Here is a 144,179-nt window from a genome sequence, read left to right as displayed (position 1 = left end):
GTGGTTTTGCGCAATTTCGTTGCCGCACGTCACCCATTCTGAAAACGGTTGTCGGGGTGCAATAAAAGCACGAGTTTTTGCCACCGGAACCATTTCTTCGTTTTCCGCAACGAACATGCCCAATCCACTACTTTAGGTCCAAAACTCATGTTTGGGGTGGTTTCGCACAATTTCTTTGTCGCACGTCACCCATTCCGAAAACGGGTGTCGGGGTGCATACAAAGCATGAGTTTTTGCCACCGGAACCGTTTCTTCGTTTTTCGCAACGAATATGCCCAATCCACTATTTTAGGTCCAAAACTCATGTTTGGGGTGGTTTCGCGCAATTTCGTTGTCGCACGTCAACCATTCCGAAAACGGCTGTCGGGGTGCATACAAAGCACGAGTTTTTGCCACAGGAACCATTTCTTCGTTTTTCGCAACGAACATGCCCAATCCACTACTTTAGGTCCAAAACTCATGTTTGGGGTGGTTTCGCGCAATTTCGTTGTCGCACGTCACCCATTCAGAAAACGGGTGTGGAGTGCATACAAAGCACGAGTTTTTGCCACCGGAACCATTTCTTCGTTTTTCACAACGAACATGCCCAATCCACTACTTTAGGTCCAAAACTCATGTTTGGGGTGGTTTCTCGCAATTTCGTTATCGCACGTCACACATTTCGAAATCGGGTGTCGGGTGCATACAAAGCACGAGTTTTTGCCACCGGAACCATTTCTTCGTTTTTCGCAACGAACATGCCCAATCCACTACTTTAGGTCCAAAACTCATGTTTGGGGTGGTTTCCTGCAATTTCGTTGCCGCACGTCACCCATTCCGAAAACGGGTGTCGGGTGCATACAAAGCACGACTTTTTGCCACCGGAACCATTTCTTCGTTTTTCGCAACGAACATGCCCACTCCACTACTTTAGGTCCAAAACTCATGTTTCGGGTGGTTTCGCGCAATTTCGTTGTCGCACGTCACCCATTCCGAAAACGGGTGTCGGGGTGCATACAAAGCACGAGTTTTTGCCACAGGAACCATTTCTTCGTTTTTCGCAACGAACATGCCCAATCCACTACTTTAGGTCTAAAACTCATGTTTGGGGTGGTTTCACGCAATTTCGTTGTCGCACGTCACCCATTCCGAAAACGGGTGTGGAGTGCATACAAAGCACGAGTTTTTGCCACCGGAACCATTTCTTCGTTTTTCACAACGAACATGCCCAATCCACTACTTTAGGTCCAAAACTCATGTTTGGGGTGGTTTCTCGCAATTTCGTTATCGCACGTCACACATTTCGAAATCGGGTGTCGGGTGCATACAAAGCACGAGTTTTTGCCACCGGAACCATTTCTTCGTTTTTCGCAACGAACATGCCCAATCCACTACTTTAGGTCCAAAACTCATGTTTGGGGTGGTTTCCTGCAATTTCGTTGCCGCACGTCACCCATTCCGAAAACGGGTGTCGGGTGCATACAAAGCACGACTTTTTGCCACCGGAACCATTTCTTCGTTTTTCGCAACGAACATGCCCACTCCACTACTTTAGGTCCAAAACTCATGTTTGGGGTGGTTTTGCGCAATTTCGTTGCCGCACGTCACCCATTCCGAAAACGGGTGTCGGGCTGCATACAAAGCACGAGTTTTTGCCACCGCAACCATTTCTTCGTTTTTGGCAACGAACATGCCCAATCCACTACTTTAGGTCCAAAACTCATGTTTGGGGTGGTTTCGCGCAATTTCATTGTCGCACGTCACCCATTCCGAAAACGGGTGTGGGGTGCATACAAAGCACGAGTTTTTGCCACCGGAACCATTTCTTCGTTTTTGGCAACGAACATGCCCAATCCACTACTTTAGGTCCAAAACTCATGTTTGGGGTGGTTTCGCGCAATTTCGTTGTCGCACGTCACCCATTCCGAAAACGGGTGTCGGGTGCATACAAAGCACGAGTTTTTGCCACCGGAACCGTTTCTTCGTTTTTCGCAACGAATATGCCCAATCCACTACTTTAGGTCCAAAACTCATGTTTGAGGTGGTTTCGCGCAATTTCGTCGTCGCACGTCACCCATTCCGAAAACTAGTGTCGGGGTGCATACAAAGCACGAGTTTTTGCCACCGGAACCATTTCTTCGTTTTTCGCAACGAACATGCCCAATCCACTACTTTAGGTCCAAAACTCATGTTTGGGGTGGTTTCTCGCAATTTCGTTATCGCACGTCACACATTTCGAAAACGGGTGTCGGGTGCATACAAAGCACGAGTTTTTGCCACCGGAACCATTTCTTTGTTTTTCGCAACGAACAGGCCCAATCCACTACTTTAGGTCCAAAACTCATGTTTGGGGTGGTTTCGCGCAATTTCGTTGCCGCACGTCACCCATTCCGAAAACGGGTGTCGGGTGCATACAAAGCACGAGTTTTTGCCACCGGAACCATTTCTTCGTTTTTCGCAACGAACATGCCCAATCCACTACTTTAGGTCCAAAACTCATGTTTAGGGTGGTTTCGCGCAATTTCGTTGCCGCACGTCACCCATTCTAAAAACGGTTGTCAGGGTGCATACAAAACACGCGTTTTTGCCGCCGGAACCATTTCTTCTTTTTTCGCAACGAACATGCCCTCTCCACTACTTTAGGTCCAAAACTCATGTTTGGGGTGGTTTCGCACAATTTCGTTGTCGCACGTCACCCGTTCCGAAATGGGTGTCGGGGTGCATACAAAGCACGAGTTTTTGCCACCGGAACCATTTCTTCGTTTTTCGCAACGAACATGCCCAATCCACTACTTTAGGTCCAAAACTCATGTTTGAGGTGGTTTTGCGCAATTTCGTTGTCGCACGTCACTCATTCTGAAAACGGGTATCGGGGTGCATAAAAGCACGAGTTTTTGCCAACGGAACCATTTCTTCGTTTTTCGCAACGAACATGCCGAATCCACTACTTTAGGTCCAAAACTCATGTTTGGGGTGGTTTCGCACAATTTCTTTGTCGCACGTCACCCATTCCGAAAACGGGTGTCGGGTTGCATACAAAGCATGAGTTTTTGCCACCGGAACCGTTTCTTCGTTTTTCGCAACGAATATGCCCAATCCACTATTTTAGGTCCAAAACTCATGTTTGGGGTGGTTTCACGCAATTTCGTTGTCGCACGTCACCCATTCCGAAAACGGGTGTCGGGGTGCATACAAAGCATGAGTTTTTGCCAAAGGAACCATTTCTTCGTTTTTCGCAACTAACATGCCAAATCCACTACTTTAGGTCCAAAACTCATGTTTGGGGTGGTTTCGCGCAATTTCGTTGTCGCACGTCACCCATTCCGAAAACGGGTGGGGTGCATACAAAGCACGAGTTTTTGCCACCGGAACCATTTCTTCGTTTTTCGCAACGAACATGCCCAATCCACTACTTTAGGTCCAAAACTCATGTTTGGGGTGGTTTCTCGCAATTTCGTTATCGCACGTCACACATTTCGAAAACGGGTGTCGGGTGCATACAAAGCACAAGTTTTTGCCACCGGAACCATTTCTTCGTTTTTCTCAACGAACAGGCCCAATCCACTACTTTAGGTCCAAAACTCATGTTTGGGGTGGTTTCGCGCAATTTCGTTGCCGCACGTCACCCATTCCGAAAACGGGTGTCGGGTGCATACAAAGCACGAGTTTTTGCCACCGGAACCATTTCTTCGTTTTTCGCAACGAACATGCCCAATCCACTACTTTAGGTCCAAAACTCATGTTTGGGGTGGTTTCGCGCAATTTCGTTGCCGCACGCCACCCATTCTAAAAACGGTTGTCAGGGTGCATACAAAGCACGAGTTTTTGCCACCGGAACCATTTCTTCGTTTTTCGCAACGAACATGCCCACTCCACTACTTTAGGTCCAAAACTCATGTTTGAGGTGGTTTTGCGCAATTTCGTTGCCGCACGTCACCCATTCTGAAAACGGTTGTCGGGGTGCATACAAAGCACGAGTTTTTGCCACTGGGACCATTTCTACGTTTTTGGCAACGAACATGCCAACTTTAGGTCCAAAACTCATGTTTGGGGTGGTTTTGCGCAATTTCGTTGTCGCACGTCACCCATTACGAAAACGGGTGTCGGGTGCATACAAAGCACGAGTTTTTGCCACCGGAACCGTTTCTTCGTTTTTCGCAACGAATATGCCCAATCCTCTACTTTAGGTCCAAAACTCATGTTTGAGGTGGTTTTGCGCAATTTCGTTGCCGCACGTCACCCATTCCGAAAACTGGTGTCGGGGTGCATACAAAGCACGAGTTTTTGCCACCGGAACCATTTCTTCGTTTTTCGCAACGAACATGCCCAAGCCACTACTTTAGGTCCAAAACTCATGTTTGGGGTGGTTTCGCGCAATTTCGTTGTCGTACGTCACCTATTCCGAAAACGGGTGTCGGGTACATACAAAGCATGAGTTTTTGCCACCGGAACCATTTCTTCATTTTTCGCAACGAATAGGCCCAATCCACTACTTTAGGTCCAAAACTCATGTTTGGGGTGGTTTCGCGCAATTTCGTTGCCGCACGTCACCCATTCTAAAAACGGTTGTCAGGGTGCATACAAAGCACGAGTTTTTGCCACCGGAACCGTTTCTTCGTTTTTCGCAACGAATATGCCCAATCCACTACTTTAGGTCCAAAACTCATGTTTGAGGTGGTTTTGCGCAATTTCGTTGCCGCACGTCACCCATTCCGAAAACTGGTGTCGGGGTGCATACAAAGCACGAGTTTTTGCCACCGGAACCATTTCTTCGTTTTTCGCAACGAACATGCCCAATCCACTACTTTAGGTCCAAAACTCATGTTTGGGGTGGTTTCGCGCAATTTCGTTGTCGCACGTCACCCATTCCGAAAACGGGTGTCGGGGTGCATACAAAGCACGAGTTTTTGCCACAGGAACCATTTCTTCGTTTTTCGCAACGAACATGCCCGATCCACTACTTTAGGACCAAAACTCATGTTTGGGGTGGTTTCGCGCAATTTCGTTGCCGCACGTCACCCGTTCTGAAAACGGTTATCGGGGTGCATACAAAGCACGAGTTTTTGCCACCGGAACCATTTCTTCGTTTTTCGCAACGAACATGCCCAATCCACTACTATAGGTTCAAAACTCATGTTTGGGGTGGTTTCATGCAATTTCGTTGCCGCACGTCACCCATTCTGAAAACGGTTGTCAGGGTGCATATAAAGCACGAGTTTTTGCCACCGGAACCATTTCTTCGTTTTTCACAACGAACATGCCCAATCCACTACTTTAGGTACAAAACTCATGTTTGGGGTGGTTTCGCGCAATTTCTTTGCCGCACGTCACCCATTCCGAAAACGGGTGTCGGGTGCATAAAAGCACGAGTTTTTGCCACCAGAACCATTTCTTCGTTTTTCGCAACAAACATGCCCAATCCACTACTTTAGGTCCGAAACTCATGTGTTGGGGTGGTTTCTCGCAATTTCGTTGTCGCACGTCACCCATTTCGAAAACGGGTGTTGGGGTGCATACAAAGCACGAGTTTTTGCCACCGGAACCATTTCTTCGTTTTTCGCAACGAACATGCCCAATCTACTACTTTAGGTCCAAAACTCATGTTTGGGGTGGTTTCGCGCAATTTCGTTGTCGCACGTCACCCATTCTAAAAACGGTTGTCAGGGTGCATACAAAGCACGAGTTTTTGCCACCGGAACCATTTCTTCGTTTTTCGCAACGAACATGCCCACTCCACTACTTTAGGTCCAAAACTCATGTTTGAGGTGGTTTCGCGCAATTTCGTTGTCGCACGTCACCCATTCCGAAAACGGGTGTCGGGGTGCATACAAAGCACGAGTTTTTGCCAGCGGAACCATTTCTTCGTTTTTCGCAACGAACATGCCCAATTCACTACTTTAGGTCCAAAACTCATGTTTGAGGTGGTTTTGCGCAATTTCGTTGCAGCACGTCACCCATTCTGAAAACGGTTGTCGGGGTGCATATAAAACACGAGTTTTTGCCACCGGAACCGTTTCTTCGTTTTTCACAACGAACATGCCCAATCCACTACTTTAGGTACAAAACTCATGTTTGGGGTGGTTTCGCGCAATTTCGTTGCCGCACGTCACCCATTCCGAAAATGGGTGTCGGGTGCATAAAAGCACGAGTTTTTGCCACCGGAACCATTTCTTCGTTTTTCGCAACGAACATGCCCAATCCACTACTTTAGGTCCAAAACTCATGTTTGGGGTGGTTTCGCGCAATTTCGTTGTCGCACGTCACCCATTCCGAAAACGGGTGTCGGGGTGCATACAAAGCACGAGTTTTTGCCAGCGGAACCATTTCTTCGTTTTTCACAACGAACATGCCCAATCCACTACTTTAGGTCCAAAACTCATGTTTGAGGTGGTTTCGCGCAATTTCGTTGTCGCACGTCACCCATTCTGAAAACGGGTATCGGGGTGCATAAAAGCACGAGTTTTTGCCAACGGAACCATTTCTTCGTTTTTCGCAACGAACATGCCCAATCCACTACTTTACGTCCAAAACTCATGTTTGGGGTGGTTTCGCACAATTTCATTGTCGCACGTCACCCATTCCGAAAACGGGTGTCGAGTGCATACAAAGCACGAGTTTTTGCCACCGGAACCATTTCTTCGTTTTTCGCAACGAACATGCCCGATCCACTACTTTAGGACCAAAACTCATGTTTGGGGTGGTTTCGCGCAATTTCGTTGCCGCACGTCACCCGTTCTGAAAACGGTTGTCGGGGTGCATACAAAGCACGAGTTTTTGCCACCGGAACCATTTCTTCGTTTTTCGCAATGAACATGCCCAATCCACTACTATAGGTTCAAAACTCATGTTTGGGGTGGTTTCGCGCAATTTCGTTGCCGCACGTCACCCATTCTAAAAACGGTTGTCAGGGTGCATATAAAGCACGAGTTTTTGCCACCAGAACCATTTCTTCGTTTTTCGCAACGAACATGCCCAATCCACTACTTTAGGTCCGAAACTCATGTGTTGGGGTGGTTTCTCGCAATTTCTTTGTCGCACGTCACCCATTTCGAAAACGGGTGTTGGAGTGCATACAAAGCACGAGTTTTTGCCACCGAAACCATTTCTTCGTTTTTCGCAACGAACATGCCCACTCCACTACTTTAGGTCCAAAACTCATGTTTGAGGTGGTTTCGCGCAACTTCGTTGTCGCACGTCACCCATTCCGAAAACGGGTGTCGGGTGCATACAAAGCACGAGTTTTTGCCACCGGAACTATTTCTTCGTTTTTCGTAACGAACAAGCCCAATCCACTACTTTAGGTCCAAAACTCATGTTTGGGGTGGTTTCGCGCAATTTCGTTGTCGCACGTCACCCATTCCGAAAACGGGTGTCGGGGTGCATACAAAGCACGAGTTTTTGCCACCGGAACCATTTCTTCGTTTTTCGCAACGAACATGCCCAATCCACTACTTTAGGTCCAAAAGTCATGTTTGGGGTGGTTTCGCGCAATTTCTTTGCCGCACGTCACCCATTCTGAAAACGGTTGTCGGGGGTGCATATAAAGCACGAGTTTTTGCCACCGGAACCATTTCTTCGTTTTTCGCAACGAACATGCCCAATCCACTACTTTAGGTCCAAAACTCATGTTTGGGGTGGTTTCTCGCAATTTCGTTGTCGCACGTCACCCATTTCGAAAACGGGTGTCGGGGTGCATACAAAGCACGAGTTTTTGCCACATGAACCATTTCTTCGTTTTTCGCAACGAACATGCCCAATCCACTACTTTAGGTCCAAAACTCATATTTGGGGTGGTTTCTCGCAATTTCGTTGTCGCACGTCACCCATTCCGAAAATGGGTGTCGGGTGCATAAAAGCACGAGTTTTTGCCACCGGAACCATTTCTTCGTTTTTCGCAACGAACATGCCCAATCCACTACTTTAGGTACAAAACTCATGTTTGGGGTGGTTTTGCGCAATTTCGTTGCCGCACGTCACCCATTCCGAAAACGGGTGTCGGGTGCATACAAAGCACGAGTTTTTGCCACCGGAACCATTTCTTCGTTTTTCGCAACGAACATGCCCAATCCACTACTTTAGGTCCAAAACTCATGTTTGGGGTGGTTTCGCGCAATTTCGTTGCCGCACGTCACCCATTCTAAAAACGGTTGTCAGGGTGCATACAAAGCACGAGTTTTTGTCACCGGAACCATTTCTTCGTTTTTCGCAACGAACATGCCCACTCCACTACTTTAGGCCCAAAACTCATGTTTGAGGTGGTTTTGCGCAATTTCGTTGCCGCACGTCACCCATTCTGAAAACGGTTGTCGGGGTGCATACAAAGCACGAGTTTTTGCCACAGGAACCATTTCTTCGTTTTTGGCAACGAACATGCCCAATCCACTACTTTAGGTCCAAAACTCACGTTTGGGGTGGTTTCGCGCAATTTCGTTGTCGCACGTCACCCATTCCGAAAACGGGTGTCGGGTGCATACAAAGCACGAGTTTTTGCCACCGGAACCGTTTCTTCGTTTTTCGCAACGAATATGCCCAATCCACTACTTTAGGTCCAAAACTCATGTTTGAGGTGGTTTTGCGCAATTTCGTTGCCGCACGTCACCCATTCCGAAAACTGGTGTCGGGGTGCATACAAAGCACGAGTTTTTGCCACCGGAACCATTTCTTCGTTTTTCGCAACGAACATGCCCAATCCACTACTTTAGGTCCAAAACTCATGTTTGGGGTGGTTTCGCGCAATTTCGTTGTCGCACGTCACCCATTCCGAAAACGGGTGTCGGGGTGGATACAAAGCACGAGTTTTTGCCACAGGAACCATTTCTTCGTTTTTCGCAACGAACATGCCAAATCCACTACTTTAGGTCCAAAACTCATGTTTGGGGTGGTTTCGCGCAATTTTGTTGTCGCACGTCACCCATTCCGAAAACGGGTGTGGGGTGCATACAAAGCACGAGTTTTTGCCACCGGAACCATTTCTTCGTTTTTCGCAACGAACATGCCCAATCCACTACTTTAGGTCCAAAACTCATGTTTGGGGTGGTTTCTCGCAATTTCGTTATCGCACGTCACACATTTCGAAAACGGGTGTCGGGTGCATACAAAGCACGAGTTTTTGCCACCGGAACTGTTGGGGGCCTTCGGCTTCCGAAGGTCCTCAAAAACATGATTTAACAGTGTTTCTAGAGTATAATGTGTGAACAGGTATCTTCGGACTCGTATCAGAGAGGGAGAAGCTCAAAAGATACGAAGGTTGACACAGCGCCGAAGCTGTGAAGCAGGAAAGCTTCGGCATGTTCGCAGAAAAGGGAACCGACTTGAAGATGAAAAGGCCATTTAGACCTCGATAGATTACTATAGAATTACCACCAAATGTAAAGGGCATGTATGTAATTTTGTATGGGTTGTACCCCGTGCCTATAAATAGGTGAACAGTACCCCCGTACTGTTCACGCTGATTTGGTGTTCACTTTTGCGTCACGCTTGTACTTTCATTTCCTTCAAATTGGAGGTACATCTGTAATTCAATGTTATTTTTATTTATATATAATAATGATATATGATGATCTACGTAATTCTTTATGTTTCTTGTAATTCATTCTTCGTCAATATGTAATGCATTTATAAAGGTTCGCCCTTTGTGACCTTCGTCCGAAAATCATTATATCCCAAGGGAAATAATGTTTCGTAGGACGAAGGACTTAACCGATTAACATTTTCTATGTTGCCTTGTTCTTGAAGCATTTGAGAACAAGTCCCCAACATTGGCGCCCACCTCCGGTGAACTCACTTCCACTCTTTGAAGTTTTTTATCTTCGGCGATCATAAACCTTCGTTATGGCGCCGAAGAAAGCTTCAGCACCTGGGACTGCAGCTCTACAACCGCTGGACCACAATCAGGAGACAGTCTCTCTTCGGGAGGCCCGAAGCCGGAAAAGGAAGGCTGTTAGCCCGTCACCACCAGAGGACGAGTTAGATCAAGAAATCAGAGATATGGAGATGCTTCATCAACAAGTGCAGAGGAAGAAAGAAAAGATGGCCAGGCTAGCTGAACTACAGAGGCAGATAGACGAAGCCTCTGAAGAAGTTCGTCACCTTGCTCAGGATGAGCAACACCGAAGGCCTCAGCACCAAGACCTTCATCAGGAGGATTTTCCCAACGGAGATGACTGGTATGACAATTTCCATCATGGGAATTTTGTCTTTGACGATGCTTCTCCTCTGTCCGCTGAGCTGCAGGCTACACCTTGGCCTCCGTCTTACAAGCCTCCTCAGCTTCCCGTATTCGATGGCCACTCAGACCCGAAGCAGTTTTTGATGAGCTACGAGGCAACAGTATCTTCCTATGGTGGCAATGCTGCGGTCATGGCCAAATCTTTTGTTATGGCTGTCAGAAGTGTTGCTCAAACCTGGTATTCCTCCCTTCGACCAGGAACGATCACTTCATGGCAGAAGCTGAAGGACCTCTTGTTAACTAGCTTCCAAGGGTTTCAGACGAAGCCGGTTACTGCTCAGGCTCTGTTCCAGTGCACCCAGGATCACGAAGAATACCTTCAGGCGTATGTCCGAAGGTTCTTGCGTTTGAGAGCACAGGCACCAACGGTGCCCAATGAAATTGTCATTGAGGCCATGATCAAGGGGCTTCGGCCAGGACCGTCAGCTCAGTACTTCGCCAGGAAGCCCCCTCAAACTTTGGAGAAGCTTCTCCAGAAGATGGATGAGTACATTCGGGCCGATAACGATTTTCGCCAAAGAAGGGAGGAGGCCTTCAGGTTTTCTGAAATGACCAGGGGCTTCGGTGGGAGGTTTTACCCGAGGCATGTTAGATCAATTCATAACTCTACACAAAGTGATGATAAGGGGAGCCAACAGCAAAGGCCACAATATTCCTCACAGGCTTCGGGGCAACAGCAAGCTCCCTTCCGACCACCAGCTCCAAGAGGCAGAGGTGCCAGGGGCTTCGGAGGAAGATTTGGCGATCAACAGAGAAGAATCTTTTGCTTATTCTGTGGTGAGAACAAGGGCCATACTACCAGGATGTGTCATGTTACCATCCAGAAGCAAAAGGAAATAGCCGAAGCCGCAGCACAACAAGCTCAGCCGAAGCAGGTCATGCATACAGCTTTGTATCATTCGCCCTACATCCCAGAGTATGCAGGCAACCACCCTGCAGTTTCTGTTGCTTCGGCGAGTCAATCTCAAGCTTCTTGGCAACAACCTCCGCCTCCACCTCCGTTACAGCAAGGACAGCAGCCAGAAGGGAGCCAGTATGCTCCACACCAAAGGGACTTCCGAGAGCAGTCCGAAGCTCGTACAGTCAACAGCACCGTGCCAGAGTCAAAGCACATTTATTGACAAATATCCTACCCTAATAGCAATATTTTCTATCCAGTTTTGTTTTCTGTAATAAAGGATATTGTTTAGGTTTCATATAAATACTTTCGTTGATTCCCACAAGGAAAATATATTTTTCTCAGGCTTAAATTGTTAAAGTTTAAAGACTTGTGATAATCAAGAGGACCTTCGGACTACCGAAAATTATTCGAAACAGCAAAAAGTCGTTCTAAGGAACGCAGAGTAAGTTGCCGAAGTCACAAAAAAAAAGTCGTTCCAAAGGGAACGCAGTGTAAGTTTTTTGCTCCAAAGTCGTTCCTAAGGGAATGCAGAGCTTACAGTGAAAAGTCAACGCTGATTCCGCCAAAAGTAAAGGCGAAGAAGCTCCAAAGACGTTCCTAAGGGAATGCAGAGCTTACAGCGAAAAGTCAACGCTGATTCCGCCAAAAGTAAAGGCGAAGAAGCTCCAAAGACGTTCCTAAGGGAATGCAGAGCTTACAGCGAAAAGTCAACGCTGATTCCGCTGAAGTAAAAGGCGAAGAAGCTTCTAAGGGAGGCTTATAATGAAAATTTTTGTATGTTTTGTCACAGGAACGCGTGTATCTTCGGAATAAACAACATTTTACTCAGCATAACATCATCGCATCATTTCGCATAACATAAGCATCATACATCATATTGCATAAAGCACAAGAAGGGGATGTGACATCGATCTTCGGAAGAATGTTTTGAAAAGGGCAAACCATGCTAAGTAGCTTCACATTGTCAAGAAGCCTGGATATTATTCATCAGAACACTGGATATTGTTGTGACAAACAAAAATCCTTCTTCACGAAGCATGAAAAAGAAGGGAAGGTGTTTTTTCGTCAAAGACTCAAAAAGCGGTACGTGTAAAGTTTCATGCATCGTAAAGAATTAAGCAATAAAAAGGGTATATTACATTCAGGATTACAAAATGTTACAATTCAGAAGTTTACTTTACAATAGTGTTCAATTTTCTTTTAGAACAACTTCTGCAGCCTCATTCAGGAGTCGATTGACGACTTCGTCCATGATTGCTTCGGCCATCTTTTTAATTTCATCGTCTCCTTTCGGCTGAGGGCCTGGAGACGCTTTAGCAGGATCTGAAGGACAGGACACGGCTATGCTACTATTACAAACGGAAAACGAAGCTTAAGACCAAAAATTACAACACAATACAAACTATTAGTTAATACCTAATTGACCTTCGGGCTCTGTGCTCTTTTCAGCAGCCTTAGCCACTTCTCTAGCATCGTGAATGCCCTTTTCACTTCTTTGAATAATTTCTCCTGCCATTTCTCGGCCACCATTATCCCAGATATCAGTAAAAAACTTTCCACCAATTATGCTTGCTTCGGCCGAAGGGTCTTTTGCGTCTTCAAAGGACAAAGCAGTTTCGGATTGTGCTAAGATTTTTACGTGTTCACAGCCCTTCTTCTCTAGAATGGTGGCAATTCCTCTGGCCCCAGAGAAAGCACATATATCCCCACGGCTATTTAAAATTTCTTCGAAGGCTTCAGCTTCGTGGTCGATCCATTCAATAGGACCTTCGGGATTGCCTCTTATAAAGTTTTCTTCACTAGAGAAGGCGCCGACCCTGGCGAAGCCAGCCTTCAACTTCTTAACACATTCTATAGATTTGTTATAGCACCTCTTCTTGGATGAATGAAGCTCTTCAACAGTTGCTTCCAAGTGATCCGCCCATTGGTCGCTGAGCTCTCGCCTTGTTTCTTCAAGTATACGTTCTTCCCAGGCTCTGGCCAGTTGTTTCCGAAGATCTTCTATTTCGCGTTTCTGAGCTTCAGCCTGACTCTTGAACGCAGCTTCGTCTTCCTTTATTTTATTTACCAATGAGTGTAATATTTTATCTTTTTCGAGGCCTTCGTTCCTCAGTTCAATTACTTCGGAACGAAGGTTGCTCAGGGCTATAGTACACCCTTCGTCTTCAGCATCTTTTTGTGCCCTGAGGGCATTACTAAGTATCAGGCCCTGCAAAGAAAAGTATGTGTGTTTCAATAAAACAAGCAAAAGGTTTTTTTGGTATCAACAAAGAATACAAGGATCCCATTTGTCGCACCTTTAAGCTATTGTAGGCCAGGCTGTCGGCCAAATCGTTCTTCGACAGCACCGAGAGCCCGTCTTCTAAGGTTGGGAATCCGAAGCTCTTGCTCATCTCCCGGCAAACAGAAATTTCCTTGTTGTCAGGGAGACAATACAAAAAGTCTTCTTCTCCACTACCATTGAATATTAACGCCCCCTTTGGATACTTCAGCTTTTGGGCGTAATGCTGGGCCTCTTGCTCCTCTTTTTCTGAAAGTTTTTTCCCCGAAGCATGACGAACAATATAATCACGAACTCTGATGGATGCTTCGGGGGCAATGACTCCGATCTCTTCAACAAAAATTGGCTTTGTTATTTTTTCCTCAGTTTCCAAGGATTCTATCTTCGCGGGCTCTGAGGACCCAGCTTCGGCTTCAGTCCCTTGCACTGGAGTTTTGTTATCAGAAATTTCAGTTGTTGTTTCAGGAATGGCAGCAGCCTTCTTCGGAGGTGTGCTTGAAGTTTTAATTGTTTCTAGTACATCTAGCACATTGGCCATTCTTCTTCTTTTTGGAGTCACTGCTGGCACTTTTTGATTTTTTATTGTCTCAACATTTGCTGCAGGACTCACAATTTCTGGTACTTTTTCTTCAGTTGGTTTTTTCACTTCTCCAATTTTTTCTGTGGATGGCGCTTCGGCCATTTCTTTTGTTTCTGGCAGCGAAACCTTCGGTTCTTCTAGTTCTGTCTTTTTCGCCGTTTCGGTCATCCCTGCAGCTGCAGGTGGCGTGACTGGTATGGTTGGCTTTTTAGCCTCGGTAGCCGAAGAAGATTTTTCGGTAAACTCCGGCACCGAAGCTGGTTCGATATAGCGCAGCCGGTGAGTGAGGACTTTTATTTTCTTTCTTTCAGGCTCTGGCTCGCTAGGAGCAGTTGCAGCTTCTTCTTTTGCAGAGGTTGTGTTCTTTCTTTTCTGCCTTCGGACGGGGTAGCAATAGTCAGGGTAAACAAACCCAATTGCATCAAATACCCGATTCAGCCTTTTATTTTTTCGGCCTCCGAAGGCTGCTGACATCGCAGTATCTTCGGCCTTTGAATAAGCACCAAGCAATTCGTCACTTAAATTTTCAATACTCTTTAGCCAGTCATCATCTGGCTCAGTAAATTTATCTCCAAACTTGAAGGTGTACTTCAGTCTCACAAGCCCACCTCCGTCGGCCTCTTTTATGGTTTCTTGAGGCATTTCCCATTTCTCCGCAAGAGGCCAAACCCGGAAGGCAATATGCTCTTGTACTAAATCTCTTGTTCCAATAAAAGAGCAGATGACGCCAAAGGCCCTCTGGCATTCTTCGGCAGCTTCATTCATTTCCACCTTCGGCCTCCGAAGGCCGAAGCTTTGCCAAATAGGACGCATAATTATACCTTTGATATCTTCTCGTGCTGATAGGTCATTCTTCACATAAAACCATTCTGTCATCCAATCCCCGGGCCATCTCTTCCGAAAGGTTGGTACGGGACAGCTTGCCCCGGACCGAGAGACGAAACTGTAGCAGCCAAAGTTATTATGGTACTGTTCTTTGCCCCAAGGCTTTGTTTCATATAATAATTCGTGTATATTACAGAAGCTTCTTGCATCAGGCTTCAGACCTTGGCTTCTCGCGGCCCACACGAAGATATTTAGCCTTATAATTGCCTCGGGAGTAAGTTGATGAAGATAGACTTCGAAGATTTTCAACACCTCCACGACGAAGCTACTCAAGGGAAATCGTAGCCCAGCTTTCAGAAAGCTTCGGTATACTACGACTTCATTTTCTTCAGGGTGTGGACAAGTCTTCTCTCCTTCATCGGCCCTCACAATGGACAAATCCCGAAAATACCTTCCTCTCATGTTGACAAGATGATTCTCTTTGATAGTTGATTTACCATAAACTGAATGGCTTGGTCGCCAGGGACGATCTTCGGAGTCTTCGCTACCGCTGTCCACATCATAACTGTCACTGTCACCAGTATCCTCAGACAAGCCTTCCAGAATTTCCTTGGTAATTTTTTCCGTGTTTGTCTTCGACATCGCTATAAGAAACCCCAAGTTTTTCTCCTCATCAAGAGTCAGCTTCGTCTCACCAGCAGTTTTCTTTTTCTCTTCATCAAGAGACAGCTTCGTCTCAGCAACAGCTTTCTTGTCTCCAGACATCTTCGGAAATACTAAAAAACTGTTTTCAAAGCCGAAGCTTTAAAACTAAAGACTCAGGGAATCTTAGCGCGCAAAAGCTAAAAATCGAGCGAGCGAGAGCAAGTGACAAGAGAGCGTACCAAATGAGCTCGCGGTATGCTCTTATTTATACGCTCGGTGCGGTAAAAATGGAAAGACCCCGCCTGTCAGTGAATGTTGCTATTCTAGCAAAGGGAAGGTGTTTTTCGGACCTTCGGCTTAAAGCCTTCGTCCATGTCGCAATCTAAATTTATTATTTTAATAAATTAATATTGCGAGGGGCTACTGTTGGGGGCCTTCGGCTTCCGAAGGTCCTCAAAAACATGATTTAACAGTGTTTCTAGAGTATAATGTGTGAACAGGTATCTTCGGACTCGTATCAGAGAGGGAGAAGCTCAAAAGATACGAAGGTTGACACAGCGCCGAAGCTGTGAAGCAGGAAAGCTTCGGCATGTTCGCAGAAAAGGGAACCGACTTGAAGATGAAAAGGCCATTTAGACCTCGATAGATTACTATAGAATTACCACCAAATGTAAAGGGCATGTATGTAATTTTGTATGGGTTGTACCCCGTGCCTATAAATAGGTGAACAGTACCCCCGTACTGTTCACGCTGATTTGGTGTTCACTTTTGCGTCACGCTTGTACTTTCATTTCCTTCAAATTAGAGGTACATCTGTAATTCAATGTTATTTTTATTTATATATAATAATGATATATGATGATCTACGTAATTCTTTATGTTTCTTGTAATTCATTCTTCGTCAATATGTAATGCATTTATAAAGGTTCGCCCTTTGTGACCTTCGTCCGAAAATCATTATATCCCAAGGGAAATAATGTTTCGTAGGACGAAGGACTTAACCGATTAACATTTTCTATGTTGCCTTGTTCTTGAAGCATTTGAGAACAAGTCCCCAACAGGAACCATTTCTTCGTTTTTCGCAACGAACATGCCCAATCCACTACTTTAGGTCCAAAACTCATGTTTGGGGTGGTTTCGCGCAATTTCGTTGCCGCACGTCACCCATTCCGAAAACGGGTGTCTGGTGCATACAAAGCACGAGTTTTTGCCACCGGAACCATTTCTTCGTTTTTCGCAACGAACATGCCCAATCCACTACTTTAGGTCCAAAACTCATGTTTGGGGTGGTTTCGCGCAATTTCGTTGTCGCACGTCACCCATTCTAAAAACGGTTGTCAGGGTGCATACAAAGCACGAGTTTTTGCCACCGGAACCATTTCTTCGTTTTTCGCAACGAACATGCCCACTCCACTACTTTAGGTCCAAAACTCATGTTTGAGGTGGTTTCGCGCAATTTCGTTGTCGCACGTCACCCATTCCGAAAACGGGTGTCGGGGTGCATACAAAGCACGAGTTTTTGCCAGCGGAACCATTTCTTCGTTTTTCGCAACGAACATGCCCAATCCACTACTTTAGGTCCAAAACTCATGTTTGAGGTGGTTTTGTGCAATTTCGTTGCCGCACGTCACCCATTCTGAAAACGGTTGTCGGGGTGCATATAAAACACGAGTTTTTGCCACCGGAACCGTTTCTTCGTTTTCACAACGAACATGCCCAATCCACTACTTTAGGTACAAAACTCATGTTTGGGGTGGTTTCGCGCAATTTCGTTGCCGCACGTCACCCATTCCGAAAATGGGTGTCGGGTGCATAAAAGCACGAGTTTTTGCCACCGGAACCATTTCTTCGTTTTTCGCAACGAACATGCCCAATCCACTACTTTAGGTCCAAAAGTCATGTTTGGGGTGGTTTCGCGCAATTTCTTTGCCGCACGTCACCCATTCTGAAAACGTTTGTCGGGGGTGCATATAAAGCACGAGTTTTTGCCACCGGAACCATTTCTTCGTTTTTCGCAACGAACATGCCCAATCCACTACTTTAGGTCCAAAACTCATGTTTGGGGTGGTTTCTCGCAATTTCGTTGTCGCACGTCACCCATTTCGAAAACGGGTGTCGGGGTGCATACAAAGCATGAGTTTTTGCCACATGAATCATTTCTTCGTTTTTCGCAACGAACATGCCCAATCCACTACTTTAGGTCCAAAACTCATATTTGGGGTGGTTTCTCGCAATTTCGTTGTCACACGTCACCCATTCCGAAAATGGGTGTCGGGTGCATAAAAGCACGAGTTTTTGCCACCGGAACCATTTCTTCGTTTTTCGCAACGAACATGCCCAATCCACTACTTTAGGTACAAAACTCATGTTTGGGGTGATTTTGCGCAATTTCGTTGCCGCACGTCACCCATTCCGAAAACGGGTGTCGGGTGCATACAAAGCACGAGTTTTTGCCACCGGAACCATTTCTTCGTTTTTCGCAACGAACATGCCCAATCCACTACTTTAGGTCCAAAACTCATGTTTGGGGTGGTTTCGCGCAATTTCGTTGCCGCACGTCACCCATTCTAAAAACGGTTGTCAGGGTGCATACAAAGCACGAGTTTTTGTCACCGGAACCATTTCTTCGTTTTTCGCAACGAACATGCCCACTCCACTACTTTAGGCCCAAAACTCATGTTTGAGGTGGTTTTGCGCAATTTCGTTGCCGCACGTCACCCATTCTGAAAACGGTTGTCGGGGTGCATACAAAGCACGAGTTTTTGCCACAGGAACCATTTATTCGTTTTTGGCAACGAACATGCCCAATCCACTACTTTAGGTCCAAAACTCATGTTTGGGGTGGTTTCGCGCAATTTCGTTGTCGCACGTCACCCATTCCGAAAACGGGTGTCGGGTGCATACAAAGCACGAGTTTTTGCCACCGGAACCGTTTCTTCGTTTTTCGCAACGAATATGCTCAATCCACTACTTTAGGTCCAAAACTCATGTTTGAGGTGGTTTTGCGCAATTTCGTTGCCGCACGTCACCCATTCCGAAAACTGGTGTCGGGGTGCACACAAAGCACGAGTTTTTGCCACCGGAACCATTTCTTCGTTTTTCGCAACGAACATGCCCAATCCACTACTTTAGGTCCAAAACTCATGTTTGGGGTGGTTTCGCGCAATTTCGTTGTCGCACGTCACCCATTCCGAAAACGGGTGTCGGGGTGCATACAAAGCACGAGTTTTTGCCACAGGAACCATTTCTTCGTTTTTCGCAACGAACATGCCAAATCCACTACTTTAGGTCCAAAACTCATGTTTGGGGTGGTTTCGCGCAATTTCGTTGTCGCACGTCACCCATTCCGAAAACGGGTGTGGGGTGCATACAAAGCACGAGTTTTTGCCACCGGAACCATTTCTTCGTTTTTCGCAACGAACATGCCCAATCCACTACTTTAGGTCCAAAACTCATGTTTGGGGTGGTTTCTCGCAATTTCGTTATCGCACGTCACACATTTCGAAAACGGGTGTCGGGTGCATACAAAGCACGAGTTTTTGCCACCGGAACCATTTCTTCGTTTTTCGCAACGAACATGCCCAATCCACTACTTTAGGTCCAAAACTCATGTTTGGGGTGGTTTCGCGCAATTTCGTTGCCGCACGTCACCCATTCCGAAAACGGGTGTCTGATGCATACAAAGCACGAGTTTTTGCCACCGGAACCATTTCTTCGTTTTTCGCAACGAACATGCCCAATCCACTACTTTAGGTCCAAAACTCATGTTTGGGGTGGTTTCACGCAATTTCGTTGTCGCACGTCACCCATTCTAAAAACGGTTGTCAGGGTGCATACAAAGCACGAGTTTTTGCCACCGGAACCATTTCTTCGTTTTTCGCAACGAACATGCCCACTCCACTACTTTAGGTCCAAAACTCATGTTTGAGGTGGTTTCGCGCAATTTCGTTGTCGCACGTTACCCATTCCGAAAACGGGTGTCGGGGTCCATACAAAGCACGAGTTTTTGCCAGCGGAACCATTTCTTCGTTTTTCGCAACGAACATGCCCAATCCACTACTTTAGGTCCAAAACTCATGTTTGAGGTGGTTTTGCGCAATTTCGTTGCCGCACGTCACCCATTCTGAAAACGGTTGTCGGGGTGCATATAAAACACGAGTTTTTGCCACCGGAACCGTTTCTTCGTTTTCACAACGAACATGCCCAATCCACTACTTTAGGTACAAAACTCATGTTTGGGGTGGTTTCGCGCAATTTCGTTGTCGCATGTCACCCATTCCGAAAATGGGTGTCGGGTGCAAAAAAGCACGAGTTTTTGCCAGCGGAACCATTTCTTCGTTTTTCGCAACGAACATGCCCAATCCACTACTTTAGGTCCAAAACTCATGTTTGGGGTGGTTTCGCGCAATTTCGTTGCCGCACGTCACCCATTCTAAAAACGGTTGTCAGGGTGCATACAAAGCACGAGTTTTTGTCACCGGAACCATTTCTTCGTTTTTCGCAACGAACATGCCCAATCCACTACTTTAGGTCCAAAACTCATGTTTGGGGTGGTTTCGCGCAATTTCGTTGTCGCACGTCACCCATTCTAAAAACGGTTGTCACGGTGCATACAAAGCACGAGTTTTTGCCACCGGAACCATTTCTTCGTTTTTCGCAACGAACATGCCCAATCCACTACTTTAGGTCCAAAACTCATGTTTGGGGTGGTTTCGCGCAATTTCGTTGTCGCACGTCACCCATTCCGAAAACGGGTGTCGGGTGCATACAAAGCACGAGTTTTTGCCACAGGAACCATTTCTTCGTTTTTCGCAACGAACATGCCAAATCCACTACTTTAGGTCCAAAACTCATGTTTGGGGTGGTTTTGCGCAATTTCGTTGTCGCACGTCACCCATTCCGAAAACGGGTGTGGGGTGCATACAAAGCACGAGTTTTTGCCACCGGAACCATTTCTTCGTTTTTCACAACGAACATGCCAAATCCACTACTTTAGGTCCAAAACTCATGTTTGAGGTGGTTTCGCGCAATTTCGTTGTCGCACGTCACCCATTCCGAAAACTAGTGTCGGGGTGCATACAAAGCACGAGTTTTTGCCACCGGAACCATTTCTTCGTTTTTCACAACGAACATGCCCAATCCACTACTTTAGGTCCAAAACTCATGTTTGGGGTGGTTTCTCGCAATTTCGTTATCGCACGTCACACATTTCGAAAACGGGTGTCGGGTGCATACAAAGCACGAGTTTTTGCCACCGTAACCATTTTTTCGTTTTTCGCAACGAACATGCCCAATCCACTACTTTAGGTCCAAAACTCATCTTTGGGGTGGTTTCGCGCAATTTCGTTGCCGCACGTCACCCATTCCGAAAACGGGTGTCTGGAGCATACAAAGCACGAGTTTTTGCCACCGGAACCATTTCTTCGTTTTTCGCAACGAACATGCCCAATCCACTACTTTAGGTCCAAAACTCATGTTTGGGGTGGTTTCGCGCAATTTCGTTGTCGCACGTCACCCATTCTAAAAACGGTTGTCACGGTGCATACAAAGCACGAGTTTTTGCCACCGGAACCATTTCTTCGTTTTTCGCAACGAACATGCCCAATCCACTACTTTAGGTCCAAAACTCATGTTTGGGGTGGTTTCGCGCAATTTCGTTGCCGCACGTCACCCATTCCGAAAACGGGTGTCTGATGCATACAAAGCACGAGTTTTTGCCACCGGAACCATTTCTTCGTTTTTCGCAACGAACATGCCCAATCCACTACTTTAGGTCCAAAACTCATGTTTGGGGTGGTTTCGCGCAATTTCGTTGTCGCACGTCACCCATTCTAAAAACGGTTGTCAGGGTGCATACAAAGCACGAGTTTTTGCCACCGGAACCATTTCTTCGTTTTTCGCAACGAACATGCCCACTCCACTACTTTAGGTCCAAAACTCATGTTTGAGGTGGTTTCGCGCAATTTCGTTGTCGCACGTCACCCATTCCAAAAACGGGTGTCGGGGTCCATACAAAGCACGAGTTTTTGCCAGCGGAACCATTTCTTCGTTTTTCGCAACGAACATGCCCAATCCACTACTTTAGGTCCAAAACTCATGTTTGAGGTGGTTTTGCGCAATTTCGTTGCCGCACGTCACCCATTCTGAAAACGGTTGTCGGGGTGCATATAAAACACGAGTTTTTGCCACCGGAACCGTTTCTTCGTTTTCACAACGAACATGCCCAATCCACTACTTTAGGTAGAAAACTCATGTTTGGGGTGGTTTCGCGCAATTTCGTTGCCGCACGTCACCCATTCCGAAAATGGGTGTCGGGTGCATAAAAGCACGAGTTTTTGCCACCGGAACCATTTCTTCGTTTTTCGCAACGAACATGCCCAATCCACTACTTTAGGTCCAAAACTCATGTTTGGGGTGGTTTCGCGCAATTTCGTTGTCGCACGTCACCCATTCCGAAAACGGGTGTCGGGTGCATACAAAGCACGAGTTTTTGCCACCGGAACCGTTTCTTCGTTTTTCGCAACGAATATGCCCAATCCACTACTTTAGGTCCAAAACTCATGTTTGAGGTGGTTTTGCGCAATTTCGTTGCCGCACGTCACCCATTCCGAAAACTGGTGTCGGGGTGCATACAAAGCACGAGTTTTTGCCACCGGAACCATTTCTTCGTTTTTCGCAACGAACATGCCCAATCCACTACTTTAGGTCCAAAACTCATGTTTGGGGTGGTTTCGCGCAATTTCGTTGTCGCACGTCACCCATTCCGAAAACGGGTGTCGGGGTGCATACAAAGCACGAGTTTTTGCCACAGGAACCATTTCTTCGTTTTTCGCAACGAACATGCCAAATCCACTACTTTAGGTCCAAAACTCATGTTTGGGGTGGTTTCGCGCAATTTCGTTGTCGCACGTCACCCATTCCGAAAACGGGTGTGGGGTGCATACAAAGCACGAGTTTTTGCCACCGGAACCATTTCTTCGTTTTTCGCAACGAACATGCCCAATCCACTACTTTAGGTCCAAAACTCATGTTTGGGGTGGTTTCTCGCAATTTCGTTATCGCACGTCACACATTTCGAAAACGGGTGTCGGGTGCATACAAAGCACGAGTTTTTGCCACCGGAACCATTTCTTCGTTTTTCGCAACGAACATGCCCAATCCACTACTTTAGGTCCAAAACTCATGTTTGGGGTGGTTTCGCGCAATTTCGTTGCCGCACGTCACCCTTTCCGAAAACGGGTGTCTGGAGCATACAAAGCACGAGTTTTTGCCACCGGAACCATTTCTTCGTTTTTCGCAACGAACATGCCCAATCCACTACTTTAGGTCCAAAACTCATGTTTGGGGTGGTTTCGCGCAATTTCGTTGTCGCACGTCACCCATTCTAAAAACGGTTGTCACGGTGCATACAAAGCACGAGTTTTTGCCACCGGAACCATTTCTTCGTTTTTCGCAACGAACATGCCCAATCCACTACTTTAGGTCCAAAACTCATGTTTGGGGTGGTTTCGCGCAATTTCGTTGTCGCACGTCACGCATTCCGAAAACGGGTGTCGGGGTGCATACAAAGCACGAGTTTTTGCCACAGGAACCATTTCTTCGTTTTTCGCAACGAACATGCCAAATCCACTACTTTAGGTCCAAAACTCATGTTTGGGGTGGTTTCGCGCAATTTCGTTGTCGCACGTCACCCATTCCGAAAACGGGTGTGGGGTGCATACAAAGCACGAGTTTTTGCCACCGGAACCATTTCTTCGTTTTTCGCAACGAACATGCCCAATCCACTACTTTAGGTCCAAAACTCATGTTTGGGGTGGTTTCTCGCAATTTCGTTATCGCACGTCACACATTTCGAAAACGGGTGTCGGGTGCATACAAAGCACGAGTTTTTGCCACCGTAACCATTTCTTCGTTTTTCGCAACGAACATGCCCAATCCACTACTTTAGGTCCAAAACTCATCTTTGGGGTGGTTTCGCGCAATTTCGTTGCCGCACGTCACCCATTCCGAAAACGGGTGTCTGGAGCATACAAAGCACGAGTTTTTGCCACCGGAACCATTTCTTCGTTTTTCGCAACGAACATGCCCAATCCACTACTTTAGGTCCAAAACTCATGTTTGGGGTGGTTTCGCGCAATTTCGTTGTCGCACGTCACCCATTCTAAAAACGGTTGTCACGGTGCATACAAAGCACGAGTTTTTGCCACCGGAACCATTTCTTCGTTTTTCGCAACGAACATGCCCACTCCACTACTTTAGGTCCAAAACTCATGTTTGAGGTGGTTTCGCGCAATTTCGTTGTCGCACGTCACCCATTCCGAAAACGGGTGTCGGGGTGCATACAAAGCACGAGTTTTTGCCAGCGGAACCATTTCTTCGTTTTTCGCAACGAACATGCCCAATCCACTACTTTAGGTCCAAAACTCATGTTTGAGGTGGTTTTGCGCAATTTCGTTGCCGCACGTCACCCATTCTGAAAACGGTTGTCGGGGTGCATATAAAACACGAGTTTTTGCCACCGGAACCGTTTCTTCGTTTTCACAACGAACATGCCCAATCCACTACTTTAGGTACAAAACTCATGTTTGGGGTGGTTTCGCGCAATTTCGTTGCCGCACGTCACCCATTCCGAAAATGGGTGTCGGGTGCATAAAAGCACGAGTTTTTGCCACCGGAACCATTTCTTCGTTTTTCGCAACGAACATGCCCAATCCACTACTTTAGGTCCAAAACTCATGTTTGGGGTGGTTTCGCGCAATTTCGTTGTCGCACGTCACCCATTCCGAAAACGGGTGTCGGGGAGCATACAAAGCACGAGTTTTTGCCAGCGGAACCATTTCTTCGTTTTTCACAACGAACATGCCCAATCCACTACTTTAGGTCCAAAACTCATGTTTGAGGTGGTTTCGCGCAATTTCGTTGTCGCACGTCACCCATTCTGAAAATGGGTATCGGGGTGCATAAAAGCACGAGTTTTTGCCAACGGAACCATTTCTTCGTTTTTCGCAACGAACATGCCCAATCCACTACTTTACGTCCAAAACTCATGTTTGGGGTGGTTTCGCACAATTTCATTGTCGCACGTCACCCATTCTGAAAACGGGTGTCGAGTGCATACAAAGCACGAGTTTTTGCCACCGGAACCATTTCTTCGTTTTTCGCAACGAACATGCCTGATCCACTACTTTAGGACCAAAACTCATGTTTGGGGTCGTTTCGCGCAATTTCGTTGCCGCACGTCACCCGTTCTGAAAACGGTTGTCGGGGTGCATACAAAGCACGAGTTTTTGCCACCGGAACCATTTCTTCGTTTTTCGCAACGAACATGCCCAATCCACTACTATAGGTTCAAAACTCATGTTTGGGGTGGTTTCGCGCAATTTCGTTGCCGCACGTCACCCATTCCGAAAACGGTTGTCAGGGTGCATATAAAGCACGAGTTTTTCCACCAGAACCATTTCTTCGTTTTTCGCAACGAACATGCCCAATCCACTACTTTAGGTCCGAAACTCATGTGTTGGGGTGGTTTCTCGCAATTTCTTTGTCGCACGTCACCCATTTCGAAAACGGGTGTTGGAGTGCATACAAAGCACGAGTTTTTGCCACCGGAACCATTTCTTCGTTTTTCGCAACGAACATGCCCACTCCACTACTTTAGGTCCAAAACTCATGTTTGAGGTGGTTTCGCGCAACTTCGTTGTCGCACGTCACCCATTCCGAAAACGGGTGTCGGGTGCATACAAAGCACGAGTTTTTGCCACCGGAACTATTTCTTCGTTTTTCGTAACGAACAAGCCCAATCCACTACTTTAGGTCCAAAACTCATGTTTGGGGTGGTTTCGCGCAATTTCGTTGTCGCACGTCACCCATTCCAAAAACGGGTGTCGGGGTGCATACAAAGCACGAGTTTTTGCCACCGGAACCATTTCTTCGTTTTTCGCAACGAACATGCCCAATCCACTACTTTAGGTCCAAAAGTCATGTTTGGGGTGGTTTCTCGCAATTTCTTTGCCGCACGTCACCCATTCTGAAAACGGTTGTCGGGGGTGCATATAAAGCACGAGTTTTTGCCACCGGAACCATTTCTTCGTTTTTCACAACGAACATGCCCAATCCACTACTTTAGGTACAAAACTCATGTTTGGGGTGGTTTCGCGCAATTTCGTTGCCGCACGTCACCCATTCCGAAAACGGGTGTCGGGTGCATAAAAGCACGAGTTTTTGCCACCAGAACCATTTCTTCGTTTTTCGCAACGAACATGCCCAATCCACTACTTTAGGTCCAAAACTCATGTTTGGGGTGGTTTCTCGCAATTTCGTTGTCGCACGTCACCCATTTCGAAAACGGGTGTCGGGGTGCATACAAAGCACGAGTTTTTGCCACCGGAACCATTTCTTCGTTTTTCGCAACGAACATGCCCAATCCACTACTTTAGGTCCAAAACTCATATTTGGGGTGGTTTCTCGCAATTTCGTTGTCGCACGTCACCCATTCCGAAAATGGGTGTCGGGTGCATAAAAGCACGAGTTTTTGCCACCGGAACCATTTCTTCGTTTTTCGCAACGAACATGCCCAATCCACTACTTTAGGTAGAAAACTCATGTTTGGGGTGGTTTTGCGCAATTTCGTTGCCGCACGTCACCCATTCCGAAAACGGGTGTCGGGTGCATACAAAGCACGAGTTTTTGCCACCGGAACCATTTCTTCGTTTTTCGCAACGAACATGCCCAATCCACTACTTTAGGTCCAAAACTCATGTTTGGGGTGGTTTCGCGCAATTTCGTTGCCGCACGTCACCCATTCTAAAAACGGTTGTCAGGGTGCATACAAAGCACGAGTTTTTGTCACCGGAACCATTTCTTCGTTTTTCGCAACGAACATGCCCACTCCACTACTTTAGGCCCAAAACTCATGTTTGAGGTGGTTTTGCGCAATTTCGTTGCCGCACGTCACCCATTCTGAAAACGGTTGTCGGGGTGCATACAAAGCACGAGTTTTTGCCACAGGAACCATTTCTTCGTTTTTGGCAACGAACATGCCCAATCCACTACTTTAGGTCCAAAACTCATGTTTGGGGTGGTTTCGCGCAATTTCGTTGTCGCACGTCACCCATTCCGAAAACGGGTGTCGGGTGCATACAAAGCACGAGTTTTTGCCACCGGAACCGTTTCTTCGTTTTTCGCAACGAATATGCCCAATCCACTACTTTAGGTCCAAAACTCATGTTTGGGGTGGTTTTGCGCAATTTTGTTGCCGCACGTCACCCATTCCGAAAACTGGTGTCGGGGTGCATACAAAGCACGAGTTTTTGCCACCGGCATTTCTTCGTTTTTCGCAACGAACATGCCCAATCCACTACTTTAGGTCCAAAACTCATGTTTGGGGTGGTTTCGCGCAATTTCGTTGTCGCACGTCACCCATTCCGAAAACGGGTGTCGGGGTGCATACAAAGCACGAGTTTTTGCCACAGGAACCATTTCTTCGTTTTTCGCAACGAACATGCCAAATCCACTACTTTAGGTCCAAAACTCATGTTTGGGGTGGTTTCGCGCAATTTCGTTGTCGCACGTCACCCATTCCGAAAACGGGTGTGGGGTGCATACAAAGCACGAGTTTTTGCCACAGGAACCATTTCTTCGTTTTTCGCAACGAACATGCCCAATCCACTACTTTAGGTCCAAAACTCATGTTTGGGGTGGTTTCTCGCAATTTCGTTATCGCACGTCACACATTTCGAAAACGGGTGTCGGGTGCATACAAAGCACGAGTTTTTGCCACCGGAACCATTTCTTCGTTTTTCACAACGAACATGCCCAATCCACTACTTTAGGTCCAAAACTCATGTTTGGGGTGGTTTCGCGCAATTTCGTTGTCGCACGTCACCCATTCTAAAAACGGTTGTCACGGTGCATACAAAGCACGAGTTTTTGCCACCGGAACCATTTCTTCGTTTTTCGCAACGAACATGCCCAATCCACTACTTTAGGTCCAAAACTCATGTTTGGGGTGGTTTCGCCCAATTTCGTTGTCGCACGTCACCCATTCTAAAAACGGTTGTCAGGGTGCATACAAAGCACGAGTTTTTGCCACCGGAACCATTTCTTCGTTTTTCGCAACGAACATGCCCACTCCACTACTTTAGGTCCAAAACTCATGTTTGAGGTGGTTTCGCAATTTCGTTGTCGCACGTCACCCATTCCAAAAACGGGTGTCGGGGTGCATACAAAGCACGAGTTTTTGCCAGCGGAACCATTTCTTCGTTTTTCGCAACGAACATGCCCAATCCACTACTTTAGGTCCAAAACTCATGTTTGAGGTGGTTTTGTGCAATTTCGTTGCCGCACGTCACCCAGTCTGAAAACGGTTGTCGGGGTGCATATAAAACACGAGTTTTTGCCACCGGAACCGTTTCTTCGTTTTCACAACGAACATGCCCAATCCACTACTTTAGGTACAAAACTCATGTTTGGGGTGGTTTCGCGCAATTTCGTTGCCGCATGTCACCCATTCCGAAAATGGGTGTCGGGTGCATAAAAGCACGAGTTTTTGCCACCGGAACCATTTCTTCGTTTTTCGCAAGGAACATGCCCAATCCACTACTTTAGGTCCAAAACTCATGTTTGGGGTGGTTTCGCGCAATTTCGTTGCCGCACGTCACCCATTCTAAAAACGGTTGTCAGGGTGCATACAAAGCACGAGTTTTTGTCACCGGAACCATTTCTTCGTTTTTCGCAACGAACATGCCCACTCCACTACTTTAGGCCCAAAACTCATGTTTGAGGTGGTTTTGCGCAATTTCGTTGCCGCACGTCACCCATTCTGAAAACGGTTGTCGGGGTGCATACAAAGCACGAGTTTTTGCCACAGGAACCATTTCTTCGTTTTTGGCAACGAACATGCCCAATCCACTACTTTAGGTCCAAAACTCATGTTTGGGGTGGTTTCGCGCAATTTCGTTGTCGCACGTCACCCATTCCGAAAACGGGTGTCGGGTGCATACAAAGCACGAGTTTTTGCCACCGGAACCGTTTCTTCCTTTTTCGCAACGAATATGCCCAATCCACTACTTTAGGTCCAAAACTCATGTTTGAGGTGGTTTTGCGCAATTTCGTTGCCGCACGTCACCCATTCCGAAAACTGGTGTCGGGGTGCATACAAAGCACGAGTTTTTGCCACCGGCATTTCTTCGTTTTTCGCAACGAACATGCCCAATCCACTACTTTAGGTCCAAAACTCATGTTTGGGGTGGTTTCGCGCAATTTCGTTGTCGCACGTCACCCATTCCGAAAACGGGAGTCGGGGTGCATACAAAGCACGAGTTTTTGTCACAGGAACCATTTCTTCGTTTTTCGCAACGAACATGCCAAATCCACTACTTTAGGTCCAAAACTCATGTTTGGGGTGGTTTCGCGCAATTTCGTTGTCGCACGTCACCCATTCCGAAAACGGGTGTGGGGTGCATACAAAGCACGAGTTTTTGCCACCGGAACCATTTCTTCGTTTTTCGCAACGAACATGCCCAATCCACTACTTTAGGTCCAAAACTCATGTTTGGGGTGGTTTCTCGCAATTTCGTTATCGCACGTCACACATTTCGAAAACGGGTGTCGGGTGCATACAAAGCACGAGTTTTTGCCACCGGAACCATTTCTTCGTTTTTCGCAACGAACATGCCCAATCCACTACTTTAGGTCCAAAACTCATGTTTGGGGTGGTTTCGCGCAATTTCGTTGCCGCACGTCACCCATTCCGAAAACGGGTGTCCTGTGCATACAAAGCACGAGTTTTTGCCACCGGAACCATTTCTTCGTTTTTCGCAACGAACATGCCCAATCCACTACTTTAGGTCCAAAACTCATGTTTGGGGTGGTTTCGCGCAATTTCGTTGTCGCATGTCACCCATTCTAAAAACGGTTGTCAGGGTGCATACAAAGCACGAGTTTTTGCCACCGGAACCATTTCTTCGTTTTTCGCAACGAACATGCCCACTCCACTACTTTAGGTCCAAAACTCATGTTTGAGGTGGTTTCGCGCAATTTCGTTGTCGCACGTCACCCATTCCGAAAACGGGTGTCGGGGTGCATACAAAGCACGAGTTTTTGCCAGCGGAACCATTTCTTCGTTTTTCGCAACGAACATGCCCAATCCACTACTTTAGGTCCAAAACTCATGTTTGAGGTGGTTTTGCGCAATTTCGTTGCCGCACGTCACCCATTCTGAAAACAGTTGTCGGGGTGCATATAAAACACGAGTTTTTGCCACCGGAACCGTTTCTTCGTTTTCACAACGAACATGCCCAATCCACTACTTTAGGTACAAAACTCATGTTTGGGGTGGTTTCGCGCAATTTCGTTGCCGCATGTCACCCATTCCGAAAATGGGTGTCGGGTGCATAAAAGCACGAGTTTTTGCCACCGGAACCATTTCTTCGTTTTTCGCAACGAACATGCCCAATCCACTACTTTAGGTCCAAAACTCATGTTTGGGGTGGTTTCGCACAATTTCATTGTCGCACGTCACCCATTCCGAAAACGGGTGTCGAGTGCATACAAAGCACGAGTTTTTGCCACCGGAACCATTTCTTCGTTTTTCGCAACGAACATGCCCGATCCACTACTTTAGGACCAAAACTCATGTTTGGGGTGGTTTCGCGCAATTTCGTTGCCGCACGTCACCCGTTCTGAAAACGGTTGTCGGGGTGCATACAAAGCACGAGTTTTTGCCACCGGAACCATTTCTTCGTTTTTCGCAACGAACATGCCCAATCCACTACTATAGGTTCAAAACTCATGTTTGGGGTGGTTTCGCGCAATTTCGTTGCCGCACGTCACCCATTCTGAAAACGGTTGTCAGGGTGCATATAAAGCACAAGTTTTTCCACCAGAACCATTTCTTCGTTTTTCGCAACGAACATGCCCAATCCACTACTTTAGGTCCGAAACTCATGTGTTGGGGTGGTTTCTCGCAATTTCTTTGTCGCACGTCACCCATTTCGAAAACGGGTGTTGGAGTGCATACAAAGCACGAGTTTTTGCCACCGGAACCTTTTCTTCGTTTTTCGCAACGAACATGCCCACTCCACTACTTTAGGTCCAAAACTCATGTTTGAGGTGGTTTCGCGCAACTTCGTTGTCGCACGTCACCCATTCCGAAAACGGGTGTCGGGTGCAAACAAAGCACGAGTTTTTGCCACCGGAACTATTTCTTCGTTTTTCGTAACGAACAAGCCCAATCCACTACTTTAGGTCCAAAACTCATGTTTGGGGTGGTTTCGCGCAATTTCGTTGTCGCACGTCACCCATTCCGAAAACGGGTGTCGGGGTGCATACAAAGCACGAGTTTTTGCCACCGGAACCATTTCTTCGTTTTTCGCAACGAACATGCCCAATCCACTACTTTAGGTCCAAAAGTCATGTTTGGGGTGGTTTCGCGCAATTTCTTTGCCGCACGTCACCCATTCTGAAAACGGTTGTCGGGGGTGCATATAAAGCACGAGTTTTTGCCACCGGAACCATTTCTTCGTTTTTGACAACGAACATGCCCAATCCACTACTTTAGGTACAAAACTCATGTTTGGGGTGGTTTCGCGCAATTTCGTTGCCGCACGTCACCCATTCCGAAAACGGGTGTCGGGTGCATAAAAGCACGAGTTTTTGCCACCGGAACCATTTCTTCGTTTTTCGCAACGAACATGCCCAATCCACTACTTTAGGTCCAAAACTCATGTTTGGGGTGGTTTCTCGCAATTTCGTTGTCGCACGTCACCCATTTCGAAAACGGGTGTCGGGGTGCATACAAAGCACGAGTTTTTGCCACCGGAACCATTTCTTCGTTTTTCGCAACGAACATGCCCAATCCACTACTTTAGGTCCAAAACTCATATTTGGGGTGGTTTCTCGCAATTTCGTTGTCGCACGTCACCCATTCCGAAAATGGGTGTCGGGTGCATAAAAGCACGAGTTTTTGCCACCGGAACCATTTCTTCGTTTTTCGCAACGAACATGCCCAATCCACTACTTTAGGTACAAAACTCATGTTTGGGGTGGTTTTGCGCAATTTCGTTGCCGCACGTCACCCATTCCGAAAACGGGTGTCGGGTGCATACAAAGCACGAGTTTTTGCCACCGGAACCATTTCTTCGTTTTTCGCAACGAACATGCCCAATCCACTACTTTAGGTCCAAAACTCATGTTTGGGGTGGTTTCGCGCAATTTCGTTGCCGCACGTCACCCATTCTAAAAACGGTTGTCACGGTGCATACAAAGCACGAGTTTTTGTCACCGGAACCATTTCTTCGTTTTTCGCAACGAACATGCCCACTCCACTACTTTAGGCCCAAAACTCATGTTTGAGGTGGTTTTGCGCAATTTCGTTGCCGCACGTCACCCATTCTGAAAACGGTTGTCGGGGTGCATACAAAGCACGAGTTTTTGCCACAGGAACCATTTCTTCGTTTTTGGCAACGAACATGCCCAATCCACTACTTTAGGTCCAAAACTCATGTTTGGGGTGGTTTCGCGCAATTTCGTTGTCGCACGTCACCCATTCCGAAAACGGGTGTCGGGTGCATACAAAGCACGAGTTTTTGCCACCGGAACCGTTTCTTCGTTTTTCGCAACGAATATGCCCAATCCACTACTTTAGGTCCAAAACTCATGTTTGAGGTGGTTTTGCGCAATTTCGTTGCCGCACGTCACCCATTCCGAAAACTGGTGTCGGGGTGCATACAAAGCACGAGTTTTTGCCACCGGCATTTCTTCGTTTTTCGCAACGAACATGCCCAATCCACTACTTTAGGTCCAAAACTCATGTTTGGGGTGGTTTCGCGCAATTTCGTTGTCGCACGTCACCCATTCCGAAAACGGGTGTCGGGGTGCATACAAAGCACGAGTTTTTGCCACAGGAACCATTTCTTCGTTTTTCGCAACGAACATGCCAAATCCACTACTTTAGGTCCAAAACTCATGTTTGGGGTGGTTTCGCGCAATTTCGTTGTCGCACGTCACCCATTCCGAAAACGGGTGTGGGGTGCATACAAAGCACGAGTTTTTGCCACCGGAACCATTTCTTCGTTTTTCGCAACGTACATGCCCAATCCACTACTTTAGGTCCAAAACTCATGTTTGGGGTGGTTTCTCGCAATTTCGTTATCGCACGTCACACATTTCGAAAACGGGTGTCGGGTGCATACAAAGCACGAGTTTTTGCCACCGGAACCATTTCTTCGTTTTTCGCAACGAACATGCCCAATCCACTACTTTAGGTCCAAAACTCATGTTTGGGGTGGTTTCGCGCAATTTCGTTGCCGCACGTCACCCATTCCGAAAACGGGTGTCTGGTGCATACAAAGCACGAGTTTTTGCCACCGGAACCATTTCTTCGTTTTTCGCAACGAACATGCCCAATCCACTACTTTAGGTCCAAAACTCATGTTTGGGGTGGTTTCACGCAATTTCGTTGTCGCACGTCACCCATTCTAAAAACGGTTGTCAGGGTGCATACAAAGCACGAGTTTTTGCCACCGGAACCATTTCTTCGTTTTTCGCAACGAACATGCCCACTCCACTACTTTAGGTCCAAAACTCATGTTTGAGGTGGTTTCGCGCAATTTCGTTGTCGCACGTCACCCATTCCGAAAACGGGTGTCGGGGTGCATACAAAGCACGAGTTTTTGCCAGCGGAACCATTTCTTCGTTTTTCGCAACGAACATGCCCAATCCACTACTTTAGGTCCAAAACTCATGTTTGGGGTGGTTTCGCGCAATTTCGTTGCCGCACGTCACCCATTCCGAAAACGGGTGTCTGGTGCATACAAAGCACGAGTTTTTGCCACCGGAACCATTTCTTCGTTTTTCACAACGAACATGCCCAATCCACTACTTTAGGTACAAAACTCATGTTTGGGGTGGTTTCGCGCAATTTCGTTGCCGCACGTCACCCATTCCGAAAACGGGTGTCGGGTGCATTAAAGCACGAGTTTTTGCCACTGGAACCATTTCTTCGTTTTTCGCAACGAACATGCCCAATCCACTACTTTAGGTCCAAAACTCATGTTTGCGGTGGTTTCTCGCAATTTCGTTGTCGCACGTCACCCATTTCGAAAACGGGTGTCGGGGTGCATACAAAGCACGAGTTTTTGCCACCGGAACCTTTTCTTCGTTTTTCGCAACGAACATGCCCAATCCACTACTTTAGGTCCAAAACTCATGTTTGGGGTGGTTTCTCGCAATTTCGTTGTCGCACGTCACCCATTCCGAAAATGGGTGTCGGGTGCATACAAAGCACGAGTTTTTGCCACCAGAACCATTTCTTCGTTTTTCGCAACGAACATGCCCAATCCACTACTTTAGGTACAAAACTCATGTTTGGGGTGGTTTTGCGCAATTTCGTTGCCGCACGTCACCCATTCCGAAAACGGGTGTCGGGGTGCATACAAAGCACGAATTGTTGCCACCGGAACCTGATAGAGCTGGAGTGCCCGATCTTTCGGTGAGTGGAGATAATTCCGATTTGGTGGAAGTAGACCCTCACGATCCGACTACGACGAGCGATCCCGAAGCGCCAATGCAATCGCTGAACCAACTTCAATGGTTACCGACCTTGCTGATGCGAGATCGGCCTGATCACGAAGATCGTTTCCTGTGCGCAACCAAAGAACGAACAAGAAAAAGATGCGAGCAATCTTAATATCACTCGAGGTGGAGTTCTGAATCACAGAGGACAACACGTATTTGTGCGTGTTCTGGGGTAGCTTATGCTAGATGTAAAACAAAACTCGAAAAATAAAGGAGGCGTAGCTCCTGGATAAGTAGAGAGGGGGCGCAGCCCCTAGGGGCGGCCAACCCTAGGTCGTCCATTATGGGCCGCAGTTGGGCTGGTCGTCTATTCTTCCAGACCTTCGTTCTTTAACAACATGATGTAGTTCAATTCTCTTGCACGGGCCCGAGTCACTGGCCCAGGTGGAAGGGGTGGCGCCTGGACTGGGGAAGATGGTGCCTGGGCTGGAGAAGGTGCTGCTGGTGTAGACGTGCTCGTGTTGGTGTTGATGTCCTCATCATCCTCCCCTTCTTGAACTGAAGTCGTCCTCGACGGCAACTCCTCATCTTCTCCCGCATACGGTTTCAAATATGCAACATTAAAACTAGTGGAAACACCAAACTCCGCAGGCAGGTCAAGGATATAAGCATTATCATTAATCTTGGTTAGTATCTTAAAAGGACCAGCAGCACGAGGCATCAATTTAGAACGGCGCAAAGTAGGAAAACGATCCTTTCTCAAATGCAACCAAACCATATCACCAGGTTCAAAAGTAACTAGTTTCCGGCCTTTACTACCAGTAATCTGATATTTAGCATTAGCAGTAGCAATGTTTTGTTGAGTTTGTTCATGGAGATTAATCATTTGTTCAACATGTGCAAGATCATCTATGTGTGGGGCGTCCGCAGCATCAAGCGAAAACAAAGCAATAGGCGCCCTAGGAATGTAACCATAAACAATTTGAAAAGGGCACATCTTTGTAGAAGAATGTGTTGCATGATTATAAGCAAACTCAACATGAGGCAAGCAATCCTCCCAACGTTTCAAATTTTTGTCTAAAACAGCCCTAAGCATGGTAGACAAAGTTCGATTAACTACCTCAGTTTGACCATCAGTCTGAGGGTGACAAGTGGTGCTAAACAGCAATTTAGTTCCCAATTTATTCCACAGAGATCTCCAAAAATGACTCAGAAACTTAGCATCACGATCCGAGACTATTGTATTGGGAATACCGTGCAAACGAATAATCTCTCTAAAAAACAATTCAGCAACATTGCAAGCATCATCAGTCTTATGACAAGGTATGAAATGAGTCATTTTGGAGAAACGATCAACAACCACAAAAATGCTATCCCTCCCCTTCTTAGTTCTAGGCAATCCCAAAACAAAATCCATCGAAATATCAATCCAAGGGGAAGTAGGAACAGGCAAAGGCATATACAAACCATGGTTGTTCAACCGTGACTTAGCTTTCTGACAAGTAGTGTAGCGTGCAACAAGGCGCTCAACATCAGCGCGTATCCGAGGCCAGAAGAAGTGGGCAGCCAACACCTCATGTGTCTTGTAGACGCCAAAGTGCCCCATGAGACCGCCTCCATGTGCTTCCTGTAACAACAAAAGACGAACCGAGCTAGCTGGAACACACAACTTGTTAGCGCGAAACACGAACCCATCCTGTATGTGAAATTTGCCCCATGGTTTCCCATTAATACAATGGCCGAAAGCATCTTTAAAATCAGCATCGTCAACATATTGATCCTTCACAGTGTCCAAACCAAAGATTTTAAAATCTAACTGTGACAGCATGGTATAGCGACGAGACAAAGCATCAGCAATAACATTGTCCTTCCCGTTCTTGTGTTTAATAATGTAAGGAAAGGACTCAATGAATTCTACCCATTTAGCATGACGACGGTTCAGATTTGTTTGGGTACGAATATGTTTTAAAGCCTCATGATCAGAATGGATTATGAACTCACGATGCCAAAGATAGTGCTGCCATGTATGCAAAGTGCGCACTAAAGCGTCAAGCTCCTTATCATAAGTAGAATATTTTAGACTAGCACCGCTTAATTTTTCACTAAAATAAGCAACTGGTTTTCCTTCTTGTAATAAAACAGCACCTAGCCCAATACCGCTAGCATCGCATTCAAGCTCAAAAAATTTATTAAAATCAGGCAATTGCAATAGGGGAGCTTGGGTTAACTTATCTTTCAAAGTGCTGAACGCTACTTCCTGCGAATCACTCCAAGCAAACGGCACATCTTTCTTTGTAAGCTCATGTAGAGGCGCTGCAATGGAGCTAAAATCACGAACAAATCTACGGTAGAAACCGGCAAGTCCAAGAAAGCTCCGAATTTGTGTGACCGTCGTCGGTGTAGGCCACTCCCGAATGGCAGCAATCTTGCTGCTATCCACCTCAATGCCCGTGGAGTAACAACATAACCAAGAAACGAGACATGTCGTGTGCAAAAGATGCATTTTTCCATGTTAGCAAATAACTGGGCAGCACGCAATGCATCAAAAACAACACTTAAATGTTCCAAATGCTCTTTCTTAGATTTGCTGTAAATAAGGATATCATCAAAATAAACAACCACAAACAATCCTATGAAGGGCCTCGGAACTTCATTCATCACTCGCATAAAAGTGCTGGGAGCATTAGTCAATCCAAACGGCATAACCAACCATTCATATAAACCAAATTTCATTTTAAAAGTCGTTTTCCATTCATCACCTAGTTTCATTCTAATCTGGTGGTAACCACTACGCAAATCAATCTTAGTGAAAATAATGGCACCACTAAACTCATCTAGCATATCATCAAGGCGTGGTATAGGATATCGATATTGAATAGTGATGTTATTAATAGCACGACAGTCTACACACATACGCCATGACCCATCTTTCTTGGGAACAAGTAACACAGGAACAGAGCAAGGGCTAAGAGACTCACGAATGTATCCCTTGTCAAGCAACGCCTGTACCTGGCGCTGAATCTCCTTCGTCTCATCCGGATTTGTACGGTACGGTGCGCGGTTCGGAAGCTGTGCGCCGGGGATGAGGTCGATCTGGTGCTCAATGCCACGAAGCGGTGGGAGACCCGGTGGTAAGTCTTTGGGAAAGACATCAGCGTACTCCTGCAAAAGGTTAGCAACCATAGGGGGAATAGCCAAAGATGGTGCATCATCAAGTGAAATGAGGACACTAGAGCATACAAGTGCATAGCATGGCAAATGAGCACCGTGTAGATCATCAAAATCAGCACGTGTAGCAAGTAAAACAGGAGCCTTCAACTTGATTTCAGAAGGAACAGAGGGCGATGGATCAAGTTGTTTAGAAGTTATAGCAGCTCGGGCAAGATCATCTTTAACAATTTGTTCAGGTGTCATTGGATGTATAATTATTTTCTGACCCTTAAAAATGAAAGAATAATGATTCGAACGACCGTGATGCAAGCTATCAGTATCATATTGCCAAGGTTGACTAAGTAACAAAGAGCATACTTCCATGGGAATAACATCACAATCAACAAAATCAGAATAAGCACCCATGGAGAAAGGAACGCGCACGGAACGTGTGATTTTTATTTTACCACCATCATTAAGCCATTGAATGTGATATGGGTTTGGATGCTTACGAGTGGGTAACGATAACTTTTCGACCAGCATGGTACTCGCCAAATTGTTGCAACTGCCACTGTCGATAATGATGCGAATTGACCGCTCCTGCACAACACCCTTTGTATGGAACAGAGTGTGTCGCTGATTCTTCTCGGGCAAAGTGACCTGTGTACTGAGAACACGCTGCACAACAAGACTTTCATACCTATCAGCGTCGCCCGGGTGTTGCATGGTCAGTGGCAAGTAGTGCATGTTCAATTTCTTCAGAATCACTAGCGGAAGAGTACTCACCATCGTCACGAATGAGCAAAGTGCGCTTGTTTAGGCAGTCCCGAATCACATGGCCAAATCCTCTACAGCGATGACACTGAATATCCCGTGTACGACCTGTGGGTGGGGCAGTGCTGGCTGGTTTGGTCGTCTTCTCGCGTGGAGTAGTGGTGGATGTGGATGGCGCAGGGGGAACTGGTGCTGAGGTGGATGTCGAGCTTCGTCCTGCAAAAGGGTTAGGATATGGCTTCGAGCGGCGTCCCTGCACTTCACGTTCAGCTTTGCAAGCATATTCAAATAAAGTAGTCATATCATAATATTCCTTATAATCAAGTATATCTTGGATTTCGCGGTTTAAACCACCACGAAAACGTGCCATAGCAGCGTCGTTGTCCTCCAATATCCCACAACGAATCATACCTTTTTGTAACTCCTGGAAATAGTCCTCAACAGATTGAGAACCTTGCTGAAAACGCTGCATTTTATTAAGCAAATCACGAGCATAATACGAAGGCACAAATCGATGTCGCATCGCAGCTTTCGACTGATCCCAAGTGGTTGGAATGGTAGTGGGATGTTTTATTTTAAACTCACGCCACCAAATTAAAGCAAAATCAGTAAATTCACTAATAGCAGCTTTAACCTGAGAATGTGCAGCAACATCATGGCATGAAAATTTTTGTTCAACCTCTAACTCCCAATCAAGATATGCAGCAGGATCATATTTGCCATTAAAAGGTGGAATTTTAAATTTAATCTTAGAAAATAAGTCATTACGGGGATGACGAACCACACGGCGTGCACGACCACGGCGATCTCCATCGTCCCACTCAGTGTCACCGCCGTAGTCCTGCTTCATCTTTGTGGTCAACGTATCAAGGCGTGACAGGATGGTGTCGAGTGTGGTGCGAGTCGCCGTTTGAGCAAGGTCAAGCTGGTTGAAACGCTCGGTTGTCGAAGTGACCGTTGAATCAAGCCGTTCATGCATCGTCCTAATGTCAGCAGCAAGTCCATCAACTTGTCCCCTTACTTCCAGCAACTGGGCATTCACCGTGTCGTGTGCTCCTGCCATAGTTAGCGCAAACACCAAAACACCAAAACCAACGACAAAAACAGGGGTGTACTGCAACCAACAGGTGGAACCGGTGAAAGATTGGATGAGCAATTGCCTGGCGAAACAGAAACCTTCTCGTCGTAGAAATATGTGGAGTTTTGGGTAGGCTGCACTCAAGTCAAGGATTAGCACGATCAAACAATAATGCAAAGTTGAATTATAGTGCAAAACACGAAACTATATTGCTGTTCACAAGTGCAAAGGACGGATGGAACTAGCAGAATGGCAGTACCGTAAATATTGTACTAGCGAGGCCAAAAAGGCACTAGTAGGAATCACAGGTGATTTTGTTTTTCTTTTTTGTATGATTTTTTGATATTTTTCTCAGCACAAGGAGCAACAAACTAGGAACTACACGAAGTTTCACCTAAAACAGAGTTCAGATGTGGTCTACAGAAAATCAGGAAGTTCTCTGAAAAGCGTGCGAGAACTTTGATGAATTTTTTTCTTTATTTTCCTGAATTTTTTTGACAATTTTGTCGAAACCCAAACAGACCGAAGGTGAGTTTGGCCGGCCTCAGAATGGTGTCAACAAGCTCCTGTAAAAATTTCAGATTTTTTGGGCACCCGAGCGAAAAGTTATGCCCGGTTTAAGGAATGTACCTCTAGTTATGTTTTAAAACGACCGGGATGAAACAACCGTGTCCTTTCTCCTTCGTTTTCTATTTTTTTCTGTTTTTTTTTTGACGTAACCGAAGGAGAAAAATAAGGAAGCGGCGGTTGACTCGGTTTGTTTTTTTCTGTTTTTTTTCGTAACCGAAGGAGAAAAACAAGGAAACGGCCGTTGACTCGGTTTGTTTTTTTTCTATTTTATTTTGACGTAACCGAAGGAGAAAAACAAGGAAATGATGTTGACTCGGTTTGTGGCGTGATCAAACGGGAGATGGTGGCGGCGCTAGGGTTTGAATGGTGGAAGAACACAATGCAACCAGCAACAAGTGACGCGAAAGCACACAAATTCAACAATGCAGATTATTGAAAGAAAGTGTGAGGCTCAAAGGGGTGCTGGGATAAGGTCTAAACTGAATTTTTATGTGGTTTTGTGTACTGTAGGAAAAAAACTCGTTAAACTCACCGATCAACCTGGAAATCTGATACCACTTGATAGAGCTGGAGTGTCCGATCTTTCGGTGAGTGGAGATAATTCCGATTTGGTGGAAGTAGACCCTCACGATCCGACCACGACGAGCGATCCCGAAGCACCAATGCAATCGCTGAACCAACTTTCAATGGTTACCGACCTTGCTGATGCGAGATCGGCCTGATCACGAAGATCGTTTCCTGTGCGCAATCGAAGAACGAACAAGAAAAAGATGCGAGCAATCTTAATATCACTCGAGGTGGAGTTCTGAATCACAGAGGACAACACGTATTTGTGCGTGTTCTGGGGTAGCTAAAGCTAGATGTAAAACAAAACTCGAAAAATAAAGGAGGCGCAGCTCCTGGATAAATAGAGAGGGGGCGCAGCCCCTAGGGGCGGCCAACCCTAGGTCGTCCATTATGGGCCGCAGTTGGGCTGGTCGTCTATTCTTCCGGGCCTTCGTTCTTTAACAACATGATGTAGTTCAATTCTCTTGCACGGGCCCGAGTCACTGGCCCAGGTGGAAGGGGTGGCGCCTGGACTGGGGAAGATGGTGCCTGGGCTAGAGAAGGTGCTGCTGGTGTAGATGTGCTCGTGTTGGTGTTGATGTCCTCATCAGAACCATTTCTTCGTTTTTCGCAACGAACATGCCCAATCCACTACTTTAGGTCCAAAACTCATGTTTGGGGTGGTTTCGCGCAATTTCGCTGCCGCACGTCACCCATTCCGAAAACGGGTGTCGGGTGCATACAAAGCACGAGTTTTTTGCCACCGGAACCATTTCTTCGTTTTTCGCAACGAACATGCCCAATCCACTACTTTAGGTCCAAAACTCATGTTTGGGGTGGTTTTGCGCAATTTCGCTGCCGCACGTCACTCATTCTGAAAACGGTTATCGGGGTGCATACAAAGCACGAGTTTTTGCCACCGGAGGCATTTTTTCGTTTTTCGCAACGAACATGCCCAATCCACTACTTTAGGTACAAAACTCATGTTTGGGGTGGTTTCGCACAATTTCGTTGCCGCAAGTCACCCATTCCGAAAACGGGTGTCGGGTGCATAAAAGCACGAGTTTTTGCCACCGGAACCATTTCTTCGTTTTTCGCAACGAACATGCCCAATCCACTACTTTAGGTCCAAAACTCATGTTTGGGGTGGTTTCTCGCAATTTCGTTGTCGCACGTCATCCATTTCTAAAACGGGTGTCGGGGTGCATACAAAGCACAAGTTTTTGCCACCGGAACCATTTCTTCGTTTTTCGCAAAGAACATGCCCAATCCACTACTTTAGGTCCAAAACTCATGTTTGAGGTGGTTTCGCGCAATTTCGTTGTCGCACGTCACCCATTCTGAAAACGGTTGTCGGGGTGCATACAAAGCACGAGTTTTTGCCACCGGAACCATTTCTTCGTTTTTCGCAACGAACATGCCCAATCCACTACTTTAGGTACAAAACTCATGTTTGGGGTGGTTTCACGCAATTTCGTTGTCGCACGTCACCCATTCCGTAAACGGGTGTCGGGTGCATAAAAGCACGAGTTTTTGCCACCGGAACCTGTCGGCTTCTTGACCCCGGGGGGGTCCCTGGACCGACGAGTAAATTGTCGCTGCGTGTCCCAGCCTAGATGGGTCGGCGCGAGAAAGAGCACAAGGGGGAAAACAGTAAGGGGAAATCGCGGCCTCGTGTTGTCCTGCGCCCAGGGCGGATGCGCTTGCAGTAGGGGGTTACAAGCGTTCGCGAGGGAGAGAGAGAGAGAGCATGTGCGTCAGCCCGTCCTCCCGCGCGGCCACCTTCTCGTACGAGGGCCCTGGACCTTCCTTTTATAGATGTAAGGAGAGGGTCCAGGTGTACAACGTGGAGCGTAGCAATGTGCTAATGTGTCTAGCAGAGAGGAGCCAGAGTCCTATGTACATGCCAACGTGGCTGTCGGAGAGGTTTTGGCGCCCTGTTCATGTGATGTCGTGGCCATTGGAGGAGCGCTTGAGCCAAATGCAGCGTTTTCAACAAGGTTCACAATCTGTTGAGGAATATTAACAGGAGTTACAAAAGGGTATGCTTCGTTGTGGTTTGGTTGAGTCGGATGACGCTGCTATGGCGCATTTTCGTGGTGGTTTGAACAGGGAAATTCAGGATATACTTGATTATAAGGATTATTTTGATATAACCACATTGTTTGAATATGCTTGCAAAGCTGAACGTGAAGTGCAGGGACGACGATCAAAGACATATACTAACTCTTTTGCAGGCCGGGGTCCCACACACAGCTCAACTCCTTCCAGCCCTGCACCTTCTACGCCTAGCACTACATCGCGCACAGGGACGACCAAGCCAGTGGCGCCCCCTGCCAAAGGCGCCGCTTCTTCCACAGGACGTACACGGGATATTCAGTGCCATCGTTGCAGAGGGTTTGGGCACATGATTCGGGACTGCCCAAACAAGCGTACCTTGCTTATACGTGACAATGGTGAGTACTCTTCAGCCAGTGATTCTGAGGAAACTAGTCATGCTATGATTGCCACTAACCATGCAGAAAATGAGGAAGTCCACGTTGATCCCATCGACGCCGATAGGTATGAGAGTCTTGTTGTGCAGCGTGTTCTCAGCACACAGGTTGCCCAGGCCGAAAAAAATCAGCGACACACTCTATTCCATACCAAGGGCGTTGTGCACGAACGGTCGATTCGCATCATCATCGATAATGGCAACTGCAACAATTTGGCAAGTACAGCGTTGGTAGAGAAATTATCCTTGCCCACTCGCACACACCCACATCCGTATCACATTCAATGGCTTAATGATGGTGGTAAAATAAAGGTAACACGTTCGGTACGTGTCCCCTTTTCGATGGGTTCTTATTCTGATTATGCTGATTGCGATGTTATTCCTATGGAAGCATGCTCTTTGTTATTGGGTCGACCTTGGCAATATGATACTGATAGTTTACATCATGGTTGTTCAAATCATTATTCTTTCATGTTTAAAGGCCAGAAAATAATTATACATCCAATGACCCCTGACCAAATTTTGAAAGATGATCTTACTACGGCTTTTAAAACGAAATTTGGTTTATATGAATGGTTGGTTATGCCATTTGGATTCTCCCAGCACCTTTATGCGTTTAATGAACGAAGTTCTACGGGCCTTCATAGGTTTGTTTGTTGTTGTTTATTTCGATGATATCCTTATTTACAGCAAGTCTATAGAGGAGCATTTAGAACATTTGCGTGCTGTTTTTGATGCTTCGCTGCTCGCTTGTTTGGTAACATGGAAAAGTGCACATTTTGCACGCAACGTGTCTCGTTTCTTGGTTATGTGGTTACTCCGCAGGGCATTGAGGTGGATAGCAGCAAGATTGCTGCCATTCGGGAGTGGCCTACACCGACGATGGTCACACAAATTCGGAGCTTTCTTGGACTTGTCGGTTTCTACCGCAGATTTGTTCGTGATTTTAGCTCCATTGCAGCGCCTCTACATGAGCTTACAAAGAAAGATGTGTCGTTTGCTTGGAGTGATTCGCAGGAGGTAGCGTTCAGCACTTTGAAAGATAAGTTAACCCAAGCTCCCCTCTTGCAATTGCCTAATTTTAATAAAGTTTTTGAGCTTGAATGCGATGCTAGCGGTATTGGGCTAGGTGCTGTTTTGTTACAAGAAGGAAAACCAGTTGCTTATTTTAGTGAAAAATTAAGCGGTGCTAGTCTGAAATATTCTACTTATGATAAGGAGCTTTACGCTTTAGTGCGCACTTTGCATACATGGCAGTACTATCTTTGGCATCGTGAGTTCATAATTCATTCTGATCATGAGGCTTTAAAACATATTCGTACCCAAACAAATCTGAACCGTCGTCATGCTAAATGGGTCGAATTCATTGAGTCCTTTCCTTATATTATTAAACACAAGAACGGGAAGGACAATGTTATTGCTGATGCTTTGTCTCGTCGTTATACCATGCTGTCACAATTAGATTTTAAAATCTTTGGTTTGGACATTGTGAAGGATCAATATGTTGACGATGCTGATTTTAAAGATGCTTTCGGCCATTGTATTAATGGGATACCATGGGGCAAATTTCACATACAGGATGGGTTCCTGTTTCGCGCTAACAAGCTGTGTGTTCCAGCTAGCTCGGTTCGTCTTTTGTTGTTACAGGAAGCGCATGGAGGCGGTCTCATGGGGCATTTTGGCGTCTACAAAACGCATGAGGTGTTGGCTGCCCACTTCTTTTGGCCTCGGATGCGCGCTGATGTTGAGCGCCTTGTTGCACGCTGCACTACTTGTCAGAAAGCTAAGTCACAGTTGAACAACCATGGTTTGTATATGCCTTTGCCTGTCCCTTCTTCTCCTTGGCTTGATATTTCTATGGACTTTGTTTTGGGCTTGCCTAGAACTAAGAAGGGGAGGGATAGTATTTTTGTGGTTGTTGATAGATTCTCTAAAATGGCTCACTTTATACCTTGTCATAAAACTGATGATGCTAGCATTGTTGCTGAATTGTTCTTTAGAGAAATTATTCGTTTACATGGTATTCCAAAAACAATAGTCTCTGATCGCGATGCTAAGTTTCTAAGCCATTTTTAGAGATCTCTTTGGAATAAATTGGGAACTAAATTGTTGTTTAGCACTACTTGTCACCCTCAGACTGATGGACAAACTGAGGTAGTAAATAGAACTTTATCTACCATGCTTAGGGCTGTTTTAGACAAGAATTTGAGACGTTGGGAGGATTGCTTGCCTCATGTTGGATTTGCTTACAATCATGCCACACATTCTTCTACAAAGATGTACCCTTTCCAGATTGTTTATGGTTACATCCCTACGACACCTATTGATTTGATTTCACTTAATGCTGCGAACGCCCCACATGTAGATGCTGCTGCACATGTTGAACAAATGATTACCATACATGAACAAACGAAACAGAACATTGCTGCTACTAATGCAAAAAAATCAGGTTGCTGGTAGTAAAGGAAGAAAACATGTTACTTTTGAGCCAGGTGATATGGTTTGGTTGCACTTGAGAAAGGATCGGTTTCCTACTTTGCGCCGTTCTAAATTAATGCCTCGTGCTGCTGGTCCTTTTAAGGTGCTAACAAAGATTAATGATAATGCTTATATCCTTGACCTGCCTGTGGAATTCGGTGTTTCCACTAGTTTTAATGTTGCATATTTGAAACCATATATGGTCGAGGATGAGGAGTTATCATCGAGGACGACTTCACTTCAAGAAGGGGAGGATGATGAGGACATCACTATGAGTACGACTACACCAGCAGCATCTCCACATCAAGCGCCACTTCCTTCATTAGCTGGGCCAATCACTCGGGCCCGTGCCAGAGATCTTAACTTCGTCATGCTACTGAAGAATGAGGGCCCAGAAGAATAGACGACCAGCCCAACTGCGGCCCATAGTGGACGACCTAGGGTTGGCCGTCCCTAGGGGCTGCGCCCCCTCTCTATTTATTCAGGAGCTGCGCCTCCTTTGTTCTTCGAGTTTTGTTTTACGTTAGCTTTAGCTACTCTCGAATACGCGCAAATCTGCGCTGTCTTCGTGTATTCAGAACTCCACCCTCGAGTAATAGATTAGATTGCTCGCATCTTTTTCTTGTTCATTCTTCGATTGCGCACAGGAAACGATCTTCGTGATCAGGCCGATCTCGCATCAGCAAGGTCGGTAACCACAGGGAGTTGGTTCAGCGATTGCATTGGCGCCTCGGGCTTGCTCGTCGTAGTTGGATCGCAAGGGTCATCTTCCGCCAAATCGGAATTATCTCTACTCGCCGAAAGATCGGGCACCTCAACTATATCACACTCCGCTATAATTCACCAGACTGTCCGGTGTAGCACCGGACTGTCCGGTGTGCCAGCGGAGTAACGGCTAAACAGCGCCAACGGTCGTCTGCAAAGGAACAGTGAAACGCTACAGTGCGCGCCGGCGCGCGCAGAAGTCAGAGCAGGCGTCAGAAGGCGCACCGGACAGTAAACAGTGACTGTCCGGTGCACCACCGGACTGTCCGGTGGCCCACATGTCAGAAGCTCCAACGGTCGAAACCCAACGGCTTGGTGATGTGGCTGGCGCACCGGACAGTGTCCGGTGGCGCACCAGACTGTACGGTGCGTCATACGATAGAAGCCCTCACCAACGACATTTTGGTGGTTGGGGCTATAAATACCCCCCAACCACCACACTTCAATGCATCCAAGTTTTCAGCCATCAAACCTCATACAAGAGCTCTAGACTTCATTCCAAGACACAAACAAAGAGATCAAATCCTCTTCCAAGTCCGGAATCACTCCAAACAAATTAGTGACTAGAGAGAGAGACTTTTGTGTTCTTTTGAGCTCTTGCGCTTGGATCACTTTTCTTCTTCCTCTATTCTTGTTTCCAACTCACTTATTATCAAAGCAAGAGACACCAAGTTGTGGTGGTCCTTGTAGTGGACTTAGTGTCCCATTTGATTGAGAAGAGAAGCTCACTCAGTCTAGGTGACCGTTTGAGAGAGGGAAAGGGTTGAAAGAGACCCGGTCTTTGTAACCACCTCAACGGGGAGTAGGTTTGCAAGAACCGAACCTCGATAAAACAAATCACCTTGTTCATCCGCTTTATTTCTTTGTTGATTTGTTTTTCCTCTCTTTCCGACTTGATTATATTTCTGACGCTAACCCCGGCTTGTAGTTGTGCTTAAACTTTATAAATTTCAGATTTGCCTATTCACCCCCCTCTAGGCGACTTTCAATTAACGATTTGGTCTCTCGAACGAATCCACTGTTTTCTATGCACATGTTATGTATTAGTAATATATAATGATAGAGAGTCGACGTTCTTTCTTTTCCACACACTAGATTTTAAGGTTTTCCTGTGAGGCTGTGAAAAACTCTTTATGTGAGGAAAAAATATTTCATGAGTAAGCATGCCATGTCAGCTAAATCGAGTGTATATTGTGAATTGTGAACTTTGAGTCTATGAACTTGTGATCTTTATGAACTTGTTATACTGTGAACTTGTTATATTGTGAACTTGTGATCTTTGTAAACTTTTTATATTATAAATTTGTGATCCTTGTGAACTTGTTATATCATGAATTGTGAACTTGTGGTCTTTGTGGTCTTTTGTCAGCTTTATTGTATTGTGAAGTTTGATATGTTTACCGATCGTATTTTAGATTTCGACCGTTACCGGTGTAATTTCCGCACCGAACTTTCGTTTCCGATGTTTCCGAAATACCGATATCGTTTCCGTTTCCGGAGTTACCGTTTTCGATTTTGTTTCCGATAAAAAAATATGAAAACGGTAATGATTTTAGTGTTTACCTACCGTTTCCGACCGTTTTCATCCCCTTGTATTTCATACCTTGCAATCAATATCAATCCGGTTACACACGCTATTCCTAGCTTAGAAAGAATAGGAGTCCTAGTTTAGTTTTGAGAAACTACCAACTTTGCCTAAGTTTATACGAAAACATGGTTATATATTTAATACAAAATAAATACATTATCAAGTCACCTAATGGGGATTTAATCAAACTATTATGATTTTTTCATGGTGGTGCATTTTCCTATCAACTTGGTTGGAATAATAGAAGTTGCTAAAGGGATGTTTGGGACTGGTCCACTCTACGTTTTGCTACTCCGCTTGACGATTTGCTTGCCACGGTTTCAACTACAGTAACTCTGCTTCCAAATAAACAAACGTGGAGTTAGGGTCAACTCCACCATTTTGGTGAAGCAGCCAAATAAGTACTCCACAAAACAGATTTTCAGATGTAAACATAGAGGTCGGGGTTAATTACCCACCAATACCATTCATTATGGAAAAAATGGTTTTTCCTTTTTTTTCCGTCTTAGCACACAGCACCCATCTTCTTCCTCCTAAAACAGTATACGACGGATTCAGGCTAGCCGCGTTTACTGTTGGGGCGACGGCAGCACTCCCATCATCATGCCATGGGGCAGGGCGGCAGGGTGGCCATGGACGTGGAGATCCGCGCGCACCAGGATTTCGGGCTAGAGCTACCGTCCGAATGTGCCGTGGAGATCCAGTGGTATGCGCTGCCCCGGCAGCACATCCACACCCACGACATCAACGCCGACTCACCATGCGCCGTCTCCAGCAGACAGCTGGTACGTAGTGTAGGATTAGATAGCATCTAGCAGAATACGTCAATCAAGAAGCCATGAGGCAAGGACAAGGACCATATGAGGCGCGTATTGGCCTTCATTCATATCATAGCCATGACGCTCGGGATGAGGCACGAGGATTTGGGTAACATATATATTTTTCAACAAAATCTTAATTGTTGGAGCTAGGATAGAGTTGCTCTATAGTAAAGTTGATATAGCAAAACTGAAGTCGGTGTAGCAGAACAGTCCCAAACATCCTCTAAAATAACCTCCATTTTATATTGAGGGAGTACTAACCTTTGTCACAAGCGATGCGGCCAAATGGGCTTGAAAATTGACGCAAGCGGATATGCCACAAGCGCTTTATTTTACTGAGGTGGTGTTTAGTTCTTACTAAAGTTCAGTTCATGTCCAATATTTGAATGTCAATTATAAACATTAAATATAATCTAATTACATACAATCTAATTAGATAGACAAATAATAAATAGACAAACACTAAACAGTGAGACAAATTTATTAAACCTAATTAATCTATAATTAACAAATATCTACTGCAGCATCACATGAACGGACCATAGAATTAATACTCGTCTTAACTTTGTCCTTAACTGTGTAATTAGTTTTAGACTATATTTAATGTTTCTAACTAGTATTCAAACATGGGGCCTAAAAAATTTAGCTAGATGTATCCAAACGGGCCCTGAGTACCCCCTCAATATGTAACTGTGAGCTACAAGTAATCACACCCAACTTTCACCATTTACCAGAACCCACACGCACACGGAAGGTACATACATCCATTCTAGAAAAACAGACCGCCTAAACCAAAGAATCGGTCAGTTGCTCATGAAGGCAGGCAGGAAGGGTATAGCCGTATAACTACGCATGCATTCATCCTCACATAATGATGCTGCAAGAATCCGGCATCCGCCAATAATGATATGCAACCTTTTTTACACGCCCAAAACTTTGGCAGGTCATATCGATGATAGTGTGGCCAACCCAATATGGCCATCTTCTTCGGCACTTGATCCATGGTGAGCAGTAGAGCTCCTATTCCGTGCTGCGAGTCAAAGAACAAATGTGCGAGTTTGTCAGGATATTGTAAAATTCCTCTGATTACCCGATAGCATAAGATCCATTTCAAGTAATCCAACTACATAGAACTTAAACAAGCAATTCACAAAATTATCAGAGTGCAAACAAAACCTCCTAGTCATCATCATACTTACTACGGCCACCACATATTATGCGTCCTAGAATGACTACAAAGTAACCTTAAAGCTTTAACAACATTATGCCAAGGTAAATATATTTGTACAACATACGTTACGTATCTCATGTAGTCTCACTGCCCAAACCAACAGCCAGAAGGAAACTGGTTTTAGTTTGACACAGAAATAATATCTTTTAGTGTTCATAGATATTACAAAAAGTAAATCCACTGCATGGAACGATGCAACCGTGTGCATTTAAATGTTTCTATTCTCAGGTGTCTGATGGTAGAATTCATAATACTGAAACTAAAAGGGGAAAAAATGAGGCAGTTTGCTCACTTGTAACATTGGTAATCACATTAGTTGTCTTCTGAGCAGCAAGGGCTCTTAGTTTGTTCCCTGTAGCCAGCAGAAGTAAGCTTCGCATATGTTGCTTTTGCTCTTTAGGACTAGCAGTTTTACTCAAAGAGTCATTAAATGCTAGTAAATCTTCCTGCTTAATGTGTGGGAGGGAAAGAAGAACCTACAAACAAAGCACTTCCAATTTAGTACCAGAGCATATAACTGGCCCAGTAAAAGAATTATTTCCAGGACACATCCTACTACCAAAAAATCAACCAATGGAGGTTATCCTTGTCAACTACTCATTGACTCATTGGTAAATGATATTTCACTTAACGAAGAAAGAAAGTATGCCTAGGCATTTGTTCACTTCACTATACTTGAATCCCTTCAAATTCTATTCATTATAAACATGAACAAATTTGTAATTTCGTTGTTTCTTAGTAATGAAATTCGGGCATCAGATGTGGAAAAAATAAACATGTACAAATCCTTAGCCACAAACAACATCAGCCTGCCACAGCAACGCCTACCCAAAGTAGTGAGTAGCTACAATATTGCCTTTTATATGTGAAAATTTATAGACAATGCGCCCTAATGGTATCTCAATTGAGGCATAAAGATGCTTTGGAAATATAGCTATAGTATGGCTGATTAAGTTATTCAACCATATCTTCTGGTTAAACAACTCAATAACGAGTGGAGAAGTATATTGGTACCGATCTAGAAGAAAAAGGGAGATATTCAAAGTTATACTAATTACCGGAGAATTAAGTTAGTCAACCATACTATGAAGCTATGGTAGAGAGTTATTGAGCATCATCTGAAAGAAATAACGAGGATCTCTATGAACCAATTTGGTTCCATGCCCGAAAGATCAATCATAGAAGCCATTTTCTTAATAGGACAAATGATGGGGCAGTATATGGAGCAGAAGGACCTACACATAGTTTCCGTTGACTTGGAGAAGACTTATCACAAAATACCAAGAAATGGTACGTGGTAAACTTTGGACAAACATAAAATTCCGACGAAGTATGTTGGATTCATTAAGGACATGTACAACAATGTTATGCCTAGTGTCTGAACAAGTGACGGATACACGGATGACTTCCTAATTAGAATAGGACTACATCAAGGGTCGGCTTTGAGCACTTACCCTTTTGCTTTGGTGATGGATGAAGTCATAATGTTTTTTTTTGTAGATGATATAGTGCTAGTTGATGAAAGTCAAGCAAGAATAGATAGGAAACTAGAATTGTGGCCGGAGACTCTAGAGACCAAAGATTTTGACTCAGTAGAACTAAAACTGAGTATATGAGACGTGACTTCGGCACTACTACACATGAGGAAGAGATATTAGTTTAGAAGGTCAAATAGTGCCCAAGAAAAATATGAATCAATGCAAAGTGGATGAAGTGGCGTCAAGCATCTAGCATTCTATATGACAATAGAGTACCACAGAAGCTAGAAAGGCAAGTTTTATAGGACGACCATTAGACCTGCTATGTTGTGTTGCGCACAAGGTTGACCTACAAAAGAACGAAATGTACAACAAATGAATGTTGCGGAAATATGCAAGTTGTATTGTACCATAAAAAGGGATCGAGTTTGGAACGATGATATATGTGATAGGCTAGGGGTAGCACCAATTAAAGAAAAGTTTGTCCAACATTAGTTGAGATGTTCCGAACATATCCAACAGAGACCTCTAGAGGCAACATTGCATAGTGGGATCCTAAGGCGTGATAGTAATGGGAAGAGAGACAGGAAAAGACCAAAGTTGACATAGAAAAGGCGGTAAAAGACTTGAAAGGATAGACTATACCTAAAGATTTAGTCTTGAATAGGAGTGCATGGAAAACGGTTATCCATGTGCCTGAAACTTAACTTGTGGCTTCTATTGGGTTTTAACTCTAGTCTATGCTAACTTGCTTGAGACTAAAACGCTTTGTTGTTGTTAAAACAACCATATTTCAATGACTGATTATAATACCCAAATTTATCAAAATATGGGTGTAGACAAAATGTGATCACTCACAAGCCTAAAGTCTTCATTGCAACAAGTATTACAAATAATGTGGCCATGAGCCATACACAAACAAATCAAACTTGGAATTTGGAGCAATAAACCCCAGCTATCAGACTATTGCAGTCTGACACATCACCAACCAAAGTAAAATATTAGTACCTAAGTTCCCAATCCCAAGATAACATTACGCACTCATTTCATAACATGGTAACATGTGAATAAAAAGGAATACTCCTATGTTACCACCAAAGCAATGATATGGATATCTAAAACAGTATATAGCATTGGAAAATTTTAAATGCTCGTATAAAAAAAAAACTATACAGAGAAATAACAGGTCTTAAAAAAAGTTAACATGATACACATTGAATGTATCCATGTCCATATAAAAGACTGCACTAACATGTGGCGTAGCTATTTCTAATTTTAATCTGTAAGGAATTAATTATGGCGCTCAAAATTGACATGTAACCCATTTTCCTGAGTAGCATAAAAACTTTCAATGAGTAAACCATAGCATAACTAGTGGTGGATTAGAGCAACCATTCAATTATGTATCCTACAAAAATTACCTGCCTAGGTGCAGGATCTCTATCAGACAGATAGACATATATCTCCCGACAAAGTCCAACAAGTTCAGCACTAATGACTGAATTTGATTCAACAGATAAACCGTGTATTATAGAGGAAAACAAATCCTTTGCAACAAACTGCCTCAACTCAGCCTGGTTTGAAGCAACGGCAAGGTGGATCAATGCACCACAAAAGGGGATAACTTTAGTAACGGCATCGCTATCTGTCCAAGTGAACACTTCAACTGATATCCTCAATGCAGGAAGAGCTGTGCCAATATGGAGCATAAGAAATCTGCAAAGGAAAAAACCAGTCTCTATTTGTTATTATATCTTTTTTTGCCCAATGCTTTAGATTGAATGTGATAAAAGACCGTAAAATGCAATCAACACTATAGTTGAGACCATCAAAACTGGACGTACAAAAAAAATAGCACCAGATTGGTCTTTTTGTTTCTCCAAAGCGCAGGGGAACTGCACCTTAAGGGCCCGTTTGGCAAAGCTCCAGCTCCTGCTTCTTTAGCTCCAGCTCCTGATCCTCCTGATTCTCCTGATGGAGCGTATGGCCTCGCGCAGTGCCGCGCCGACGTGAACGCGTCGGACTGCCGCGCGTGCCTCGACGGCTCGACGCGGACATGGCCAGGGTGTGCCCAGGCCAGAAGAGCTCCATGCTCATCTACGACGCGTGCCAGCTGCGGCACTCCAACGCGAGCTTCTTCGGCGCCGTCGACGCGTCGGTTGTGGTCTGGCTGTCGAACGCACAGAACGCGACGCAGCAGGAGCAGTTCACGACGCGGCTCGGCGCGCTCATGGGCAGCGTCACAGAGAGGTCGAACTCCCGCCTCCTGGCCACGTCGAAGCTCCTATAACCCCCGTGCCGCGCCGCAGCCATGGAGTGCTGCAAGCAAGAATCCCACGGAACGGAATCGATCCGAAGCAGAGCAGGAATCGCGTCGGGATCCGCAGAGCAGAGCAGACAAGCAGGAATCGCGCCGCCCCCGCGGACGTGATCCGCGCCCGGCAAGCCAGCAGTGAAAGAAGCACGTACCTAGGAACCACAGGATAGCAGAAGAGCTCTCGCTGGAGGACGGCGAAACTGCGGTTGAAACCCTAGCCGCCGCTCCCTTCAGCGACAGGAAGGGATCACGGGACAGAGAACGCGCGCCGTGGAGGGTTGCGGGAGGGGCTCGTATTTTTGTCCAATGGCAATTGCGGGTAATTTCGATCAAACTTTAAGGGGAGGTCCATATTTGGTTGGTTGAGGAGCTGTTTTAAGGGAGGGTGGAGCAGGTTTTTTTAGATCCCACCTTTCTTCACAAAAATGACTCCCAATCTTTCGGCTCCATACGAGAATCAATTTAAAAAAATACCCGTTTGGCACAGCTCCTCCAGATCCTCGCTTAGAATCAGGAGCTGGAGCTGTGCCAAACGGGCCCTAAATTATATATAAAGAAGAAAAGGTCTATAGAAGACCGAAATACCGAAATACAAAGCGCTCCTTATGGAGGCCAGAAACAAGCATAAAGAAACAAATCCATGAGGAATAAAAAACCCAACCATAGTTATTAAGGCGGTAAGGCGAGCGCCCCCCCCCCCCCTTTTTACCTTTTAGGCGGTAAGGCGTAAGTTGAGGCGACGCCTTAATTATATATTATAATTATATAGTAATGCGAAAGATTAGACCAAATATTATTTATATAACACTAATTCGAAATTAATAAGCAAGCTAGCACAAGTCTAGTAGGTCCATTTCAGCCTAGTAGTAGGGAAAAACAGGAAAAAAATAAAAAGAAAAAAGCCCACAATCAATCAACCCAATAGCCCAACTGCCCAACACCAGTTTTAGGCTCTCTCCAGCAAGGTGCGCTATATGCTCCTCTCCTCTATATTTAGCGTGTGCTTGTGTCCTTTTTATCTCCAGCAGCATGCGCCAAAGGATCCGTTAAAATAGCGCTTGTCCCTGGTGTCCTCCAAAGGTAACGGCTCGTCTATACTTTACAGCTTTGTGTCACTTCGTTTCAGGCTTGCTTGGACAATGCAACAACATGCGATGGAACGAGTACTGTTGCCTAAAATAATGTAGAATGAGTACAACAACATGCGGTAAGAATGTAATATGTATAGTAATTTTTTACATCTGTGAATGGTATTTTTTAATAAAAAAGGTGTACTATTTTAGGTGAACAAAAAATAATATACACTGTATCTTAATATGGGACATACAAACGACTTTTTCTGTTTGCCCGATGCGAAAAGAATGTAGAAAAAAAGGTCTTATTCATATAGAGGATGAAATTTAGAGGACGCTGCTGGAATAGAAGAGCATATAGAGGCCAGAATATTTTAGAGTGTGCTGTAAAGTACACGGAATATTCTTTTAGAGGATGGAATTTAGAGAACGTTGCTGGAGACAGCCTTATGTTAAAATATAAGTCCCCATCATCTCTTCTCCCCCTCCCCTGCGCCGCCAGCATCTCTGGCTTCCCTTCCCCTACACCGCCAACATCTCTGGCTTCCCCTCCCCCGCATCCTTCCTCCTCTGACTGGCCGGCTAGGGGCGTGCATCGTGCCCTTCATGCCGCCGTCGCTCGTTGCTGCACGATACCAATGCAGGCGCGCTGCCCCGCAGCCTTACCCCATGGCGTCGCACCAACGACGCCTCAACGTCGCCCCGTCGACGCTCTGCGCCGCGGCGGACGCCTTACGCTCCACGGCAAGGCGCGTCAGACGCCTCAAGTTCCGCACACGCCTTAGCGCCTAAGCGACACTAAGGCGACGCTTCAAGGACGCCTTGATAACCATGAACCCAACAAACACCAGCAAAAAACTAAGACCCTTCAGGCAACCAGCAAGGGAGCAGCCAAATAGGAAAGGTACTTGGCTCCTGCTAGTTCCCAAAGGATTCTCTCATCGTCAGTCTGCTTCAGGATTAGAGATAGGTTGGGTGTATCTCCATCAAACACACATCTATTGTGGTGGTTCCAAATCTTCCACGCTCCAAAAATGATGAGAGAATCCAGCCCTTTGTTGACCATTCCCTGCACTGCCTCTGCAGCCCCCTCCACCATTCCAAGAAGGATGTGAGGCCAGGCTGTGGAGCCAAGGCGTGTAACCCAAATTTCCTTAATAGCTTATACCAGAAAATTCTTGTGAAAACGCAGGAAATAAGCAGGTGGTTCAGGGTTTTGGCCTCTTGATCACAAAGTGGACACCTGTGTGGGTGATTCAGACCCCTTCTAGCCAATCGGTCAGCAATCCAATATCTGTTGTAGGCCATCAGCCAAATGAAAAAACGGCACTTTGAAGGGGCCCTAGATCTCCAGATTATTTTGTAGTGGTCAAAGGTACTAGATCCTAAAATTGTCGCCAGTAGGTAGTGTAAAATAAGGGACGCAGAACCGTAGATGACAGTGTTTGACACAGTTTGCAGAGTGAAGTTTGAAATAGGGAATGAGATTAGGGGATGAGATAGGGGGTCTGCTGGAGAGAGCCTAAGAACAGACCTTTATATGCTGCTTTTGCTGAGTATTTGCCGTCTAAAGAAGGCTGAAAATTGTTAAGGCCCATAAAGCCCATATCTCTTCTGCCTATATATACGCTACAGTACCCGAGGGGGTGATAACCTCGCCTAATCCAGGTTAGTAACATGGTAACAGAGCAGGTTAGGGTTTACGTCTAAACCCGGCCCTGATCCATTTTTTTAGCGCCGTCGGGCCGTAGCCGTGCTGCCATCGCGGCCAGCCCATCGCGCCCGCCGTCGCAATCTCTTCACGGGTCGTTGTCACGTCCGCTCTTCTGGCCGCCGTCGCGGCTTCGTCACGAGTCGTCGTCGCGCCCGCTCTTCTGGCCGCCTGCCATCACTGTTCATCCGCTGCTCCCGCTCGGGATTTTGGTACATTCCAGCCAGTTTGTTTCAGATCTGTTATTCTTCAGTGATTTATTAATCTGCAATATGTCGGCCAACGCTATTGTTGTCAACATTGTGCTTGATGGGTAGAATTACCCAAGAATGGGCTTTTTGTGTTCAGACTGCATTAAGAGGTCATGGTTTACTTTTTCATTTGACTAAAGATTCTCCAGTTTTAGCAGCTGATCGAAGCAATGCTGCTGCAATTAAGACTTGGCAGATCAATGATGGCAAGGTAATGGCTGCAATGGTCAACAACACTAAACCAACTATGATTATGAGTCTATCCAAATTTACCACTGCTAAGGCTATCTGGTCACATCTGAAGGATCGATTTGTTCAGGATAGCGGTGCTCTTTTACATACTCTTATGCAACAGACTCATGTGATTGAGCAACATGATATGTCCATTGATGAATATTATTCCGTCTTTGATCGTCTTATGAGTGCATTGACCTCCATGGTGCCCGCTTGTACAATTGTGCCTTGTCCAGCCCATAAGTTCATTGACAAGTTCTTTACCTACAGATTTGTTATGGGGGTTCGACCTGAATTCGATTCCCTTCGTGCAAGGCTGCTTCACAGTTCGGATACTCTCACCATGGCTCAGGCATTGTCCGAATTGCTTGCTGAAGAGACTCGTCTGAAATCTATGTCCTCTATTACTGGTGTGAGTTCTCACAGTGTGTTGGCTGCTGCTCAAAGGTCTAGGAACACCTCCTTTCAGCCTTGTGAACACTGCAAAAAGGCCACTCATCGGTCTGAGAACTGATTTGCTAAGTTTCCAGAGAAGTTGACTGATTTTCGTGTCCGTCGTGCTACTCGTGGTCGTGGTATGGGACCATCTCCTAAAGGCTCAGTTGCGGTTGTTGCTACTTCTTCTGCGGGTGCTTTATCATCATCTTGGGTTCTTGATTCTGGTGCTTCTTTTCATGTGACATCTGATCAGTCACGTCTGGCATCTACTACACCTGTCACCGAGGGTACCTCTGTTCAAACAGCTGATGGTACATTATGTCATGTCACCCACAAGGGTTCTCTTTCCGATTCTAATTTTACTGTTCCAAATATATTTTTTGTTCCTGAGTTATCCATGGATCTACTATCAGTTGGTCAAATTACCGATCACAATTGTTTTGTTGGATTTGATGACTCATCTTGTTTTGTACAGGATCGTCACACAGGGGATGTGATTGGGACTGGCTGTCGCCGTAAATCTTCGCCTCGCCTCAACATCTTGGATACCTTGCGTCTTCCTTCCTACCATACCTCTACACCTCATGTGCTTGCGGCTTTGGGTTCCACGACGACGTTTGCTCAGTGGCATCATCGTCTTGGTCACTTATGTGGATCTCGTCTGTCCACCCTAATAAAGTCAGGATGTTTAGGTCCTACACATGCTGAGTCTAGTTTTCATTGTAAGGGTTGTCATCTTGGAAAACAAATACAACTTCCATATTTTACTAGTGATTCTCATTCTGCTAAACCTTTTGATTTAATTCACTCTGATGTTTGGGGTCCTGCTCCATTTGTCTCAAAAGGTGGTCATAAATATTATGTCATTTTTATTGATGATCATTCTCGTTATACTTGGATTTACTTCATGAAACGTCGTTCAGAATTGCCTTCTATTTATAAGTCCTTCACTCGCATGGTTCACACCCAGTTTTCTACTACTATTAAAATATTCTGTTCCGATTCTGTTGGTGAATTTTTATCTGACAATTTCTGCCAGCTATTGACCTTAGAAGGTACTCTAGCTCAACTTTCTTGTCCTGGTACTCATGCTCAAAATGGTGTTGCTGAACACAAACACCATCATATTATTGAGAGTGCTCGTACTATTTTGATATCTTCTTTTGTTCCTTCACACTTTTGGAGTGAAGCCGTTTCCACTGATGTGTATCTCATTAATAGACAACCATCATCTAAACTTTCTGGCAAATCCCCGGGTGAAGTTCTTTTTGGGACCCCCCACGATATGATCATCTCCGTGTGTTTGGATGTATCTGTTATGTTTTGTTACCACCACGTGAGCGGACCAAATTGACTGCTCAATCTGTAGAATGTCTATTCCTTGGATAGAGTCCAGAACACAAAGGCTATCGTTGTTATGATCCTTCGACTCGTCGTATTCGAATTTCTAGAGATGTGAGTTTCAATGAAAATCGCCCCTTCTTTCACAACCAGTCTACTCACTCCTCATATTATCCCACATAATCTACTTCTTTCATGTGTCTTCCTTCCATTCTTGCATCTACACCATCATCCACATCTGATATTCTCATTCCAATAACACCACCTTCCACCTCCACGTCATCCTCTTCTTACTCTTCCAAACCACCTGTCATCCAAACCTACATTCGTCATTCCCACTCTATTTCTACGGTCGGTCCCGATACTGATCCTGTACCTGATTCTTGTACTAACCATAATGGGTCTAATGATGTTTTTAATTAGGGATATCGTCTTCGTGACCGTGGTACCATTGAACCTCCAGATCGCTATGGTTTTCCATGGGCTGGTGTGGCAATTGTTGAACCCACTACATATCAGGAAGCTTCTGGGAATCTTGAGTGGCAGCTAGCCATGATTGATGAATTGGCTGCTCTTGAACGCACTGGTACATGGGATATTGTTCCTTTACCCTCGCATGTTGTTCCTATCACATGTAAATGGGTCTTCAAAGTTATAAGACAAAATCAGATGGGTCCATTGAGAGGTATAAAGCTCGTCTTGTTGCTCGTGGCTTTCAACAGACTCAAGGACTTGATTATGATGAGACTTTTGCACCTGTTGCGCATATGACTACTGTTCGGACCTTGATTGCAGTTGCAGCCTCATCTTCTTGGACTATCTCCTAGATGGATGTCAAGAATGCTTTTCTCAATGGCGATCTACAAGAAGTTTATATGCATCCTCCTCCAGGGGTTGATACTCCCTCAGGGCATGTTTGTCGTCTTCGTCGCGCATTGTATGGGTTGAAACAAGCTACTCGTGCTTGGTTTGAGCGATTCATCTCTGTCATCACAGCTGCTGGTTTTTCTTCTAGTGAACATGATCCTGCATTGTTTGTTCATGTTTCTCCAAAAGGCCGCACTTTACTTCTATTATATGTGGATGATATGCTAGTTACAGGTGACAACTCAGAACATATTTCTCATGTCAAGCAGCATCTTAGTAAGGAATTTCAGATGTCTGATTTGGGACCGCTTAGCTATTTCTTGGACATTGAAGTTCAGCAGACTCAAAAGGCTTTTATCTGTCTCAGTCCAAATATATACAAGATCTTCTTGATCGCTCTGAACTTACTGATACACGCACTGTTGCAACACCAATGGATCTTCATTTAAAACTTCGTCCGAAGGATGGGACACCACTAGCAGACCCAACTCGGTATCGTCATATTGTGGGTAGTCTTGTTTATCTCACCATTACCAGACCTGATATTGCTCATGTTGTTCATATGTTGAGCCAATTTGTATCAACACCTACTTCAGTTCATTATGGTCATTTGCTTCGTGTGCTTCGATATTTACGCGGAACAAGATCCAGATGTTTACTCTATGCTTCTGATAGCCCACTTCAGCTTCATGCGTATTCTAATGCCACTTGGGCAAGTGATCCTATTGACCGTTGTTCTACTACAGGTTACTGTATTCTCCTTGGATCATCTCCCATTGCCTGGAAATCCAAGAAGCAAGCGACCATATCTCGTTCTAGTGCTGAAGCCGAACTTCGGGCACTTGCTACTACCACTGCTGAAATTATTTGGTTGCGCTGGCTCTTGGCTGATCTTGGTGTCACTTGTGACACTTCTACACCTCTATTATGTGATAACTTGAGTGCTATACAGATTGCTCATGATCCAGTGAAGCATGAACTTACTAAACACATAGGTGTTGATGCATCTTTTACTCAATCTCATTGTCAGCAGAAGACTATTGATCTTCAATATGTGCTCTCAGAATCTCAATTGGCAGATTTCTTCACCAAAGCACAAACAAAAGCACAACATCAGTTTCACTTGATCAAACTCAAAGCTTCATATCCTCCTTTTCCACCTTGAGTTTGAGGAGGTGTTTTAAGGCCCATTAGGCCCAGGCCTACTGCCTATATATATTACCTATAGTCCTTAGGGACAAATCATCAATCTCAAGGTTAGTAACACTCCCATCAGCTTAAACTTTTGTGTTGAACTGGTTAGTGCATCCACTCTAACAACAGCAAAGGAAGATAAAATAGTGGGTCAGACTAATTAATTTATATCAGATATTAATTCTTGTGAAAGGAGTTATAAAACATCAACCAAGTTCGAACATAAATTCTTGAAATACAAGGTTCTCCTAAGAATGGTCAAAGCTCAAAGAATGGGAAGGTCAATAACATTTGGTTTAAAAGGCATAGAAATGTATTAGGTAAATCACGCAAGGTGCTCAAAATATTTGCATTACCCAGTTAGAGAACTTGAAGCAAAGGACTCCAGATTCTTCAAAACAGAATCCATCCGGTTGGAAGGTCCAAGTTGTTCCAAGGATGGAAGTCCATTATTTAAGCCTGGTGATGATAAAGCCCAAAGGACAGAACATACTTCACGAGTCAAGTCACGTAGCAACTTTTCTTCCATTACCTCTACCTTCAGTTCTGACCCAGAAAGATTACCAATGCTGTCAGGAACCTTAGCCCGACCCTCATGAAGAAGACTGGACCATGAATAATTAAGAGCTTGCTGACAGTGGACAAATAACGGCTGCAAAAGGTTCACTAGCCACAGCCATAAATCGGCAGGGCAATATTTAACAAATGGAATAATAACAAGGTGGATAAGTTGGCGCAGATGCCGAAACTCCATAACTTGCACATTCTCCATAATAGCAAGGGTGACAGAAGAACCCTCTATGCATCGAAAGAATGCTTCCCCAAGAGTAGCTGCTAGTCCTAAAACATTGTACCTGCAATATGACATTTTTTGCACGTATCAGAAAAAAGTGGAAATCTTCTCAATATTTATGAGCTGCAATATAGATTTTTTTCCTCGTCCATTGAAGTGCAATTTTTTTTCGAATCATCTAATTAACCCTAGTCACCATGGCACCAATCAGCTGACTAATCGCGACTAATCATTGTGCATAACTGATCGTAATGGCACTGCCACTGATAATCTTGATTAATCATACAGCTTGATAACCTTGTTAAAGTGTGAATCAAGTGTTCATTTATTATCAAATATGCAGGGAGTGTAAGAATATCCGAAGTTGACCAAGGGTCCAGACATTTACATGGCATAAATAGTTTAGAAAAGGGTATATTTGGTTTGAGCAATAAATAACCTCACCAAAACTTGGTCATGACCAAAACCAGGGCAAGCCCAGAAAGAAGGTTGTTTGGATTATAGACACATCATGTACCAATTATTGATAAAACTGGTACTGTAGAATTTAGTTTTACAAAAAAACTGCTTCCAATTTGTTTCGGTAGCTTCTTAATTATTCAAAATCAGTTTTTTTTCTCGAACATGCAGGAGAGTTGCGTATCATTATATTAAAAGAAGAAAGAAACAAGGTCTAAAGTAGACCGGAGTACAACCGACGCCTTATGGCGGTCTAAATGAAACTAACATAGATTGACTCATCTATAAAGCTCTAGTCCACAATTGAGAGGGAAGCAACAAGGGAGGACAGCCCCTTGGCCCCGGCAATCTCCCAAAGACGGCGCTCATCCCCAGTTTGGATTAGGAAATTAGCAATATTAGGGGAAAGGCCATCAAAGATGCATCTGTTTCGGTGATTCCATAAAATCCAAGCACCCAACGTAATTGTTAGACTACCCGTCTAGGGTTTGTGCTATTCCCTGTGTAATGACCGTTATACCCCTGTGTAATGGGCCTTGGCCCAGTTACTCTCCCTATTTAATACCACTCCCAACCCCTGATTAGGGTATGGGTTCCTATTCTAACATGGTATCAGCTAGGTTTAGTCTTTTTTCCTCTCCCCGAGCAGCCACAGCCGCCAGGGGGCTTTCCCTCCACTGTAGCCGCCGCCGCCGGCCTCCACACAGCCAGCGCCGCCGGCTCCAGCCGCCGCCCTCCCCTGACCCACCTCCGGCCGCCGGCCTCCCTCCCATCTCCCCGGCGCGCCGCCCTCCCCTGGGTCGCCGCTCCCGTCGGTGCGCGACCGTCGCTCACAGGGCCGCCGCCCCTGCGCGGCCGCCACTCCCCGGTGCCGCGCCTCCGACGTCCCGCCTGGCCGCGGTCGTCCCTTCGTCCGAGGCCGCGCCTCCCTCTGCCGCGACCACCGCTCCAGGCCGCGCGCGGGCAGCCGCCCCTGGCTCCGCGACCCAGCGCCCGGAGCTCCCGCACCGCCGACCAACGCTCCCGGCCGCGCGCGGGCAGCCGCCCCGACTCCGCGACCTCCTCTGTTTCTGGACGCAGCAGGGAGCAGCCGCTCACCTCCACTGCTCCCTCCGGTATTGTTCTTCAGGCAGGCTTCCCTACCTCGCTCCCTCCCCGACCCGGCTTCGTTCCTTGCTGTGACTTCCTCCAACCGTCGCTGCCATGGACGACACCACCACCTACAGTAATGATGGAGCTTAGGCCATCTCTGAAGGACCCCTGAATAGCTTCATTTGCTTGATGCCACCACTCCATAAAATTAATATTCGATGTTTGCGGAGCCAACCCCTGCAGCCCGAATTGCCTAAGGAGGAACCAACATTCTCTAGAGAAGACGCAATTCACAAGCAGATGGTCAATTGTCTCCCTCTCCTAATCACACAGAGGACATCTTTTCGGATGATTCAGACCTCGCTTTTCAAGTCTATCTGTCGTCCAACGTTTCTTATGAGCAACCAACCATAAGAAGAATCGACATTTGGGCGGAGCCCAAGTTTTCCAAATCCGCTCAAAAGGTTCGAACTCCACCAACCCCTCATAAGCAGCTTTAGCCGAATATTTGCCATTAGCAGCCAATCGAAAAATATGCTTGTCCTCCTTATCAGGGTAAAGATCAACTTGGGCCACCAAATCCCAAAGGCGCAGAAAGTCTGCAAGTGCTCCAACAGATAAACTCCCAGGAATATCATTAATCCATAAATTATCTCTGATCGCCTCCTGAACTGTCCTTTTGTTAATCAGCTTCTTAGGAATGGTCTCTAAAAGTCGAGGACCGATATCCACTATCCGCTGCCCACCGAACCATCGATCACTCCAGAAGAGGGTAGAGGCTCCACTTCCAATCTCAGAATACAAGGCCATTTGTAAAAACTCTCGAATTTTCCTCGGGATATGAAGGGGCGGGGATGACCAGGGCCGACCTGGCTCAGTTTTTTGCAGCCAAGCCCAACGCATTTTAAGAGCCCGACTCAGTTCAGTGATGCTGAAAATACCCAGCCCACCAAGCTCGCGAGGTCTGCACACTTTGCCCCAGGCCACTGCACAATGTCCACCCATGGCATTTTTACGACAACGGCAAAGGAACCCTATTCTAATTTTATCAATGTCCTTGTCCTTCAAGTAGCAGAAGGCAGGTCCCCAACCATAGCACTGTAAATCAGCATCCCTGTCAAAACAGATTGCACCAACACACTTCTTCCTGCTTTAGTCAACAAATCAGCTTTCCACCTATGCAGTTGATTAGCTATTTTATCCACAATGGGCTGCACCTGCTCCCTTTTTAATTTATGTAAAGAAAGGGGCATACCTAGGTATTTGCAAGGAAAGCTAGAGATCTCACAAGGCCAAAACTGCTGAATCACCTCTAAATTGTCCTCATGACATCTGATGGGATAGACACTAGATTTCTGATTATTATTATATAAACCAGAAGCCTCACCAAAAAGGTGAAGGATGTCCGAAACCATAATCATGTCCTCCGCCACAGGATTGATGGAGAGAACCACATCATCAGCATAAAGAGAAACCCGGTGTTGCAGCTGCCTAGAAGAAAGAGGTTGTAACAAACCTTCCTCATCTGCTTTAGAAAAAAGTTGACCAAGCACATCCATGACAAGCACAAACAGCATCGGAGAAAGAGGATCCCCCTGTCGCAGCCCTCTTTTATGTGAAATGAGGCTTCCGGGTGACCATTAAATAACACCCGAGTGGAGGAAGTGAGGAGCAGCCCTGAGATGATATCTCTCCAGATCTGCCCAAAACCTAGATTTTGCAAAACCTCAATAAGGAAGGGCCAGGAGACCGAATCAAAAGCTTTAGTAATATCCAGCTTGATCATCAGACGAGGATGCCTTTGTTGGTGAAGAAATTTAGTCGTTTGCTGAACCAACATGAAATTATCCTGGATAAAGCGACCCTTAATAAAGGCATTTTGGTTTGGAGAGACCAAATCATTGAGTCTTGAAGCCAAGCGAGTAGCCAATATCTTGATGATTAGTTTTGCAAAGCTGTGAACAATGCTAATAGGTCTAAAATCTTTGACCTGATCAGCACCATCTTTCTTTGGGATTAGAGTGATAAAAGCATAATTCAGCTTATGGAAATTATCAAATTTTCTGTTCCAAACCGCCATCACCGCAGCCATAAGTTCATCTTTAATAATGGACCAGCAAGTCTTATAAAATCTACTAGTAAACCCATCCGGTCCAGGAGATTTATCCGAGGGCAGACAATTTATAGCATTGCACACTTCTTGCTCAGTAATGGGGTTGTCCAACTCTAGCAAGTTTGGAAATGGAGTGCCGGCAGTTGTCAAAGCTTCAAGGTTAATGGATATATTTCTGTCTTTATTAGCACCAAGCAGATCAAGGTAAAACTGATCCACTGTTGCAGCTTTGTCATTATGAGCAGTAAGGACTTGATTTCCCACAGTAAGTTTGGATATATGATTCTTCTTCTTTCTGTAACGCGCAAAAGAATGGAACAGCTTAGAATTTGCATCTCCCTCCTTGAGCCATGAAATCCTTGATCTGAGGCGAGCAATGGTTCGCTTGGTTGAGACCAAAGGCAGAGAGTGTTTCTTCAACTTACTCAACAACCACCTCTCAAGCACAGACAAAATACGACCATCCTGCGCAATCTCAAGCTGATGGATCAAGTCTCTTGCAAGATGCAGCTGAGTCTCAATGTGTCCCACCTTCTTGCTGCTCCAACCTTGAAGGGCTTTAGCTGTCCCTTTGAGTTTTAAATCAAAAGTGGAGAATGGACATTGGCCAACAGGAACCGAACTCCAAGCATTGTGCACCACTTCATGAAACCCTTCAATCTTTGTCCAGAAGGATTCAAAAAGAAAACGCCTTTTAACACCTTTGCTATCTTTGAGACCCAATAATAAAGGACAGTGATCAGAATCTTCAGAAGCTGCACTTTGTAACATTGCGCTAGGAAACAATTCCTCCCAATCAATAGAGCACAGCACTCTATCAAGCTTGACAAGAGTAGGCTGATTCTGCTGATTAGACCAAGTAAACTTGCGCCCATGGAGTGGAATTTCTTTAAGAGCCAGATCGTCTACCAATTTTCTGAATCGACCCATCATAGCCCGATTAATATGCGAGTTGTTTTTATCCTCGGCTTGCAATATGAGATTGAAATCCCCAGAAATCATCCAAGGACCTGACAAGCTGCTCTAATTTGTCTCAGCTCTTGCAGAAATTGAATCTTAGCTTCATTAGATTGAGGTCCATACACACAAGTAAGCCACCAATGGTGCCCCTCCTAGAGATGGCAACGGGTACAAACCCGCTGGGTTTTGCCGTCCCAAACCCGTACCCGTGAAAAATATTCATGCCCATTAAAAAACCCGTACCCATGACGGGTTTGAGATTTTGCCCAAACCCGTACCCATCGGGTTAGCGGGTACCCATGGGTTACCCGCGGGTTTCATCTCCAATATACTTGTTCTTCTCATAATCAATAAGTATCGTAATGATTAATGAGATCATGATCCAAAATCTATGTAATGAACAACGAGTTCATGATTTGGTATAAAAATTATTAGTAGAGAGAATGAAATACAAATAATAAGTTGTATAATTAAGTGACCTTGCACTATGTTATCCATCCACCACATATGTAACGTTAGTAAAAACTATAATAGCAAGCAACACTCTTACCGACTACTGATACATTCACCAATTGATAAAAATTATGAAGTAAATAAGGAATAACAAGTTTGTTGGTCGTTTATAAAATAAAATGACAATATGCACTAGGTTTGGTTGGGTTTAAAAAACCCACGGGTTCACGGGTTTGGGTACTATAGGAACAAACCCGTACCCATAAACCCGCCGGGTATAGATTTATGCCCATTAACAAACCCATGGGTATGAAAATTGACCCAAACCCGTACCCTAATGGGGTAAAAACCCATCGGATTTCGGGTTTCGGGTACCCGTTGCCATCTCTAGCCCCTCCTCTGAACAGAACTGCACACAAACACTATGAATGTCTGTCCTGGTAGCTCCAGTGACCCCCAGATGTCGTCTCCAAGCAATAAGGATTCCACCACTCGCACCAATAGAAGGTAGGGCCAACGAACCGGTAAAATCATATCCCAACATAGAGAGGAGAGTACGCTGAGAAGGTTGCGCCATCTTAGTTTCTTGAAGACAGATTATATCCGCACCATAACAATTGAGGAGCTCACGGACAGAATTCTGTCGCGCCAAAGGGTTGAGACCTCTTACATTCCAAACAATTATTTTTTCCAGGTCCATGGAGGAACAATGGGAGGTAAAACGACAAACAAGAACAACAAAACTGCCACCTAAAATAAGCTTGCTGCGGTAATATCCCCAGTCCCATTATCATATTCCAAATTATCTGGGATAGCCCACCCAAAAAGAGCAGCAAGAGCCTGCACATGACTACGAGAAAGAGTATGATTGAAGAGCTTGGCGTAGTCATCCAAAGCTTGACGCCTGAATCCTTCATTGTCTTCAATAATATTAAGAGCCACCATAGCTTGTTTCTTGGACCTTTTTCCCCAATCCTGAATTTTAAATTCAACCCCAACCCCCGCACACGTTGGCTGCGTCTTGGAACCGCCAGGGGGTAGAGGACTGGCGTCTGACAGATTTTGGGACTGGCAAGACGCGTGTGATCTGGTTTGACAATCTGCTGATGAATTGTTCTCGTGCACTAATCTCCAAAGAATCTTGTGTAATTGGGTTGCTTGCTGGAAGGTCCTCCTCAGATGGAGCAGCCAACTCAGCATCAACGCCTAAGGCATTAGCCTCTGACGGAGCCGCGTGTGCTACTGCCACATCTGACAGGGAGGAAGGTAACGTTCCAGACGGAGTTGCCAACACAGCGTCAACATCTAAGACAGGGTCCTCAGATGGAACCGTGTCAGCAGCTACCACGTCTGAGGGGGAGGGAGGAGGCGCAGTGACAGGATTGGGAGCTCCAGCCTCCTCCAAAGTCAGGACGTTCTTGAGCCTTTGACGAGAGTAAACCTTCAGCTGCTTCACCTTCACAGGTGTAGGAATGACGACATCAGGGTTGTCTTGCATGTCTTCAGCCATCTCTATCAGCCTAGGAGACAAGGTCCCCGATCGGATTCCAATGTTCTCATTAGATCTGATTCTGCCATCTCTGAGCTCATGTTCCGATGCTGCATGTTCTCATCTCTTAGACCCAAATGATCATGAACTGAACGACGTCCCGATTGACCATCTTCCCCTCCCCCCTCCACGACGCGATTGGGGAGGTCTTGAAAATGGAGATCCCTGATGTACATTCCCAAAACCATCACCGCCTGATGTAATAGCCTGAGGGTTAGGATCGGATCCATCCCGCCGCGAGGCAAACGAGAATGTGATGCGGATTGGATACATCAACGTTCTCCTGCCAGAGGATACACCATCAACGGCAAAGGGAGGCTCGACGATCCAAAGCTCTCTTGAAGCAGGCACCATGGACGTGTCCAAACACCAAGCAGAACAACGGTAAATAGCCACATCCTTTAGCTCCAAGGTGTCTAGATGAACCTGATGAACACTAGCGAAGGGACTAAGCAATTGTTCCACAGTTATGGTTTCCCAAGCATGGATGGGGATACCCTGAAGCTCGATGTCCAATAAGGTAGGTAACACAGCACCCCTAGAGTTCAGAAAACGGGACCATTTCCTGCAGGTGACAGTGAAAGTGGCCGCCCTGAGAAAAGGCCAATTGCCCACAAGCAGCTCCACCATGCCACAGCTAGGTAGAAATAGGATGAAGCTTGACTCTGAATACTGTCGAATTATCAAGGACCTATCTTCCAACTCCAGCCTAGGAGCAATTAACTCAGCAATCTCTTCAACTGGGATCCTCTCACGATCGCTGATAACAGTAATCACCACTGTCTTCTGAAGATCATCCTCTGCTCTGGTCATCTGCTGAGTCCATCGCAAGATACAAGGTTTATCATCTTCTACAGGTGACACCGGTCCTGCAGGCCGCTTAGCCAAAGCAGAAACTGGTTTGGCTCTATGTCGTCTCTTGCGAACCCGCTGTCTTTTTGATTGAAAACCGCCAACCTCTTGAGAGATCAAGCCCCTACCATCTCCCTCCATGGATGATGGTTTCTGATGTCGAGCGGCAATATCTGTATCTTCAGGAGGATGTTGGTTATCTTTCCTTCTCCACACCAGCTTCTTGCCTTGAGCGCTGAAGATGAAGAGAGCCTCCTCCAGACCGAGATTCGTGTCTCAGGTCGAGGCTGCTCCCTTTAGAATATCTCCACCGATCGCACTTGGCTCCGGAAGGTTGATCCTCCTCCAGACCGAGAACTTAGTCTCAGGTCGAGAGGCAACAATATTGCTCGCTGCCACCTTCCAAGAATCAATCCTCTGCCACACCGGCCTTTTAAGCTGACTGCATTCAAACGAACGATGTCCCTATTCCCGGCACCGAAAACACCTCGTCTTCAGCGTACACTGGAAGGCAAAGTGATCCTGAGAGAGGCAGTTAAAGCATCTGCCAGCCAGGCCTTCTGGGACGAGCCGCCAAGAAGATGGTATGATTGGTTAAAATCTTAAAAACCTCTTACTGTCAACCACTAGCACGTAGCAATAAAGTGCTGCTAAGCTGTGTACCGAGCAGACGCATCTGTCACAGCCATAGTTTGTTAGCCAATTTGGGAAGGCAAATCAAGATTTGGGCTGACCAAAAGAAAGTTGCTTTTTTCTGGACAGACCTTAGAAACCAAGAACGTGGAACTTGTCCACATTCCTCGTTGCGGGAACATTCGTCCTGTGGTGTTAAAATTTGAAGTATCGTACCACATACCATGTTACCTTTCCTCGACCCCATCGATCCGGGAACCTGGTTACTAAGGGACAGACCCCGAACCAGGACTGCCCCGGTGTAAGATCAGATCTACTTCCACTTAACCTGTGTCCTTGAAATACGTGCTAAGGCATGTTCTTGGAAAAAATACTAGTTCAGTTTTGGCTTAATCAAAGATAGTATGGTGTGAGCATAAACCTTTTGTTGTGATACACAACCAAAACCGTGCAGTAGTAGATAGATCATATATGGGAGTTAACTCGGAGAAAAATAATTCAACAATTTTGATGAAGGTTTTTGCCCAGAAACTAGCAGCCACAAAAGGCTAAACCATTACCAACCATGCATACTCACTAGCAGTGCCCACAGCAGGGGCAAAGCTGCCTTAAGGCACAGGGGTCGCCAGACCCAATGGAATTTGTCAAATCCAGTGTAAATATTGTTTAACACTGTTCATCAATGTATTTGACACACGTTGTCCGTGCCTTGGCTGGTGGACAATCCATCTGCATCCCCCCCCACCGGCTAGGGAGTGGGTAGCGTGTGAGTGGGTGTTTGTTTTGTTTTTGTTGAGCCTGCTTAGGGCTTTGTACCTTGGTCCATTTTAGACCTTTTTTCTTCTCTAATTAAATGATGTGCAGTTCTCCTGCGCTTTCGAGAAAATAATAATAATAATAATTCATGGAGCCGACCCCGGTGGTTCCATTTTCTGGCTTCGCCCCTGGCCCACAGCTTTGGACCAGATCATTTGAAAGGTAGGTGAAACTGCCACTGCTTTTTTTTCTTCAACATGCACCTGTGTTTGGGGTGGAGCTGCCTGGCCCAGGCAGCACTCCCAAGTTTCCAATTCATGTCGCCTGGGGCTAGGATTGCATGCCTGGCAGGCAGCTGCCTGGGAGTCCATGAACCAAACAAGCCATATTCCCTCAGAAATTTCATCTAGACGGTTTGGTGCAAACCGTATTGTTCAGCCTTATTAACACGTCAATGCATTACATAGTTGCTCTAACAATATTTCGCAGTACTACTGAGGCTAACAACCAATAACAATAAAATCCGACTCTCTAATATCGATAAAGCAAACAATAGGATGAAACTTTCCATCCGTTGAATCCATTTCAGCACAGGTATTTTCTGGTGGCCATAGAAAATAAAAAGAAGTTCTAATTTCAGATTGAAAATTCTATGACGATAAAATCATCTAGTAATTAGCTAAAGTTATTAGTCATAAATCACAATACTTACCCGCTGTCTCGGATCCCACGCAACCAGTTTTTTATATTGTTTTCTTTAGATTCTCCATCTCTTTGAACATCCAGCAAACCATCAGCTGGAGCAACCTGACCTTTGGTAAGTTTACCTGTCTCTCCTAGAAGGCTAGCCTGCTCTGCAACAGTCATGCTTTTTGCTGCTTTGATTTCGGCCGTCTGAGACTGGGCAAATGGCTCAGACCAAAGGACATGTATGCATCGCAGCAGCTGAAAATGAGATTAAAAAGGGAATTAAATTGTTAGTTATTTATCAGCTTAGCCACTGCACAACTACAGAAAGATTGTAATTATTATCACAATTGACAATCAAAGCCAGACATACCCTCAAGAGAGGGGGCACAATCCATGCTAGATGTGAAGACATCGGATGCAGATAACCAGGTACTGTTGTGGTGGGTGCTTGTGGAGTTGCTGAAGACTTTTTGGTTCCACTTCTCTTGAGTGCCTTTTCAAAGAATGTAACTGTGTGATAAATTGACCACATGAATTGGCTATCAGCAAACATGTTTGTCAAACCAGAAGGATCAGACAAGTATGCAGTTTGCCATTCCACTTGAGTCCACATTTTATTAAGAGGTTCAAGTAACCAAGCAAGAACTTCTTGTTGCTGTTGAATCCTACAGAAACAAAAAAATACGAATTGTAACAGAAGCAACACCAAAACTGCTTTTATGCTGCAGGCATAAATACGAAAAGGTTTAGCAGCCAAATACCCAGCAGAGGATGACATCACAAGAAACGCTTCACATAAATGATTATGTTCACCACGTAGTAAGCGACCCTCTCCTTGAAGGTAAGCCATGGTATCAGCAATGTTCTGTGTCATTGGAAAGGTATTTGAAACAATCAAAAGAATGCATAAACAATAGTGAAAGCAACATAAAAGCATGGATGAATGGAAACCCTAGAGAAACAGTTGCATTCTGATATAATAAGATCCTTTTCTAGTCAAGAATGCACGTTTGCTGCACCAACCAGTGACCAGGTTTATGTTTTTTTCTCGTATGCTCAGAAGAGTTGTGCAGCCTTTTGTTTACGTATATCATAGCACTGTAACGGTCATTTGTAGTTCAAAACGGCTGGGTAATTGGATAAAACTAAAAGGTTTCAGTGTAACATGAACTGCATGTATTTACAATTCTTACAAAGAAAATAGAAGGGTAGCAAACTCTGGCAAGGTTCCCCAAAGAATACCAAATAACAAGACGCAGCCTAATCGAATATCGAAATATTTCATAACTTTTAAATTCAAAAGATGAACAGTGGTTTCAGATGAGATGGGCCCAGTACTGATCATTCTAGGCAGCTGTCATGTACGGTCAACCGTATATCCGTAAGGGGAGGCGTGCGCGGGACATTCGCCGCGCCGAGGAACGCGCCGACCGCGCAGCAAGGGATCGCAGATCAGGGGCGCGCAGCAAGGGATCGCGCAGATCAGGGGGGTCGCGCAGATCAGGAAGGGGCGCCACCGCGCCAGTGATTGGCAGCTAGAAGGAAATGGCTAGAAAGGAAAGGGCTAGGAAGGAAACTAATAATAAGGGAGTTGTTTCTCCTTTTGATCTGGCGGCTGGCTTATAAATTGATTGTAACCGGACCCTTTGAAGGCAAGCAATAATCAGTTGTCTATCACCTTTCTACCTCTGTAAGCCTGCGGTTGGGAGGCATACTCCCCACCGGAGAAGACGGTTGGCGGCTACGAGCTGCGTAGCCGCGGTCCGGCGAGTCAAGGGCACACAGTCCTTGACAGCTTGGTATCACGAGTCAGGCGCTCCTCGCCCGACCACTCCAGGCCAATCGTGCCCTCCACCACCAACACTCACCCGCCAGCAGCCGCTCCACCATCGCCCACGTCGCTACCCGCTGCCACCACCATCTCCGAGCCCACCCTCGCCGACGTGATCCAAATGATGAAGAACATGCAGGCCGACATCGCCGGACTGAAGAAGTCCGACGCATCATCGCCCAACGGCGGCCGCATCGACGCTCCCCGCGACCTTGATCGTCCACTGAGGTTCCAGAAATTGGACTTCCCACGGTACGATGGCAAGTCAGATCCTCCTCTTCGTCAACAGGTGCGAATCATACTTTCGCCAGCAACGCACCATGGGGGAAGAAAGGGTGTGGATGGCCTCGTATAATCTCGAGGGCATCGCACAACATTGGTTCATCCAACTCCAGGACGACGAAGGGACGCCGCCGTGGGGTCGCTTCAAGGAGTTGCTCCATCTACGGTTCGGCCCTGCTCTTCGGTCGGCGCCGTTGTTCGAACTCGCCGAGTGCCGCCGCACCAGATCCGTTGAGGACTACTCCAACCGGTTCCAGGAGCTGCTCTCACGAGCGGGAAGGCTGGACGAGTCCCAGCGCGTCCAACTCTTCACCGGGGGGCTCCTGCCGCCGCTCAGTCACGCGGTGCGGATCCACAACCCAGAGACGCTGGCGGCCGCCATGAGTCTGGCGCGGCAGGTTGAGTTAATGGAACTCGATCGACAGCCTCCAGCTCCGGCCCGGTCAGCATCGCGAGGCCTACTACCGGCACCAAAGCAGGCGCTTCCGGCGCCCCAACAGCAGCTTGCTCTCTGCGCGCCGCCGATGGGTGCACCTCAGGACCGCGGCGAAGACAACAACAGACGGTTGAGGACGGAGGAAATGGCGGATCGGCGCCACCAGGACCTCTGCTTTAACTGTAATGAGAAGTATACTCGTGGCCACAACCGTTTCTGCAGGCGGATTTTCTTCGTCGACGGCGTGGAGATCGATGACGCAACAGACACGACAGAGACAGACGGGACAGATGCGCCCTGTTTCTCCTTGCAGGCGGTGGTCGGGGTCGCAGCAACCGACACGATGCAGATCGTCGTCACCCTCGGCCCGGTGTCTCTGGTCGCACTGCTTGACTCGGGCAGTACCCACAACTTCATCTCCGCAACAGCGGCGCATCGCTCCGGCCTCCTCATCCAACGTCGACCACGCCTCACGGCAATGGTGGCCAATGGCGAGCGGATCACCTGCGTTGGCATCCTACGCAACGCGCCGCTCCACGTCGACGGGGAAGCCTTCCCGACCGATCTCTTCGTGATGCCCTTGGCCGGGTATGATGTCGTCCTCGGCACGCGCTGGCTCGACGCACTGGACCAATAGTGTGGGACCTCGCCGCTCGCCGCATGACGTTCCAACGAATGGGACGCTCCACCTCGGGCGACGCGCTACTGGAGGCTCTACTGGACGCGTTTGAGGAGGTCTTCGCGGCTCCTACGGGCTTGCCTCCCAAGCGGGCCCACGATCATCACATTCTCCTTAAACCGAACGCGCAACCGGTGGCAGTTCGCCCCTACCAGTATCCGGCGGCCCAGAAGGATGAGCTGGAGCGGCAGTAAGCTGGAGCGGCAGTGTGCGGCCATGATTGACCAGGGGGTTGTGCGTCGCAGCGACTCCCCGTTCTTGTCGCCTGTCCTCTTAGTCAAGAAGCCCGATGGGTCATGGCGCTTCGCTGAGGTAGTTCGCCTTCATGGCGTGTCGCAATCCATCGTCTCGGACCGCGACCCGGCCTTCACCTCGTCATTCTGGAAGGAGCTGACACTCACTGGCTCGAAGCTATACATGTCCTCCGCCTTCCACCCCCAGACTGACGGCCAGTCAGAGGCCACCAACCACGTCATCGCCATGTACCTTCGCTGCTTCACCAACGACCGACCCCGGCAGTGGCTTCGGTGGCTCCCCTAGGCGGAGTACACTTACAACACCGCCTACCAATCTTCACTCCACGCGCTGCCATTCAGGGTGGTGTACGGCTGTGACCCTCCGTCCATCCGCTCCTACGAACCCGGGGACACGCGGGTGGCAGCAGTGGCGCAAGAGATGGAAGAACGAGCCGCCTTCCTCGACGACATCCGCTATCGACTACAACAAGCCCAGGAGTCCCAGAAACATGCCTACGACTAGCGCCATCGTAAGGTGGTCTATCAACGGTCGGCAGCATCGCTGCCACGAACACATACTGGGAAGCTAAAGCCCCGCTACGTTGGCCCCTACCACGTCGAGGAAGTCATCAACGAGGCAGCGGTGCGACTACAGCTACCTGCTGGCGCCAGGCTCCACGACGTCTTTCACCGCATAGCCACCAGTGCTACCAGCAACTCTCAATGGCGCGGTGGTGTCCGCCCCTGGCCGCATTCTTGCTAGTCGGTTGGCCCGAGGCATCCGTCAAGTGATGGTCCAGTGGCAAGATGAACAGGCAGCATCCGCGACGTGGGAGGACCTCGACGACTTTCGCGCCCGTTTTCCCGACTTTCAGCTCGAGGACGAGCTGGCCTTTGAGGCCGGGAGAGATGTCATGTACGGTCAACCGTATATCCGTAAGGGGAGGCGCGCGGGTAGGGATGGCAGTTGGACCCATGGGTATGGATACCCGCGGGTTTCGTACCCGGTGGATATGGATACGGGTAGAAAAACTCACTCGTGGGTCCTATCGGGTCGGATACCCGAAATACATCGGGTCGGGTATGGGTAAAATACTTTACCCACGGGTATCCAGTGGATACCCGAAATATCAATATACCTCTTTAAATATGCTACATCAACTAAAAATGTGCTAGATTCACTAGAAAAACTCACTCGCATGTGTTGTTGATTAATGAATATTAATTTGTGTTGTGTTAAGAGTCAACTGTAATGTAATCAAGACCAATGAGACATTGACAATGAGTCATTCACGTGTTGCATTGGTGTTTAGATGGAAACTAAAATATTTTATGCATTTATTATGACTGACCGAATGTTATTTAGTCTACAATAACATATCCACTGGATACCCGATACCCGGTGGATACCCGATGGGCATGGGTACGGGTACAGTTTCTCGCCCGATTGGCTTGGTGGGTATGGATATTTGTAGAAGTCTCGGGTACAATTTCGAGTCGGGTATTATTATACCCGAACAAAATCCGACCCGCTGCCATCCCTACGCGCAGGGGACATTCGCCGCGCCGAGGAACGCGCCGACCGCGCAGCAAGGGATCGCGGATCAGGGGCGTGCAGCAAGGGATCGCGCAGATCAGGAAGGGGCGCCAATGATTGGCAGCTAGAAGGAAATGGCTAGTAAGGAAAGGGCTAGGAAGGAAACTAGCGGCTAGAAAGGAAAGGGCTAGGAAGGAAACTAATAATCAGGGAGTTGTTTCTCCTTTTGATCTGGCGGCTGGCTTATAAATTGATTGTAACCGGACCCTTTGAAGGCAAGCAATAATCAGTTGTCTCTCACCTTTCTACCTTTGTAAGCCTGCGGTTAGGAGGCATACTCACCCACCGGAGAAGACGGTCGGCGGCTACGAGCTGCGTAGCCGCGGTCCGGCAAGTCAAGGGCACACAGTCCTTGACAGCAGCCTTTCCCAATCTAGGCCTCTTTTATGTTCTTTTTGGGACAAAGCTAGAACCTGAACTCTGTTTAAATATCACCCTTCATGTCAGAAACCATGTCATGTGGGGCCAAACATACTCGCGGCAGCGGCGCGCCAGGGGACACCATAAGAAATTAAACCTGGGAACGTACATAAAAATCTGAACAATTCAGAAGTCTTTATTTAGGGTTGGCTTGGTTTTGCGATGGCTTTTCAGAGCCATGATATCAAAATTTAATAGAATAAAGGTTTCTCTAGCTGCAGATATATATTCCATTATGCAGCCCAACAGAGAGATGCTACTGATATAAACTTCGTAGTGAACCAAAACTCAGCTCAATAATAATATTCCCTCCTTTCACAAATATATGTCGTCATTGACTTTTTTTCAAAAACTTTGACCACTCTTCTTATTTAAAAAAAAGTGAGTTATCAATTAATTTGTTGTGATTTGTTTTTGTTAGACAGTCACCTATCACTTATGGCATGTGCCTGGCATTATGCCGGCCGGCCTATAGGAGGTTTATGGTTAGAGAGAAATCAGGGGAGGAGATCAGGCTCAATAGGATTTTCTCCAGGATTGTCTCTAGTTTAACTCTTGATAATGTCCTAGTTTCGCCTTCCCACATTAAAGATTTAATTTCTGTTCGCTAGTTCACTACCGACAATAATTGTTCCGTCGAGTTTGACCCCTTTCGTTGTTCTATGAAGGATCCGCCCACTCGCCGAGAGATCATCAGATGTAACAACTCCGGTCCGCTCTACCCGATGCGGCTTCTTGCTTCTGCTCTTCATGCATCCACCTCGTCCCTATGGCACCAGCGACTCGGCCATCCCGGACATGGCATTTTGTCCCTCCTAGCACAGTCCTCCGCAATTTCCTGTAATAAAAACAGTAGCACTCCTATTTGTCACGCCTGCCAGCTAGATCAGCGCGTCTGCCAACCTTTTCATGCTTCGCCCTCCCACGCTACTCATAATTTTCAGTTAATTCATTGCGATCTTTGGACTTCACCTCTCACTAGTGTCTCTAATCACAAATATTATCTCGCCATTTTGGACAATTGCTTGCATTACTTGTGGACATTCCCCTTGCGCCTGAAATCTGACACCTTCTCCACCCACACTAATTTCTTTGCCTGTGTCCATACTCAGTTTGGCGTCACCATTCAAGGAATTCAGTGCGATAACGGCCTCGAGTTTGACAACCTCAATGCCCGCACATTCTTTTCTTCGCATGGCGTCCACCTACGCATGTCTTGCCCTCACACCTCCACCAAAAACAGTAAAGATGAACGCATTCTTCGCTCCATCAACAATGCCATTCGCTCCATGTTGATTCAGGCATGCTTCCCTCCTCGTTTCGGGGTCGCGGCTCTTGGGACAACCACTTACCTGTTAAACACCTTGCCAATCAAAACCTTAGCCTTTTCAACACCTCATCTTGCCCTTTTTGGCCAGCCACCTTCGTATGAGCATCTTCGCGTTTTCGGCTGCGCATGCTACCCTAATCTCTCAGCCACAGCCCCCCATAAACTCTCCCCCCGCTCCACCCTTTGTGTTTTTCTTGGCTACTCCCCTCATCACAAGGGCTACCTTTGTTTTAATCGCCAATCCAACTGCATCATCATTTCGTGCCACGTGTCCTTTGACGAAACATCATTCCCTTTTTTCGAGGATTCTTCACCCACGCGTGCAACATTTGATTTTTTGGATGACACAACTAACCCGGTCATAGTTCCCTTTGGACTGCCACTTGTTTCCATTTTTTTCAGGTACCACTCCAGGGTCTTCATCCGATCTTGATGCACCCTTGGCCGTGGTCAGGCTCCCCGCTAGGCACTCCCTGCCAGGCTGCTAGCAGGGTACCCTCTACCGACCAGTCCCCAGGTCCCTACGACCCTTGCTCGGGCTGTCGTGGCTCCTACCTCCAGCCCCGAGCATCCCACTCCAGGTGGCGTCGCTCTTCCCTAGACTGTCGAAGTCTCTGCCTCCAGTCCCAGGGCCTCTGTCGCTCCCGACGCCACGGTTTCCTGGACTGTCGAAGGCATTGTCGTCTTCCGTGTTCACTGATTTTCGGTCCAGTCTTAACGTTTGCTCCACGGAATCTTCCATTGCGAGGGGTTAGACAGTCACCTATCACTTATGGCATGCGCCTGGCATTATGTCGATCAGCCTATAGGAGGTTTATGGTTAGAGAGAAATCAGGGGAGGAGATCATGATCAGTAGGATTATCTCCAGGATTGTCTCCTGGCGGTTCCCTTAGATGTAGGAGGTTTCCTTTAGCCTCAAGTCTCACCTCCCCTATATATGTAATTGTACAATCTCCATGATTATCAAGGCGTCCTTGAAGCGTCGCTTAGGCACTAAGGCGAACGTGGAAGGTGGGGCGTCTAACGTGCCTTGCTCTAGAGCGTAAGGCGTCCGTTGCGGCGCAGGAAGTCCTCAGGGCGTCGTCTAGGCTTCGTCGGGGCGACGCCTTGGGGCTGCGGCAGCCGCGCGCGGCTCCAGCCGGCCAGACAGAGGAGAGATGAGTTGCGCAGGAGGGAGAGCGGTGGCTGAGGGAGAGCAGCGCGACGGCGCGGGAAGAGGAGGCGGCGGCGCGGCGCGCAGGTTGCAGCAGAGTGCACAGGTTGGGGCGGCCTGCAGGTCGCAGCAGGGCGAGCAGGTCGCTGTGAGAGGAGAGTTGCGGGGAGGGGGGAGGAGGGAGAAGGAGCTGATGGCTAAGGGCTGTAGCTGATGGCGGCTAGAGCATTGCGGCTGAGGGCTCTTGCTGCTGGCGGCTGGGAGGATATTTTGTGAGGAAACCCTAAAATTTATTGGGCTGGGCTGGCTGTGGGCTTCTTTATTTTTCTTTTTTCTGTTTCTTTCTTCTACTAGGCTTAGGCTCAAACAGGCCTACTAGTCCTTATGGATGTCCTAGCTTGCTTATTACTTTCGAGTTAGTGGTATATAAATAATATTTGGTCTAATTTTTATGATTTATATATATCATTAAGGTGCCGCCTCGCCTTACGCTTTTTCGCTTAAAAGGTGAAAAGGGGGGCGCTCGCCTTACCGCCTTAATAACTATGAATGACAATCTCTAAATGAATTATTCCACAATTCCTCCAATTCATCTCTACTTTCAGAGTTTCAGTTTTATCACTCAAGGTCGTTTGAGTGTGACTTACAATTTTACATTTTTGAATAAATATTTTGAATAATACGAGTGGTCAAAGTTTTTGAAAAAATTCAATAGCGTCATATATTTGTGAACTTAGTATCAAATGGAGCCCAGAGCTATCAACGAAAGCACCATAGAGACCATTAAGTCTCCATCTGAACATATTTCCCTCTTGTAAATAGAAGGATAAACAGAGAAATGGATGTAAGACACAACTGCAGTTAAACTGTGTCCAGCAGTTTACCCATATGGTTACCCAAAACATTGTTTTGCATTGTTCTGCACTGTTCGTAAAGTAGAGTTTGAATATGGAGATAAGGATGGGTAAGCTGCTGGAGATAGTCTTAGAAACTTGAATATCGTACTATAAGTGGTCTCTGCCATGGTAATAGAAGGATGTGCCATAAAGCAGCTCCATGTAGAATAAAATAGCAAATGGTACTAAAGAGGCAATCAACTATGAGCTGAGCCTGACCTTCATGTGAGGCAGAAGTGCTTTATCAGCAGCTCTCGATATACGAATGAATGATGAGCAGATCTGTAACCTTGCTAGGCGAGAATTGTTTGATGGATCCTGCAGATACAGCCATACATTAAATGGCAGAAATGAGAACTGTAAACACAAAACTAGGAAATGGGCATGATAACCAAATAATTCAAATTTGAATAAAAAAACAACATGAAAGGATTGCACGTGGAAACATTTGGCCAGCTCAAAGTATCAGATTTTCATTTCTAGAACATCACTCGTAGAATTGAATTGTATGATGGCTATCAATCTCCAGCCTCAATGGTTCCCACTCCACAGCATATGGTATTTACTTAAGTAAAACATAAATGTACCTGAAATGTGATTGGGAGAGACGTCAACAGTTCAAAAAGCTTATTAACAACACTGGCAACTGCATCTGGATGATGCTTCAAGAAAGGGCCCAAAGCATCCAAATAATGACCATGAATAACTGCAAGGTTAGGTTCTGTCCACTTTAAAGAAAGAAGCTGTTGAAGTAAGCCTGGTTGACAAGCAGAAGGAAACTTAGCACCCTGTAGACCAAACTGTAAAGCAAAAATAATGTAAGTTAGGTTCAGTGAAACCTTCAAAAATCTTGTGCAGTTGGGATTTCGTATCCAAATCAGTTTTCCCACAATCAACTGAGCCATCGAAAATAGCATTGACAACTGCTTCAAGCCCCAGTTGAGCCCCTTCCATTGCATCAAGATCCTGTAACCAAATTTCATTTTGCAGAGGTAGATAAACATCTGAATTAGAAGGTAATCCTTGGCTGGCCAAATGAAAATGGAAAGAAAAACCTTTAGTTTAGGTTTATGCGGTAAGCCCTCTTTCAAAAATAGATCCTAGGCAGCGTCTAGGCAATAGGCAAGATGCATGCCTTTCCTAGCACCTAGGTGTTTTCCCATCAAGAGTGGCTTAGGGCTTGATCTCTGTATGAATTTCAAACACATTGGAGATGATGGAAGGTGACTTATGATCATAGAACTCGTGATGGGTGGATGATAATGCCAAATTGTTTCTTTTAATGTGCTAACATTCTCTATTTAACATTATACTGTAACTCTACTAATTGAAGTACAATTGTGAAGAAACTCCTATGCAATCCTAGGCACTAATCAGAGCTTGACCACCTGCCTAGTGCCTAGACTTATTACAACATTGGGTAAACATATGCAGCTAATCCAACCTGTGGGGACTTAGTTGCTTGATTAGCATCTCCAAAGACAACATTTATTCTCTGAACTACAATTGCTGCAGCAATCACAGATCTTTGAGAAGCAATGACTTTAATGAGATCCAACTGCAAGAAGATGCATAAAACATCGTTAACTGAGTTGTGGACAATAAGAGGCCAGCCATTATCCATCATTGGTCCAAAAAATACTGTAAATAGCCTTTTATAACTTATTTATACATATATAGTTGGGATCCTCCCAACTATTTACAATACAAAAAGTTCCACTTCTATAACAAATCACACAATCAAATTGAAAAAATTGAAGGAAAATCATGTTGTATGTATCAAGGTAAAGAATCAGTAATTGAAGGACAAAAATGTACTATGAATAAACTAGACATCCTCCTAATTTTGTGTAGTTTCACATCATGCAACAAAACTTTAAGAATCAAGACCACTGAAGACAAGATGACAAGAAATTATATTGATGGACAAGAGAAACACAAATGATCTTTTAAGATTAACAAGGACCAAAGGCAACTCTTTTTTTTAGAAGTCAGGAGAAAAGAAAACATACCAATTTGGTGCGGTAGTTGCAGAAGTCGCTCTTCCCCTCAAGCTCTTCACTCCATATTTCTAACAACCCAGAAGTTGCACTTCCATTGTTCTTCAGCATTCTCTTGAAAGAAACATCCAAAATTGTACTGTATATTTCATCAGTGACAAATACCGATACCCCTTTCTTCTTTTCTGTTGATAAGTCACCAGTAGATGCAGAATTACCAGCAGCAGAATTATCACCAGAAACACGTGCAATAGACTTAGATTTCGATGGTTCTCTCAATACCACCTAGACGAAGTTTGTGTCAACTTCTCTAAAGTTACAAAATAATATGACATGCATTTCAACTATGTAAATAGAAATAAGAAGTATACCAGCCAAAATAATAGAGACTGGAAATGAAGTGTGATTTTGTAGTGTTGGTAATACTCCAGCATCTGCAAGGAAACAAAATTTGGTTGGATAATAGTAAAAAGTAAGAAATCAAATGTATCGGGTGGAAATTGTGTAGTGAAATTTAGGACTCAATTGAATTTCATTAAGCATATTCAAACTAGTCATGTAAGGATGTTATGTTACACATGTAATACATACAGGACATCACCATGTTAGTAACCATTACCCTTGCCTTGCCCGACAGCCAGGAATCAACTATTCTAGGATAGCCAAACTCCTCAGATATGCCAATATAACTTATCACCAGCCAAAAAGTTTCATTTGACTTTGAATTTAAAGAGTTGACCACAAGAAAGTTACACAACCATGACCTAGGTACACAGACACAACAGGTCCTGGTGGCAAGATGTTAACATGCATGTGTCACAGAGTGGGTTGAATCCCACATTAGCTCCACTTATTTTGTTTTCCCATTTAAATTTATGAAAAAAAAAATAGGTATGGCAGTTGTTGAATTCAATCCTAATACCACTTATTTTGCATGTGTCACGTATGATCTTGCAAGTTGCAAGTACAGCAGTAGCACTTTCTTGTCAACCCCATTTTTTAGGCATCTTTATTCTCAAGTTTTAGGTGTGAAATTCATATTCCAACTACAAAATAGGCAGTCTTTCCCAAAAATCCAACAACTCCAGATATATTTCTTTTGAAACCCTAGATGTCAAATAGCCCAAGAACAAACTAGAAGGGATCAAGAGAAGATGCTTCAAAACCGTAAAAGCAACCTTTACTCTTCAAAAGTATGAGAATATTTGGAAATGCTCACTTGTTGTAAGAACTGGAAAGTCCTGGCTCCATCGGCTAGTATGCATTGCATGTTTGAAGATCCTAGAGCAACCATTGTCTCACAAACACATGATGCAAACTCATATTCGCTCTCATCAATAGAACTGGGTTGCATGCCAGATCTGGTCAAAAATTGTTGTGAAATGTTCATCAACACCTGGAATATGTTGCACATTGCAGCATCATACTCAGCAACTGCCACATCCACAGGTCTTTTCCTGAGACAGGTGGCACCACAAAAACAAGAACATATCAGGAGAGAAAAAACAGTAAAATTAACTTTTAGCCTGAATAAAGCCTCTCCATACCTCTGACATATCACTTTAAAAAACTCACAAGCGTGGAGGCGAAAATCGCTGTAAGAAAGCAAGGACCCACATCTGCAAAACAGAACATAATAACTAGTGAGGCAAGTGAGAATCCCATTAAAAAACTAGGGATGTCAAACACTCCAGTAAACATACCCGTGAATTAAACCATATTTGGCTAGATCTGTCACAGGAACCCATTCAGCATATGCATTGACAGCATTTAGAACTGCAGTCACCGTCCCTGCATGTTGTTTAGCCAAATCCATTTGCTGCTTCGCATGCTCACTTAAAGCAGCACCAAAATGTTTCTCAAGTAGCTACAAAACAAGACATTACATGATACCCATGTTTAGTATGATTCAGAATATCATGAACCAAGGCAACCCAACAGAATCATTGGCATCTATTTTTTTAAGAACAACACAGGAGATCTGCGAGTCATTTCATTAAGAAGAGAGAAAGATAAAGGAGGCTACCAAATGGTGAGTCCCTTGTACAATGGTTGACCGAGGAACTGAGCACCTATATGGCGGGCTCAGGACCACCAAACCAACAAACCACCACCCACATAATCCACACAGCTACACTCCACTACTAGCAACCCATCCTAGTGTCCAGGAGTGAAATGGCGTGCCAAGAGCTCCTGAAGAGCACCGGCACCTGCCCTACACCAAAGAGCATCTTCAAAAGTAACTTCCTGAAAAACAGCAGGGACAGAAGGCCTTCTTCCCTCAAACACACAGGCATTTCGGTGTTTCCATATCTCCCATGCGAACATGGTAAAGGTGTAAAGGCAAACTTACAGAATACAACAGAGGCAGAATTTGTGACAGTGACTCAGTAAGGCCGCGCAACAGAGATCTCCGCCTATCACCTATTGTGACCAAAAAAAGAAGTTAACAGAAGAGACATAACCTAACAGAAGAGAAAAGGGTTTTTGGTTCTTCTAGTTCGATGTTAAGTTGTTAACAGAAGAGAACACATAGCATAACCTAATAACAGAAGAGAAAATGTTTTCCATTCTTCTAATTTAATGGTTTAAACTTGGAACCAGAGAATGAATCTAGTTTCAAGTTCCAAAGAATAAATTAAAACAAAAATAACCTACCCTCCAAATCTTCATTATGAATAGTGATATCCTCTGGAAGCCACCTTAGAATCATGGCAACTAACTCAGCCTAACACAAAAAGGTTCCAAAATGCAAGTCAACATATCAGATGGTAGAACAGATCTAGATCTGAAAGGCTGATGGGAAACATTACCTCAGTAGGGCCATTGTTAGAGAGAGAAACAATAGATGGGAGTAAAGTAATCCACAAATCAACTCCCTCCCTTCGAACCACCTACAAAGATGATATACTTGTTAAGGTAGAGTACTTGAAGCTGTAACTGCCTACAGCTAACAAATTTCACAAAGTAAAAATGAAAAGAAAAAAGTATAGTTGTAAACCTCTGCTACTAAAGCAGCTGTTTGACTCTTCAAGGCCCACACCTCATGAGGGCCAACAACATCCGATATCAAATTAATTGTCATATTAGCAAATTCATTCCGTTCTGCAGCACTGAGCTCCTCCCACCTCAACCTTACCAGGTGCTGCAAAGATAAGTAAGAAATCATCAATTGATCCAGGAGAGAGAGTAATGGACTAACGGATACCACCAAGATATAGTTCTGCTTCTATAATAAAAGGCTGTACAGTACATTCATGATTATAAATTCTAGTATAGCTAAAGGATAAGTTCCACCATGGCGATAAGCCAATTGCGCCAGTGATGTTGCCTGGCACAGAATATTGACCTACTAAAACAGCTGCACATCCAGCAGCTAAGCATAGTAGGGATGTGCATGTTGAGATAGATTTGTGGTCATAATAAGAAGGATCAAGTTTAAACCAACAATGAATATAATCACTTGATCAGGGGTGGCAACAATTAAGGTAAAGCAGCTAGCAAGAACAAGCATTGGTTAGGAACACATGGAAAAAAAACAATCCACATACCCATAACACTGGCTAGACGGTTGGTCCCCATTTACTGTCAAGGGCATAAGTGCCCAAGGACGCCGGACCTCGACTACGGAGCTCGTAGTCCCGGCCCGTGGTAGTTGGCGGGGTTATGCCCCCTCGCCTTTCTTCGCTAGTTGGGGTGTACCCCCCTGACCGGCGGCTTGAGAGAGAGAGAGATAGGGAGTAGATGGAATTAATCTTTGTTGCCTTTCCTCATTGTCTCGGTACATATATAAATTATAAATAGCCCACCGGCTAACCAATCACTCCTAAGATTAAGGAGATGATAAGGGAAGCTAATAACCAACTCCTAAGATTAAGGAGATGATAAGGGAAGCTAATAACTAACTCCTAAGATTAAGGAGATAATAAGGGAAGCTAATAACCAATCATTCCTACAATTAAGGGGATAACAAGGGAAGCTAATAAAGGGGAACTAATATTTATCCTTTCTAATTTAGCCACTATCTGTGGCCTGTTCCTGCATGCGCCCAGCGCGCTCCGCGGCGCGACAGATGTCCCGAGCCCGCCGGCGCCTGCTGTACGCAAGGCCCCACATGACATCTCTCCCCGCCTCAAGAGTCAGCTCGTCCTCGAGCTGGAACGCCGGAAACTTGGCCACGAAGGAGTCAACGTCTTCCCATGTAGCTGACGCAGGGGACTAATCCTTCCACTGGATGAGCACTTGGCGTATGCCGCGGGCGACTCTAGTCTTGATGACGCGTTCAGGTTCGGAGGTGACCACGCCATGGTGCAGGGCCGGCAGGGGAGGTGTTGTCGTAGGTGGAGTGCCATGGAACTTCTTGAGAACGCCCACGTGGAACACGTCGTGGATGCGGGCACGGGAGGGCAGCTCCAGGCGGACAGCGACGGTGTTGATGATCTCCGTCACCCGGTATGGCCCGTAGTACCGGGGCTTCAGTTTGCCGGCGACATTGGTGGCCAGTGACGATGGGGAACGGTGGCGGAGTCGGAGAAATACCCATTCACCCACCTGATAGATGATGTCGCGGTGCGCCTTATCATAGTACTTCCGCCTAGGCCTGCTCCAAGTGATGTCGAACGTCAGCCAGGAACTCATCCTATTCTTCCATCGTGCGAGCCACATCTGCCACACGTGTTTCCCCCGGCTCATAGGAGCGGATGGAAGGAGGGTCACGGCCGTAGACGACCCTGAATGGCGTGTCGCGGAGGGAGCTCTGGTAGGCAGTGTTGAAGACGTACTCCGCCCACGGAAGCCACTGCAACCGCTGGCGGGGTCGATCACCGGTGAGGCACCTCAGGTACATGATGATGACGCGGTTGGCCGACTCGGTTTGACCATTGGACTGCGGGTGGAAGGCCGACGTCATGTGGAGTTTGGTGCCCATCAGTCGCATGAGCTACCGCCAAAATTTGGAGGTGAACACGGCGTCAAGGTCGGACACCATGGATTGTGGAACATCGTGCAAGCGAACGATCTCGGCGAAGAAACCCTAGGCCACTGATTCCGCAGAATAAGGATGTGCGAGTGGAATAAAGTGGCAGTACTTGCTGAATCTATCCACCACCGTCAATATGATGGACTTGCCACGGACCCGAGGCAGGGCTTAGATGAAGTCAAGCGCTACATCCGTCCAGACGCCTTGGGGCACCGGTAGAGGAAGGAGGAGGCCCGCAGGATGAAGGTGCTCAGATTTATGACGTTGGCACGTCGCGCATGCCCGCACGTAGTCCTGGACGACCTGCTTCATGTTAGGAAAATGAAAGTCACGGCGAAGCCGGTGCATCGTGCGCTGGACACCCTCGCGCCCCTCCTCATGGATGGCCGCCAACAGCTCCTGGAGCAGTGCCGAGGCTGGTGGCACATATAGGCGGCCTGTGTAGTGGATCATGTCGTCAATGACCGCCCACGGCGCCCGGCGGGTACCCGCCAGGACCTTGTCCCGAATGGCGATGAGGGCGGGATCGGTGAGTTGTGCCAGACGGAGGCGGTCGAGGACGTCGAAACGCGGTGCGGAGAGAACCAAATGGTCCCGTCTTCCGGGAGTCGCGGCGGGACAGCGCGTCCGCCACCACATTGGACGACCCGGGCTTGTATTCGACGGTGAAATCAAAGCCCAAGAGCTTGCCCACCCAATGGTGTTGTGGGATCGTCGCAAGCCTCTGGTCCAGCAGATACTTGAGGTTGTAGTGGTCTGTTTTGACGACGAACCTGCCCCATAGGTACGGCCTCCAGTGCCAGACCGCGCGGACGAGGCCGATGAGCTCCCGCTCGTATGCAGCCAATGCCCGGTGTCGCGGGGCGACAGCCCGGCTGAAGAAGGCAATGGAGTGGCCCTCTACGATCAACAATGCGCCCAAGCCATGGGAGGAGGCGTCGCATTCCACCACGAAGAGCTTGGAGAAGTCTGGCATGGCTAGTACAGGGGCCGAAGTGACCGCATCCTTGAGCGCTGCAAACGTCGTAGTGGCGGCCTCTGTCGGGGACCATAATTAGGGGTACCCCCAAGACTCCTAAACTCGGCTGGTAACCACCATCAGCACAAAGCTGCAAAGGCCTGATGGGAGCAATACAGGTCAAAGCTCCGCCCACTCAAGGGACACGATCTCGCCTCGCCCGAGCCCAGCCTCGGACAAGAACAGCAGACCCAGGTGGATTCACGTCTCGCCCGAGGGTCTCCTCAAGCAACGGGCGCACCTTCGACTCGCCCGAGGCCCAGCTCGGGCAGGCTTCACGGAGAAGCAACCTTGGCCAGATCGCCTCGCCAACCGACCGTATCGCAGGAGCATTCAATGCAAGGATCGTCTGACACCTTATCCTGACGCGCGTTCCTCAGTCGACAGGGTCGAAGTGACCGCAGTCATTTCGCCCCTCCACTGACTGACCTGACAGGAAAACAGCGCCACCTGCCCTGCTCCGACTGTTGTGCCACCCGCCAGGGTGAGGCTGACCGCAGCCAAGTCTAGCCTCAGGCGCCATAGGAAGCTCCGCCTCGCCCGACCCCGGGGCTCGATCCCCGTCTCGGCCTCGGGAGACGGTCTCCGCCTCGCCCGACCCTAGGGCTCGGACTCAACCTCAACCCCGGAAGACGGTCTCCGCCTCGCCCGACCCTAGGGCTCGGACTCAACCTCAACCCCGGAAGACGGTCTCCGCCTCGCCCGACCCTAGGGCTCGGACTCAACCTCGACCCCGGAAGACGGTCTCCGCCTCGCCCGACCCTAGGGCTCGGACTCAACCTCGACCCCGGAAGACGGTCTCCGCCTCGCCCGACCCTAGGGCTCGGACTCAACCTCGACCCCGGAAGACGGTCTCCGCCTCGCCCGACCCCAGGGCTCGGACTCAGCCTCGACCTCGGAGGAGTCACCGCCTCGCCGACCTTGGGCTCGGACCGACCACGTTACAAGGGGATACATCATTACCCTACCCTTGCTAGCTCAGGCTACGGGGAACAAGATCGGTGTCCCATCTGGCTCGCCCCGGTGAACAGGTAATGATGGCACCCCGCGTGCTCCCATGACGACGGCGGTTCTCAGCCTCTTACGGAAGCAAGGAGACGTCAGCAAGGACCCGACAACCCCGACAGTTGTGCTTCTACAGGGCTCAAGTGCTCCTCCGACGACCACGACATCACATTAACAGGGCTCTAAGCACTTCTCCGACTGCCACGATGGCATGTACATAGGGCTCTGGCTCCTCTCTGCTAGACAAGTTAGCACATTGCTACACTCCCCATTGTACACCTGGACCCTCTCCTTACATCTATAAAAGGGAGGTCCAGGGCCCTCGTACGAGAAGGTGGTCGCGCGGGAGGACGGGCTGACGAACAGGCTCTCTCTCTCTCCCTCGCGAACGCTTGTAACCACCTACTGCAAGCGCATCCGCCCTGGGCGCAGGATAACACGAGCCGTGGTTCCCTCTTTTGTTCCCCCTTGTGTTCCATCTCGCGCCGACCCATCTGGGCTGGGACACGCAGCGACAATTTACTCGTTGATCCAGGGACCCTCCGGGGTCGAAACGCCGACAGTTGGCGCGCCAGGTAGGGGCCTGCTGCGTGTTGACGAACAGCTTCCCGTCAAGCTCCAGATGGGTAGTCTCCAGCAACCTCTCCAGCCCGGGACGCTGCTCCGTTTCGGGAGTCTCGAGTTCATGTCCCTCGACGGCAGCTACGACATGGTACTCCTTCCTCCGCCGCGCGACAACGACAACGGCGGCCGTCAGCCCGCCCGACGACGGCGGAATCGACGACGTCTTCCCCGCGTGACGGAAGAGCAGCATCCGGGTCTGTCCCGTCACCTTCCCCGCTGATGGAGGAGGCTGGGCAACCATGGCCAAGCAGGAGGCGGCACCTCGTTGGCTGTCGAGCGAGTCGACAACGTCGGCGCCGCAGCGGGGGACACGGCGGACGTTGACCTCGCGTCTGAGACGAAGACGAGCGTCGTTTCCCCGCAACACGCCAACCCCAAGCAGACGGACGACGCCATAACGCTCGCGAAGGACTTGCTGGGCGTTAGCCTCGTACCTGAGATAACGGTGCAGTCCGTCCCCGACGCGACTTCGTCACCATCCGTCGATCAAGAGGTACCGTCCGTTCTCCACCCCGTGACTTTTAGATTCAGCTTTGACCCCACCAAGCGACCCCGCTTCGGTGGACGCTTTATAAAGGCATATCCTAACCTTCCGGGGTACCATATGTGGTCAACCTTGGACCGACTGACGGCCGTCTCGACCTACGGGCCCCCGGGTTCCGAGGAAGATGACAAGCCCGACTCTGGTTGGGATTTCTCCGGGCTCGATAACCCCGGTGCCATGCAGGACTTCATGGCCGCATGTGACTACTGCCTCTCCGATTGCTCCGATGATGGTCACAGCCTTGACGACGAGGACTGTGGCCCAAGTCGCGAATGTTTCCACGTCGATCTAGGGGGTCTCGACGAAGGCAACCATCTTGGTATGTCGGAGGACGGCGATCCCCCTAGGCATGTGCCTCGCGTTGACATCCTTCGGGAGCTAGCTGTGGTCCCAGTCCCTGCGGGGGTCAGGACGCACAGCTCGAGCAAATCCGCGAGATGCAGGCCAGGCTCGACGAGGAAGCAGGACAACTTGTGCAGCTCTGGCAGAACATCGGGCAGGAGTGGGCAGGCCGAGCACCAGCCGGAGAAGCGCGTCATTTGGCCCAGGACGTCCAGCACCGCATCGCCGACGATGCCAGGGCAAGGCTGCCCCCGGCTTCCAGTGGGGCCGGCCAGAACCTGGCTGCAGCGGCAATACTACTCCGAGCGATGCCGGAACCATCCACCACCGAGGGGCGGCGTATCCAGGGAGAGCTCAAGAATCTCCTGGAGGATGTCGCGGTCCGACGGGCCGAAAGCTCTACCTCCCGAAGGCAGGGGTACCCCCCGGAGCATCGCGTCGCGACTTCCCGATTCATGCGGGAAGCCTCGGTCCACACCGGGCGCACGCGGGACACAGCGCCTGCGGCCCCAGGTCGCCTCGGCAACGAGCACCACCGCCGCGACCGTCGAGCCCGCCGCGACCGTCGAGCCCGCCACGACCGTCGAGCCCACTTCGACGAGAAGGTGCGCCGAGGCTAGGCGTGGGGGACGCTACGACAGCGGGGAGGATCGGAGTCCCTCGCCCGAACCACCTGGTCCGCAGGCTTTCAGCCGGGCCATACGACGGGCGTCGTTCCCGACCCGGTTCCGAACCCCAACTACCATCACCAAGTATTCGGGGGAAACAAGGCCGGAACTGTGGCTCGCGGACTACCAGCTGGCCTGCCAGCTGGGTGGAACGGACGATGACAACCTCATCATCCGCAACCTCCCACTGTTCCTCTCCGACGCCGCCCGAGCCTGGCTGGAGCATCTGCCTCCTGCGCAGATCTCCAACTGGGACGGCCTGGTCAAAGCCTTCGCCGGCAACTTCCAGGGCACATACGTGCGCCCTGGGAACTCCTGGGATCTCCGAAGCTGCCGCCAGCAGCCGGGAGAATCCCTGCGGGACTACATCCGGCGATTTTCGAAGCAGCGCACCGAGCTGCCCAACATCACCGACTCAGATGTCATCGACGCGTTCCTCGCCGGCACCACTTGTCGCGACCTGGTGAACAAGCTGGGTCGCAAGACTCCCACCAGGGCGAGCGAGCTGATGGACATCGCCACCAAGTTCGCCTCTGGTCAGGAGGCGGTCGAGGCCATCTTCCGGAAGGACAAGCAGCCTCAGGGGCGCCAGCCGGAAGACGTCCCCGAGGAGTCCGCTCAGCGCGGCACCAAGAAGAAGGGCAAGAAGAAGTCGCAAGCGAAACGCGACGCGCCGACGCAGGCCTTGTCGCCGCCGCCGAGCACAGGAACCCTCGGAAGCCTCCCGGAGGCGCCAACCTGTTCGACAAGATGCTCAAGGAGTCGTGCCCCTATCATCAGGGTCCCGTCAAGCACACCCTTGAGGATTGCGTCATGCTTCGGCGCTACTTCCACAAGGTCGGGCCCCCGGCGGAAGGTGGCAGAGCCCACGACAACGACAAGGAGGGCCACAAGGCAGAAGAGTTCCCCGAGGTCCACGACTGCTTCATGATCTACGGTGGGCAAGTGGCGAACGCCTCGGCTCGGCACCGCAAGCAGGAGCGCCGGGAGGTCTGCTCGGTGAAGGTGGCAGCGCCAATCTACCTAGACTGGTCCGACAAGTCCATCACCTTCGACCGAGGCGACCACCCCGACCGCGTGCCGAGCCCGGGGAAGTACCCGCTCGTTGTCGATCCCGTCATCGGCAACGTCAGGCTCACCAAGGTCCTCATGGATGGAGGCAGCAGCCTCAACATTGATGGAATAAGTCTTGAGCATCTAGAGGACAACAGTCGCTTTTGACTGTCCTCTGTAAGTCTTGAGCATCTAGAGGACAGCAGTCGCTTTTGACTGTCCTTTGTAGTCCTTTAGCATCTAGAGGACAGCTTGATTGTCCTCTGTAGTCTTTTTAGCATCTAGAGGACAGCAGTCGCTTTTTGACTGTCCTCTGTAGTCGCTTTAGCATCTAGAGGACAACAGTCGCTTTTGACTGTCCTCTGTAGTCTCTTTAGCATCTAGAGGACAATCCTGTTGTGTAGTGTGTGTGAGAAGGTGTGGTAGTGCAGCCTCTAGGGCTATAAATATGGGTCTCCAACCCTTAGATGGGTATGGCATTGTGTAGTGTTTGAGGAAATAAACAGAAAAATTGCCCCAACTCATAGTGTCATCCTCTTGATGAGAGTTAGAATCCCTCTATTTACAATTGGTATCAGAGCCAAACTATCCTGCAGCCTAAACATCTCGTGCTCATCTCCTTCCCGCGCCTCTCCCCACACTCAGTCGGCAGCAAGAGCTCCAACTGTTCCTCTCTCCCCTGCTCAGACGAGCAGCCTTTCGTCTGAGACAGCCTCTTCCACACGCAGCGACCCCTCACTAGCCCACCATGTCCCTACGCTTGACCACTTCGAGTGTGCGGCGCCAGCAGGAGGCCGAGGTCGCCGCGGCACAAGAACGCGAGCGAGCAGCAGCAGCGGCTGCAGCGACAGCGGCGAGGGCAGCACGGTTGGCAGCGGCGGAACTAGCAGCGGCGAGAGCGGAAGTAGAAGCAGCGGAGGCGGCGGATGCTGCATGTGCGACGGCAGCAGAGCTCGAGGTTCTGCGCGGCAGTAGAGCTAACAGCTCTGCTTCTGTCGACGACAACACCGACGAAGAGCTCAGGCTGGCGAGGGAAGCAGCGCGAGAGCAGGCAGCACAGTGGGCAGCCGCGCATCCCCATGGGGGCGCGCGTGGCGGCAGCCCAGATAGGCGTCGACGCGCTGACGGCGCTCCGGGCGAGGGCGCACGCGGTGGCAGCCCAGATGGGCGTAGACACGCCGGCGATGCTCTCGGCGGCGGCGACCGAGTCGACGGAGATCGCGGCCTCTACAGGCGGCGCGACTCTCCCTCCCCGGATCGGTACCATGGTCGCCGCATGGCCTAGGCCATTGTCAGGGACATCGGTCCCGGCGGTGGGTGGCCTACCCTCACCAAGACCAACTACGTCGAGTGGGCCGCGGTGATGAGGGTACGGCTCCAGGTTCGCCACATGTGGGAAGCAGTTCGGTACGACGACGTCGACTACCACGAGGATCGGCGGGTACTGGATGCCCTCATTGCTGCAGTCCCGCCCGAGATGCAGTTTTCGCTTTCCCAGAAGTGGACTGCCAAGGAGGCCTAGGACGCCATCGCTGCGACCCGCATCGGCAGCGACCGTGCCCGCAAGACCACACTGCAGACACTTCGCAAGGAGTAGGAGAACCAGGCCTTCAAGCCAGGTGAGGATGTTGATGACTTTGCTCTCCGCTTCAACACTCTGTTGCAGAAGATGGTGCAGTTCGGCGACGACACCTACGATGAGGAGAGAGCTGTTGAGAAGCTCTTCCGTTGCATCCCCGAGAAGTACAAGCAGATTGCTCGCTTGATCGAGTCTCTGCTAGATCTCTCCACGATGACGATCGAAGAGGCGATAGGTCGTCTCAAGGTGGTCGACGGCGACGAACCACAGGCTCCCTCTGGGCCCATCACTATCGGCGGGAAGCTACATCTCACTCGGGAGCAGTGGGAGGCTTGCCAGGGTGACAAGAAGAAGGGGGAGTCCTCCTCGACACGAGGCCGCAAACGCGGCAAGCAGCGCAAGGCACGTGGAGGCGCCCAGGCCGGGGCGCGAGAACATGCTGAGGGTGGTGCACGTGGAGGTGCCCAAGGCGGCGCCGTCGGCAACAAGAAGCCGGCACGAGACGACGGCTGTCACAACTGCGGCAAGCTTGGCCACTGGGCCAGGGACTGTCGGCAGCCACGACGTGGTCAGGCCAACGTCGCACAGGCGGAGGAGGAGGAGGAGGCCCTGCTCCTGGCACATGCAAGCATCGAGCCATCTCCAACGGCACCGGCCGCAGCGGCACTCCTCCACCTTGATGAGTCGAAAGCACGCGCTTTCCTCGGCGACGGCTCCAACAAGGACATGATCGAAGGATGGTGCCTCGACACCGGCGCCACTCATCACATGACCGGCCGACGGGAGTTCTTCACCGAGCTTGACTCTAGCGTTCGAGGCTCCGTCAAGTTTGGGGACGCCTCCGGCGTAGAGATCAAGGGCGCCGGCTCAGTCGTCTTCACCGCCGCGTCTGGTGAGCACAGGCTGCTCACCGGAGTCTACTACATCCCCGCGTTGAGAAACTCTATCATCAGCTTGGGACAGCTGGATGAGAACGGTTCGCGCGTGGAGGTCGAGCACGGAGTCATGAGGATCTAGGATCCCTCTCGTCGCCTTCTTGCCAAGGTACGCAGGAGTCCAAATCGGCTATACATCCTCAATGTGAAGGTGGCACAACCTTGCTGCCTTGCTGCTCGTCGAGACGACGGGGCATGGCAGTGGCACGAGCGCTTCGGGCACCTTAACTTCGAGGCCCTGAAGCGGCTCAGTGCCAAGGAGATGGTACGAGGCCTGCCGTGCCTTGACCATGTGGAGCAATTCTGCGATGTCTGCGTGTTGACAAAGCAGAGACGGCTCCCCTTTCCCCAGCAGTCGAGCTTCCGAGCCAAGGAGAGGCTCGAGCTCGTGCATGGGGACTTGTGTGGCCCGGTGACACCAGCCACACCAGGAGGACGACGCTACTTCTTGCTGCTCGTCGACGATCTCTCCCGCTACATGTGGGTGATGATCCTTGGCAGCAAGGGAGAGACTGTGAACGCCATCAGGCGTGTGCAGGTTGCTGCGGAGGCGGAGTGCGGCCGCAAGCTACGCGTGCTGCGCACCGACAACGGCGGCGAATTCACGGCGGCTGAGTTCGCGTCGTACTGCGCGGATGAGGGCGTTCAGCGCCACTACTCCGCGCCGTACAGCCCGCAGCAGAACGGCGTCGTCGAGCGGCGCAACCAGACGGTTGTGGGGATGGCTCTGGCTCTCCTCAAGCAGAGAGGAATGCCAGCTGTCTTCTGGAAAGAGGCGGTGGTGACAGCGGTTTACATCCTCAACCGCTCGCCCACCAAGGCTCTCAACGGGATGACACCATACGAGGCTTGGCATGGGCGCAAGCCAGCGGTCTCTCACCTACGGGTCTTCGGCTGCCTCGCGTTCACCAAGGAGCTTGGCCACATCAGCAAGCTCGACGATAGGAGCACCACAGGGGTGTTCATTGGCCAGGCGGAGGGCTCGAAGGCCTACCGCATCCTTGATCCAAGAACACAGCGTGTGCGCACGGCGCGCGACGTAGTGTTCGACGAAGGGCGAGGATGGGCGTGGGACAAGGCGGTGGACGACGGCACGACTCCGACGTACGACTTCACCATCGAGTACGTCCACTTTGAGGGAGCTGGGGGAGTAGGCAACTCTTCTCCGAGCAGGTCTACCCCAGCCCCCAAGTCTCCACCGACTCCAGCGCCACACTCTCCAGCTCCTGCTACAACGAGCTCTTCACCACCACGCACTCCAGCCACGACTCCGGCTACAGCGAGCTCTTCGCCACCACGTACTCCAGCACTGACGGTACCCTCTCCGGGAACGTCCTCTCCGACACCAGCTCGTGTCGAGCACGACCCAGTGGAGCTCGTGACCCCTCTGTCCCGCGACGAGGAGCGCGTCGACGCGTGCTATGACGGCGAGCCGTTGCGGTATCGAAGGGTGGAGGGCCTTCTCATCGACTCGTCGGTGCCAGGCCCTGCATCTCGCATTCTGACAGGAGAGTTGCATCTTGCATGCGACGATGGTGAGCCTCGGTCTTTCGCGGAGGCCGAGAAACATGCGGCTTGGCATGCCGCGATGCAGTCGGAGATGGACGCGGTTGAGACGAACCGCACCTGGGAGCTCGCTGATCTCCCTCATGGTCATCGCGCGATCACCCTTAAATGGGTGTTCAAACTGAAGAGGGATGAAGCCGGCGCCATCGTCAAGCACAAGGCTCGCTTGGTGGCACGCGGTTTCCTACAGCAGGAGGGGATCGACTTCGACGATGCTTTCGCCCCTGTGGCACGGATGGAATCCGTGTGACTCCTCCTTGCGCTGTCAGCCCAGCAGGGCTGGCACGTTCATCACATGGACGTCAAGTCGGCGTTTCTTAACGGCGACTTAAAGGAGGAGGTCTACGTACACCAGCCGCATGGTTTTGCGATCCCTGGCAAGGAGGGCAAGGTGTTGCGCCTACGCAAGGCTCTCTATGGCCTGCGACAGGCACCGAGGGCGTGGAATGCCAAGCTGGATTCCACGTTCAAAGGAATGGGTTTCACGCCAAGCCCGCACGAGGCGGCCATCTATCGGCGGGGCAATGGAGGAAGTGCCCTGCTGGTGGGTGTCTACGTCGACGACTTGGTGATCACCGGCGCCAAGGATGCAGAGGTGGTAGCGTTCAAGGAAGAGATGAAGGCCACCTTCCAAATGAGTGACCTGGGGCATCTCTCCTTCTACCTGGGGATTGAGGTGCACTAGGGAGACTCCGAGATCACACTTCGCCAAACCGCCTACGCCAAGCGCATTGTTGAGCTAGCTGGGCTCACCGACTGCAACCCAGCTCTCACTCCGATGGAGGAGAGGCTGAAGTTGAGTCGCGACAGCACGACGGAGGAGGTGGATGCTACACAGTACCGGCGTCTTGTGGGGAGCCTTCGCTACCTCGTCCACACACGGCCTGACTTGGCATACTCCGTCGGCTACGTTAGTCGGTTCTTGCAGCGACCGACGACGGAGCATGAGCAGGCTGTGAAGAGGATCATCCGCTATGTTGCGGGGACTCTCGACCACAGTCTCTACTACCCGAGGTGCCCTGGGGAGGCACACCTTGTCAGGTACAGCGACAGCGACCACGCCGGTGACATCGACAATAGCAAGAGCACAAGCGGGATCCTCTTCTTCCTCGGCAAGTGCCTCATTAGCTGGCAGTCGGTCAAGCAGCAGGTGGTGGCCATGTCCAGCTGCGAGGCCGAGTACATAGCGGCGTCCACTGCTTCGACTCAGGCGCTCTGGCTGGCTCGACTGCTCGGTGATCTCCTCGGGAGAGACACTGGAGCGGTGGAACTCAGGGTGGACAGCCAGTCCGCTCTGGCATTGGCCAAGAACCCCGTGTCCATAAACGGAGCAAGCACATCCGGCTGAGATACCACTTCATCCGAGACTGCTTGGCAGAAGGGAGCATCAAGGCGCGTTACATCAACACCAAGGATCAGCTTGCAGACCTGCTCACCAAGCCCCTTGGGAAGATCAAGTTTGTTGAGCTTTGCTCCAGGTCCGGGATGGCCCAACTTTCTCACAAGACGACGCCCAAGACTTAGGGGGAGAATGATGGAATAAGTCTTGAGCATCTAGAGGACAGCGGTCGCTTTTGACTGTCCTCTGTAAGTCTTGAGCATCTAGAGGACAGCAGTCGCTTTTGACTGTCCTCTGTAAGTCTTGAGCATCTAGAGGACAGCTTGACTGTCCTCTGTAGTCTTTTTAGCATCTAGAGGACAGCAGTCGCTTTTTGACTGTCCTCTGTAGTCGCTTTAGCATCTAGAGGACAACAGTCGCTTTTGACTGTCCTCTGTAGTCTCTTTAGCATCTAGAGGACAATCCTGTTGTGTAGTGTGTGTGAGAAGGTGTGGTAGTGCAGCCTCTAGGGCTATAAATATGGGTCTCCAACCCTTAGATGGGTATGGCATTGTGTAGTGTTTGAGGAAATAAACAGAAAAATTGCCCCAACTCATAGTGTCATCCTCTTGATGAGAGTTAGAATCCCTCTACTTACAAACATCATCTACGCCGAGACCCTCGGGCTTTTGCAGATCGATCTGTCCACAATCCGGGCCGGTGCGGCGCCCTTTCACGGGATCATCCCCGGGAAGCGCGTCCAACCCCTTGGGCAACTCGATCTGCCCGTCTGCTTCGGGACTCCCTCCAACTTCCAAAAGGAAACCCTCACGTTCGAGGTGGTCGGGTTCCGAGGAACCTACCACGCAGTGCTGGGGAGACCATGCTACGCCAAGTTCATGGTCGTCCCCAACTACACCTACCTCAAGCTCAAGATGCTACCGTCTTGGGTGACCATTGGTGAGGGGATGCAGCCGGGCTGCCCGATTGAAATCCTTGAAGCCGAGCGATGGCTGAAAGGTACCAACTTCCGCGAAGTTGCGCTCCTCCAACAACAGCAAGACGGAAGCAACGCGGGCGCTCCCCATCCGAGGGCTCGGAAGGTGGAAGGGCGCAATGCATGAGGGGAGTGCGAAGGCATGGCTGCCACCCAAGGGGGTCGCCCCCTTTTTAAAGGCGACTCTCCCCACTTGCGTCGTCAGGCGTCGCGGACTAAGTCTTTCACCAACACGCTCCAAGGTCCTCCCCCTACGACACGGGGGCTAGGTCCCACGCGTCATGCGAGCTGGCCCAGGACAGAAAAAGCCAAACCGCCGCGCGCGGAGCGTGTAACCGCCCAGCGGTTACAAGCACTCCTCCATCTTCACCTAAACCAACGGGTGAAAGGGCGGACCGCCATGCAGGCGGCATGCAACTGCACCATAGGGGCGCACCCTTTCGACTTCGACGCGTCCAGCATGAAGGCCCAGGCCCACATGTCATGTAACCGGCGCGCCGGTTACTACGTGCGAAAAACTGCACCGCCTCTTGCGCCAGTACCGCGCCTTCTCGGCTGCGGAACCGGTGCCGCGACTCGAGGCAACCCTGCGCATGGCCCAACAGTGCCAAACCGAGCACATCGGTCACGGGTCAGTCAGCCGCGGGAGAAGGCGCGACGGTCGATATGGCCAAAAGTGGGCCGGCAGTAGTGGCTGCGGCAGGCGGGCGGAAGCAGCAGTCAAATCATCTGCAGGCTCACGTCCCCTCCTGGGACAGCGAGAGAGCCCTCTCCCACGGCGTGAAGACGACGCGCCCGTGTTCCGTTCCTCGAACAGCTCGCGCAACGGCTGTCCCGCGAACCACTCGTCCCGTCGCATTAACTCCACGGCAGGGTAGGCGACACCTTTGGCAGGCGAAGCGGACGACGCTTCACCTCCGCCATGATGACCACGTCAAAAAAGGTGCGCCACGTCGTTCAATTTCGTATCCTTTTCCTCTTCCCCTTTCTCTCTCTTGCTACAGGGACCGGGAAAGGGGATACTCCGAAAGGGATCCTTCTCCGCGAAGGAAGCGGGCCCCGAGCCCTCCTACTGATCAGAGGTTCGAAGGCTGGCCCCTCGGAAGGGTTCGACAGCCGCCTCAGAGCACTCGAGCTCTGCGCCCACTACTGGTCAGAGGTTCGAAGGTTGGCCCCTCGGAAGGGTTCGACAGCCGCCTCAGGCCACTCGGGCTCCGCGCCCACTACTGATCAGGGGTTCGAAGGCTGGCCCCCCGAAGGGTTCGACAGCCGCCTCAAAACACGCGGAGCGAGGGATGACTCTGGGTACGTCTGATACATGGCCGAGGCTCGGGCTACGCTCCCGAGGTACCCTAGGACATTTCCGAGACCGGCAGGAGCGATTCTGTAACGGAATCCCATCAGAGGGAGGCATCGAGCCCTCGGACCCTATCAAACGGGACCGGGTCCGGCAAATCACCTGTAGGTACTTTTGGAGCGCGCCTCTGGGCCACTAGCCGACCCTTATCGAACGGGGCACGGGCGTCCACTCGGATCACCCATTAGCAACTCACTGGAGACACCATGTTCGGCGCCCTCCGAGGGCAACATGGCGCTTTCCCCCCCTCCTCCTTGCGGAAAGGCGACGAAGGGGCGTATGATAAAAGCCGAGTCAGTCCTTGACCGTCCTCTCGCTCTGTGCAGAGGCTCGGGGGCTGCTCTCGCAAATCCGGCTCCGGCCAAACCGTTGACAGCGTCAACATACCAGCCCGAGAACTCGGAACCTGACCATGCACCCGGGTTACGATTAGATCGCATGAGGGAACAACCAGACTGGCCTAGGCGTCACGAAAGACACTAAGACCTCGAAGGAGTCAAACCACTCCTCCGAGGCCTCGGGGGCTACACCCGGCGGGTGCGCTCGCGCGCACCCACCGGAACGAAATGCACCCGAGAAAGGTCGGTCCCCTTGCAAAAAAGTGCGACAAAGCCTCCAAGCGAGTACCAACACTCCCTTTGAGGCTCGGGGGCTACTATCGGGGACCATAATTAGGGGTACCCCCAAGACTCCTAAACTCGGCTGGTAACCACCATCAGCACAAAGCTGCAAAGGCCTGATGGGCGCAATACAGGTCAAAGCTCCGCCCACGCAAGGGACACGATCTCGCCTCGCCCAAGCCCAGCCTCGGGCAAGAACAGCAGACCCAGGTGGATTCACGTCTTGCCCGAGGGTCTCCTCAAGCAACGGACGCACCTTCGACTCGCCCGAGGCCCAGCTCGGGCAGGCTTCGCGGAGAAGCAACCTTGGCCAGATCGCCTCGCCAACCGACCGTATCGCAGGAGCATTCAATGCAAGGATCGTCTGACACCTTATCCTGACGCGCGTTCCTCAGTCGACAGGGCCGCAGTGACCGCAGTCATTTCGTCCCTCCACTGACTGACCTGACAGGAAAACAGCGTCGCCTGCCCTGCTCCGACTGTTGTGCCACCCGCCAGGGTGAGGCTGACCGCAACCAAGTCTAGCCTCAGGCGCCATAGGAAGCTCCGCCTCGCCCGACCCCAGGGCTCGGCCCCCGTCTCGGCCTCGGAAGACGGTCTTCGCCTCGCCCGACCCCAGGGCTCGGACTCAACCTCGACCCCGGAAGACGGTCTCCGCCTCACCCGACCCCAGGGCTCGGACTCAGCCTCGACCTCGGAGGAGTCACCGCCTCGCCCGACCTTGGGCTCGGACCGACCACGTTACAAGGGATACATCATTACCCTACCCCTAGCTAGCTCAGGCTACGGGGAACAAGACCGGCGTCCCATCTGGCTCGCCCCGGTGAACAGGTAATGATGGCACCCCGCGTGCTCGCATGACGACGGCGGTTCTCAGCCCCTTACGGAAGCAAGGAGACGTCAGCAAGGACCCGACGGCCCCGACAGCTGTGCTTCTACAGGGCTCAAGCGCTCCTCCGACGACCACGACATCACATGAACAGGGCTCTAAGCACCTCTCCGACTGCCACGATGGCATGTACATAGGGCTCTGGCTCCTCTCTGCTAGACACGTTAGCACATTGCTACACTCCCCATTGTACATCTGGACCCTCTCCTTACATATATAAAAGGGAGGTCCAGGGCCCTCGTACGAGAAGGTGGTCGCGCGGGAGGACGGGCTGACGGACAGGCTCTCTCTCTCTCTCTCCCCCTCGCGAACGCTTGTAACCCCCTACTGCAAGCGCATCCACCCTGGGCGCAGGATAACACGAGCCGCGGTTCCCTCTTTTGTTCCCCCTTGTGTTCCATCTCGCGCCGACCCATCTGGGCTGGGACATGCAGCGACAATTTACTCGTCGGTCCAGGGACCCCCCGGGGTCGAAACGCCGACAGCCTCATTCCAGGAGAACCCGTCCTTCTTTAACAAGGCGGTCAGTGGGGCATCCACGGCGCCGTAGTTGTGGACGAACTTCGTGTAGTAGCCTGCCAGGCCAAGAAAGCCTCGCACCGCACGAGCCGAGCGAGGAGCTGGCCACTCGCGGATGGCTTGGATCTTGGCAGGATCCATGGCGACACATGCCGCTGAAATGATGTGGCCGAGGTAGGCGACCGAGGCCGCGCCGAACGCACACTTGGTGCGTTTGAGGAGCAGCTGGTGACAACAGAGCTCCTCCAGGACGGCGCGGATGTGGCGAAGGTGATCGGCCCAGCTCGAACTGTAGATCAAAATATCATCAAAGAACACAACTACAAAACGGCGGAGGTATGGGCGAAGCACATCATTCATCAATGCCTGGAACGTTGTCGGAGCGTTGCATAGCCCAAATGGCATCGTATAGCCCGTCGTGTGTACGAAACGTCGTCTTGTGTACGTCTTCTGACCGCATCCGGACCTGATAGTATCCCGAGCGCGGGTCCAACTTGGTGAAGAACTTGGCGCCGTGCAGTTCGTCGAGGAGCTCGTCCACCACCGGAATGGGGAACGCGTCCTTGACGGTGAGGGCGTTCAGCGCCCGGTAGTCGACGCAAAATCGCCAGGTCCCGTCTGGTTTCTTGACGAGGAGAACGCCGAGTCGCTGCGACGTACGATGCCCTGTTCCATCATGGACGTGCACTGTTGTTCGAGTTCGTCCTTGTGCACCGCCAGGTACCAGTAAGGCCGAACAGCCACCAGCAGCGAGCCGAGCTTGAGAACAATGCGATGGTCGCGGGCGCGCTGTGTGGGCCGTATTTTTTGTATTTTGGCCATTTTTCGGAAAAAAAAACACGTTTAGACCCTAGAAAATTTTAATTGCATTTTTGGACCCTTTGCTCGGCGCCATAGGTTATGGCGCCGAGGTAACACAGCTCGGCGCCATAGGTTATGGCGCCGAGGTACGTGATGCGTTGGCACAACCCGACGCCGTGGCGTTGACGTGGCATCGAGCTCGGCGCCACAGATCTTGGCGCCGAGCTTGGTTATGTTATTAATAGTTTTGTTGCAAAGAAATAGCACAAAGCCATCTAGCTCAGTTGGTGGACACAAGTTTTTAAACCATGAGGTTGGGGGTTCAAGCCCTACAACTCGCATAGATTTTTTTATCTTTTAAATAACTTATTTTTTTTTAAATAACTCATTAGGTATACTATTTGGAATGCAAGATTATTATATAAATCAATACATTAATTTTGTAGTCTCACCAGTTTAATTTTATACAAACCGGGGTAACAAAGATAATGCAGCTATTAATTTTATATAAATCAATACATTAATTTTTCAATACATTAATTCCATGGGTCGGGCATGTCCACCCCACCACCACCTGGTGTTTAGAGCAGTGTTGTCCGGGGTAACAAAGATCATGCAGCTATTAACGTGACTGATCGAGACGGACACTGGCCCCGCGCCGCGCGATTGCGCGCGTGCTGAAGGCGACGACATATATAGATCGCATCTGCCATATGGATTATGGAGGGACGTGAACAGCAGCCGCATGTCCAGGCAACTACTAGCTGCGCCTATAGCTAGCTAGCGTGCTAAAACCATGCGACGAAAGTAATAACGTCTGTTAGGTAGTTAGTCAAATTAATTCAGTACCAGTTTAATCTAGAAAAAATATTAACAACCATATTTATAGCATTAGGTGTGTGAACGAGCGTAATCAAATTAACAAAGATGGTATTGAACTATTGATCATGATTTCAACTGTGGAAAATACAAAATCGGTTTGTATAAAGTTAAACTGGTGAGACTACAAAATTCATGTATTGATTTATATAATAATCTTGCATTCTAAATAGTATACCTAATGAGTTATTTAAAAAAATGGGTTATTTAAAAGATAAAAAAATCTAGGCAAGTTGTAGGGCTCGAACCCCCAACCTCATGGTTTAAAACATTGTGCTCCACCAACTGAGCTAGATGGCTTTGTGCTATTTGCCTATTTCTTTGCAACAAAACCGTTAATAACACAACCGAGCTCGGCGCCAAGATCTATGGCGCCGAGCTCGGTGCCACGTCAACGCCACGGCGTCGGGTTGTGCCAACGCATCACGTACCTCGGCGCCATAACTTATGGCGCCGAGCTGTGTTACCTCGGCGCCATAAGCTATGGCGCCGAGCAAAGGGTCCAAAAATGCAATTAAAATTTTCTAGGGTCCAAACGTGTTTTTTTCCGAAAAAGAGCCAAAATACAAAAAATACGGCTGTGTGGGCAGCCCACGTGGCTCGGCGAAGGCATCCTCAAAGGTACTGAGCAGGGCGTCAAGGAGTGGCTCCTTGGTCGGCTGAATGGTGAGGACCGGTGCAGGGGGCCCTGTGGACACGCACGGCCCTAGGCCCGTAGTGTCGCTGGCCCCTGTCCAGCAGATGGTCCGACGGTTCGGCCATCGCGCTGGAACTGCATGGTGCGCGCGGAGACGTCCCAAATGATGAGCCCCAGCGTGTAGAGCCACTGGGTTCCAAGGACGATCAAAGCCCGCCAACGGCATGACGAAGATGTTGACGTGGAACGTCGTGCCGTGGACGGTGACCAGTGCGTCGCGGATGACCCCCGGACAGGTGATCTTTTCGCCGTTGGCCACCGTCGCGGTGAGCCGTGGACAGGGCTGGATGGGCAGCCCAGAGCGGTGGGCGGCACGCTCGCCGATGAAATTGTGTGTCGACCCCGTGTCGAGGAGGGCGACCACCGTTGTCGTGCCCAGGGACGCGCGAACCTGCATGGTGTCGTAGAGTGGCACCCCTGCCACGACATGCAGGGAGAAAACCGGGGCCTCCAAGTTCGGCGCAGCATCCCCAACGGTGCCGTCGTCGATCTCCACGCCGACGATGAAGAATAACCGGCGACAGACACGGTTGTGGCCGCGGGAGTATGGCTCGTTGCAATTGTAGCAGAGGTCGAGCCGTCGTCGTTCCGCTTGCTCCTCACGCGACAGGCGCCTTATCGGGTTGCCTGTGTTGCGGATCGACGGTGCAGGAAGCACAGGCTGGGGCGCTGGTAAGACGATTGTCCCTGGTGCAGGCAGTGCGAGCGGCGCTGGTGCCGTGGTTGGCGCCTGGCATGGTGCCGGGACCGGCAGTAGCGCCCGAGGCATGGTTTTGGCTGGCGCCTGTTGCAGCCGGTCAAGCTCCATCAATTCGACTTGGCGGGCCAGGCTCATGGCCACCGCCAGCGTCTCCGAATTATGAATCCGAACGGCGTGGCTCAGTGGCGGAAGGAGGCCACCAGCGAAGAGCTGGACCCGCTGGGCTTCATCGAGATGGCCAGCACGCGCGAGTAGGACTTGGAAACGATTGGAGTAATCCTCCACCGAACTCGTGCGGCGGCATTCAGCCAATTCGAACAAGGGCGCTGATCGGAGGGGTGGACCAAACCTTAAATTTAGGAGCTCCTTGAAGCGCCCCCATAGAGGCGTGCCCTCATCTTCCATAAGTTGTATGTACCAAAGTTGGGCGACGTCTTCCAGGTTGTAAGACGCCATCCAAACGCGCTCCTCGGCCATGGTGCGCTGCTGCCGAAAGTACGACTCGCATTTGTTGATGAACAACATTGGATCGGTCTTGCCATCATATCGAGGAAAGTCGAGCTTCTGTAACTTGGGGGGCCGATCAGGGTCGTGCTGGCCCTCGATGCGGCCGCCGCCGCTTGGCGACGACTCGGCCTTCTCCTTCATGCCCGCCATGTCGGCTGTCATCTCGGTGGACAAGTCCATCAGCTGCTTCATCAAATCGGCGAGGGTGGGTTGGTCGCCCATGGTCGTTGACGCGGTGGATGGCGACGGGGAAGGTTGGTGGATAGAGGCTGTGGACGACGAAGATTGCCTGACTCGCGATACCAGGTTGTCAAGGGCGTAAGTGCCCAAGGACGCCGGACCTCGACTACGGAGCTCGTAGTCCCGGCCCGTGGTAGCTGGCGGGGTTATGCCCCCTCGCCGTTCTTCGCTGGTTGGGTGTACCCCCCCCCTGACCGGCGGCTTGAGATAGAGAGATAGGGAGTAGATGGAATTTATTTGTGTTGCCTTTCCTCATTGTCTCGGTACATAAATAGCCCACCGGCTAACCAATCACTCCTAAGATTAAGGAGATGATAAGGGAAGCTAATAACTAACTCCTAAGATTAAGGAGATAATAAGGGAAGCTAATAACCAATCACTCCTACAATTAAAGGGATAACAAGGGAAGCTAATAAAGGGGAACTAATATTTATCCTTTCTAATTTAGCCACTATCTGTGGCCTGTTCCTGCATGCGCCCAGCGCGCTCCGCGGCGCGACGGATGTCTCGAGCCCGCCGGCGCCTGTTGTACGTGAGGCCCCACATGACATTTATTGTTTTCATTACTATTATTGATACCTCTTATTTTTTCTTTTTACCCTATTCAATTATTTATTTTCTTCTTTTTCCTCATGTTGAGTTTCATCTCTATCCTACCCCAACTTATAATGGAATAAGAGGCTTTGTTGTTGTTATTGTTGCTTTTGGCTTGCTCAGATAGACCTCTGTTATTTTTCTATCAGACTCCAGCACTGATCTGATCATTCTGAATTCCTTCGATAATTTTTGTTGGCTCAACTTTTATTCATCAGCTTGTTAAATCAATGCTAGGTTCATGCAGTGAATGATGCAAGAAAATAAACGGGTTCCCGTTTTCTGTTGTAAAAGTTAATAAGAATTACTCTGGATCCAGGGAAGCAACTCCATCTGTGCACAGATTGTAATCCAAGTATATGAGAGGTGAACCTATGGTGATTTACAGCAATTACAGTAAAAGAATACAAGTACACTGCATTTACTATGGATAATTTTGTCTTGGTCATTTATATGCTCTTAGCTCTTGTGCTTGCGCTGGACACAGGCAAACAATAATGAACTACAGAAGTACAATACAAAGATACTACAGACAAAGAAAATATGTTTTCTCTGAAAAACTACAATGTTCAATGTAATGACAATAAAGATCATAGTAATCAATGAAATGAACACCATGATTGTGGCGCTATGATCCAACCATAGCAAAGGCAATTGCTAGCAAGGTAAGTAAAAAAAGTTGTAGTTGCCAAATAACTTACAACAAAGCAGGACCAAATCAAAGAACAGAGCCATGCTCAATTTGATATAACACCAACTATACTAATCACTTCCAAAGAAATATATGGGTCAGTGTTAGACAAGTTCAATAGGGATAGAAAATGAAATGCTATGCCTTCATTTAGGAAAAGTGCATGTTAAGATGTCCAAAATTTATTAAAAGCAAGTAAGCAACAGATTTCCCCACATTCGATATTGCTCGTGTAGTTTTGTGAAAGTTGAGTGTTGACCTCAAGTGCACCTGACGTTCTAAACAAATAATGCAAGAACAACTGGGGAATGTACAGATTTTATGCTACTTATTTCTAAAGCAATCCATACAATCCCAACCAAAAGAATCACAAAGACAAGGACACGATTCAAGCTTTACCTGCAACATCTTGAACCCGTGCAAGCGGATCTCTGACGTCTGGTCCTTCCGAACCAAGAAAAATGATGTGCTTGCCAAGGCTCGGACGTCCCCACTCTTAACCTGTAGTTAGTGAGCCTTGTTAGCACTGACTGCATTGCATTTAGGACAAACGGGGCGTCGCAGGATTTCTAGAATAGTAGCACGAATGTGCAAACAGAGTAAGGATAGAAACTTTACTAGCTGGAGTGGTGTTAGGCATTAGATGCTAGCTCAAGCGATGAACGGAACATTAGTAGACATCACACAAACTTTAAGAGCTCTAACCGATAGACACAAAAAATAACTAAGTAAATCCAAATGCGGAAATGCCCGCTAGTTTGACAACCACTTCAACATTTGCAATCGACCCGCAAACCCGGTGAAACCGCAGTTCATGGATCATGCAAAAATCCAGCCACAACAAGCGGCATCAACCAAGAAAGCTCTCCACAACACGATGCAACATCGGTCAAAAGAGCAATTCAGCAAACCAAAAGCAGACTCGGGAAAGCGAAGCCCAAAGGGAAAGAGGAGGTGACGGGGGAGCGGAGTAGAACAGACTGATTCGAGGTACGCGAAGGCAGCGGCGCGGGCGTCGGGGGAGGAGCGCCAGTCCATGACAGCGGAGATAGCGGCCGCCGCCGAAGCAGCGGCCGTAGCGGCGGGTTCGGCCGCCATATTCGGGCAGTACTGTTCGCACCGGTTGTGGAAGGACTATGGTGTTGCTAGGGTTCGGTGTGGGGCATTGGCTTGCGATGGCAGAGCCAGCGGATCGGCTAGGGTTTGAACGGCGTCGTCGGCGGCGGAGATGGTCTCCTCTGCTGGATTGCGTGGGTTTGAACGGCGTCGTCGGAGTCAGGAGTGGGTGGGTGTAGAACGTGAGACGGCGGTCCGGCGGGGTGACTAGAGTCGAGAATCGAGCGGAGTGGGGGCACGGCAAGAAAGAGAAGCACTGCGAAAAAAAAGGAGAAATTTGCGCCCTCCTTCCAAATTCAGGAATTTTAGAGTAGGAATTGATTTATTTTAAAAAATATATATTTGCATTCTTCACTTACATCTTGGGTGGTAAAGGATCATGATCCAAATACTTTTTTACAAAATGGTAGGATACTAAATAAATTTTAGTTCAAAAATGATAGAAATAGGGTCTGATTCTAACCCAATCGGATCATTAAATCTTTTAGTGTAAAATTTAGAGCACGTTATCACTCATAATCACATCTATCACTTAAGACCCGGCTTCTAGGGGTGGATGTGAGGGGCTACAAAAGTGTTTATATCCGAGATGTAAAAAACCTTATTTTCAAATTAAAACCATATAAATCAGGAAATATCTCGCATTCCAAATGGGGCATGCAATTGTGATATTACATATTACGCGGTCTCCTTCGATCTCATGGATGGGAATGAAGATACACTATGGTGCTGTTTGGTTCAAATATTGGTAACATAATAGGTAACCAATAATGTTATATTATGTTTGTTAAGTCCAACCATAATCGATACCATACTAGAAATGGATATCGGCTTATTTAAACTTGTTACCATCGGTATTCGAGTGTGAATCATTATCATTACCATTTACGTTACATTTCGTGAACCAAACGACATCTATGTTGCTTTATCTCTTATTTGCTTTTGTTTGCTTTGTGTTTCGGCTTCATCAATGTTATGGATAGCTTTTGAATCTATTCAACTTTTTCGACCTTTCTTGCGGCTTCTTGGCTTCCATGGATTGAGATTATACCTTGATTTGACGGTATCTTCATGCAAAGATATGTTAGATGCAATACTGCTTTGAGGTATTCATGGTTCATCTACCAATGATTGCATTATAAGAATATTCCACATCCACTATATTAAATGTAACTTCTTCAGTTCTTGTGTTGTGAATATAGCTGAAGGTCACTGGCATCGGTATCTTCCTCAGTGCTGCTATCTGCTTTCTTCTGAAGCCACAGAAAGGACACACAGCTTCTTGTAGCTTATCCTCTTGCTTCTAAATTTGTCTGAAGGCTTTTGCAAAGATAATGTATGTTGCATTGTCTATGTCCACTAGCACATTGTGTACAAGAAAATCCTTAATGACATATGATATGACCATAGCATCATTATGTGGATAATCCTTGTTGGGGCAAAGGCGCAACACCCCCTCGCTCGGGAAACCACAATGACGAAGGGTCAAGGACTAGAGGGCGTGAAGGCCTGAAGAGCGACCGCACTTCGAAGAACGCAAAGAGTCCGGGCAAATACTTGGACACCCCTTTCACCAGGACAGGCTAGAGCGAAGACCATCGAGAATTCCGTCGGTAGAGGATCTGGACTGTGAAGACCATGTGTTGTGATCTACCGCCAATTGTAATAGGGGGCCATGTGTAGTCGGCCCACGCTATGAAATCTAGCTTGCAGGCCGCTATGCAGGTAGGGCTGTTAGCGGATCAGCCCGTGTTTGTAATTAATTACGTTGTAATAACCCGTTGTAACCCCCCAAGGGGGAATATTCTGGGGATAACGTAGGTAACCGAGGGTATAATTGTCTTTGATGGGGCAGGGTCGACCCTCGATTACTTATAAATACCCCTGTACTGCACCATTGCGGGGGACGGAAAAAACATTGTTGCCCTAATACTTTGTGTTAAACGGCATCAAATTGTTTCCTATTCTTCCACTGTTTGAGCTTGACTGACCGTGAGTGAGCGAGTCCCGACATTTGGTGCCCACCATTCATGTTACGACAAACCATTCCCACGATGCCCCCTAAGAGAGCGAATTCAAAGGCCACTGCTTCCATCGATGATGTAGCCAAGGAGGCCCTTCTAGCTGAAAAGAAAGGCAAAGCTCCCATTGCAGACGACATCCCTCAGGAGGCCTTCGACGATGAGGCAATCAAGAGCAAAAGGCAACGCCAACACAATCTGCCTACGCCGGAGGGCACCGCGCGCACTTGCAGCTCTAAGGGGGTACCTCAGGCACCATCGCCAGGCTTCGTCCACCTAGAAGGAGAAGACACCATCGAAGACGGCGAAATCATAGGCATTACAGCCGAAGACCAACTCAAGTTGTGAGCCCTGCGTATCAAGAACAATCATCTACAAAAGCAAAAAGAAATACTCGCAGCCAAGCGCCAGCGCATTAACGTGCAAGCCAAAGTCAGGCAGATGACACTGGTGAAAGTCGCCTAGAGGGGGGGTGAATAGGGGGAATCTGAAATTTATAAACTTAATCACAACTACAAGCCGGGTTAGCGTTATAAATATAATCGAGTCCGAGAGAGAGGGTGCAAAACAAATCGCAAGTGAATAAAGAGTGTGACACGCGGATTTGTTTTACCGAGGTTCGGTTCTCGCAAACCTACTCCCCGTTGAGGTGGTCACAAAGACCGGGTCTCTTTCAACCCTTTCCCTCTCTCAAACGGTCACTTAGACCGAGTGAGCTTCTCTTCTCAATCAATTTGGAACACGAAGTTCCCACAAGGACCACCACACGATTGGTGTCTCTTGCCTTAATTACAAGTGAGTTTGATCTCAAGAGAGAATGAGAAAGAAGAAGCAATCCAACCGCAAGAGCTCAAAATGAACACGACAAATCACTCTCTCTAATCACTAAAGCTTTGTGTGGAGTTGGGAGAGGATTTGATCACTTGGGTGTGTCTAGAATTGAATGCTAGAGCTCTTGTAAGTAGTTGGAAGGTGGAAAACTTGGATGACTTAAATGTGGGGTGGTTGGGGGTATTTATAACCCCAACCACCAAACTAGCCGTTTGGTGGAGGCTGATGTCGCATGGCGCACCGGACAGTCCGGTGCGCCAGCTACGTCACCTGGTTGTTGGGTTTCGACCGTTGGAGCTCTGACTTAGTGTCCAACACAAGTGCTTAAGTGATAAACTATGCCAAATGGTGGACAAAGTGCAAATCAAGTCTAAAGGTATGTTTCTAGACTTGGTACATTGTTTAAGAACTAATGTATTGTGTCTAAGTGCTGGAAACAGGAAAAATCAAGTTGAAAAAGAGATGGCTTTGTTCAGCCATAGACAGCTCGGTCTGGGTGCACCGGACTGTCCGGTGCGCCAGGTCGGCGTCTATCAACTGGCTGCTCTCGGGAAGCAGTTAACGGCGTACGGCTATAAATCACCGGACTGTCCGGTGGTGCACCGGACTGTCCGGTGAGCCAACAGTCGGCCGGGCCAACGGTCGGCCGCATAATCCGCGTGCGACGCGTGGCAAGAGCCAACGGTCAGACCGGACAGTGTCCAGTGCGCCAATGGCTCCAAAGCGCCAACGGTCGGCTTCGCTAAAGAAGGAAAGAAATCTGCACCGGACAGTGTCCGGTGGTGCACCGGACTGTCCGGTGCGCCAGGCGACAGAAGGCAAGAATTGCCTTCTTGAAATGCTCTCAACGGCTCCTAGCTGCCTTGGGGCTATAAAAGGGACCCCCTAGGCACATGGAGAAGGATACCAAGCATTCCTTGAGCATTGTTGATCACTCACACTTCATTCTTGCGCACTTGTTCGACATTCTTAGTGATTTGAGCTCCGTTCTAGTGAGAACCTTGTGATACTCTTTTGAGCTCAAGTCTTAGTCTTGTGTTCGCGTATTTGCTGTGGATTTGAGTGTGTAGCTTCCCTACCTTACTCTAGTGCTTCATTGAGATTCTTATTGTAAGGGCGAGAGACTCCAAGTTGTGGAGATTCCTCGCAAACGGGAAAGAGAAAAGTAAAGAAGAACACCGTGGTATTCAAGTTGATCATTGGATCACTTGAGAGGAGTTGAGTGCAACTCTCGTCCGTTGGGACGCCACAACATGGAGTAGGCAAGTTTTGTACTTGGCCGAACCACGGGATAAATCCTTGTGTCTCTTGTGCTTGTTCTTATTGTGTCTATTGTGCTTCACAAGAGCTCTCCTCTCTACTCACTTGATTTCATTGTTCTAACTCTTAATCAAGTTTGTGGTGTTAAGTTTTAAGTTTTACAGGATTACCTATTCACCCCCCCCCCCCTCTAGGTGCTCTCATGTTGCTCCGCTGGCTCACCGGACATGTCTGGTGAATTATAGCAGAGCGGATTCTCGAAGCTGGCGAGTTCAGAGTCGCTCTCCCCTGGAGCACCGGACACTGTCCGGTGGTGCACCGAACAGTCCGGTGAATTATAGCGAAGCGCCTCTGAGAATTCCTGAAGGTGAAGAGTTGGGCGTCGAGTTCCCTGGTGCACCGGACAGTCCGGTGCGCCAAACCAGGGCAGCCTTCGGTTATCCCTTGCTCTCTTTTGTTGAACCCTTTTCTTGGTCTTTTTATTGGCTTAGTGTGAACCTTTGGCACCTGTATAACTTATAGACTAGAGCAAACTAGTTAGTCTAATTATTTGTGTTGGGCAATTCAACCACCAAAATCAATTAGGAAATAGGTGTAAGCCTAATTCCCTTTCAATCTCCCCTTTTTGGTGATTGATGCCAACACAAACCAAAGCAAGTATAGAAGTGCATAATTGAACTAGTTTGCATGATGTAAGTGCAAAGGTTACTTAGAATTGAGCCAATATAAATACTTATAAGATATGCATGGATTGTTTCTTTTATTTTTAACATTTTGGACCACGGTTGCACCACATGTTTTGTTTTTGCAAATTCTTTTGTAAATCCTTTTCAAAGTCCTTTTGCAAATAGTCAAAGGTAAATGAATAAGATTTTGCGAAGCATTTTCAATGTTTGAAATTTTCTCCCCCTGTTTCAAATGCTTTTCCTTTGACTAAACAAAACTCCCACTTAATGAAATCCTCCTCTTAGTGTTCAAGAGGATTTTAAGATATCGATTTTGAAAATACTACTTTCTCCCCCTTGTGAACACAATAATATACCAATTTGAAATTTACCAATTGAAAATCATTAGTTTTTAAAATTAGGTGGTGGTGCGGTCCTTTTGCTTTGGGCTAATACTTTCTCCCCCTTTGGCATGAATCGCCAAAAACGGATACTTAGAATGAAATATAAGCCCTTTGTAAAACTACTTTCTCCTCTTTGGCAAATAAAAACATGAGTGAAGATTATACCAAAGACGGAGAGTTGCTCGAAGCGACGGCGAAGGATGAGTTATGGAGCGGAGTGGAAGCCTTTGTCTTCGCCGAAGACTCCAATTCCCTTTTTAACACACCTATGACTTGGTTTGAAATTGACTTGAAAGCACATTAGTCAAGGCATATAAAAGAGACATGATCAAAGGTATACTTATGAGCTATATGTGCAAGACATCAAAAGAAATTCCTAGAATTAAGGATATTTAGCTCATGCCTAAGTTTGTTAAAAGTTTGTTCATCAAGTGGCTTGGTAAAGATATCGGCTAATTGATCTTTAGTGTTAATGTATGCAATCTCGATATCTCCCTTTTGTTGGTGATCCCTTAGAAAATGATACCGAATGACTATGTGTTTAGTGCGGCTATGTTCAACGGGATTATTCGCCATGCGGATTGCACTCTCATTATCACATAGAAGAGGAACTTTGGTTAATTTGTAACCGTAGTCCCTAAGGGTTTGCCTCATCCAAAGTAGTTGCGCGCAACAATGGCCTGCGGCAATGTACTCGGCTTCGGCGGTAAAAAGAGCGACGAAATTTTGCTTCTTTGAAGCCCAAGACACCAAGGATCTTCCCAAGAACTGGCAAGTCCCCGATGTGCTCTTTCTATTAATTTTACACCCCGCCCAATCGGTATCCGAATAACCAATCAAATCAAATGTGGATCCCCTAGGATACCAAAGCCCAAACTTAGGAGTATAAACCAAATATCTCAAGATTCGTTTTACGGCCGTAAGGTGAGCTTCCTTAGGGTCGGCTTGGAATCTTGCACACATGCATACGGAAAGCATAATATCCGGTCGAGATGCACATAAGTAGAGTAAAGACCCAATCATCGACCGGTATACCTTTTGATCTACGGATTTACCTTCCGTGTCGAGGTCGAGATGCCCATTGAACATGGGTGTCTTGATGGGTTTGGCATCCTTCATCCCAAACTTGCTTAGAATATCTTGAGTATACTTCGTTTGGCTTAGGAAGGTGCCCTCTTGGAGTTGCTTCACTTGAAATCCCAAGAAGTACTTCAACTCCCCCATCATCGACATCTCGAATTTTTGTGTCATGGTCCTACTAAATTCTTCACATGTAGATTCGTTAGTAGACCCAAATATGATATCATCAACATAAATTTGGCATACAAACAAATCATTGTCAAGAGTTTTAGTAAATAAAGTAGGATCGGCTTTTCCGACTTTGAATCCATTAGTGATAAGGAAATATCTAAGGCATTCATACCATGCTCTTGGGGCTTGCTTGAGCCCATAAAGCGCCTTAGAGAGTTTGTAAACATGGTTAGGGTACTCACTATCTTCAAAGCCGGGAGGTTGCTCAACATAGACCTCTTCCTTGATTGGTCCGTTGAGGAAGGCACTTTTCACGTCCATTTGATAAAGCTTGAAGCCATGGTAAGTAGCATAGGCTAATAATATGCGAATTGACTCAAGCCTAGCTACGGGTGCATAGGTTTTACCGAAATCCAAACCTTCGACTTGGGAGTATCCTTTGGCCACAAGTCGGGCTTTGTTCCTTGTCACCACACCATGCTCGTCTTGCTTGTTGCGGAAACCCCACTTCGTTCCTACAACATTTTGATTAGGACGTGGAACCAAATGCCATACCTCATTCCTAGTGAAGTTGTTGAGCTCCTCTTGCATCGCTACCACCCAATCTGAATCTTGTAGTGCTTCCTCTATCCTGTGTGGCTCAATAGAGGAAACAAAAGAGTAATGCTCACAAAAATGTGCAACACGAGATCTAGTGGTCACCTCCTTATGAATGTCGTCGAGGATGGTGTCGACGGGGTGATCTTGTTGGATTGCTTGGTGGACTCTTGGGTGTGGCGGCCTTGGTTCTTCATCCTCCTTGTCTTGATCATTCGCATCTCCCCCTTGATCATTGTCGTCATCTTGAGGTGGCTCATCTTGTTGATCTTCTCCTTCATCAACTTGAGGCTCATCCTCATTTTGAGTTAGTGGAGATGCTTGCGTGGAGGAGGATGGTTGATCTTGTGCATTTGGAGGCTCTTCGGATTCCTTAGGGCACACATCCCCAATGGACATGTTCCTAAGCGCGATGCACGGAGCCTCTTCATCACCTATCTCATCAAGATCAACTTGCTCTACTTGAGAGCCGTTAGTCTCATCAAACACAACGTCACAAGAAACTTCAACTAGTCCTGAGGACTTGTTAAAGACTCTATATGCCCTTGTGTTTGAGTCATATCCTAGTAAAAAGCCTTCTAGAGTCTTAGGAGCAAATTTAGATTTTCTACCTCTTTTAACAAGAATAAAGCATTTGCTACCAAAGACTCTAAAATATGAAATATTGGGCTTTTTACCGGTAAGGAGTTCATATGATGTCTTCTTGAGGATTCGGTGTAGATATAACCGGTTGATGGCGTAGCAAGCGGTGTTGACCGCCTCGGCCCAAAACCTATCTGAAGTCTTGTATTCATCAAGCATGGTCCTTGCCATGTCCAATAGAGTTCTATTCTTCCTCTCCACTACACCATTTTGTTGTGGCGTGTAGGGAGAAGAGAACTCATGCTTGATGCCCTCCTCCTCAAGGAAGCCTTCAATTTGAGAGTTCTTGAACTCCGTCCTGTTGTCGCTTCTAATTTTCTTGATCCTTAAGCCGAACTCATTTTGAGCCCGTCTCAAGAATCCCTTTAAGGTTTCTTGGGTATGAGATTTTTCCTGCAAAAAGAATACCCAAGTGAAGCGAGAATAGTCATCCACAATAACTAGACAGTACTTACTCCCACCGATGCTTATGTAAGCTATCGGGCCGAATAGGTCCATGTGTAGGAGTTCCAGTGGCCTGTCAATCGTCATGATGTTCTTGTGTGGATGATGAGCACCAACTCGCTTCCCTGCTTGGCATGCGCTATAGATCCTATCTTTCTCAAAATGAACATTTGTTAATCCTAAAATGTGCTCTCCCTTTAGAAGCTTATGAAGATTCTTCATCCCAACATGGGCTAGTCGGCGGTGCCAGAGCCAACCCATGTTAGTCTTAGCAATTAAGCAAGTGTCGAGTTCAGCTCTATCAAAATCTACTAAGTATAGCTGACCCTCTAACACTCCCTTAAATGCTATTGAATCATCACTTCTTCTAAAGACAGTGACACCTACATCAGTAAAAAGGCAGTTGTAGCCCATTTGACATAATTGCGAAACGGAAAGCAAATTGTAATATAAGGAATCTACAAGAAAAACATTGGAAATTGAATGGTCAGGAGATATAGCAATTTTACCCAATCCTTTGACCAAACCTTGGTTTCCATCCCCGAATGTGATAGCTCGTTGGGGATCTTGGTTTTTCTCATAGGAGGAGAACATCTTCTTCTCCCCTGTCATGTGGTTTGTGCACCCGTTGTCGATGATCCAACTTGAGCCCCTGGATGCATAAACCTACAAAACAAGTTTAGTTCTTGACTTTAGGTACCTAAATGGTTTTGGGTCCTTTGGCATTAGACACAAGAACTTTGGGTACCCAAACACAAGTCTTTGACCCCTTGTGCTTGCCCCCAACATATTTGGCAACTACCTTGCCGGATTTGTTAGTTAACACATAAGATGCATCAAAAGTTTTAAATGAAATGCTATGTTCATTTGATGCACTAGGAGTTTTCTTCTTAGGCAACTTAGCACGGGTTGGTTGCCTAGAACTAGATGTCTCACCCTTATATATAAAAGCATGGTTAGGGCCAGAGTGAGACTTTCTAGAATGAATTCTCCTAATTTTGCTCTCGGGATAACCGGCAGGGTACAAAATGTAACCCTCGTTATCCTGAGGCATGGGAGCCTTGCCCTTGACAAAGTTGGACAATTTCTTAGGAGGGGCATTAAGTTTGACATTGCCTCCCTGTTGGAAGCCAATGCCATCCTTAATGCTAGGGCGTCTCCCATTATAAAGCATACTACGAGCAAACTTAAATTTTTCATTTTCTAGTTCATGCTCGGCAATTTTAGCATCTAATTTAGCTATATGATCATTTTGTTGTTTAATTATGGAAAGGTGATCATGTATAGCATTAACATCAACATCTCTACATCTAGTGCAAATAGTGACATGCTCAGTGGTAGATGTAGAGGGTTTGCAAGAATTAAGTTCAACAATCTTAGCACGCAATATATCATTTTTATCTTTAAGATCGGAAATTGTAACGTTGCAAACATCTAGTTCTTTAGCCTTAGCAAGCATTTTTTCATTCTCAATCCTAAGGCTAGCAAGCGAAATGTTTAATTCTTTAATCTTAGCAAGCAAGTCATCATGATCATTTCTAAGATTGGGAATTGAAACATCACAAACATTTGAATCAACCTTAGCACTTAAACTAGCATTTTCATTTCTAAGGTTGTCAATGGTCTCATGGCAAGTGCTTAGCTCACTAGATAATTTTTCGCACTTTTCTACTTCTAGAGCATAAGCATTTTTCACCTTAACATGCTTTTTGTTTTCTTTAATAAGGAAGTCCTCTTGAGTGTCCAAGAGATCATCCTTCTCATGAATGGCACTAATCAATTCATTTAATTTTTCTTTTTGTTGCATGTTTAGGTTGGCAAAAAGAGTACGCAAATTATCTTCCTCATCACTAGCATTATCATCGCTAGAGGACTCATATCTAGTGGAGGATTTGGATTTAACCTTATTCTTTTTGCCGTCCTTTGCCATGAGGCACTTGTGGCCGACGTTGGGGAAGAGAAGGCCCTTGTTGATGGCGATGTTGGCGGCGTCCTCGTCGGAGGTTCGAATCCCACTCGCGGCATACATGAGCGTCACCACCCTTCTTCTTGTAGTATTTCTTCTTCTCCTTTCTTCTCCCCTTCTTGTCGCCGCCCCTGTCACTGTCACTAGAAATAGGACATTTTGCTATAAAGTGACCGGGCTTACCACACTTGTAGCACACTTTCTTGGAGCGGGGCTTGTAATCTTTCCCCCTCCTTTGTTTGAGGATTTGACGGAAGCTCTTGATGACGAGCGACATCTCCTCATTGTCGAGCTTTGAGGCGTCAATTGGTTGTCTACTTGATGTAGACTCCTCCTTCTTCTCCTCCGTCGCTTTGAATGCGACCGGTTGTGCTTCGGATGTGGAGGGGCCATCAAGCTCATTGATCTTCTTTGAGCCCTTGATCATCAATTCAAAGCTCACAAAATTCCCGATTACTTCCTCGGGAGTCATTAGTGTATATCTAGGATTGCCACGAATTAATTGAACTTGAGTAGGGTTAAGGAAAATAAGTGATCTCAGAATAACCTTAACCATTTCGTGGTCATCCCATTTTTTGCTCCCGAGGTTGCGCACTTGGTTCACCAAGGTTTTGAGCCGTTTATACATGTCTTGTGGCTCCTCCCCTTGGCGAAGTCGGAAGCGACCGAGCTCCCCCTCGATCGTTTCCCGTTTGGTGATTTTGGTCACCTCGTCTCCTTCGTGCGCGGTCTTTAGCGTGTCCCAAATCTCCTTGGCACCTTTCAACCCTTGCACTTTATTATACTCCTCTCGACTTAGAGAGGCGAGGAGTATAGTTGAGGCTTGTGAGTTGAAGTGTTGGATTTGGGCCACTTCGTCCTCATCATAATCTTCATCCCCTACGGATGGTACCTTACACCAAACTCAACAACATCCCATATACTTTTGTGGAGTGAGGTTAGATGAAATCGCATCAAATCACTCCACCTAGCATAATCTTCACCATCAAACGTTGGTGGTTTGCCTAATGGGATGGAAAGTAAAGGTGTATGTTTAGGAATGCGAGGATAACGTAGGGGGATCTTACTAAACTTCTTGCGCTCATGGCGCTTAGAAGTAATGGATGGCGCGTCGGAGCCAGAGGTGGAAGGTGATGAAGTATCGGTCTCGTAGTAGACCACCTTCCTCATCTTCTTTTTCTTATCGCCACTTCGATGCGACTTGTGGGAAGAGGATTTCTTTTCCTTCCCTTTCCCTTTGTTGCGGGACTCTTCCGATGAAGCTTTCTCGTGGCTTGTAGTGGGCTTGTCGCCGGTCTCCATATCCTTCTTGGCGTGATCTGCCGACATCACTTCGAGCGGTTAAGCTCTAATGAAGCACTGGGCTCTGATACCAATTGAAAGTCGCCTAGAGGGGGGGGGGTGAATAGGGCGAATTTGAAATTTACAAACTTAATCACAACTACAAGCCGGGTTAGCGTTAGAAATATAATCGAGTCCGAGAGAGAGGGTGCAAAACAAATCGCAAGTGAATAAAGAGTGTGACACGCGGATTTGTTTTACCGAGGTTCGGTTCTCGCAAACCTACTCCCCGTTGAGGTGGTCACAAAGTCCGGGTCTCTTTCAACCCTTTCCCTCTCTCAAACGGTCACTTAGACCGAGTGAGCTTCTCTTCTCAATCAATTTGGAACACGAAGTTCCCACAAGGACCACCACACGATTGGTGTCTCTTGCCTCAATTACAAGTGAGTTTGATCTCAAGAGAGAATGAGAAAGAAGAAGCAATCCAAGCGCAAGAGCTCAAAATGAACACGACAAATCACTCTCTCTAATCACTAAAGCTTTGTGTGGAGTTGGGAGAGGATTTGATCACTTGGGTGTGTCTAGAATTGAATGCTAGAGCTCTTGTAAGTAGTTGGAAGGTGGAAAACTTGGATGACTTGAATGTGGGGTGGTTGGGGGTATTTATAACCCCAACCACCAAACTAGCCGTTTGGTGGAGGCTGCTGTCGCATGGTGCATCGGACAGTGTCCGGTGCGCCAGCTACGTCACCTGGCCGTTGGGTTCCGACCGTTGGAGCTCTGACTTGTGGGCCCGCCTGGCTGTCCGGTGGTGCACCGGACAAATCCTGTAGACTGTTCGGTGTGCCACCCGCGCGTGCACTGCTCCTCTGTGCGCGCAGGCGCGCATTTAATGCGTTGCAGTCGACCGTTGTGCGCGAAGTAGCCATTGCTCCGCTAGCTCACCGGACAGTCCGGTGTGCACCGGACATGTCCGGTGAATTATAGCGGAGCGGATTCCCGAAGCTGGCGAGTTCAGAGTCGCTCTCCCCTGGAGCACCGGACACTGTCCGGTGGTGCACCGGACAATCTGGTAAATTATAGCGAAGCGCCTCTGAGAATTCCTGAAGGTGAAGAGTTGGACGTCGAGTTCCCTGGTGCACCGGACAATGTCCGGTGGTGCACCAGACACTGTTCGGTGCGCCAGACCAGGGCAGCCTTCGATTATCCCTTGCTCTCTTTTGTTGAACCCTTTTCTTGGTCTTTTTATTGGCTTAGTGTGAACCTTTGGCACCTGTATAACTTATAGACTAAAGCAAACTAGTTAGTCTAATTATTTGTGTTGGGCAATTCAACCACCAAAATCAATTAGGAAATAGGTGTAAGCCTAATTCCCTTTCAACTGGATGAGGAACAAAAGGCCCGAGAGCTAGAGCAACAAATTGCAGATATGCAAGGCGAAGGCCCACACCACATGCAGCGAGACCCAACGGCAAGATTTTCAGCGCCATCAAGAAAAGGCTACTCGACGACAAGAAGGCAAATGGGTTGTTGGGGGCCTTCCTCTTCCGAAGGTCCTCAAAACATGACTAACCATCTGTTTTTAGCATAACATGGATCACTACAGTGAGATTCAGCTTCAGGATGGAAGTTTTCTCCCATGGCAAAGGTATACAAGACGAAGATATAGCCCGACACTGGGCGTATAAATAAAATCATACTGCAAGCTCATTTGGCACACTCTCTTGCCATCTGCTCCCGCTCACTCAATTTTTAGCTCTTGCGCACCAAGATTTGCTTAGCTTTTTAAGTTTTGAAGCTTCGACATTGGAAACAGTTTTTTAGTGTTTCCGAAGATGTCTGAAGATAAGAAGGCTGCTGCGGAGATGAAGCTGAGTCTTGATGAAGAGAAGAATCTGGGGTTTCTTATAGCAATGTCGAAGACCAATACAGAAAAAATCACCAAAGAGATTTTAGAAGGTTTGTCTGAAGATACTGATGACAGCGACAGTTATGATGTGGATAGTGGTGGTGAAGACTCCGAAGATCGCCCCTGGCGACCAAGCCATTCGGGTTTTGGCAAATCAGGTATCAAAGAAAATCATCTTGTCAACATGAGGGGAAGATACTTCCGGGACTTATCCATTGTGAGGGTCGATGAAGGAGAGAAAACTTGCCCGACCCCTGAGGAAAATGAAGTCGTGGTGTTCCGAAGCTTTTTGAAAGCTGGACTACGATTTCCCCTGAGCAGTTTTGTCGTAGAGGTGCTGAAAATGTTTGAAGTCTATCTTCATCAACTTACCCCCGAAGCAATCATAAGGCTGAATATCTTCGTGTGGGCCGTGAGAAGCCAAGGTCTGGAACCTGATGCGAAAAGTTTCTGCAACATACACGAATTATCATACGAGACAAAACCCTGGGGTAAGGAACAGTATCACAATAATTTTGGCTGCTACAGTTTCGTTTCTCGGTCTGGGTCAAGTTGTCCCGTGCCAACCTTTCGGAAGAGATGGCCCGGCGACTGGATGTCAGAATGGTTTTATGTGAAGAATGACCTAAAAACACGGGAAGATATTAAAGGTATAGTTATGCGCCCTATTTGGCAAAGCTTCGGCCTGCGGAGGCCGAAGGTTGAAATGAATGAAGCTGCCGAAGAATGCCAGAGAGCCTTCGGTGTTATTTGTTCTTTTATTGGAACAAGAGATTTGGTACAAGAGCATATTGCCTTCAGAGTATGGCCGCTCGCGGAAAAATGGGAAATGCCGCAAGAAACCATAAAGGAGGCTGACGAAGGTGGACTTATCAGGCTGAAGTATACTTTCAAGTTCGGAGATAAATTCGTTGAGCCAGATGATGACTGGCTAAAAAGTATTGAAAATTTAAGTGATGAACTGCTTGGGGCTTACTCGAAGGCCGAAGATACTGCACTGTCAGCAGCCTTCGGAGGCCGAAAAAAGAAAAGACTGAACCGGGTGTTTGATGCAATCGGGTTTGTCTACCCTGACTATCGATATCCCATTCGAGGGCAGAAAAGAAAAAACACAACCTCTGCAAAAGAAGCTGCAATTGCTCCTAGTGAGCCAGCACCGAAAAGAAAAAGGATAAAGGTCCTCACACATCGGCCACGCTATATTGAACCAGCTTCGATGCCCGAGTTCACCGGAGAGACCTTATCGGCCACCGAAGCTGCAAATCCAACCAAACCAACCTTGCTGCCAGAAGTCGCAGAAATGGCCGAAGCGCCAACAAGAATAGAATTGGAAGAGCCAAAGATTTTGTTACCAGAAACCAAAGAGATGGCCGAAGCACCATCGACAGAAAAAATGGAAGAAGTAAAAGGACCAACTGAAGGATCAAAAATATCAGAAGTTTTAAGTCCTTCAGCAAATGTTGAGACAATAAAAAATCAAAAGGTGCCAGCGGTGACTCCGAAAAGAAAGAGAATGGTCAATGTACTAGATGTTCTGGAAACAATTAAATCCTCAAGCACACCTCCGAAGAAGACTGTTGCCACTTCCGAAGCGAAAACTGAAATTTCTGATACTAAGGCTCCAGAGCAAGAAACTGAAGCTGAAGCTGGGCCCTCAGAGCCCACGAAGGTAAAATCCTTGGAAACTGAGGAAGAAAAAATAACGGAGCCAATTCTTGTTGAGGAAATCAGTGCTATTGCCTCCGAAGCATCCCCCAAAGTCCTTGATTATATTGTTCGTCATGCTTCGGGGAAAAAATTATCAGAAAAAGAAAAGCAAGAGGCCCAGCTTTACGCCCAAAAACTGAAGTATCCAAAAGGGGCGTTAATATTCAACGGCAGTGGAGAAGAAGACTTTTTGTATTGTCTTCCTGACAGCAAGGAGATTTCTGTCTGTCGGGAGATGAGCAAGAGCTTCGGATTCCCAACACTAGAAGACGGGCTCTCGGTGTTGTCGAAAAACGAACTGGTCGACAGCCTGGCATACAATAGCTTAAAGGTACAAAAAATGAGATCTTTGTATTTTTTGTCGAAACCAAAATTTTTCGTTTGCTTAAATCTATTGACGCACACATATTTTTCTTTGCAGGGCCTTATACTTAGCAATGCCCTCAGGGCCCAAAAAGATGCCGAAGACGAAGGGTGCGCTATAGCCCTGAGCAACCTTCGTTCTGAAGTAATTGAGCTGAGGAACGAAGGTCTTGAAAAAGATAAAATATTACATTCATTGATAAATAGAATAAAAGAATACGAAGCTGCTTTTAAAGGTCAAGCTGAGGCTCAAAAGCGTGAAATTGAAGATCTTCGAAAACGACTGGCCAGAGCCAAAGAGGAACGCCTACTTGAAGAAACAAAACGAGAACTTAGCGACCAATGGGCAAATCATTTAGAGGGAACTGTTGAAGAGCTTCGTTCGTCCAAGAAAAGATGCTATAACAAATCTATGGAGTGTGTTAAGAAGTTGAAAGCTAGCTTCGCCAGCGTCGGCGCATTCTCGAGCGAAGAAAACTTTACAAGAGGCAACCCCGAAGGTCCCATCGAATGGATTAATCACGAAGCTGAGGCCTTCGAGGAAATTTTAAATAGCCGCGGAGACATATGTGCTTTCTCGGGTGCTAGGGGAATTGCCACCATTTTGGAGAAAAAAGGCTGCGATCATGTAAAGATTTTAGCGCAATCCGAAGACACCTTGTCCTTCGAAGATGCAAGAGATCCTTCAGCCGAAGCTAGCATGGTTGGTGGGAAATTTTTCACCGATGTCTGGGATAATGGTGGCCGAGAAATGGCCCGAGAAATTATCCAAAAAAGCGAAAAGGGCATTCACGATGCTAGAAAAGTGGCTGAGGCTGCTGAAAAAAGCGCAGAGCCCGAAGGGCAAATAGGTATTAACTAATGGTTTTTATTGTGTTGTAATTTTTTGTTTTAAACTTCGTTCGCAATTTGTAATAGCAATGTAGCCGTACCCTGTCCTCCTTCAGATCCTACTAAAGCGTCTCCGGGCCCTCACCCGAAAGGAGACGACGAAATTAAAAAGATGGCTGAAGCTATCATGGATGAAGTTGTTAATCGGCTCCTGAACGAGGCTGCAGAAGTTGTTCTGAGAGAGGATTAAGTATTATTGTAAAAACTGCTGAAATGTAACATGTGTAACATCTTGTAACCCTGAATATAATATACCTGCTTTTATTGTTCAATTCTTTACGATGCATGAAATTTTACATACGTACCGTTTTTGAGTCTTTGACGAAAAAACACCTTCCCTTCTTTTCATGCTTCGTGAAGAAGAACTTTTATTTGTCACAACAATATCCGTAGTATTCTGATGAATAATATCCAAGCTTCGTGAAGATATTTTCCGAAGCTACACTTCCGAAGATCAATAGTGTATCTCCTTGCAACTTAGCATGATTTCCCCCTTTTTCAAAACATTCTTCTGAAGATCGATATTGTGTCCCCTTCTTGTGCCATATGCAGCATGATGTATGATGCTTATGCTATGCGAAATGATGCGATGATGTTATGTTATGTAAAATGATGTTTATTCCGAAGGTACACACACATCCCTGCGATAAATCACATAATCTTTTTGAATCAGTATTGACTTTTTGCTATAAGCCTCCCTATGGAGCTTCTTCGCCTTTTACTTCAGCGGAATCAGCGTTTATTTTTCGCTGTAAGCCTCCCTTAGGAGCTTCTTCGCCTTTTACTTTCAGCGGTATTCGCGTTGACTTTTCGCGCTTCGCCTTTTACTTAGGCGGTATCAGCGTTGACTTTTCGCTGTAAGCTCTGCATTCCCTTTGGAACGACTTTGGAGCAGAAAACTTACACTGTGCTCCCTTTGGAACGGCTTTTTGTGACTTCGGCAAACTTACTCTGCGTTCCTTAGAACGACTTTTTGTTGCTTCGAAGAATTTTTGATAATTCGAAGGTCCTCTTTGTTATCGCAAATCTTTAAGCTTCAACAACTTAAGCTTGTGGAGAAAATATATTTTCCTTGTGGCAAACAACGAAACTATTACATGAAATCTAAACAATGTCCTTTATTACACAGAAAATAAAGCTGAATGAAAAAGACTACTATCAAGGTAGGATATTTGTCAATAGATGTGCTTTGATTCTGGCACAGTGCTGTTGACTGTGCGAGCTTCGGACTGTTCTCTGAAGTCCCTTTGGTGTGGAGCATATTGGCTCCCTTCTGGCTGCTGGCCTTGTTGCAGCGGTGGTGGAGGCGGAGGCTGTTGCCAGGAAGCTTGAGGTTGACTCGCCGAAGCAACAGAAACTGCAGGGTGGTTGCCTAAATATTCTGGGATGTAAGGCGAATGATACGAAGCAGTGTGCATGACCTGCTTCGGCTGAGCCTGTTGTGCTGCAGCTTCGGCTATTTCCTTTTGCTTCTGGATGGTAACATGGCACATCCTGGTGGTATGGCCTTTGTTCTCACCACAGAACAAGCAAAAAATTCTTCTTGGTTGATCACCAAATCTCCCGCCGAAGCCCCTGGCACCTCTGCCTCTCGGAGTTGGTGGTCGGAAGGAGCCTTGCTGTTGCCCCGAAGCCTGTGAGGAGCACTGTGGCCTTTGCTGCTGGCTCCCCCTATCATCATTTTGAGTAGATTTGTGAATTGATCTAACGTGCCTTGGATAGAACCTCCCTCCGAAGCCCCTGGTCATTTCAGAAAACCTGAAAGCCTCCTCCCTTCTTTGACGAAAGTCATTATCGGCTCGAATATACTCGTCCATCTTTTGGAGCAGCTTCTCCAAAGTTTGAGGAGGCTTCCTAGCAAAGTACTGAGCTGAAGGTCCTGGCCGAAGCCCCTTGATCATGGCCTCAATGACAATTTCGTTGGGCACTGTTGGTGCCTGTGCCCTCAAACGCAAGAACCTCCGGACGTACGCCTGAAGGTATTCTTCGTGATCCTGGGTGCACTGGAATAGAGCTTGAGCAGTGACCGGCTTCGTCTGAAACCCTTGAAAGCTGGTTAACAACAAATCCTTCAGCTTTTGCCATGAAGTGATCGTTCCTGGTCGAAGGGAAGAATACCAGGTTTGAGCAACACTCCTGACAGCCATAACAAAAGATTTGGCCATGACTGCAGCATTGCCACCATACGAAGATACTGTTGCTTCGTAGCTCATCAAAAACTGCTTCGGGTCTGAGTGGCCATCGAATATGGGAAGCTGAGGCGGCTTGTAGGACGGAGGCCAAGGTGTAGCCTGCAGCTCAGCGGACAGAGGAGAAGCATCATCAAAAACAAAATTCCCATGATGGAAATTGTCATACCAGTCATCTTCGTTGAGGAAACCCTCCTGATGAAGGTCTTGGTGCTGAGGCCTTTGGTGTTGCTCATCCTGAGTAAGATGACGAACTTCTTCAGAGGCTTCGTCTATCTGCCTTTGCAGTTCAGCTAGCCTGGCCATCTTTTCTTTCTTCCTCTGCACCTGTTGATGAAGCATCTCCATGTCTCTGATTTCTTGATCTATCTCATCCTCTGGCGGTGTCGGGCTAACAGCCTTCCTTTTCTGGCTTCGGGCCTCCCGAAGGGAGACTGTCTCCTGATTGTGGTCCAGTGGTTGCAGAGTTGCAGCCCCAGTTGCTGAAGCTTTCTTCGGCGCCATAGCGAAGGTTTATGATCGCCGAAGGTGTTCAAAAACTCAAAGAGTGGAAGTGAGTTCACCGGAGGTGGGCGCCAATGTTGGGGACTTGTTCTCAAATGCTATGAGTTAAGAACAAGGCAACACAGAAAATGTTAATCGGTAAAGTCCTTCGTCCTTCGGAGCATTATCTCCCTTAGGATATAATGACTTTCAGACGAAGGTTATGAAGGGCGTACCTTCATAAACACAGCATACAATGACGAAGAATGAATCATAAGGAATATGAAAGATAACATAGACAATTATATACTATTATCAACTTATTTTTACATTATTATTATGAAAAAGCAGAAATGACATCGAATTACAAATGTACCTTCAGCTTGGAAGGAGATGAAAGTACAGGTGTGACGCAAAAGCAAATGTCAAATCACCGTGAACAGTACGGGGGTACTGTTCACCTATTTATAGGCACGAGACACAGCCCATACAAAATTACATTCATGCCCTTTACATTTGATAATAATTCTATAGTAATCCACCGAGGTCTGAATAGCCTTTTCATCTTTAAGTCGGTTTCATTTTCTGCTACCACGCCGAAGCTTTCCCGCTCACATCTTCGGCGCTGTATCAACCTTCGTATTATTTTGGGCTTCTCCTACTGTGATACCGACTCGAGTCCGAAGATACCTGTTCACACATCATACTCCAGAAATACTGTTAAATCCTGTTTTTGAGGACCTTCGTAAGCCGAAGGCCCCCAACAGATGATAAGAATGAACGCTGAAGCTATAGCCGAAGAGTAACAACTTTGGCTTAAAATGATGACGAAGACCAAACATGATGCTGACCCAAAGAGAAAAAGACTATCTAGTACCTAATAATTTATGTTATAGTTGTGAATAAATGTTGAGGACATAAATATATTTTTACTCGAGTTGCGTCCCGGGCCTATAAATAGATGAACAGTAGCACCTTACTGTTCACGCGGCATTGTAATCACTCTCGCAGCTTCACCTTCGAACAAGCCAAAGGTATCAATGTAATATAAATTTTGTTAATGTTCATATGCATATTATGAAATACTTATGTGTAAGAGTCAATAAATTACATTCATTATCTTTATGTTATTTTTACCCTCGTGAATCATGAATGCTTGTCTTTCATGACCTTCATCTGAAGATTATTATATCCGAAAGGAGATAATACTTTGGATGACGAAGGTCCTTAATCCTTAACAATTGTGTTGCCTTGTTCTTGATTCACAGCATTTGAGAACAAGTGACCAACATTGGCGTCCACCTCCAGTGAACTCAAACGACCACCTTCGGCAAGCATTCACCTTCGTCATGCCACCGAAAAAGGCAATAGTGCTAGGGGCTGCCCTTCAGCCACTAGACACCAACCGAGACTCTCTCTCTCTGAGAGAAGCCTAGGGCCAGAAAAGGAAGGCTACTAGCCCAACACCACAGGAGGAAGAACTGGACCAAGAAATCAGGGACTTACAGAGTATTCACCAACAAGTGCAAAGAAAGAGAGAAAAGATGCTTCGGCTAGCCGAACTTCAAAGTAAAATTGATGAAGCTGCTGAGGAAATGCGCCACATCACGCAAGATGACCAAGGACAAAGGCCGCAACAGAGGGAGCTTTGTCAAGATAGTCCAAGCAATGACGAGGACTGGCTACCCCATGGCCATCATTCTACAAGCCACCACAACTTCCCATGTATGATGGACATTATGCTGACCCGAAGCAGTTTCTCATGAGCTACGAGGCAACCATATCATCATATGGTGGCAACACGGCTGTCATGGCAAAATCCTTCGTCATGGCAGTCAGGAGCGTGGCTCAGACGTGGTATTCTTCCCTTCGCCCGGGAACGATCACGTCATGGCAAAAGTTGAAGGACATGCTGGTAACTAGCTTTCAGGATTTCCAGACGAAGCCAGTAACTGCCCAAGCCTTATTCCCGTGTACGCAAGACCATGAAGAGTACTTGCAGGCATATGTCCGAAGATTTCTGCGACTCGGAGCCCAGGCGCCAACGGTGCCAAATGAGATTGTCATCGAAGCTATGATCAAAGGGCTCCGACTAGGAACAACAACGTAGTATTTTGCTAGGAAGCCTCTGCAAACTCTGGAATAGTGTGGGGGACAGATATCCCTCGGGTCCACTGGAAGGATAAAAGACCTCACGAAAGGCCCGAGGGCCCAATAAATCATAAGGTCATCCCTTCGTGGGCCTGGGGAAGAATGACCAGTGAAGCAGATCGACACAAGGCCGGATCGGTGCGAGCCCAGACGGCCCAACAACGTCGAGCAAGTAATCACAACAGAGACCCGACTTTCCCGCGCTGGAGCCTGGTGCAACGGAACCAAGCGAGGATGAGTCGGCAGAACTATAGGAAGATAGACTCAATTAGTTCACTATTTCTTAGGTGCGCATTGTTATCATATCCGCATGTATTGCCTCACGGTCGAATATATAAGGCCTAGGGGGCACCCCTTCAGAACGATCGATCTCACTACTCAGCCACCCACCTCAACTCTCTACATTCCCTATACTAGAGAGTTCCCTTGTAATCCACCACATAAAGCATTCCCACTAGGACGTAGGGTGTTACGCATCTCTAAGCGGCCCGAACCTGTACATCATTGTTCATAGTTTCTCGTGCCCCCAGCATGAACCATCGAGCTACAGTCGGCAACATCGTCCTACTCCTAAAAACACCTTGAGGGGCAACCCCGGGTGTGCGGTCGGACCCAAAATACCGACAGCTGGCGCGCCAGGTAGGGGGTGCGTCGCCGATCTAAGCTAGCTCAATGGCCGTCACCTTCCATCGCAAGATCACCCTCCGCCCTGGATCCGTGTTCTGCTTCGGAACTATCTCATCCATAGCAGATGAAGAAGGAACTCTACATCGCATCGCAAACCCGCCCAGGAAGAAGTCTCCTCCAACAACCTCCGAAAATGTCGGAGTAAGACAGGGAAAAGCGCAACCTCCAGCGCTCCGAAAAAAGATCGCCTTCAGCAAGCCAGGGGCCAAGGGCCCGCTGACCCGAAGAACTCCACTGTCTACCTCCCCGACGAAAGAATGGGCACAAATCGCAAGGTCCATGCTGGGCAATGTGGAATACACGCAGCATCCAAGACACTAGTTGGGAAGGCCTTCAGGTCAGGATTCTATTGGCCAACAGCAAAAAGTGATGCAGCCGAGTTAGTTCAGAGGTGCGAAGCCTGCCAGTACTTGTCAAAGCAACAACATCTACCAGCACAGCAACTGCAGACCATACCAGTAACTTGGTCGTTCGCATGCTGGGGATTGGATATGATTGGACCTTTCGAGAAAGCTCAAGGAGGATACACTCATATACTGGTAGCAATTGACAAATTCACTAAATGGATAGAATTCAAACCCATTGTTTCTTTAACCTCAACTAAGGCCGTGGAATTCATACAAGACATAATATTCAGATTCGGAATACCAAATAGTATCATAACTGACCTAGGATCCAACTTCACAAGTTCAGAGTTCTTTGATTTCTGCAAGCAAAAAAGCATTCAGATCAAATATGCTTCGGTGGCACACCCAAGAGCCAACAGGCAGGTTGAACGGGCTAACGGGATGATATTGGAGGCACTCAGGAAAAAAGTCTTCGATAAAAATGAAAAGTTTGCAGGAAAGTGGATAAGAGAGTTGCCCTACGTCGTTTGGAGCCTAAGAACTCAACCTAGTCGAGCTCTGCATGGAAATACTCCTTTCTTCATGGTCTACGGGTCAGAGGCAGTACTACCTGCTGACCTCAAGTTTGGGGCGCCAAGGTTGGTCTTTGAAAGCATAGCAGAAGCCGAGGCTACTAGGCTGGAGGATATTGATATACTCGAAGAAGAACGGCTAAACACAGTAATTCAATCAGCGCGGTACCAGCAAACTTTGAGGCGTTACCACGATAAGGCCATGCAACACCGATCCTTTGCAGTGGGAGATCTCGTCCTCCGCCGAATTCTAACGGGGGAGGGACGACATAAGTTGTCACCTCTATGGGAAGGACCATTCATAGTAGCAGAAGTCACTCGGCCGGGATCATATCGTCTCACTCAGATAGATGGCACGGAAATTGGAAACTCATGGAACATAGAACACCTCAGGAAATTTTACCCCTAGCTGTATTTCAAAAGCTATCGGAACGACAATGTACTCTATAAACTGGAAACATATCATCAATAAAGAGACCTCAAGAATACCCATATTGTTCATGGTCGACCTGCATTCTTACTTAACTCGGGGTGACCACTATGCTTTGCTAACGGAGCAATCGCCTTAAGTCGGCAACGACTTAAGACGGTGCAACATGCTCACGCTTACTTAACTCGGGGTGACCACTATGCCCTGCTAACGGAGCAATCGCCTTAAGTCGGCAACGACTTAAGACGGTGCAACATGCTCACGCTTACTTAACTCGGGGTGACCACTATGCCCTGCTAAAGGAGCAATCGGCTTAAGTCGACAACGACTTAAGACGGTGCAACATGCTCACGCTTACTTAACTCGGGGTGACCACTATGCCCTGCTAACGGAGCAATCGGCTTAAGTCGGCAACGACTTAAGACAGTGCAACATGCACGCGCTTACTTAACTCGGGATTACTACTATGCCCTATTAACAAAAGCAATCAGTTTAAGTCAGCAACGACTTAAGACGGTTCCACATGCTTACGATTACTCATATAGGGGCGACCTCTATGTCCCGTGAAGAAGTTTCAAAATCATCATACAACATTTTACTTCTGCAAATTTAGATACTGCTGAAATTCTAAAACGATAGGAGAATAACAGTAGCATTCAAATGTCAAGCAGGTGTCCTCTAACAAAATATCCGAGCACGATAACCGCGCGCTCAAAGCACGCAATGTTTTTCTATTTTGCAACATTCTTCTCAGGAGCAACCGACGAAGAAGGGCGACTTGAGGAATCAGGAGCAGCGTTCACATCAGCCCTTATATCGTCGGGAACAATCACACCGGGTCTCCTCATCAAGATCCGCCCTGCGCGAATGGCTTTATCCATGGCTCTGTCGCGCTGGGCCCTCAGAGTAACGAAAGTCTCTTCAGCAACCTTGACAGCCAACTGAGCGGTTTCTAGCTCCTGGGTGATGGACTTCTTGGAAGCTCATCCTTAGCTGATATCGACTGCCTGAGATGAATCACGTCATCCGAAGACTCCTGCAGCTTACAACGATGATTGTCTAACTCCTCCATGGTGAAGCGATGACTCCTCTCCAGGATGGTCAACGAGTTGCTGGAGTCACGATATAGCTTGTCAAGATTGTCACGAGAAGCAACAAGGACACGTTTTTCTTCCTGCAAACAAGAATTAACTTCTTCAAACGTCGAGCAAGCAATAAGAACATGGCAAAACAAAGCTCGGGTTTTCAGGTCACCTTTTCAGAATCAAGCTGAGCGCGGAGAGTAGAGTTCAACACGTTGGCATCGTTCAGAGCAGCAGAAACTTGGGCCAGTTCAGTCTGACTTTGGGAATACTTTTCTTCAAAATCAGAGCACCATCGGACCAATTCGGCCTGATTTTGAGAATGTTTCTCTTCAAGAACAGAAAACTGTCGAGTCATATCTAGCGAGAAACGGTCAAGCAAAAAGTTTAGATTAAGAAGCAGTTTAATAAGATAGACGAAAGGAAGCAGAAAAGCACTAACCAGCATTCGCCGCCTCTAAGTCAGAAACACGCTGTTGAAGCAGCACCAGATTCCAACGTGCCAGAGACAAAGCTCTTTCTGGAACAGAAGCACCTTGCAACTTCAGCTGACTAGCCATCCCGTCCACCAATGCCTGATATTGAGAGCAGATGAATGTAATGACAGCAGTTCATCCGGTGTAAAAGTCAGACTAGAATAGACCATAGTACCTGGAGGTTGGAGAAGAATGAGGGGACTCCCAAATCGTGAGAAATCAATTGATGGCTTGGCGTAGGATCACCATCCGGAGCAACTTGCAATGAACCAGCAGGAACCAATTCAGTGTCATCAGCAGAGCCCAAAACTTTGTCATCAGGAACGCTAGCCTCTAAAGCGACTCCTTGACCAAAAGCTTGGGCTACCACCATGCAACCAGAATGTGGAGGAGATCCTACGTGAACATCCATGGAAGTACAAGAGGGAGACCCCGCTCGGACACCCTCGGGGGCTGGGTCATAGTTTGCGCTACCCATTTGAGCCGGATCGTCTCCGGCAATACCCTCGGGGGCTGGGTCGTGACTTACGCTTCCCACCCAAGCCGAATCATCCCCGGCAACACCCTTGGGGGCTGGGTAAGTGTCAACACCATCCTTGAGGGCCAAGTTCTCTGCAGCAGCCGCCTCTAAGTCTGAAGGTCCCTCAGTCACTTCCATGGGAGCAGGACAGTCCAAGTCAATTTCCTGACCCTCAAGACCGCGCTCCAAGGTCGATGAGGCATGGGATGCTGCCCGAGATGACCCCAACCTGGCGTCGAACACATCAGCACAAACATCCATCGCGTCACCATCCGCTGGCTCTGATAACAGATCCTCTGGAACCATATCTTCAAGAGTCTGATCAAAGTTCGCCAGAGACAATTTTTGTAGACCAATGAGGGCAGACAGAGCAGGAGAAGGAACTCCACTACTTTCCCCACTGGCTACGTATCCGACTGTTCTTCCGAGTCAGAGGGATCTCATCTTCTTCCTCCTCCTCGTTTTCATCAGCAACACAGACAGCACACCCATGGGGATCAGCGACAGATGGAGCACACCCATTGGGGTCAGCGACGGATGGATCACACCCATTGGGGTCAGCGTCGGTAAACTCAGGCACGGGCACTTCCTCAACAGCAGGAACCGAAGGACCAGCATCCCGATCCAAGCTAGATACTCGCCGAAGATGTCTCTTTTTCTTTTTCTGCTCATCAGCAGGAGAATCAAGTTGATTGACTCGGCAAGGGCGCTTCGGGCGAACACTGACATGCCTCTGAATATCCAAGGTTTTACCAGCTTCCGGGAGAGGCGCCACCACCGATGTCCTAGCAGGAGCGGCATCAGAAGAATCTTCGGCTAACATATCAAGCATGGCACTTATCTCTGCATCACTGGGATCCAAAGGCACCTCAAAATGAACCTGTCGTTCATCATCAGGAATTTCTTCAAGCGAAGCAACCAACGCACTAACTTCTTTGGCAGAGGGTCGCACTCTAAGGCCCAAACCGCCATCGCCAGCAGGAGGACTTGACACGAAATGGGTAAAGGCCTTGGAAGGAGGCAAGTTCCAAGCCGAGTAGGCAACAGGGGCACCAACATTTGACACCTTGCCCCTAAGTATCATTTCAAGTCGGCTCACCAAGTCCACAACAGGAATTCTTCTATTGGTGATCCGGGTGGAGTCAGCTAGACCTCGGTACAGGTAGGCCGGGTATGCCCTGTCCTTCAATGGCTGAATGTTCTTGAAGACAAAGTCAGCAACCACAGCTTCTGCAGTCAGACCCCTCTCCTTCAACAATCCAACTTCAGCTAGCAGAACTCCTGCCTCAGCCACATCCTGGTCTGTGGGGGATTCAGTCCAGCTCGGAGTGCGAACGTCCGGCTGTCTCCCTGACCGCAGGGGGAGAGAATTTCCGTGATTCTCAACAATAAACCACTCCAAGCGCCATCCTTTAATGCTATCTTTGAGGGGGATATCAAGATAATCAGTTTTTCTTTCGCGGCGCATTTCTAAGCTCGCGCCCCCCACCAGCTGATGTTGTCCTCCGGCCATCCCAGGCCGACAGTGATACAAGTATTTCCACAGCCCAAAGTGTGGCAGGATGCCAAGAAAGGCCTCACATAAATGAACAAAGATGGAGATTTCCAGAATGGAATAGGGTTCAGATGGGTCAGATTCAAGTGATAGAAATCAAGGAGGCCGCGGAAAAAAGGAGAAACAGGAAGGGCAAGACCGCAGAGAAGAAAAGGAACATATACGACAGATTCGTGGGTGTCCTCTGTTGGAACAGTGACCCCATGGCAAACCCGCCAAGAACATAGCTCCTTGGGGGGAAGAACCCCGATGGACGTGAGGTGGAGAAGATCAGACTCAGAAACAACTGACATATGGTTACCTGCGAAAGGCAACTGGCTGTTGGGATCGATGGGAGGAATGACAGCAGCGGATGAACCTGATGCTTTCTGCTTGGGCGCCATCTCAATCTCGCCGGCGAGCAGGACGAAGGCAGTATCGCACGAGCGCAAGGAAAGCTTGGATGCAGAAAAGCAAGAATTAGGGCACGGAAAGCGGAAGCGCGCAACGATGCAGTACATATGGGGTTTTTCTCGGCCAGATACCGTTTCCAAAAAGCGTCCAGTCATCACCCAGCGGTTATTTCTAAAAACGCTGTCGTGCCATGTCATCGCTCGGCCGTTATTTCCAAAACGGCCGACGCGGCCCGTTCTAACTCGGTCGTTACCTCTAAAACGCCAACGTCACCATCAGTCACTCGACTGTTACTTCTAAAACGCCGATGTTGCCATGTCAGCAATCGGCCGTTACCTCTAAAACGCCGACGTCACCATCAGTCACTCGGTTGTTACTTCTAAAACGCCGATGTTGCCATTAATCACTCGGCTGTTACCTCTAAAACGCCGACGCCACCGTCAGTCACTCGGCTGTTACCTCTAAAAACACCGATGTTGCCATAAATCACTCGGCTGATTACATCTAAAACACCGACACGACCCACCGTAACTCGGCCGTCATTCCTAAAGCAACGAGGGAATTTCGGATGACTCGGCCGCGACCACCGAAGCTCCATCATTACAAAAAGGCAGTCAGAAAGGCGATTTGATGATCACAGATACTCCTCGCGCATTGACTGGCGTACAACGAGAAAGCAACATGACACATGCAGAAGTGGAGCGAAATCACTTTTCATTATAAAGGGAAGCTACTGAACTTACAAACCAACTCATTATGAGTTGATGACCTCCCTACTACTACATTACACTACACTACTCTATACTACTAACTACTACTACATTATTTCATTATACTACTTCTAATCTATACTAACATCTAAAAAACCAGTGGCATCTAGCCACTGGTCTTGTTGCTGCCCTTGCTGCTGCCCTTGCTGCCGCCGTCATGGTCGCCCTTGCTGCCATCGTCGCTGCCCTTGCCGCTGTCGCCGCCGCCGTCACCGTCGCCCCCGTCGTCGTCGCCATCACCACCGTCGCCGCCGCTGTCCTCCTCGGACGAGTCCGAGGAGTCCTCCTCATTCGAGGAGTACTCCGACTCATCCGAGCCTTCGAGCCCGGAGCGTTCGACGGCACGGATGTAGGTCCAGACCTCCGCGGCAATCCCCTGGGAGTCGTCTGAAACATCAGACGACGCCGGGGGAGAGACGGGAGCCGGGGAACCCTCGGACTCGGAGGAGAACTCCTCCTCCGAGTACTCCGAGTTGCCGAAGTCCTCCGAAGGAGGAGTCGGCTCACGTTTGCGTTTGTCGCCAGAGCGAGAGAAGAACCGCTACCCTTCTTACTTTTACCCATGGTGGCAGAGGGGAGAAGAAGAAGAGAGTAAACAAGCAGCAAGAGATGTGAAAAAACCGGAGAGGCAAAGACACTATTTATAGAAAAAGTAGGCAACCGCTCACCTCCTACCACGGTCACTGAACAGTAGCAAAAATTCAATATGCACCTCAAACCGTCTGAAGATACGTCAGGCGGCTGACACCGCTTCACGCAACGCAACACCCATTGGGACTCCAGTCAACTACGCGGGCGATATGATTACACCCGCGGTCACATCAAATTACTACTCAGAAGCAGTCTGCTAAAACACTCAGCGTACCAAGCCGTCCCTTGCCCACACCCATTGGGGGGGACGCCCAAGAATTATCAGTATATTTTTCAAAACTGTCACATCCGTGCAGGGCATGCAATGAATACCTCAAGACAAAAATGAGATATCAGTAAGGATCAAAGGAAAGCCAAATATAGCCGGTGAAGTACAAGTCTGACCGACAGAAGCGACATGAAGACTAGCCAGGGGACGTCCATCGAACGTCCAATCAGTCGCAGATCAAATAAATTGCACCACCTAGCAAGATATGGGCAGATCATGAACTCGGCCTCAAAGACAAAATACATGCTGACCTCTAAAGCATAATATCAATGACATAATGCTGACCTCTAAGGCATTCAGAAAAAGAGAGGATGATTCTCAGCAAAAGGGCACGAAATGAAGACCTTCGAGTGGATTATTTTCAAAAATCCACTCGAAGCTCGGGGGCTACACCCATTGGGTGCACCTTAGGTGCACCCAATGAATCGTCATTTCAAGTCAAGATAATGCTAACTTCTAAAGCATATGGCAAGATCAAAAGTAAGGCTGACCTCCAACAAAGTGCAAGCGGAAAATAAAAATGATTTCTGATAATACTCGAAGTGAAGACCTTCGAGTGGATTATTTTCAAGAATCCACTCGAAGCTCGGGGGCTACACCCATTGGGTGCACCTCCGGTGCACCCAACGAAGTTCAAGGTCCTACAGTACGAAATGCTGACCTCTAAAGCGCGAGTTTGAGACAGAACACCAGTTTTCGAGTGATAAAAGCAGAAGGAGACTGTAAGAAATCGTTTTTACCAGACTACCCGGAAAGCATTTCCTGTCATAAACAAAGACCGCAAGCTGGACCTAGGATCTTTGGGCCGATTATTTCAAAATCAACCCAAAGATCGGGGGCTTGTGGGGGACAGATATCCCCCGGGTCCACTGGAAGGATAAAAGACCTCACGAAAGGCCCGAGGGCCCAATAAATCGTAAGGTCATCCCTACGTGGGCCTGGGGAAGAATGACCAGTGAAGCAGATCGACACAAGGTCGGATCGGTGCGAGCCCAGACGGCCCAACAACGTCGAGCAAGTAACCACAACAGAGACCCGACTTTCCCGCGCTGGAGCCTGGTGCAACGGAACCAAGCGAGGATGAGTCGGCAGAACTATAGGAAGATAGACTCAATCAGTTCACTATTTCTTAGGTGCGCATTGTTATCATATCCGCATGTATTGCCTCACGGTCGAATATATAAGGCCTAGGGGGCACCCCTTCAGAACGATCGATCTCACTACTCAGCCACCCACCTCAACTCTCTACATTCCCTATACTAGAGAGTTCCCTTGTAATCCACCACATAAAGCATTCCCACCAGGACGTAGGGTGTTACACATCTCTAAGCGGCCCGAACCTGTACATCATTGTTCACAGTTTCTCGTGCCCCCAGCACGAACCATCGAGCTACAGTCGGCAACATCGTCGTACTCCTAAAAACACCTTGAGGGGCAACCCCGGGTGTGCGGTCGGACCCAAAACACCGACAAATAGCTCCTCTAGAAGATGGATGAGTACATCAGGGCTGATAATGACTTTCAGCAGAGAAGGGAAGAGGCCTACAAATACTCTGAGATGACTAGGGGCTTTGGAGGGAGGCTCCACCCTAGGCATGTCAGAACAATCCACAATCCCAGCTCAAGTGATGATAGGGCAAACCACACTCAAGGCAACCAGCAAAACTCTCAATCTTCAGGGATGCAACAAAGCTCTTACATGTCAGCAGCTCTAAGGGGCAGAGGAGGAAGAAGCTTCAAAGGAAGGTTCATGTTGGGGGCCTTCCTCTTTCGAAGATCCTCAAAAACGTGACTGACCATATGTTTTCAGTATGACATGGATTATTACAGGGGGCTTCGGCTTCAGGATGAAGGTCTTCTCTCATGACAGGGTGAAGATATAACCCGAAGGTGATAAGAATGGACGACGGAGCTATAGCTGAAGAGCTTCGACTTGACGTGATGACGAAGACCAAGTATGATGAGGACCGAAAATGGACAAAGACTATCCAATCCTTAATGATTCGTGTTGTGGTTATAGATGAATGTCAAGGGCATAAATGTACTTTTACTCGGGCTATGTCCTGTGCCTATAAATAGATGAACAGTAGCACCGTACTGTTCACGCTGAATTGTAATCACTCTCTCGCGTCTTCACCTTCGAGCAAGCCGAAGGTATCGATGTAATGTTAATATTGTTAATATTCACATATGCTTTATGGAATGCAAATGTATATATAAATTAATAAGATACAGTTGTCGTTTTCATCCTTTTGCATTTCCATTCATATATTAATCTGATGAAGGTATGTTCTTCTTGACCTTCGTTTGATGAGCATTATATCCGTGTGAAGATAATGCTTCAGAAGACAAAGGTCCCTAATCCTTAACGATTGTGTTGACTTGTTCTTGATTCATAGCATTTGAGAACAAGTGACCAACATTGGCGCCCACCTCCGGTGAACTCAAACGACCACCTTCGGCAAGCATTCACAATCGTCATGATGCCGAAGAAGACAACAGCGCCAGGGGCTGCCCTGCAGCCACTGGACACAAATAAGGAGACACTCTCCCTACGAGAAGCTAGGAGCCAGAAGAGAAAGGCTACCAGCCCAACACCTCAGGAGGAGGAGTTGGATCAGGAGATCAGGGACTTGGAGGCCATTCATCAGCAAGTACAAAGGAAGAGAGAAAAGATGCTTCGGCTAGCCGACCTTCAGAAGAAGATCGACGAAGCTGCCGAGGAAATGTGTCACCTTACTCAGGATTACCAAGACCGAAGGCCCCAACGCAGGTAGTTTCGCTAGGAAAGCCCAATCAATGAGGATGAATGGTACGATGACTTTCATCATGGCAACTTTGCTTTTGATGACGCTTCTCCTCTAGCAACAGAGTTGCAGGCTACCCCGTGGCCATCATCTTACAAGTCACCTCAGCTCCCCATGTATGATGGACACTCAGATCTGAAACAGTTTCTGATGAGCTACGAAACAACCATATCCTCATATGGGGGCAACACTGCTGTCATGGCGAAGTCCTTCGTCATGGCAGTCATAAGTGTGGCTCAAACATGGTATTCTTCTCTTCGGCCAGGAACAATCACTTCGTGGCAGAAGCTGAAGGATATGCTAGTCACCAGCTTCCAAGGTTTCCAGATGAAGTCAATAACTGCCCAAGCACTATTCCAATGCACGCAATACCATGAGGAGTACTTGCAGGGATACATCCGAAGGTTCTTGCGTCTTAGAGCTCAAGCGCCTATAGTGCCTAATGAGATTGTCATTGAAGCCATGATCAAGGGGCTCAGACCAGGACCAACGACGCAATATTTTGCAAGGAAGCCACCAGAAACATTGGAGAGGCTTCTCCAGAAAATGGATGAGTACATCTGAGCTGACAACGATTTCCGCCAGAGAAGGGAGGAAGCCTATAGGTATTCTGAGATGACCAGGGGCTTCGGAGGAAGGCTCCACCCCAGGCATGTTAGGACGATCCACAATCCTAGCTCAAGCGATGACAGAGGAAACCACTCTCAAGGCATCATCAGAGCTCCCAGACTTCAAGGACGCAACAAAGCTCTTATAGGCCACCGGCTCCAAGAGGTAGAGGAGGCAGAAGCTTCGGAGGAAGGTTCAACTCCCAGCCTAAGAGATTGTTCTGTTTATTCCGTGGGGAGGACAAAGGACATACAACAAGGACGTGCCAAGTCACGATCCAGAAGCAGAAAGAGACAGCTGAAGCCGAAGCAAGGCAGAATCAGTCGAAGCAGGTCATGCATATCGCTTCGTGCTATTCCCCATACATTCTCGAGTATGTGGGCAACCAACAGCCCACAATATCAGTTGCTTCGGCAAGCCACTCTCAAGCTGCATGGGTCCCACTACCACCACCACCTATGGCACCAGCCCTGACCCACAATCAGCAACCAGAAGGGCACCACCAAACATAGCAACAGTGTGACACACATGAAGAATCCAAAGCTTGCACAGTCAACAGCACTGTGCCCGAGTCGAGGCATATTTACTGAAGTCACACAGGGGCTCCATTACAAAATTTTCATATCTAATGTACTCTTTACCTTTCTGTCCTTATTGTAACAACCTGAATTTGGGGTATAAAATTTCTTTCTGATTGCCAACCAAATTCAGGTGTTACTCTTGTCTCTCTAGTTTCTCTCTCTCCTTTTCTTTTGGTTAGATTTAGCTTAATTAGTGAGGGATTGTTTATTTTATTTTGTCCAAACAATATGAGTCATGAAATATTGCATCATGTTGGGCTCCAAATATTCTTTGAATTGTTGCACATGTTTGATTTAGTTTGAATTTGAAACTTGGTTTGAATTTGGATTGAAAACCCTAGAGAAAATAAATAAAAAAGCAATTAGAAATTCCCTGGAAAATAGAAAAGCGAATTCATCCCAAGTCGGCCCATTAGGCCCAGTCCCGCGCACCCTCGGTCCCTGACAGGCAGGCCCCGCCTATCGGCGCCAACCTGCGCACCTCCTCTCTTCCTCTCTCCATCTCGCTGCTCTGTGGGGCCGACCTATCGGCGCCGTTTCTCTTTCGTGCGCGCTCGCTCTCTCTCTCTCTGTCTCGCGGACCCCACCCGTCAGCCAGTCCCTAACCTCCTGGCTCCTGCCCATGTCCCTCGCCGTGGACGCGCCTATGTCTACGCGTTCTCCGGCCACCTCTGCACGCCCCTTCCCCTTTAGACCCCGTGCCCCGCCCACCCACTTCCCCCTGCTCACTTGCGCCCACAGCCGAGCTCCCTCGCCCCCTCTCTTGCTCTGCGCACGCAACCAGGCAAGCTCCACCGCTGCTCACTGAAGACCGCCGCCGTTCTGCGACCGTCGTTGAGTCCCCGTCGCGTCTGTTGCCCCGGTAAGCTCCGCCACATCACCCGCAGCTCGGGACACCCTTCGGTTTGTCCTTTCCCCCCTCTGGTTTGCCTGGTCCACGCTCATCAGAGCACTTCTTGCACCCGAGGCTTCACCGCCTCCCCGCCGTCCTCTAGGCGCTCATGAGTTCGCGCTTGTGGTAAGCAACCTTCCCATGCCCTTAATTCGTCTGTTACTGTCCTTGTGCCCACGCAATTCCTCACCGTAGTTGATCCACGCCGCCGTTAGCCCGCCTCGCCGTGTCCCGCGCTCTCTGGTGCTCCCGCGCCGGCGTGATGCCCACGGTTGAGTTCGCCATGTCGCCCTAAAAGCGTCTGACCCTTTCCCTAAGCCCCTAGAGCCCCGCCGTGGCCGCCCCCCTCGTCTCCGGCGAGACCTCACCGCGAGGTCAAGCGGAGCCACCGCACCCATGACCGGTCGTCGGCCGTTGGATCTCGGGGGTCCATTCGAGATCTAGCGGTTTGGATTTAATTAGGTCAGATCTAATCACGACCGCCTGATCGAGATCCGACCGTTCTCCTCTCTCTCCCTCACCCGCGCCCCTGCCGCTGGACCCGATCTGTCAGCCTTGCCTTGGGTCGCTGACACCCCGAGCCCACCTGTCAGCGCTTGCCGCACGCCCGCGCCCGTGCGCTCGACCGCGAGATCTAATCTCGGTCGTTCACCCGAGATCGTGCGGTCCAGAGTGCCCGATACCCTTTGTGCGGTGATTTTGTTAAAGAGACCCTCGGTTTGTTTGGAATCAACCCGTCATCCCTGGTTTTCGCACGCAGATTAAACCCTAGGCTTTTAAATAATCACAAAATTAGGCTTAAATTCATATTTTAAACTTCAAAACATGTTTATTTCATATCCTTTTCATATGAACTCCAACTTGAGTGGTTCAAATTGCAAAATGTTCATAAGAATATTCTCTGTTCAAATAAATTATGTTCATCCATAGTCTGTGCACTTTAATTTTATACCTAGACTATAGGTTAGTGTATGTGTCGAATTACTCACTTAATAAAATAAATAAAAAGAAACCCTAGTGGTTAATGGATATTTAATATTGCGAGATTAATAATTTGTGTTATATGAATTTATCTCTGGTTTAACTTTTAGGTCTCAATAAAATGAATAGAATTAGATTATGTAATCATGGACAACACTTAAAGAATAATCAACTCCTAAATAAGATTAGTTCATCTTATAATTTGATCTCCTTTTTCTTTAATTAATACTTTACCTTTTGAGATGTGTTCCAATGTGTGTACATGATTGATGTGTTGTTCATTTGTCATTTACCAAATGTATTGAATGCATGATCGCTTTATTTAGACAACGAGCAACCCGTGGTTCCTGAGTGTGTTGTCGAAGATCTTCTTGAGCAACAACCTGGTGAAGGCAAGTGTCCTCAGACCTATCACGTCCTATTTACTTTATAATTCACTGTCCCACATTACATTATTGAAAACTTAAGGATTGACTAGTCTGTATTTACCTTATCCTTGTTTACCTTTTGGGTTATCATGGTTAGCTTTATGCTATTGCTTTATCTTAATCAATGAACATGATGTGAATACTTATGATACGATGATGTTATCCCGATTATGTTCTGGTGATACTTTAGGGGACTCAGGCTGTTTCCTAAGTACCTCTCCGTAAGGACCTGTTTGGAGAGTGACAAACCCGAGATAACAGTGCAACCATGAGGGTGGAATGGAACACCCTTAGCTGATTAATTAGAGGAACCAAAGGAGTAGTTGGCTTCGCCGTAGGGCCGTCAATGGGGGTCCGGGCACAGTACTTGCTCTGCCGAGGTTGGTTGCAGAGGTTCTCGATTTGGTTTTGTTAGTCACCCTTCTTTTGGGGAGATGTACTGTGTTTATCAAACTGGAGAAACCTAACGAGCGACTATGACCTCTGGGAAATCTTTGTAAAGGCTACGTAGTGAGACTCTGCTAGGTCACTTTGGTAGTGATCAATGGGGAGGTTAGAACCCAGGGCAGAATGGGAATCACGACTTGTGGGTAAAGTGTGCGACCTCTGCAGAGTGTTAGAAATTGGTAATCAGTCGTGCTCATGGTTTAGAGCGGCCTTGGGATCCTATTTGATTAGAAGAACTTTGGTTACTTTTATGATGATGATTAATGATGATGGTATAATTATGATCTTTGGTACTTCCTCTTGGAGGGAGTGCTTTTGGATAATAACTAGGTTTATTACTAAAATTTGGCTCTACTAATAGTTATAAATACTTGACCAACTAAAAACAACTGCTTAGCCTTAACTCCACATACAACTAGTCCACTTTTGGCAAACGGGACATTTGCTGAGTATGTTGATGTGTACTCACCCTTGCTTTACAAACCACCCCACCCCAGGTTGTCCCCACTATATTCAGTGCTCAGGAGGTGATGCTGGCAACATGGAGGACTTTGAGGAGTTCTAGGACTACGACGAGTTTTAGTTTATTTTAGTGGCAACCCCCAGTCAGCTGCCTATGTAGGCCTTATCTACTACGTTATGTATTTCCGCACTTTGATATTAATGTTAAAGACTATGGCTATGTATTAGACTCTATGGATGTCTTGGACTTCTTGATGTTAATAAAGTACCTTTTTCGCTATTTATTTTGAGCATTGTGTGATGATCTCCAATTATGTAATCGTTGTGTACGTGAGTTTCTGATCCTGGCACGTACATGGTTCGT

The 144,179-nt window shown here is 47.8% G+C and overlaps 1 protein-coding gene across 4 annotated transcripts; it reads right to left on the bottom strand.

The window, feature by feature from the left end:
• Nucleotides 1-48,747: 48,747 nt before the first annotated feature.
• On the bottom strand, nt 48,748-108,131 carry LOC103635172 (protein HASTY 1). 4 transcript variants are annotated; one of them, XM_035961663.1, is made up of 23 exons: nt 107,668-108,057; nt 107,086-107,187; nt 84,567-84,710; nt 84,379-84,459; nt 84,224-84,293; nt 83,919-83,989; nt 83,592-83,812; nt 83,269-83,432; nt 83,113-83,184; nt 82,785-83,022; nt 81,937-81,999; nt 81,578-81,850; nt 81,010-81,123; nt 80,405-80,531; nt 80,153-80,322; nt 79,785-79,883; nt 71,466-71,569; nt 71,075-71,369; nt 70,727-70,959; nt 60,711-61,208; nt 52,350-52,644; nt 49,743-49,926; nt 48,748-49,249 (listed from the first exon to the last, which is right to left on the bottom strand). In XM_035961663.1, the coding sequence occupies exons 8-23, from the start codon at nt 83,379-83,381 to the stop codon at nt 49,164-49,166; spliced, it is 2,964 nt and encodes a 987-aa protein (XP_035817556.1). In that variant the 5' UTR covers nt 83,382-83,432; nt 83,592-83,812; nt 83,919-83,989; nt 84,224-84,293; nt 84,379-84,459; nt 84,567-84,710; nt 107,086-107,187; nt 107,668-108,057; the 3' UTR covers nt 48,748-49,163. The 4 variants fall into 4 exon arrangements, 3 of the variants coding, with proteins under 3 accessions (XP_035817556.1, XP_020398268.1, XP_020398269.1); XM_020542679.2 differs by lacking the exon at nt 83,592-83,812 and having other exon boundaries at nt 107,668-108,131; XR_002264239.3 differs by lacking the exons at nt 52,350-52,644; nt 83,592-83,812 and having other exon boundaries at nt 107,668-108,090.
• Nucleotides 108,132-144,179: the final 36,048 nt, after the last annotated feature.

The sequence above is a fragment of the Zea mays genome, chromosome 8 (genome assembly GCF_902167145.1).
Source record: "Zea mays cultivar B73 chromosome 8, Zm-B73-REFERENCE-NAM-5.0, whole genome shotgun sequence".
Classification (NCBI taxonomy): domain Eukaryota; kingdom Viridiplantae; phylum Streptophyta; class Magnoliopsida; order Poales; family Poaceae; genus Zea; species Zea mays.
This window is presented reverse-complemented; position numbering and strand designations above follow the sequence as displayed.

What these genes read in the sequence shown, in the direction of transcription:
- LOC103635172 (XM_020542679.2), bottom strand. Translation starts at nt 107,784, where the DNA reads ATGGCGGCCGAACCCGCCGCTACGGCCGCTGCTTCGGCGGCGGCCGCT. An exon ending in CCTTCGCGTACCTCGAATCA is followed by an intron (nt 107,188 to 107,667) that starts GTCTGTTCTACT and finishes CACTAACTACAG; the next exon opens with GTTAAGAGTGGGGACGTCCG. An exon ending in TTCTGCCTCTGTTGTATTCT is followed by an intron (nt 83,433 to 83,918) that starts GTAAGTTTGCCT and finishes CTTGTTTTGTAG; the next exon opens with CTACTTGAGAAACATTTTGG.